This window comes from Cydia strobilella, chromosome 18 (genome assembly GCF_947568885.1).
Source record: "Cydia strobilella chromosome 18, ilCydStro3.1, whole genome shotgun sequence".
Taxonomy (NCBI): Eukaryota; Metazoa; Arthropoda; class Insecta; order Lepidoptera; family Tortricidae; genus Cydia; species Cydia strobilella.
The window spans coordinates 8,186,624-8,324,848 of record NC_086058.1 but is presented as its reverse complement, the minus strand read 5'-3'; the positions used below and the strand labels follow the sequence as shown (position 1 = coordinate 8,324,848).

The 138,225-nt window shown below is 37.7% G+C and overlaps 5 protein-coding genes across 8 annotated transcripts; 2 read left to right on the top strand and 3 right to left on the bottom strand.

Annotated features, from left to right (window-relative positions):
• Positions 1–27,353: 27,353 nt before the first annotated feature.
• Positions 27,354–68,382, bottom strand: LOC134749392 (tyrosine-protein kinase hopscotch). The gene is made up of 22 exons (XM_063684311.1): positions 68,140–68,382; positions 67,843–67,994; positions 61,724–61,882; positions 53,844–54,021; positions 53,043–53,197; positions 52,470–52,562; positions 52,069–52,188; positions 51,538–51,686; positions 51,124–51,258; positions 50,876–51,003; positions 50,433–50,569; positions 49,822–50,016; positions 46,712–46,862; positions 46,285–46,423; positions 44,129–44,206; positions 38,622–38,734; positions 36,580–36,780; positions 35,888–36,040; positions 35,369–35,539; positions 34,762–34,934; positions 34,306–34,455; positions 27,354–29,710 (listed from the first exon to the last, which is right to left on the bottom strand). The coding sequence occupies exons 1-22, from the start codon at positions 68,377–68,379 to the stop codon at positions 29,572–29,574; spliced, it is 3,309 nt and encodes a 1,102-aa protein (XP_063540381.1). The 5' UTR covers positions 68,380–68,382; the 3' UTR covers positions 27,354–29,571.
• Positions 68,383–68,912: 530 nt separating this feature from the next.
• LOC134749385 (ATP-dependent RNA helicase vasa) lies at positions 68,913–84,669 on the top strand. 2 transcript variants are annotated; one of them, XM_063684305.1, is made up of 14 exons: positions 68,913–69,032; positions 70,853–70,888; positions 71,709–71,823; positions 72,730–72,864; positions 77,553–77,842; positions 78,162–78,347; positions 78,503–78,589; positions 78,680–78,817; positions 79,080–79,256; positions 79,762–79,957; positions 80,766–80,963; positions 81,971–82,101; positions 82,262–82,387; positions 82,612–84,669. In XM_063684305.1, exons 2-14 carry the CDS (start codon positions 70,856–70,858, stop codon positions 82,669–82,671), a joined length of 1,872 nt encoding a protein of 623 aa, XP_063540375.1. In that variant the 5' UTR covers positions 68,913–69,032; positions 70,853–70,855; the 3' UTR covers positions 82,672–84,669. The 2 variants fall into 2 exon arrangements, with proteins under 2 accessions (XP_063540375.1, XP_063540374.1); XM_063684304.1 differs by lacking the exons at positions 81,971–82,101; positions 82,262–82,387; positions 82,612–84,669 and having other exon boundaries at positions 71,709–71,829; positions 80,766–81,136.
• A 4,429-nt stretch (positions 84,670–89,098) lies between these two features.
• LOC134749386 (probable peptidoglycan muropeptide transporter SLC46) lies at positions 89,099–104,657 on the bottom strand. The gene is made up of 7 exons (XM_063684306.1): positions 104,438–104,657; positions 104,083–104,343; positions 93,141–93,315; positions 91,570–91,747; positions 90,746–91,121; positions 90,032–90,272; positions 89,099–89,752 (listed from the first exon to the last, which is right to left on the bottom strand). Exons 1-7 carry the CDS (start codon positions 104,583–104,585, stop codon positions 89,692–89,694), a joined length of 1,440 nt encoding a protein of 479 aa, XP_063540376.1. The 5' UTR covers positions 104,586–104,657; the 3' UTR covers positions 89,099–89,691.
• A 546-nt stretch (positions 104,658–105,203) lies between these two features.
• LOC134749587 (microtubule-associated protein RP/EB family member 1) lies at positions 105,204–116,383 on the top strand. Of its 3 annotated transcripts, none has more exons than XM_063684588.1 (6): positions 105,204–105,343; positions 105,659–105,947; positions 109,523–109,763; positions 110,864–110,967; positions 111,843–111,998; positions 115,346–116,383. In XM_063684588.1, exons 2-6 carry the CDS (start codon positions 105,681–105,683, stop codon positions 115,412–115,414), a joined length of 837 nt encoding a protein of 278 aa, XP_063540658.1. In that variant the 5' UTR covers positions 105,204–105,343; positions 105,659–105,680; the 3' UTR covers positions 115,415–116,383. The 3 variants fall into 3 exon arrangements, with proteins under 3 accessions (XP_063540658.1, XP_063540660.1, XP_063540659.1); XM_063684590.1 differs by lacking the exon at positions 109,523–109,763 and adding an exon at positions 109,944–110,166 and having other exon boundaries at positions 105,206–105,343; XM_063684589.1 differs by lacking the exon at positions 105,204–105,343 and adding an exon at positions 105,433–105,532.
• Positions 116,384–129,930: 13,547 nt separating this feature from the next.
• On the bottom strand, positions 129,931–137,925 carry LOC134749727 (putative uncharacterized protein DDB_G0277255). Its single transcript, XM_063684748.1, has 5 exons — positions 137,721–137,925; positions 137,147–137,453; positions 134,873–136,876; positions 134,654–134,776; positions 129,931–131,729 (listed from the first exon to the last, which is right to left on the bottom strand). The coding sequence occupies exons 1-5, from the start codon at positions 137,763–137,765 to the stop codon at positions 130,987–130,989; spliced, it is 3,222 nt and encodes a 1,073-aa protein (XP_063540818.1). The 5' UTR covers positions 137,766–137,925; the 3' UTR covers positions 129,931–130,986.
• Positions 137,926–138,225: the final 300 nt, after the last annotated feature.

Here is a 138,225-nt window from a genome sequence, read left to right as displayed (position 1 = left end):
GCTCGATGGTACCATAATATTGCATTGTCACCCGATTTACATATGTATGCAAATTTTCAGCTTCATCGGAAACCGGGAAGTGGGTCAAATTTTACTTGCAAGATTTGACCCGTACAAACATAGTTACATATTACATACATACTTACTTACATAGGTACATTGCAAGTTAATAAAAAGCTTGTAAAAACTGCTTTATTATTATGAAGTTCAAGAGGTAAATATGGGCATCGCTTTGTGTGGTAGGGCACAGCACAGGGGATGTCATTCCAGATCTAGAGCAGAGCCCAAGGGCAAGTACCTCCACCTTACAGAAAACCGCAGCCACATATCACTAGACCCCTACACATAGTGTTGTGTTCCTGCCGATCAATGAGCCGGATAGATGTCATCCTAGATTGTTTAAGCTCAACGAGGGTGCGGAGTGTTAGGGTCGGCAACGCGCATGTAATACCTCTGGAGTTGCAGGCGGCCATATATGCTACGGAGACTGCTTACCATCAGGCGGGCCGTATGCTTGTTTGCCACCGACGTAGTATTAAAAAAAAAAGAAGTTAGGTCAATATTTTTTTTATTTCGCAGAATTATTTTACTGTGAAAAGATTATCCAATGAAGTGAACAATTGCATTATGCATACTTAAATCTCTAATCAATAAGGTCAGATATATATAATAAGTTCAGTTACTAGCGTCACAAAGCTCAGAAAATGTATTTAGGACGATTAATGGGAACATCGTGTACACAAAACATGACGAACTAGGCAAACTCAGTCACGGAATGGTAAAAGAAGATACGTAGGAGTTAGTACCGACATAAGGTACTGACTCAGAATTGGTGATGATACGATTAACTACAGAACTAAAGTTCTGCATTAATAAAATACAGAACACTTTGCCGTCGTATTTTTTAAAGAGTATTTTTTACTAATCTCCGAACAGTCCATAGCACGCAAATGTGGGATTGGGACTAAGTTATTTCCTGTCCCTTATCCAGGATTACATTTCAAAATATAAAACAATTCAAGGAGTTTTCCTTCCTGAGGCAGACAGTATTACTTTCACGTTTATAATATTAGTACCGGTGTAATAGGATTTCTAGACATACCTCATTACCTAACGCTGGATTATTTTTGACTGATATTCTTACTACTCGGCTTGGCACCGACTTCTAACATATTAGTTGGTAACGCATATACTTAAAAAAGGACAATATTTTACTTCATCCTTTTTGAAGTCGGTTTTCTTTTCTTTTCTTTTTTGTAAGTTTTTATTTTTCAATTTTTATATTTAAGACATTGTTAAGAGCGTGACGCATGAATGAAAAACATATCACCCAAATCACCATACATGTGCCTTAAAAATTGAGGATTTCCCACAATTCCTCATGGATCCCATCATCAGAACTGCACCAGATTAATGTGGGACCACTTGGAGGTAGTTCCTTTCAAACAAAAAACCGGCCAAGTGCGAGTCGGACTCGCGCACGAAGGGTTCTGTACCATTACGCAAAAACGGCAAAAAAGTCACGTTTGTTGTATGGGAGCCCCACTTAAATATTTATTTTATTCTGTTTTTTGTATTTGTTGTTATAGCGGCAACAGAAATACATCATCTGTGAAAATTTCAACTGTCTAGCTATCACGGTTCAAGAGATACAGCCTGGTGACAGACAGACGCACAGACGGACAGCGAGTCTTAGTAATAGGGTCCCGTTTTTACCCTTTGGGTACGGAACCCTAAAAAAATAGCCACAACGGAATACTTGTGGGTAAAGAAGTCGGTTAAAAAATTGCATTCAGACAGTAGAAATTTCGTTAAATGATACATCGAAATTAATCATAGCGAGCCTCTCTTATTATCTATTATTTAGCTCTTTATTATTACTAGCCTCCTCCCGCGACCTTATTCGCAAATGCCAAACAAGGCAAAGTTATACATACTATCAACTCTAAAATTAAAACTAATTAAAAGGGAAAGAACCTAATTTCATGTTTTAACCATATATCGCCTAAAATCAGTTTCAAGAAAGTTTTTGTAAGAACAAAACAAGATTAACTTTTTGCATTGATGCTTATAACAGAAACAGAAAAAAATGATACTAAATTTTTGTATAACCCATGAAAATTAGATATTAAATAACACCAGGACAAGGTATCGTTATTATTTGGATTGCAAACATTAAGTAAAGAAAAGATTATGCCAGCTGTCACATGTCTTAGTTGGTCGCGTTCACGTTTTTTAGATTTATCGCCACCATTCTTTTAATGTATATATTTATAATTTTGTTGCGAACTGTTACTTTCATTTTGCATCTTGTTTATTATAATCATGACGTGTCTTTTATTACTATTTGTTTTATATTGTGTTACACTTCGTGCTGCACAAGATCATGGCCCCGACGGAAGACCAGCGTTAGCCCAGCCAGCCAGTCCATTTCGTGGCTTATATTATTTATGTTAAGTTGTGTTACCTACGTGTTGTTTTCTTCTTTTTTGCCACGAATAAACGCTATCTATCTATCTATGTAAAAGGAGCCCGGGGACAATAATAATATATATGAAAAATACTAGTAAATACCGTAGACATAATCGACTCGTCCAACATAATCATAATCCCCGCCAAGAGCCGTTTTCCGATGAGCCGATGCCGCATCCACTATCGTATTGACAAATCCCTGCCTAGTACCTAGTCTGATGCGAGCTATAAATCATTCTTGTAGACACAACTTGACTACAATATTCAGTATAGGAAATAGCGAAAAAGGAAACTATCGTCATATGTCATCGGTTCACCATAATATTCGACGAGAACAAGAAATGCTGAATGTGCGAGCCATTGTTTAACCGACTTCAAAAAAAGGAGGTTATTCGACCGCATTTTTTTTGTATGATTGTTACCTCAGAACTCCGTCATTTGTGAACCGACTTGAAGCATTTTTTTTTTGTTCAAAATTATATATAAGTAATTCTGTTTTGTCAAACGAGTTGTGATGATAAGATCCATGAGGAATTAAGGGAACTCCTGAAATGTTATAGCCGTTATAGGTGAGGCGAGCTCATGTTCCATATCCATAGGTACGGTTTTCCTTAACAAATTTACACGGCTGCTCGCACCTGCGTGCATTGTCACCAAAGTTGGTATGGTACCAACATATGCATATGCGGTTTTTGTATTTTCATCAACAAATCTAGCATTTTATTAACAAAATTCCATTTGATGGATGGATTTGGCCAACATGCCAATCGTTTACGCTCCGTTGCGAACGAAACGCAACTGTCACTGTCGCACTAAGAAGAGGGATAGAGAGATGTGTGAAGCGTTTCGTTATCATAGCGCAAACCATTGCCACCTTGGCTAGGCACCCAAAACGTAACTTCAACGACGCGTATTTCACATTTGGAGATTTGCCTTCTTACATGACCGTACTATTACCATTAATACATTGCGATGACCTATATTTGACTTACACTCGCCTCGCACAGCTAAACTGTGGAATGAACTGTCGCCTGCGGTATTTCCGGACCGATATGATCTTCAAACCTTCAAGAAAAGAGCGTATTCCCATCTTAAAGGCCGGCAACGCACTTACAACCCCTCTGGTGTTGCAGGTGTCCATGGGCGGTGGTAACCGCTTACCATCAGGTGATCCGTCTGCTCGTTTGCCTCCTATTTCATAAAAAAAAAAAAAAAACTGTCATATAGGGCTTTGACCACGCTTTGACACTGCTAAATAGCACTAATATAATATACAAGTATGTAAGTGATTTACACACGCTTACAATCAATTCATTGGCAAGAATGGCGAGGTGTGAGCACGATCTAATGCGTAGCAAAGAGGATATAATAGGATAGAGCGGTACCAAAGCGGTACGTCATAGTAAATTTTGTAACCACAGTAAATTCACTGCCATCTATCGGTATCAACACACTTTAAAACTCAAAATGAAGATTTATAAAAATACGATAAAATGTAAAGCCTGACCAGTAATATATGATCATTGTCAAGAGGGCGCTGTTCATTCTCGTATATAGTTCAGTATAGTATGAAACAATTAGTTCCAGTGAAGTTCCGCAACATGGCGCGTGATCATATATTCCTGGTCAGGCTTTATTTAAATGTGGAAAGTATTTATTAAGCTTTTTTGTCACGATTTTTTTTGGACCCATGGTTCAAAAGATGGGGGGGGGCACATATGTTTTTTCTTTCGGAGCGATTATTTCCGAACATGTTAACTATATCAAAATATGGTTTTTGGAGACCCTTATTCATTTTAAAAGACCTATCCAACATCCCACACTATTGGGACAAAATATATTACAAAAAAAAAAAACATTTAGTATGGGAGGTACCTTAAATAAAATATTTTTTACAATTTAAATTTTACCGTTCTGTCGCAATGCATGATTTATGTATCCATGGCAAAACTAAAAGGGTTTCTAGGTGACTATGAAACCCTAAAAACTATAGACTAGTTTTGGCCACACCAAATTGCGTTCACCTCGCATTAAAGTAGATGGCGTTAGCTCAGATCCATGTATTTTATGCCTGTAAGAGCACAGGTAAGAGTAAACTACTAATACATTTATAATTTCTAACTGTTACTATCTACTTGGACTCTTAGTACAAGGCATAGAAAAATACAGTCGGGTTACTCTGGTTCCTACACCAGGCTTAGCCTGTCTTACGAGACAGGCTAAGCCGTGTAGGAACCAGTAACCCAGACTCGAATGAATTTATACAATCTTAGTACAATCGGATTAAGTCTAACCTCGAAATCCTTCCAAAGTTATGAAATTTGGTATGTATGTTAATTGAAGGTTTCTTTTTCATGTCCACACTATTTCACATTTGGGGACCTCGAGGAATCGCAGCCATAATGGAATATGTGTACCATCCTGGAGAAATTTGCGTTTTACTCTAAATCTACGTTTTCTGTGAAAATATCGTGTAAGGCAACATTAAAGCTTATTAAATTCTACACAAAAAAGTCCTAGATATCTTTGCGGAAAAAATACATCTTGTTGTTGATCTTGATCCATAATTGGTACACGAGTGCTATGCAATACAAATTTACTAAAATAAATGCAAGAAAAATATTTAGGACTTTTCTGAATTGTAATTTTAATTTAATTTAATTTTAGTTTAGTTTTCCTTTCCTTTTAATAATATTCTAACATAGTTCTTAAGTAAAGAGTTACTAACCATATTATGGAACCTGTGTTTCTGAATTATATGATTTTTATTATTTTTATTTTATTTTATTTAAAAATGTTACTACAAAAGAGATTTTAGGTCTTAAATGGGGTTTAAACAATAGTGGCAGTAATGAAATTTGACACCTACAATTTCAGGGGTCCCTGTTTGCGTGTCATAAAATTGGAGCTTCGGGGACCACGGGGATCAAACGCCATCTTGAAAAGTATGTCTTTTTTGGTTTTTCTGTTTTTCTCGGAAGGGTATATAAGCGCTAAATCTGGATTCAGCAATTTTATTCTATAACAAGATGTATTTTTTCCGCAAAGATATCTAGTACTTTTTTGTGTAGAGCTTTAATGTTGCCTTACACGGTACACCTTATTTTCATAGAGAACGCATATTTAGAGTAAAACGCTAATTTCTCCAGGATGGTACACATTTTCCAAGATGGCTGCGACTCCTCGAGGTCCCCAAATGTCAAATAGTGTGGACATGAAAAAGAGACCTTTAACTTACATATTAATTAACATACATGCCAAATTTCATATTTTTGGAAGGATTTCGAGGTTAGACCTAATCCGATTGTACTATCTGTGGATATCCCTATCTTGTTTTGGTCTTATCCACTCTTTGATAGATAAAGATAGTCTTATTGCGATTCCTATAAGAGAAAAGCGAAAATAGTATCATGCTTTGTCCTTATCACCGACCGGGTGGCATCATAGGTAGGAGGCGATGGCGAAACACCGAAATTTATAAGCCAAAGAGAAAAAATCTTATGCTGCCCAAATTTTATATGAATATTCTATCTCTTACCCCCGGTCGCTCGGTGGCGCGTCTATATAACTACTTGTAAATACTATGTCTATGACCTGAGACTAGTAATTGTATCAATCAATATCTTGGGTACCTATCGTACTATTTGATATTGTCGTTAGAGTTTTGATTCTTATTATTTACTAGCTGTTGCCCGCGACTTCGTACGCATGGATTTGTATGTTGGTGGTTATATATTCTACATGAGCATAATATAGAACATTATGCAGCAAAAGATATCAGTAGGGACGGTTAATCATTTGTTAATAATTATACAACGCATGAAATTTGTCTTTCACAAACTACGAAATTTAAAGATCCTAACTGAAAAAAATTGTTCCCGATATAATCCCTCTCGACCCTCTTAGAAGATTTACAAGTCCACTATTTAAAAAAAATATTCGCTCCCGAAACTACCTATATACAAACTTTTCAAAAACGGTGTAAGTAATCAGTTTTCGTCTATTTTAATATAATGCCCTTTTTACAAAGTTTCAAGTTCCTAGCTTAAAAGAAAATTTGTACCACATATAAACTTACATCCCCTTTTTAACCCCTTTAGGGGTTGAATTTTTAAGGTTGAAATAACTTTTTTGGAATCTTATACAATGCCTTTCTAAGAAGTTTAAAAGCATTTGTAATAGATTCACTTTCATACCGTTTTTAACCCTTTTAGGGGATGAATATTTTAAAACGCTTAAATTACTTTTCTTGTATTCTAATAATATGCCTTTATACAAAGATTCAAGTCCTCAAACTCAAAAAAATATTTGATCTCCATACAAACTTTCAACCCCATTTTTACCACCTTGGGGGATGAATTTTCAATAATGCTGAAATAAGTTTTTTTCTCTTTTAATTATATATCTTTCCACGAAGTTTCAAGTACCTAGCTTAAAATAAAATTAGGACCACGACAAACTTTCAACCATTTTTAAACCACTTTAGGGGATGTATTTTTAAAAACGCTGAATTCACTTTTCTTGTTTTCTAATAACATGCCTTTATGCAAAGAACAAGTCGCGCACTTAAAAAAATGTTTGACCTCCATACAAATTTTCTACCCCTTTTTCACCACCTTAAGGGATGAATTTTCAAAAACGCTGATTTTAGCTTTCTTCTCTTTTAATGAAATACCTTTTTACGAAGTTTAAAATTCTTAGCTTAAAATATAATTTGGACCCTATACAAACTTTCAACCCCTTTTTAACCATTTTAAGGAATGAATTTTTAAAAACGCTGAAATTACTTTTCTTGTATTTTAATAATATGCCTTTATACAAAGATTCAAGTCCCTCACTCACAAAAATATTTGATCTCCATACAAAATTTCAACCCCTTTTTCACCACCTTGGGGGATGAATTTTTAAAAACGCTGAAATGAGATCTTGTTTTTTTATTATAATTAATAAACATTTATATTATAAAATTTGAACCCCTAGACAAACTTTCATCCCCTTTTTAACCCCTTAGGGGTTGAATTTCCAAAAACGTCAATATTACTTTTTTTGTAATCGGCTATTATATTATATAAATATACAGCAGCGATTGGGGTCTAAAACGGGACCTTTGGAATTGCAAAAAGGTTGTGTGAGTTGTGTCTAAGTGCTGTCTTATTCCGGGCGATAGGGATGAGTAGGTTGTTTTTAGGGTTCCGTACCCAAAGGGTAAAAACAGGACCCTATTACTAAGACTCCTCTACCCGTCTGTCTGTCACCAGGCCGTATCTCATGAACCGTGATAGCTAATAAACAGATGATGTTTTTCTACTAAAAAGTACAAAACCCTCGGTGGGCGAGTCCGACTCGCACTTGTCCGGTTTTTTTTTGTTCTTATTTACTGACTAGTCGGGTTTGCCAGACTATATATTATAATTATTCCTTGCTGAATCAAGAACAAACTAATTCATTCATTCATCTGAACCTCATTAATAGTGAGTAGGTAAAAATAGCCAGCCTTAATCAATATTTGGGTTATCGTAAAAACATCGCAATTTTTGTTTACTTTCCTTGATTGATTTTTGTTTAGACCTTGATGTGGTTGCCAAAAGAAACATCGATAGGTATTGACAGGCAGGACACTTGAGATAAAAATAATAAACTTCTGTAAGGGCTTTATCCAAGAGTAAACCCATTAACTTTATACAATAATACTTCTAAGTATTTGAAATTGTAGACTTCATTCGATAAAAGCTTAATTACGTATGTGCTTCTGTCTGTGTACCTATTTCTTACTAATGAATAATTATGTAGTTAGAAAGCGACCGGTAGGTTACATCGCGCGTGAGATTCTTTCGCTACACACTCGTGCTAGTGGTACTGGGGAGACAGTGATTTTGCTATCATATTACTTCTTACAAATCTGTTTTTTCATTTATTGTTTTGCCTGTGTACAGAAAGTAACAGCGGTAAAGTTCCCATTTCAAAATGTTATTTTTAAAATTAAAACATACTGTATATAAAACAAACCTAATTATAATGAAAAGAAGGTAAATGCGCATAGAGCGATATAGGACCATGTGGAGAGAAAGTAGCCTGGGGGTAATCCAAGACCCTTCCGCATCACACTTGAGTTTGCTACACGCTACACAGGAATACTCCTACAGAGTTTGCGCTCCATTAGCGAGATCAGTTGAGCGGTCTCAACCTGATCTGGTTGTGGTGAGGGAATTGAACTAATTGGATTGGTTTAGTCGCTGGTTCGCTATAGCTAGCATAGCCAAGATGCGAGAAAGTCAGTCAGTCCGACTTCAGCAGTCAGAGTGAAGCCACGTCATTATCTTATCTTTATCTAATTATTGCCTTACGACCGACTCATACTGGTTTTTTATTATTAATTATTGTTCTGCAGTCATCATCGTCTTCCTAGTGCTGTCCCGGCTTTCCACCACGTATCTACGGCTTCTCGGAGCCTAGGGTCCGCTTGGCAACTAACTAATCCCAAGATTTAGCGTTAGGTTAGGTTAAGTGATGCTCCCGGGAATTCCTGGGAAATTTAAATTTTTCGGGTACCGGTTCTGGTGTTAAAAATCCCGGTTCTTCGGTACTTTTGGTACTGAAAAAGTAAGTAAATTAAACCGCATTATATCACTTTAAAATTGTTGCACCCGGTTAGGACCTACTCTGACAGTCTCAGCAGTCTCCTCTCTCCTCGCACCTCTCTCTCGACAGTATTTTTCGGTTACTATAAAGCGATAATTACCCGAAGTCCCGAACCTGATAGTCAGGTTTCCATATAAAAATCATGTTTCGACCGAAATTTTGATTTGGGGTTTTCGGCCGAATACCTACAAAAAGCAAATTTTGACCTTTGTTGAAGATGTACCTACGGTATATGCTATATAAGGGTTTAAAGAGGGAATGAGAGGATAGTTGACGAGGGTAAAAGGAGGGGAAGGGGAGGGGAAGGGGGATAGTACCGGAAACGACTATTTTAATAAGTGAAAGACTTCATAAAATCAGGGCAAAAGCTAGTTTCCAAAAATGCAAATTACTTGAGGCCGAATCGTGACGCGACGCAACCCGTCAAATTGTACTACTTATTTTCTATGGCCAGAATCACACTATGAACACCCGACGTGATGTCACGTGAGGTGTTCATACTACTACTACTATGAACTAAATGTGTTTCGGCCTTTATTCGTACCAAATTGTTTGTTATATCATCTATATAATTATCAATTGTGTTCCAATCCTGTAATAGAAGTCGTTGTCGATATAAATAGAGAAAGGTAGTATTATTGCCCTTTTAACCGACTTAATGTCTGTAGTCTGTTGATGTCGATGAAAAATTACAGTTGGCTCAATCTGACGAATTTCTAACTTAATGGTTTGTTCGTTTTATAAAAATCTTGTCATTTTTAATGGCTGTTTCTCTCTATTTCAAACAACCATATTTCTTTGAAAGAGGCGCAGCGATTACAATCGTTTTATAAAACGGTCGGTGGTTGGGAATAACTCAATTATTTAGACGAGTATGTGAGAGAGTATCCAAATAAGCCGTTTCTGAAAAAAAAAACTTAATGGGTTTGCAATAGAACCTACATTACTAGTTTGACTTGTCTACTGTTCAATACACGGTATATACTTCACATTTTATTTAATACGCATATGACATGTGATTTTTTCAATAACAAAAAAAAAGTGATTCCCAGTAAAAACTAAATATTTCAAAAGATAATCCTACTTCGAGGTACTGTACCTAATGACTCGAGGCAAACTGTACTTTTAGCAATATCTCCAGAGGGATTTCAATTAAGGCTAAAAGGAGGAGTTTAGTACAGTGACCACATTACACCCTCTTATTTCGCGGTAATGCTCACGCAGAAAGGTTGTTTTCAACTGTTCGGATCCTCTTCACCGCGACCCCAAGTGCTCGTTGAACATTTAATTTATTACATCCGTCCAATTGATAAACCCCTACATTTGTAGGTACGATTTCATTGTATTGAAAGGTTCATGATACCCGATTCATTAGCATCAATCGCCAAAGTAAAATCATGACCCTCGCTCCAGGTCGTTCCTTATGCAAAGGTTGTCCATCGCGGTTCAACGTGGCAACGTGGTGCCATATTGATGGAGTATGCGTAAACAATATCAGCTACGCCAACGATATGGTGCTGCTGAGTGCCTCTCCCTGCGGCTCACTAAGCTGATAGGTGTCTGTGAGCGGCACGCTAGTTGTCACGGTTTATAACGTTAGAAAGAGCGAAAGTATGGTCTTTAAGGTTAGAAACAAATGCCCATCCAATATATCCCACCTATCAAATTAAACGGGGAGGTATATACTCACAAAAAAAATTAGAATTGGCCGAAAGCACTAAAAAATGTACCACTTCCGGTTACAAAAAAAGTGAAATTTACGTCATCTGATACAAAAATGTGAGACTGGTGGCTTTCGGCCAATTCTATTTTTTTTTACTATTTTTTCCAAACTTAGCATCACTTTTTATGAACGTGTGCCATGGGGCTTATTCTTGTATCAGATCTCAGATGACGTAGTAGTAGATCATACGGTCGCCGCCCGTACTACTATTAGACATTTTTAAATTTTAATTTTAAACTTTATTTTTATTCTTATTCTTATTTCTTTATTGCACCATGATAATTACAAGATGTTAAAAACATGTAAAAAGTATCTCATGGACCCGGAACGGGTATGGCAGGTAAAACTTAAAACTAGGACTAGTGCTAATATAAATATTAAATTAATAAAAATTATAATTATTTACACAGTAACATTAGTTGGTACAAATATCGGAATAATTTAAAAAATCGTCAACTGCATAATAGTTTTTATTAATAAGAAATGCCTTCAACTTTTTTGCAAACGTTTCGTCCCTCTCCTCTGACCTTGTAGTTTGGAAGATTGTTATAATATTTTGCGGCGGCGTATAGGGGGCTGTTTCGGAATAGTTCTAGTTTTGGTGCAGGTAATTGAAGTTTGTTTTTTAACCTTTCATTTTGCTGTTTTTGGAACCAGTGCATATTTTTCCTCACAACTGGCTAGTTCAAAAATATAGATGCATGGTAATGTAAGTATACCATGCTCAGAAAAATAAGGCTGACAACTTTCTCTGTTATATTTTTTTAGCAATATACGTATACACCTTTTCTGCATTACAAACAAGTCGTGTGCATCAGTACTATCACCCCACATCACGATACCGTATCGCAACCAGGAATTGGCATAGGCATAAAAGGCAGAGAGTGCTGCAGCGAAATTTGTATTTTTACGTTTTTAGTGGCATTAATATTTGTTGTTGTTGTTATTGAATGTTGTTTTTATTGCATTTTGTTTTTTTTTTATACTACGCCGGTGGCAAACAAGCATACGGCCCGCCTGATGCTAAGCAGTCTCCATAGCCTTCCCACCAGGCTACACCGTGTTCCGTAAGGATAGGGCAGGTGACGCGGGGTGGGGAGGAGTACTTCTAGCAGCGAAAGATAAATACAAACCTCAGTTAGTAACGCAAATTGATGGCTGGTCATCAGACATGGAACTATTATTTGTTACACTTCATATTAAAAATAATAAAATACTTATATGTGTGGCATACATACCGCCAAATTATAATAGTAATCAATTTCTTGCAGTACTGACTTGTATCGAAAATGCAATTTGCACTTTTTCTGCTATAAAATCCATAATTATTGGTGACTTCAACCTCTCCTCCTGCACAAAAACTGTAGTTGACCAATTTAATTGTTTCACTGAATTTTGCAAACTTAGGCAATTAAACAAAATTTGTAACGAATATGGTGGCATTTTGGATTTAGTTTTAACTAGTCTCAGTGATGTGTGCGTGGGTAGTGATGTAGAGCCGTTGATACCTATAGATCCATATCATCCACCTTTAGGAGTGACTGTCACCCTGCCAAGAGGACCGGCAAGGCGGGCCCTACCTTTACCGCGTAGTGTTGAACATAGTGATGCTCCGACCGGATGGAATTTTTTTAAAGCTGATTTCCCTGTCTTGTATACAGAGCTAGAGTCTATTGACTGGTCTGATGTTCTTAATACAGACAACATTGATTCTGCAGTGGACGTTTTTTACAAAAAACTCTACGGCGTTTTCAATGTTACTGTGCCCAAACGTCTACCCAAAACTAAAGTATATACATATCCATCGTGGTACACTCCGGAAATGAAAAAATATATCGAACTAAAATACTATCACTTAAAGAAATTTAAATCATTAGGCCTACAATTTAACCTCGAAATGTTTAAATATTACAGGTCTCAAGTAAAGGAGCTAATTAACAAATATTATAAAAAATATCTTCACGATATTGAATGTAATATAAGTAAAAACCCTCAAGAATTTTGGAAATACGTCAAAAGTAAACAACAGAATAGAAATCAAATATCTGAATACATATATAAAGGTAAAACAGTCGTTGATCAAGAAGCAGTCGATGCTTTTGCGTCCTTCTTCAGCTCAGTATTCCAACCTGAAGCTCCACAACTAGATCCCAAAAAGGCGGAACGGGAGGCTGGTAATAACAATGAATCTATAATTGCTATCCCAACGATCAGTATTTCAGAAATTAGAGCCGCTATTCGGAAACTCAAACCTAAGTCGTCAGCTGGGCCTGATGGTATACCCCCGTTTTTAGTCAAGGACTGTGTATATGTGTTAGAACACTCGCTACTTCACATATACAACCTATCGCTTAAGCTGGGCGTATACCCATCCCAATGGAAGGTCTCAAGAGTGACCCCAATTCCTAAGATAAGCAAGTCTTCTGATATCACAAACTTCAGGCCCATTGCTGTATTGTCCGTGTTTGGTAAAGTGTTTGAGACCATTCTAAACCACTGTTTACTCAATCAGATAAATCGTAAATTAGTAGATTGTCAACATGGATTTCGCGCTTCCCGATTAACTACCACCAACCACATCTGCTTCTTCGATAGCGTTTTACGCGAAATGGATACTGCACGACAAGTTGATGTTGTTTATTTTGACTTTAAGAAAGCCTTCGACTTAGTTGACAATGATACTCTCCTATGCAAACTATCAGCTTTAGGTTTCACCCCTCAACTTCTTATTTTCTTCTCTGACTACCTCAGGAACCGCAAACAATATGTCCAATTAAACTGTTACCAATCTGAAAGGTATTACACACGTTCCGGGGTTAGTCAAGGTAGCACTCTGGGGCCTACTCTTTTCTTAATAATGGTTAATGATCTACCAAGTAATATATCAGGTGTGGAATCACTATTCTATGCGGATGATCTTAAAATAATTCAACCGGTCGTAAATGCATCCGACTGTACGGTACTACAGCAAACAATCAACGAGGTCGACAGCTGGAGTAAAACAAACCGCTTGTACCTAAATGAATCTAAGTGCAAAGTAATAAGTTTTAGCCGGTCTCTAGATCCTATCCTCCAGACATATACTCTTACAAACATTCCCCTTGACCGAGTAACAGAAATAAAAGATCTAGGGTTAACACTCGACACTAAGCTAAACATGCACTCTCACATTATAAATATCTGCAAAAGTGCCTACAAAATTTTAGGGTTCATTATAAGAACGACTTCAGAGTTTCGTGACCCAAAAATTGCAATAATTCTATATAATGCCTATGTCCGTAGCAAGCTTGAGTACAGTTCCATCGCATGGGACCCTCGGGAAGCAAAGTATAACATCATGGTCGAGCGCGTCCAACGTAAATTTACTAGACATCTTTACAAAAGGTATTATGGATACTACCCGTACTTATTTCCGTCATCCTTTGTACTGGGAATGGTAGGGTTGGAGTCTCTCGAGCTAAGGCGTAAGCAAACGCTTGCCTTACACTACTGTCTACTTCTAAGAAATCAAATTGACAACCCATCTGTTCTGGAGCGTATGCGTATTTTTACCCCAGACAACTACATAGCTGCAGTAGGGCGTAGCGCACGTAGAGCCAGAAACCTTTTCGCATATCCAAATGTCCGCACCTATCACGGTTCAAACGCACCCACGTACCGAGCAATAGAATTACTAAATAACTTCTTAGCTTCAATCCAAAACGCAGACATATTCGCAGACAAGTGGCCGTCCTTACAAAGTAGTGTCAGGATTTTTTTAAACTCTACCTATGTAACTTTGTAGTATGTATGTTTAATTTAAGTTCCTAGAGATACTCGTAGTTCGAAAAATGTATACATGTTTATGATACTGACTATGTATTAACAGTATAAGTGTCTTGGCGTAGGTCGCTGTAAACTTATACTTGTGTTTGTTTGAATAAAGAATAAAGAATAAAGAACTCCAGAGGAGTTACATGCGCGTTGCCGACCCTAACACTCCTCTCCCTCGAGATATTTTGTTTGATTTAATTTCACTTCTTTTCAATTTCAATTAATTTATTTATTCTTAATGTTTTTCCCATCACGGAACAATGGTATTCCGGACCTTTGGGAGGCGTGCGAGGAGCCGAAGGCAACACGTAGAGGCCCTTTTGACACTTTGATGAAATGTAAGGGGTACACCGAGCGGAGCAGCTGAGGTACTGTACAGATACTCCTTACAGTATAACAATTAATAACATTTATCTATGAGATACTATCTGTTGTGCACGACTTCGTCCGCGTGGATTTTTTTCCCCAAACACTTTCAACCCCTTTTTAACCCTAATAGGGAATGAATTACAAAAAACACTGAATCTACTTTTCTTATATTGGAATACAATACATTTTTTCGAAGTTTTAATAATAATAATAATAATAAAATACTTTATTGTGCACTACAAAGAAAAATACATGTTGCAAACAATGACAGGACATAAGTGAGTAGGTAACAACAGGCGGACTTATCGCTAAAAAGCGATCTCTTCCAGACAACCTTCAGATAGCGATTCAGTGGCTAGAAATAAGTTAATGGGCAGTGCAAAATAACAAAGGTGTAAAGTTTACAAATCAAATACCTAAGTATAAATAACAAACAATGAAAAATAAACTACATAAACTACATATATTATTTAAGCAACAATAATACACTACATAAACCTACACAAAATACATAAATACATAATGAGAATTCAAGCAAGAGAAGAATAACGACCAGGTAGCGTGAACAAAAAGAAAAATATATATGTGTAAGTGAAAGGACCAAGACTAAGAAAGAGATTTTAAATAGTGTTCTTTTAGAAGTTTTTTAAAAATGGGTAGGGATTGAGCACGTCTTATATCAATGGGCAAAGCATTCCACAATCTTACAGACTGGAAAGTGAAGGATTTGTTGTAGAACTTACTAGATGACCGAGGGGCAGCAAGAAGGCGATTCTGAGAACACCTAACAGACAAAAGAAAACTAAACCGTTTTTTAAGGTATTCAGGAGTATTTGGAATAAATAAAGTGCGATAGAGTAGAGACAGGATATGTGTATTACGTCGGAAACGAATCGGTAACCACCTGAGCTGTGACCGGAAGCTGGAGACATGATCAAATTTTCGTAGCCCGAAAATGAAGCGAATGCACACATTTTGAAGCCGTTCAATCTTGTTCAATTGCTCTTCGGTAAGATCGAGATAAGAGATGTCGGCATAGTCTAAAATGGGAAGAAGAAGGGATTGGGCCAGCGCGGTTTTAGTGGAAAGTTTTAAGTTCCTAACTTAAAATAAAACTTGATCCCCATACAAACTTTTATACCCTATTTAGCCCCCTAAGCGCCATTTGCACCATCCCACTAACCCGGTGGTTAAACCGTTACTGGTAATCATAGTAACTCCTGGAATGGAGCATGGCGCTTAGGGGTTTAATTTTTCAAAATCGCTTCTTTTATCTCTTTTACATTTTATAGATTCAACCTACTGTGCAAATTTAAACTTTCTAGCTTTTGTATTTTCGGCTTTGTGTTGATGAATCAGTCAGTCAGTCAGGACACACGCATTTATATGTATATGGAATTATGGATATAGGCTAGTAATGGAGATAATGATTAAGGTACCTAATATTATCCATACTAATATTATAAATGCGAAAGTCTGTCGATCTGTCTGTCTGTCTGTGTGTTACCTCTTCACGCTTAAACCGCTGAACCGATTTAGTTTAAATTTGGCGTAGAGATAGTTTGAGTCCCGGGGAAGGACATAGGATAGTTTTTATACCAAAAATCATCCCTTAAGAGGGTGAAAAGCGGGGTAGAATCATGGTGGAATTGAGATAATTAATGAGGTGCCTAATAATTTGTGTGCATGTTATGCTCAAATTGAATGATTGCTATAAGACTTTCTCCAGGCGCTATTCTTACTCTAGCTGGGGTTACTAAGTCCACGCAGACGAAGTCGTATATTATGACTCCGAAACCTATGGCGCATCTAATGGCATCTCACACGTTTCAATTACGTCTTGCCGTTGAAATGTCAGCAAACTGCAGAGTATTCCAAATAGATATAGAAAAATACTGAATCATTTGATAAAAATGGACACAATAAAAAACTGAACAATTGATGATAGGTACTATGTATAAGAAAAATACTTAGTAATAATGGGAGGTATTATAGAAAAGAATACCTTTTAAACAGAAGTTAACTTTGCATTTGCAACAGGCGGCTGAGGCGGCCCGGCACGGCAGTTATTTTTTAATAGATTGTAATGTACCTAAGTAGGCACATACTTCCTACCTTTAAGAAATTAATGGACGGTATAATGTATTTATCTAATTTCGCTGTATCCACTATGGTATTGATTTCACAGGTGTGGTGCTAGTCCTGCTTAAGGAGAATGTAATTAATTTACCACATAATGACGTCAAAGTGGGATTACCAAAAGATAAATTGTTATAAATAGTAAAACTACTATGACGTCAGGCACAATTTACTCCAATGAAAATGAGACAAAATAGTACATTGTATTACAAGTGTGCTGGCGATATTGTGCGCGCGAGCTACAAGCTTTGGCTCATATTCCTAGATATTAAACTCGTGTTATTCTTAAATCTAGGATTATCAGCCAAAAATCGGTGGAATAAAAACGTCGTTTTGAGCGTCGAAGTGTGTTGAAAAACACAGTTACCTACTTAGCATAATATATCTAGTGGTTTTTACAAACTTATAACTACGTATATAAACTTTGAATATAACACAAATTTATTACTAGTAACAACAATAATTATAATATATATGTATAACGAGCAATTTATAACGATCAATAGGTTTATTGTGGGACGACCTATGGCTATAATTTCCTTTCTTCCATAAATTCGGGTCGGTGCCGACGTCGGCCACGATCGTAAAGCCCCTGCTAGACGGTCGCCGACAAGCCCCTCGGACCGCGTGGCCTTGGTCTGGACGGAATGTGTAGACAGTTGCTTCCAACAAAATTTCATACAAACATTACCAAGGTCAGACGGTCTGAAGGCTTGTCAGCGACCGTCTAGCACACGCTTAAGGCCCGACGGCAGGATAAGTATAATAAGCGCTTATGATTTAATTAATAAAATCACTTGAATATAGTTCCAGAGTTGCTGAGAGTTCCATTTCAATAGTTGTACTACTAAGCTAAAAATCCTAGGATGTCGGATTGGATGGAATACATTATGGAATGTCTAAAAGAAATTCCTGGATAAGACGCTGTGTATTAACAACAATTTTCAGTCCGTCGTAACTTCACCCAGAATCAGACATAATTAAATAACTGCTTCTACCTACTTGGTCGTGGTCGTCTAATAAAGCGGTAACATTTTTCATGTTGAAAAGAAACATTTAAATAATGAAGATGCCGCCAGTCTCGGGACTGTTCAGTTGCTGCTTGTGAACGTTGCAAATTGGAATTTATGGTAGTGATAACTGTCCTTTTTATAGCCCATGAATTCTGGATAACAATGCGCTTCTACAACCATGCCCTACAGGGCCTGCCCTATAAGCTTAAGATGTTGTTGCGATACTATGCACTTAAGAGGAAATGCTAGCTGGTGTACCGTTCAGAAAAAAACAGAGACCAGCGAAAAATAAAGATGATATCATAGAACAAAGACATATTTTGAATAGTGAGACAACCTCTAAACACATCTAGTCAAATACCTACATAGGCATATTTAAGTGCTAAATTAGTTATCACATAATTTATAATAGTCTCTAGCAAAGATCAAGACGCTTATAGTCCACAATATCAATATAATAATATGTTCTTTTAAATACATAATATAAAAAAACCACGTGACTTGATCATTTGGTCAATAACGTACAAGTCGTACAACATTATGTTTCTATGGAAATAAGTAGTTGGCCGAACGACTTCATTTACAGTTTCTTTGTTTATACAGTATGTCTCTGACCATGGGGCTTTAAATTCAGGGCTCGATTCTACTAGCTATTAAACTGAGCTACTTTTATTATGGGACCAACCCTAAAATCGCGAAAAATTTAGCGATAGCTCAGTTTAGCTAGTAGAATCGAGTCCTGAATTTAAAGCCCAATAGTCAGGAACACCCTGTATAAGAGTTGTGGAAATAAGATCAAGCTAATTCAGTCAAGAAATTTTTGAAAAAAAAAGATTGTATTGTAGACTAGACCGCCAGTGTTTTGAAAAAACTTTGTTTCAAAGCGTTGTTTAGGGTTGCCAACCGTCCCGCGAGATTCTTGCGAACATGTAACCTGCGAAGGATGCTGATTTTTGCGCTCGGCCAGTTTTGCCGACAATATAGTCCATTGGTTTCTTTCATGATTTATGCTATTTTTGACTGATTCGATCTAACAAATCAGAATAGGTCTCCTAGGCGTATTAGTGTATTAGCCGTAATTTGTGTACATACCATGTTGCACAGGCATTGTATACAATGTTGTCAGTCGCCTATTGACGTCATCCGTTATTAATGGCGGTCATTAAGAGGGGCCCATTCGGTCGTGTTCTCGCGAATTCACCCGTCAGCTTCCATGAGAAGTCAATTTATGTTTTATATATTGACTAAAAATCCACTTTTAAAGAAATAAAGAAAGAAAATACATTTATTTAACATCGTAAAAACATTGAACAATACTTTAAAATAACACATACAACACAAACTAGATGCTAAACGGATCCCTACTCAGCATAATGCCACGGCAAGCCATGACGCTAATTTTCAGTGGGTTCCTGACTTAAAACTAAGCTACAACTAAAACTAAACGAGTGACAACACACAAATTTCATTTAAATAAAAGCATTTTGTATACATTAAGTAAAATTAAATAAGAAAATTTTCGTTAGTTATAGGTACCTACATTTATTTATTGAGCAACTTTTTTAGGCAAGTTCCAAAACCGATAAGATTCCTCGAGCCAAGTAAAAACGTGGATATTTGTCCCAGGTTAGTATTTAGATTTTACAGAAACGGTAAGTGATTATATATTATAATTACGTTTCGTTGTTACAAAATGTATCAAGGATCAAGGATTATTAAACGTATACATTATTTATTTACTTTTATAGCAATTTTAAAGTAGACAGAAATTATACCTATTTTTTTTAAAATCAGAATGTTTTTTCCCTGTCCGGGCGAAGTAAATCCATTACGGTTTAATCATAGTTTAAAATTAAAAACTGTGACCTGAGCGGGGTTTGAACTAAACTTAAGATTAATTAATCCGTTTTTTTTTTTGTTTCATTATAGTCGCAAAATATGACCTAGTACATACATATATTACATCGTACAAACCTACCTATCGAAATCAAATGTGAAAATATGTAAATAAATAATACGAGTATTAACTAAATACGTAAAGCCAAGTTCTAAATTATAGAACCGGACTTTTCTGTCTACGTATATTTGTCTAAATGACTATAAATTACCAGCCTTGACTCGAATGAGCTCAACATTGGTATAATGCTAATTAGTGATGGGAAATTGCTGAGAATATTTCCGATTGAGAGAATATTCTCGGAAATGTTACGGAAACATTTCCAAAACTGGCAATTTATCTAAAAGCGCGTGTTTTTTGTATAAAAACTAGATTTTTTCTAATGATGAAATATTTTAGAAATACAAGATTCCTTATCCTTATGTTGAAACCAGGATCATTTCACTTGAATTTCATGATTTTTTCGTAAATTTCCATAAATTTCCGTAAAATTCTCATAAATTGCAGGGAAATTTCCTTGGTAATTTATGTTTTATTTTGGAAATATGGTGTATAAATAACATTTCTATATGTTGTTTCTTGCAAAAAAAAAGATAAATAAATGCATTTTAGTAATTGACATATATTTAAGTGCTAGTTTTGTTAAATCAAATTATAACTGCATGTGAACGCATCCATTAGTCCCCTCGATGAGACTGGTTTCTTCGAAAGTTCATTGTTGAGGTCACATAATATCCCTAGTTACCTACTAACTTTTTTTTGGTACAATAGTGGTACCGTCAAAAGGGCATAACTGCCGTAAGTTTATTTAGAACATACGCTCTTCTGGTACACACGTTTCCTTAGATTTTTTAAGATTCTTAAATTTTATACAAAAATAAGAAAGCAAAACAAATAAAGTTTAGCTAGAAAAATAATGAAAAACTCTAGGAAATTGTTGATTCAGGTTCATAATCTCTTAAGACTTTCGGATCGATTATCTCCCAAAGTATTTATTTAAGCAAAAATTATCTTAAATACCTTGAAATCTGAAATTTATGTACGTTAATTTTTCTGTTAAATTTAAATTTTCAAAATACTCCTATCCCTAACTTAGAAACCCTTTTAAGTATGTATTATATTTTCCATTTATTATTATTTCCTTTTATTAATATTACTAAGTAACTCTTTTAACAGCTCTACTTACTAAGAAAAGTGCAATATAATCATCAAAAAAATGTAAATTTCCCTATTTTTCACGTCAGGAGAATATTGCGGAAATATTCTCAGTAAATTACGTTACCGGAAGTTTCCCATAAAGGAAACTTTCCGCGCGCCCATCACTAATTATTGCTAATGTTTATTATTAACTTCAAAAAAAATTCAAAATGTTTTTATTCGGTAGCTTAAAAAACACAAATTACAATATCTGCGCTGGTGCCTCTTTTTAAGTGAGAAAACACTCGTGCTAAGAGAGCACCGTTTCTCCACGCGGTTAGTTACGGCAGTTCTTCTTTTCCTCTAGCTAGAGCACAGTTTCCATCCGTATCGTGACGAAAGGCCCTCAACGCGGATTAAGTCCGTATTAAATTACAGTAATTTGTTTTTCATCTCCCTTAAATACTTAAAAAAGGTACCTATCACCCTTGATTTTTTTAAGTGTATGAAATCGGTATTTGATCGGCAGTAAGCGATCCACCATTAATCAAATTTTGTTAAGCAATCAGTGGGTAAGCGGATTATTTCATTTTGGATTACAAATATACATTACATTAACTGATCCGTAAAAATTGGTTCGCTGAAAAATCAGTTGATTAGCAAATGTCTACCCAATCTAACCTCTGCTGATGCGACTATTGTACGGTACTTATGTAAAAAAAAATTTGGGTGTCATTTAATCGATCTGCGAAATATTCCTATTTTGATAAACAAAAATATAATATATTTTATCAGACACAATATATACTTGGTCAGCAACTTAGGGTTAGTAAGTATTTCTAAACCAGTTCGCAATTAATGTCATACTGAGTTGCACTAAATTGATTTGGTTGGCAAATTAATTATTTGATCGGCAGTAAGCGATCCACCATTCATCAAATTTTGTTAAGCAATCAGTGGGTAAGCGGATTATTTTATTTTGGATTACAAATATACATTACATTAACTGATCTGTAAAAATTGGTTAGCTGAAAAATCAGTTGATCAGGAAATGACTACCTACTCTCTTTGCTGATCAGCTGATTTTGTAAACAAAACAATATTGGGCATCATTTTGTCCTCCAAAAAACTTACTGCCAACCAACTTTGTTTTCTAGTAGCAGCTGGTTTCTGTGAAGGTCGCAGCTCTAACCTAACCCACTTTTCTAGTAGCAGTTGGTTTCTGTAAAGGTCGCAGTTCTAAGCTAACCTAACCCACTTTTCTAGTAGCAGTTGGTTTCTGTGAAGGTCGCAGTTCTAACCTAACGTAACGCAACCCACTTTTCTAGTAGCAGTTGGTTTCTGTGAAGGTCGCAGTTCTAACCTAATGTAACGTAACCCACTTTTCTAGTAGCAGTTGCGTGTCAAACAAGTAATCATCGAATGAAATGCATGCACACGATTGGCTGCTCGTGTCCCGTGGACTGTTTTCGCTCCGCCTGCTACTCTGCCGATTTTTCAAATCAAATGTAACCCACCTTATTATATCAGATTACTATTACTTTAATATGCAATGTTTTTTCTACCAACCAATTTTAACCCCAATCCCCTTGGGGGTTGGGGTGGTTTAAATCTTGCTTACGGCTAAAAACGGCTTATTATTTAATTACTTCCCCTTTTTTTCCTAGACTATTCTGGTGTCCCACTTCTGGGCAACGGGCAACAGCCTCCCCTTGATTCTAAATTACGAGTTCAAATATTACGAGTTCGTTCATGGGAAGGTGGACAATAAAAATACATGATGTACTAATATTTAATAGCTTTATTTTTAAATTTATGGCAAATAACAAAGGTGGTGCAATTTCACTCAGTGTAAAAAAAACATTTAACTAAAACACAAGCTAATAATAATTACGAATAAATTACAGTGTACAAAGCAAGTCGTTTTGCATCCAATGGGTCAATTGTTCAAATACACAATTCATATTATCATAATTATTCTTATATCCATAATTATAATGATTTGTCACCTATTTAGACAAAACGAAATTCATTCCGCGTGTCGCATTAATACCAGTCACAATAAAAGTACTTACATACATTTATAATGAAAGCTATGTAAAGATGGTTTGCAAAATATATGTAAAACTAACAAATAATTGAATCCTAATTAAGTAAAAAATTTACTATGACAAAGAGAGTTCCCATTAAAACCGAGCTAAATACCGCATACGGGAAGGCTATTACTGCGTAGAAAACATCAGTTTTATTTCTACTTAGGCTACTTACCGTTGACGCTCTGCTCATACTCATACTCATCATTTAATCATTGAACTGGCGCTGGCAAGCTATTGACAAGCCGGCATGCTTAGGAAAGTGAGTTTGGAGCGCTGTCACTACTATCATTTAGGTACTTATTTCCCAAATAATACGATGACGCGGTAACTCCAATGTACTAAATGTTAGTTTACGCAGTAATCTTATTGCAAATGTCAGTTTACTGTATATAAGTAATTCTGATCATCACTTTATACCGCCGCGTGGGCCTATTCGGGATCCCTTGGACTAACAACTCTAATTAATCATAGCTGTGTATTTATATCCCATATATACTAAAATAAAAGTTCGATTGCGCCAATTTCTAGAAACGATCTGTCAGTTTAATACAAAATTAATATAAAAGCGTGATGGTTGAGGAACAAAATGGTCTATAAGTAGAACTGTCATTTTATTATAAAGGATATAAAAACAATCCGAACATTTAATACGTTTGTCAAAGTTGAAAATATGGTTCAAAATGGTTGAAAGTATACAATTTTAAAGCGATCGATTAAAAAAATGTTCCTGCCAAATACTTTTGACTTGAAATTACGTGTGAGATTCACAATAAGTAAGGTTAAAAACAGTACCACACGACGGTAGTTGAAAGAGGTAGACATTTTTTTTTACTAAATTACTTCTATGTTATTTTACACTGAAAAAAACTACATCGCCTTCTTATCAATATCACTTAATAATTAACGAACTTTACGCGTATTATTAAACTGCAAAATATACCTAATACAAAACGCTCGTTTGGTTCAACGGCCAAAAGACAGTTACAGTATCGTATTTACAAGTACATTTAGGTACTTTTTTCATTGGACACTATATTTTATAAAATTAACGGAGTCTCAACATCAAGTTTTCGTTGAATTTCGATTCAATCAAGCATTTAATTGACAAATTTAGTTTTAAACAGTGGTTTCCATTGAACTAATATCTCGATACATTCGCATATTTCCCAAACTCATAACCATGTATACACTGTATACATATATCTACTTAAGTTTCTGGAAGTATCTACGTAGTTAGCTACGAGCTAGCTATAAAAAGGGACACAAAACGTTGTACCAAAAATATTTAAAAAAATGTTCCTTTCATTAAGAATATTGTTCAGTTAAAATAAATATGCCCTTACTTTCTAGCAAAATTTTAAATTAAGCGGTGTTATACCACCATACCACGCTAGTTTATTGTCGTATTCCAATTTTCAGCTATATAGGGCAGGCATGTTCATGTTTATTGCTGACGAAAATGCCGTTCTTGAAATAGTCTATCTGAGTTAAGCTTGCATCGAAAATGCCTACAACCTTCAATAAAAATATCACGTTTATGCATGTGTATCTTGAGGAACCGAAAATTTTATTATTCCAAAACGTTTGCTATACTAGCGAATGATGACGATATCAGCTCAACCCTACTAAAGGCTACGAGATCTTTTGTTCCCTTCTCTTAAGTCCTTAAGAAAGCATTCGTTTCACTACGATTTTCTGCTTCTGTTGTCACTAACAGCGATCCTTATTCAATCAATGTTAGGCCCAAATGTCATTAGAACTAACTCATTTTTATCTCCGACTAACTACCAACTACATAGTATATTAGAAATTCATAATATAGCACACTTGTTATATAAGAACATCGCATCGCCTCCCGCGTAATATCTTTACCGCATCTTCACTTACTTCTACTCTAAACCTCGAAACGATCAACAATATATAAGGCCCACATTGCGCTACTTTAAGCACCGTTATTCGTTTTTATTTCAGTCTCTGCTTCAAAATTCTAATATAATCCCAATAACACTTTATGACATTTTTCAAAGTACTTCAAACATTTTGAAAAATTAATGGTAGACCAACGCAATGAAGGTCATAAAATTTTCGACAACACACTTACGTTGAAGATTACGTTTTAAAGCTTATCTAACATATAATAACTCTCACGATATCAGCAATTTGCAATTTGTTAACTATAGTACTAATAATATACATAATATCATTTTAAAAATAAATTGTTCTAACTATATTTGTAACTAAATGATCTTTTAATAACATCTTTGGTATCATTATTTCATGTTTAGTGTGACCAGTCTGACTTTTGCTACATCGCTAATTTCTGGGACAATTTCATCATTAAGAAAATTGCAATTACGTGTAAGTACAACATCGTCGTTAATATATTTTATCTTACAGTACAGATTTTCTCTATGTTAAATATATATTGCGTATATGCGTAAAACAAAAATATTTCTAAGGATAAAACTTCAACTGTACGGTCGAGTTCACTAACATCTTTACAAGCTAACAAAGCTATTTGGAAATAGTACATTTCAATGGAAAGTGTGTTATTATTCACAGAGATGTCTTTTATGAGCCGTAGCCGTTTTATTTATATAATACTTTATATCGTGTAACAATACTTTTTGTACTTAATAAATGTCTAATGGCAAAATTAAAATATATAAAGTTTTTGAACATCCAAACTCTTTGGTGTGGACGTATCGATTACGGTTTGAATTAAATTTTTAAACAAGCTGGAAAAGTAAAAAGCACTAGTTCGCAAGAACCAACTTTGCGAACGCTAAACAGCTACGTAAAGTAGCATTTTTTGAGGAACTGTATTAAAATAGTTATTTACGATACAAGTGCGGAATAGAGGAAATTCGAAACAAGTGGCGATAAATTAAAACACGACCGCAGGGAGTGTTTTAAATTGACACGAGTTGCGAATTACCTATTCGCACGTGTATCGTACAACGTTTTACAGTACATATGGCCCTTTAAACTTTCGACATATGCACGAAAAGTGATATTTGACGCACTAGTGCGAGAAAGTAGCACCATATGCACTGTAAATATAATTTTTGCATGTATTACTATCTCATTAAGTGAAATGTAATATTTCTTTTGAGACAAATAAAATATCTTTAACCCGAAATATATTTTTAATACAGTTTGCTCAAAAAGTGCTACTTTTCGTGGGTGTTTAGCGTGCGGAAAGTTGGTTTTCGCGAACTAGTGCTTTTTACTTTTCAAATTTTTTTAAATTTTCACTTGTTCCAATTCATGACTACTTATTGATGAGTGTTAATATTAGTTTTCTTTAAACGTCGTAATCAACAAAAAAAACCTACTGTTAATGTAAGAATACGAAAAATATGCATATTTCATATTTTATTACTTACCTCTTCATCATTATAAGTATTATAACACGTTTATTTTTTAATGTTGAAAAACCGTTCTTGATAAGTTATCTGAATGGAACGGAACGCCTGTCAAAGAAGAGGCGTATTTTCTTACTGCAAGAATGTTTTAAGTTTCCAAGTGCAACATTCGATATTGTTTTTATAAATATACGATACACAAATAATCGTAAATAACGGTATTTAGGTAATAATAGTACAAAGTTTTAATATTTACAATTGTTTCTGTCTTATAGAACACGCATTTGAAAAAAAAACTTTCATTGAAGTGGGTTCAATAATAATAACAAAATCTATTCTAGTCGAATAAAAGCTAGAACAACACCTCTTCATAATGTCAATGTCAATGATGTCAGTATCACAGAATTAATAATATAAAAGTTTCGAATTCCATTCCTTATTTGTTGCTTTTCTTATTTTTTCGCAACTGTATTAAAAAACGTCGTTCGATACACGTGCGAATATGTCATTCTCGGTACTCGTGAAGTAATGACATACTTTCCGCACTAGCATCGAAATGTACTATTACAGTACATATGGTGCTACTTTCTCGCCCTAGTGCGTAAAGAGCACGTTTCGTGCATATGTCGAAAGTGTCGCAACTCGTGTGGATTTAAAACACTCCCTGCGGTCGTGTTTTAATTTATCGCCACTCGTTTCGAATTTCCTCTTTTCCGCACTTGTATCGTAAATAACTATTTTATAACGTTGGCTTGTAAAGATGTTTTTGAACTCGTCTGTACATGTTTATGAATATATGAGTTATATGACACACAAAGTAAAGATTGTTTTCTTAGGAAATGAGAATTCAGACTGATCACGCTATGAGGATAAAATGTGGTTAAAATTATTCTTACGATGACTGCAGAGATTTGTCTAGTACAATTGGACTAGCAAAATTTAATAGTACTTAATTAAGAAACTATTCATAAACTAGAAAGTCGCAGGTTTATTAATGAATCGTGTTAGCATACTTTCTTCATCAACATTTAAGACACATGCACTTGCAGACAACCTCCGCGGATTTTGGAATAACCCTTCATTCTAAATGATTTCCAGAACATATTTAAATATCATTTCATTTACCGTTAAAAACATACCGGTTGTTATTTTTTCCATGTATGGGGCTCTAGTCTATAATAAGTTTCTCAAAACATAAATTGCATATTTTATAATTAACGTACTCTTAATAGTTCAATAATTACATAATTTGTACAGTATCCAAGCTCTTTAGCAAACATTTCCGGTTAATTTTAGATACTTTCTGCTGCTTCAACACTATATTACAGCCATGGAACATAGATGCAAAATTCGATTTGAGATAGGCATAGGGTTCCCTAGAGGAATCATGAATAAATTGACAGACATCCGTCCTCATTCGATGCATCAGGGAATTCTATTTCATTTCTCGTGGCGCTTTCATTTGATATTACACCAAAGTATACGCTACTATGTTTGCGCATTTGGTGTTTTTTTGCTGTTTGTTTATTAGTATAATAAAACAGTAATCTCCATTCTGGTTGCCAATTTTCATTTGTAGATACCTAACCTATTAAATTTATAAATACAGAACAATTACACACGAGTGCAGTAAAAGTTTGTTTAAAATCCCTAAGACTACACATGAAACTTGGCAAACGCAGTCCGGTTGTTGGCTTTGGACATTTAATACTTCCACCTTCCAATGAAAATAGATAAAGGTGACAATGTGATGGAAAACGAAAGCTCTTTTTCGTTGCTTATTATGAATTATTAGACCTCTTGGCTTGCATTATTCCATTTTACGTGGAAAAGTGGAAATAGTAAGTAAGAGGCCAAAAAACAGGGTACTCTGCGCACTGAATCAAGGCATAAGTGCGATTAATTTTTTTTTTACCTTTACCAATATTGAAAGCAGCAAAAGCACTAAGCCATCAACCCATAAACTACATACCTAGAGTCAAATATTAAAATTATGTTAACAATTAGATCTTATAAAACATTAAAATTATATTGCCACCATTTTCTCACCAACTTTCTCTCATTAAATCAATAAAACAATATGAGTAAAATCACTTATAAATAAATAAGACTATAAAAAGTATAAAATGAAACTATGAAAAAGATACAGATGAAAATGCTTTCAGGAACCACAATAAATGATCATTAATTAATTACTTATAAAAATGTATAACTTAGAGCACGCGTGCGTCGTTATTACAATATATATTTAATACAACGTAACATTATACATGATAAAGATGAATCATCTTTATAATCATCTTAGATGATTTACCCGTTTAGTCATTCATAAAAGAGACAAAATAACATGAACCATAAGGTGCATGTATTGTTATTAAGCGACTACATTATCAGAATACGTTATTTTCGAATTACAAAATCTGTGTAATATAATATATCGTAATCAAAATCGTAAACGAACACTATAATTTCGGTTTATTTTCGGTTCGATTAATTTGCAGCAGACATGCTTGAGCTGCTGCTGTTCTGTTGCTGTGTCTTTTTTGTTAGCAACAACTCTTCCTACTTGTCCTTTAGTTAGACTATAAGACGACGTTTCATTCAAAATTATCATTTCTGATTACGAGTAGGCAAGCATTTGAAGACTGACCTTAACGACTTCGGAACAGAATGTAACAAACCAAAAGATGATTTAATGTGTTATGTTAAAATATAGAATTAGAGCGCTTATATGATTGAAAAAAACCTATATATATAATTGCACGTTTAATCCCGTACACTCAAAATAAGAACACCAAACGATCTTTCAATGGCAAGTGAGGCAAAATTTGTCATATAATAATCGCAATAGGCGACCCGTTTAGGGTTTAATCTTTACCTTTCGGCGCAGCTATGACGCAGTACCTCATTTGTACTCCTCCATGAAGCGCTTGCAAGTGTGCACGAGGTTGATGAACGTCGGTCGCTGCTTGGGGTCGAGCTTCCAACAGATCTTCATAAGGTGCTCGTATAGCTCCCAGGGGCAGTCTTTCGGGTTGGGGAAACTGAGCCAAACAGAAAAATTTCATTGTACTTTGCATAAAAGATTTGGATTTCTATATGATGCCATTATATCATTTAATATTAATGTTAAGCTGTTAACTAATGTTATAATTCAAATGTATATGGACCGGGTCTGAAATAAAGAATATTCATTCATTTATTCATTCATAAAACGAGATATGCTCAGTCGATGTCTTAAGGTGCAGTGCGTTCAGCCAGCAGTTTTTGAAAAATCATATCGCTTTTTAGATCACAATATGATTGCCAAAAATATGAATTGCAATCTTGAGGCCTTTCTCTATTAACTTTATCGATGCGAAACCTGATTAAACAACTTTCGTTCGATAGAATTTTTGATCGAACTCATGGATAACTTTTATTGTTATTTAACTACGGCGCGTTAAGACTATTTAGAACCTTGGAAGTTGGTATCCTACACTCCCAGTGACAGCATATTGCAAGAGCAAATGCAATGTCATAAAACGATAACCAATAACTGTATTACATCGTTTACATAGTAAGCTTATATTTAAAGTTATTTGATTTCATATCTTTATTATAGTTAATATGCATAATCCTATTAAATGAGACTTTATTAGGTCACGTTAAGCGTGAAAATGATATTATAAATCCCGTTATCATAAAGTAGCGATATTGTAAGCTCTAGTGGCTATTCTATTAAAGTTTATGAACATTTTGTAGTGACAAAATTAACTTAACTAAAGTTGTATTAATAAACAAGATAACAATTATGTAATAGAATGCCAGGTAGGTTTATGTCCCTAATATTTACGTTATGATAGTGTTAGATGACATTTTTTAGAATTAAGTCTCGTTAATTAAAATGGCGGTCGGGGCTTACGCTATTATGAACAACGCTGCAATACTAATGCGGTACTACTCTACGTAAGCGTCAAATAATTCAAACGTAATTCATTACAGAAAAATTATGAAAAAATATTAATTTGAAGATCGATTTTTAAAATTTATACGGAATTTAGTCTTATTTTTGTAACTTGTTTTTTTTTTTTTAGAAAAATGCCTTAATATTTATTTTGTTTTCAAACACTGGAGGGTAATATCAATTTGGATGAAACTTCATAAATATTGTACAAGGTCAGGCCAGGATAGCGAACTAGTGTAGATATGTTGAATCACAGTTACGACCACCTGTTGCACTGTTAATGTCGCAGTATTACTTTACCACCGATTATGTGCGCACCTTCATAAACCGGGTCTCTATTAAAAAAAATAAAAAAAATAAAATATCTTTATTTCAGAACATTTAAAATTCCATACAATATTGTTAGTACCATCGTTATACCTATGTGTAAGTAAATACATTAAAAATAAAAACAAAACTTTTAACAATAAAATCAAAATCCAATAAATTTAAATAATTAATATGTCAGATTCAAAATAATATAGACTAGAATAATAATTAGAATGTCAAAAATTTACCATTTTCTCTTAATTTAAATTCATATAAATAATGATTTCATGTCAAAAGAGCAACAGATACACGCATAACAAATGTCGATATATGCCTACTTAATGGTTTTGACCCATGCACACAGGATGGAACTATCAGGTCTATCGGCGATGACCTTCAGTATCCCGTTGTCGCTGCGTCGGATGCGATTTAGGATAGATGCGACCCGCTTTCGCCTGATCGCATAAAAGTCGTCGGTACGCGCCTCGGCAAACATTCCTGACGCGCTACAGAACCGTGGCAACCTCAACAGGATTCTGAAGGCATCATTATACTGGATACGGAGAGCATTATAGGCTTTCAGCGTGTAGTTGACCCATAGGCTACCCGTGTAAAATACTTGGCAGAACGCCTTAAAAAGGGTGATTTTAACTTGTTTTGAACAACGGGTAAACCTACGAGCCAACATATTGCTTCTGACCGCTAATGCTCTTCGTTCCCTCTCCAAATCGAGATCGTCTTTGAGGTCTTCTGTCAGATAGTGCCCGAGATATTTAAACTGTGACACCCTTCGTAGATCATTACCATTCAAAGCTATAGAAGGCACATGCTTAGGGTTCATTTTCTTTGACCTGAAGACTAAGACTTCGCTCTTTTTGGAGTTGTATACAAGACCGTGAGTTTCGGCGTAGGCCTCACAGACACTCAGCATTTTCCTGAGTGCACTGACAGAGGGGGACAGCAGCACCATATCGTCGGCGTAGCTTATGTTGTTCACGCTAACGCCGTCGACATAACACCCCACCGGCATTCTGCTGAGCTCCTCTATCAGTCCGTTAACATATAAGTTGAAAAGCTTCGGTGAGGTTAAGCCCCCCTGCCTCACTCCGCATTCCAACCTATATGCTTCCGACTGTGCTACCCCCCATCTAACCGTATTGGTCTGGTTGCCGTACCAATATTTAAAAATATCTATTATTTCACGTGGGACCCTGTTTGAAGCTAGTTTATCCCACAGGACACCATATGACACCATGTCAAAGGCTTTAGACAGCTCGAGGAAGCACGCATATACAGGCGTGTTCCTCTCTGTGTAATACTTGACGGTGTGCTTTAGACTTAAAATGGCGGCCTCAGTAGATAATCCTGCTCTAAAACCAAACTGCCCATCATGTAACTTTAGATATCTACCAAGTCGCAAGTCCAGCACACCATCAAGTACTTTAGCTGTTATTGTAGCCAATGAGATGGGCCTATAGTTACCTGCGTCTGACAGGTCCCCGGTTTTATTTTTAATTATCGGCACGACGATTGTTCTCAACATTTCTTCGGGCAAATATGCATGAGAAATACACAGCGAAAACAGCATTGTTAGCACTCTGGGTAAGTGTACTCCAGCGGCCTGCAGATGCTCAATACTGAGCCCATCGTGCCCCGGTGACTTTCCTCGCGTCATGTGACGGATCACCTCAGACACTTCCTTACATGTGAACACGGTGAACTCAGCACCGAACTATTGTTTCCCATAAAGTTTTAAGTCATAATGTGTTGTTTGTCCACATTTTCGTTAGTCATAATTTAGTTTTTCTCAGAAACGCGTAACTTTTCAGGATTGCCATAAAACAAACAGGTTAACGGGTATAAGATAACGTTTCAGAATTATGACTAATGATAATATGACAATTATGACTTATTACATTATGACTTTCAATAATTATGTCAAACAAAGGGACCCCACATAAACCATTGCACTCACTATCCAGAAGGCTCTAGTGCATATTTTCCACATCGTCACGCCGTACGACCACACGACGTCGCAAATCATAGCCGACTCCGGGGCGTTCATGAACAATAAAGTCAGCTAGTGGACCAGGGACCGGACAACCCTTTCCGCGATAAAACCCTTTCAATGGGCGACACTTAAACACGGCCAACACATTGAAAGACTTTCCCTATTGAACTGCAAGCCCATTCATACCCTTACCTTTGACTAACCCTTACCGAACAGCTAACCAAAAATAAGGCTAGCTCCTTATAAGGGTTACCCTTATCTTTAAGCGCTTTTTATAAAGGTTTCCCTTTGCGTGAAAGAGAGAGGATTAATATATATCTACGGTAGTGTATGAAAAGGAAAGAAAATACGTGTCTAGTCAAAGAACGCCGCCATCGCCGCCGACGATCGCTCGGATTCGAAGTAATGTGTGCTTTATAAACAAGGTAGACGACTTAAATTAGCACGCTTATATGCTAAAAGGGAAGCCCTTTATAAGGCTAACCCTTATAAGCAATATGCAAGGTGTTGGTGAGCGGATGATAAGGGTTTTGTAAGGGTATTTGGGCTACCGATTACTCAAATGTGGTAGCTTTATATAAGGGTTTTTAAAACCAAAACAAAGGGTTTCGTCTGGCAAAGGGTATGGTGAGTTAAGCCTTATGCAATACCCTTATAAAACCCCGATAAGGGATAGCGGGCCGGTCCCTGTAGTGCTCGCCTCTCTGGGGGCACTTGTCATCAAACTTAAGAACTTACACGGCTGCGTCACACCGGACGGACACACCTACCTACATGAACAATTCGGCTCGTGAACTCACGAAACTTGGGCACTTCGACGGCAGCGCGCGTGAATATCTCCCACGCCGTCACGTCGTACGAACACACGTCGCTCTTCATAGGTAACCTACAGGAACAATAAACTCGTCTATTGGACTCACCACGAGGCTCTCTCCAGGGGGCGCTCGTCGTCAAACTTGGGCACTTCGACGGCCGCGCGCGTGAATATCTCCCACGCCGTCACGTCGTACGAACACACGTCGCTCTTCATAGGTAACCTACAGGAACAATAAACTCGTCTATTGGACTCACCACGAGGCTCTCTCCAGGGGGCGCTCGTCGTCAAACTTGGGCACTTCGACGGCCGCGCGCGTGAATATCTCCCACGCCGTCACGTCGTACGAACACACGTCGCTCTTCATAGGTAACCTACAGGAACAATAAACTCGTCTATTGGACTCACCACGAGGCTCTCTCCAGGGGGCGCTCGTCGTCAAACTTGGGCACTTCGACGGCCGCGCGCGTGAATATCTCCCACGCCGTCACGTCGTACGAACACACGTCGCTCTTCATAGGTAACCTACAGGAACAATAAACTCGTCTATTGGACTCACCACGAGGCTCTCTCCAGGGGGCGCTCGTCGTCAAACTTGGGCACTTCGACGGCCGCGCGCGTGAATATCTCCCACGCCGTCACGCCGTAAGACCAGACGTCGCTCTTCGTCGAGAAGCTGTACGGCTTCACGGCAGACTCGGGGGCGTACCTATATAAATCAGAAATTTATTCAATTTTAACTACTAATATATGTCACTTGAAGATTACAAGAATACAGTCAACGGCCCGTGCAACGGCAGTGCATTCGCTAGAAATTTAATTAATTTTTTTCAGTCTGTTACTGTACAAATACCAAAATAACACGGATACGTAATAAGAACTGAACCGCTGGATCAAAATGGCTTTAGCAAGTGTTTATAAACAATGCAAAAGTGTATTTCGGTGCCGATTCACCGTACTGTCCTTCTACGTAAGATCATTAATCATTTCGTAGTAATTTCCACTTGACACTGACCAGTTGACGGGCAGAAGCCTCAGCGTCTTGAGTCGGTAGTTATCCTCCTCCCTCGGCAGGATCCGCGCGAGCCCGAAGTCGGAGATCTTCACGTGGTACTTGTTCACCACGAGGATGTTGCGCGTCGCCAGGTCGCGGTGCACGATTCCTTTTGATGACACGTGGTCCATTCCCTAAAAAAGATCGTTCTTTAGTTTGACTGGCAGTATTGTTGAAATAGTAATTAGGTTAGGGTTGTGCTGTGGATAGCTCAAAGAATCGAAGACCGTTAAGCTGTGAAGCGAAAAGCGCTACTAAGGCTCAATGGAAATTTGTAAAAATAAAAGTGACGAAAGGAAGGAAGGCAAATACTCCACTCAAGTCGTTTTCCCTACTAAACACTCGCGTCCGCCCATAATGTGCAATATAAAATTGATTTCTTTTCAAACTTTTGTCCCACGTAATTCAACATATCACTATTGCCGTGCGCGAAATGTGATTATCATTATAAAACACATCTGCGAGGAGGGCAAATAGAATAAATAGAATGTCGTGACACAATCATACGTTTTTGAATTGGAATTATGAATGTGTTAATAATTAAAATAAAGGTTGTCCTAGTACTCACAGACGCGATGTCGAGGCAGTACTTGAGCAGGTGCGCGGTGCGCAGCTTGTCGCCCTGGAACTTGAGGTAGTAGTTGAGCGAGCCCTCCTCCAGGTACTCCATGACGATGAGCACGTCGCCGCCCGCCCAAGAGTAGCCGAGGATCTCCACGATGTTCACGTGAACCAGTGACTGAAAGGGAAACGTGCTTTTAATATCGCTTGTTTATTATAGGGTTACTATTTAATTCATTCAATTTTTTAATAACTCGTCACCTAGTTACCTAACCCAGAGGTCACCAACCAGACCTGATACTTCAAGACACCTAAAAACGAACACAGGATTTAGACAACTGAAATTAACTTTTGTGGATCGGTTCGTTTGCGATTAGCTCCTCTCTTGAAAAGTTTACCGACCACTGACCTAACCAAATCTGAATTGCATATTGGTTTATTAAACAAACCTAAAACGTAATATTACAACGAAAACTTGGAAATTTTAATATTGAAATCAGAGAAATAACAATAAGTCCACAATTACCTTCATGATCTCTAGCTCGTTCTTGAAGTCCTCGTAGAGCGTGGAGTTGCGCTCGGCGGCGTTGCGCGTGAGCTTCTTCACCGCCACCTCCTTGCGGTCCGACTCCTGGTTGTCGCACTCCATCACGCCCTTGAACACGTGCCCATAGTTACCCTGTATAAGAGAATTCATATTTTATTAAGTATCAAATTTGCAACACGGAAAAAGCTCGCTGTCCAAAAAGTTTTTTTATACCACGACAGTGACAAACGACAGTGACAATCAAGGACCGCCTGATATTAAGCAGCCACCGCCAACTATAGTGGAGTTACACGCGCGTTGCCAACCCTACAGGCTTACAAGGAATCATCCTTGGGGGCACTAGAAACCTTACTCCAACGAACTAGCCTTCAGGAGCACAAGACTACATAATGATTGCCAAGTCATTCTTATATATTATAATATTTATGATTGATGAGTGACTGTGTTTGTTTGTGTCAACATTAAGGAACTTTAATTCGGAATTATATTATGCCCTCTTGGTCACTAAAAATTCAGTCGTCTAACTTTATCTAGAAAGATAGAACAGAGCGGCCAAAAAGGTTCTGAATTGCTTGAAGAAAGATATGGTTCTTGTCTTATTGTTTTGTTCGAGTCTCTCGAGGAGGGAATAATAGCGAGCGCGCCGACGCTACGGTGTAGTATATACTCACGCTGCCGATCCTCCGGTTGAGCGTGACGAGGTAGGTCTTGCCCTGGCTGACGATGGACTCCATGAGGCGCGGCTGCGCGCCGGGCAGCTCGTCGTCGTGCGCGCCGGCCGCCGAGCTCAGCGAGCGCGCCGACACGCCGCCACGCAGCCCGTACGGCAGCCCCAGCGACCCCAACGAGTTGAAGCGCAGGCTGTCGCCGAACTGCAAACAATCCCGAGTTAACTCAAACGGACAAAACGCTACTGGCATTATTCATAAACGCCTATCAAGTCTACTCGTAACAAGCCGTCGATAATCGGTTAAGATATCTCATTCTGGATACAGAAATAAAAAAACGCCCATTCAGTATTTGCCGAATGCCTAAATTGCCTAAAAGAAAAGAAAGAAATGGAAAGTGCTTATCTCCCTTTTTAAGGATATCATTGAGCTGATAAAGGTTCAAAGAAAATAAATTGTTCATTTCACAGAGAAAATTAAGAGGAGTACACATTATCGACCAGGGCCCAGTCCGGTATCCCCTTCGAGGGTTTTGGAAGGGGTATTTCGTAAGGCTTTGCAAAGCCGTTGCTAACTAAAACCCTTTCATTTGGCTTCTTTAAGCGCTACAAAATACGGGTAAGCTGATACCCGTTCCTAAGCGCTAACTTCTTGAAGAGGTGTCGATTATAAATCATAACGCTTATGCCATTATCAACTTTTTCTTCGTAAAAATAGAATCAAATACTGCTTATTTATGTTTAAAGTGAAGGACTGGGTGTCTAGCGCGTTGACAGCACAGGTATCATAATTTTTTGAATTCATTTTAGTGGTATCTCTGAAAGGGAAACCCCTTCCTAGAGCTAAGTCAAATGAACGGGAAGCAATTAGCCTCATGCATGAAGTTTATATTTGAACGAAATATGTTTTATTCGGATGTTTGTTACCGTTATATCATGTTACAAATGCATTTCCGTTTTTAAATTACCATTTAATTACTTAAAATTATAAATAAAAAGTACAAAAATTTGCCAGCGAAAAGCTAGTGAGCGAAACGCTCAAAACGCCACGTGACGTCACGCGTTCGACAGATTAGTGTCATTAGTAGCAAACGTCAGTTGGGCCGCCCAACGTGTGACGTCATCACGCTCTGTCGAATTCGCGCCAAAAATTATGAGCGTTTCAACCACTCAAAAATTTTCAACATTTTAAATATTTTTTAATAAAATAATGTTAAGGTTTACAAAAGTATTTTTATCATTTCCGGTGTTCCAACGATATAAATTATGAATCCAAAAATAAAAATAAATTCATGCATGGAGCTAATTCAAAGGGAAAGCTAATCGTTGGCGCTATTCGATAAACTACTAAGCCATTGAAAGGCTTTTTTCTGGGAAGGGGAGGACGGGTCACTATTAGCAACTAAAATCGATGATCTCTTATTGCAATGAGTTAGTTCATAAGTAAGTAATAATGCAACCTTGCTGTTTATGTAGCTATAAATTACGTAATCGATTATTGAATAAAATTTTAATCTTTAATCAGCATTTACGTTATTTAATTGTTCCTCGAACTTCCCGCACCACATATATCACAAAATTGATTCTGTTTTCAGAACTTCGAGAGTTGAGCGTCGTGAACGTGACAAATTATACATGTTACTAAATAAAGTCGGTTGTATTCAAATTGTCTTAGTTAATATAATCTTTACGTTAAATGGATTACTAGATTTATGTAAGGATGGTATTCCATCTGTCCAATATCTTGGTCCAATGTGTATTTGCGTCTCACATTTTGCTTAATGAGAGAGTGAGACGCAAGAAAGCAAAAAAAGTTTTGTATGAAAAACTTCAATTGGCTGTATTTTTTTAACTATGATATCTGAAGCTACATAAACTAATTACAGACATAGATATACCTCATCCTATTGTAAGTACAAAGTTTCAGAGCAAACTAGCAACTCGTTTTAAAACGAGAGCGTAACTACGTTTGTATGGAGAACCGAGCTTGCCGGGGACCCTTAACAAACAGCTCGAATTTCGTCATAGTTACATGTTTGTACTTACTGAATTATTATACTGTTCGGACAGCGTTCCGTTCATAGACTGCACACTGCTGTCCTCCGATATCAACGATTTGTTGCTGCCGGCGTCGCTCTCGCTCGGTATGAATCTGTCACCTAAAAAATAATATTGGATGTCAATGAAATGACTTTAGGAGAGAGACGAATTTCAGTTGCCGACCAAGAAAAAAAATTAGCCAAGCCCGCAGTCATAACTACGGTAGCAAGTGTCCCGTGCGTAGGTAATCCATCTTATATCGTACGCATCGTTATGACGGATTAAATTTTAGGCATTGTCGCGTTATTACTTTTCTTAGTATAACGGATTAATTAAAACAACATTAACTTTAAACATTAGGTTTATTACTAATAATGTATAAGAATAAACTACGGGTCGCGGGTCTATTATTGAACAGCCTAACTAAAACTTGGGAATCCGCAAAACGACACTTCCCTTAAGAAGCCGGTGTCGATTTTAGTCGCAAAAATGTAAAATTGATAGATTTAGTCGGAGAAATTGTACACTTTTTGTTACCTAATTAAAATAACAAGTACTGGTTTCTATTAGCACGTCTTCTTATCTTACCTTTTATCAGATCATTTTTTTTTTAAACAGACTCACTAAATTAGTAATGATGTTTTTTCTGATGGACGTTTAGGTAAACGCGCGTAAAGCACTGATTTTGTCGCTCTTATTTGTAAATTTCGTAAAGCTTGGACTGCTAAAAAAGGTAAATTTGTATTACACATATTCCTTACTTTACCTTTATCAGATTACATTTATGTTATATGACTTAGAGTTCGAGGAAATGAAAGTTAAACGAAATCAATTTTCTCCAGAAATTACTTCAAAACAAGTGACAATTTCCCTGAAAATCGACTTAATTTCAACGTAATTTTTAATACTTGAACAATCTACAACATTTGCTGAAACTATTCTTATTCATCAAGTTGTATAATTTACCACCAAAATTTTTTGATGAATTTTTAAAAACTGCCCCTTCTCTTCATATATTAGCGGTGACGCACGCTCGCGACCTCATTATTAAAAGGTAAGATGAGAAGACGTGCTAATAGAAACCAATACTTGTTATTTAGATATTACGTAACAAAACGTGTATAATTTCAACGACTAAATCTATCAATTTTACATTTTTGCTCCAAAATCCACTACGGCCTCTTAATTGTCCGTTCGAACGGCGCGACGGTAGGCAACGCAGGCACGGAGATGGACTGATAAGCGTCGAAATGTAGCAGGCACTTCCCGTCAATCGGGAATTGGCGAAATGTCCAGATGCTGGGAACGCCGGCCACGGGTAACAACAGCCCGTACGGTGTAATTACATCGCAGAATGGCTGCAAGCGGTCGACCAAGGTCGTCGGAGGAGTAACGGGCCTTTGAGCGGCAGCCAATCATGAACGATTGCCTACAATATTACCATATATGGTGCGCGAGTCCGACTAATCCCGGTTGCTAAGCTTCGCTTCGGTCCTCGTGTCATTACTCGTGACGGAATTGGATGCCATTACTTAAATTGATCATCATATATTATAACAACAACGTTCTTAATGAATTAATAACGTTACAGCATATCTCAAACACTATGAAATGCAGCAGGTCCTTATTAGCTATAAAGCTGTAATCATTGCTGAAAGGTATTTCGAACAGGTTTTAAGACGATAGTGGACGACTGGGTAATTACGACGTATTGGGTTTAAAAATCTTCTAATCAAGCGATACCAATACAGTGACAGCATTATTTTAGACACCTATGATTATGACTTCCCACTGCCGTTTACTCCTATAATCACTACCTACACCTTATAAAACAAAGTCCCCCCGCGTCTGTCTGTTTGTGTGTATATACTTATGTTCGCGATAAACGCAAACACTACTGAACGGATTTTCATGCGGTTTTCACCTATCAATAGAGTGATTCTTGAGGAAGGTTTAGGTGCATAATTTGTCAAGGTTTAGTGTAACCCGTGCAAAGCCGGGGCGGGTCGCTATAGTCCCTTAGTTACCTTGGATTGTTATCCAGTGTTGCTTTGCTAATGGGCTTTGTAGACTGGTTGCCACTTGCCTGTGATTCTTAACCCTCATTCACACCACCAACTCAGATTGATAAAAATCTTGTTAATAACGGTCCATTTGGTTTGTGTAAGCATAAAGATAATATATTTACGAAACTCTCTCTTTACATCTTTATTTACCAAACACCAAAATGACAATCAATGTAATAAACGTCAAAGTTGACAATAAACATGACAAATAACAACTTCGTACGTGAAAAACTAAATACGTCAAAAACAGTAAGTAGGTATAAAACCTCATGTTATGATAACAGCCTATTAATAGTATTTGAAACTTGTAGACTGGACGCGGCTCGAAATGGAAAGTAAGTTTTCGTCACTTAGGTTCGTTTCTTACAAATACCCCTTTACCGAAATTTTTAATAAGAGGTATATGAAAGTAGCAATAAGAAAAAATACATTTTATCTAGAAGACGAAGAAGACTTGAGACATTTAGGTGCGTATATGATTTGAGTTTGCCTGTAGCCGCGAACGCAATGTGACGCTCAGATCTCTGGCAGAATACCCACCGTGAAAACTAGTTTCACCTATTGAAAATGCGTATTCCCGAAAAGTCAAAACTAGGTTTCACCATGTACTTTTGCGACAATTAGTTTTGAAAAATCCGAGTTACAACTAGTGAAGATGCGGTTTGGAAAACTAGTTTTACTCATGAAAATGGGTTTTCATTGGGGTGTTACATAAAATTCGTTTTAATTAGGTAAAACGCCTTTTATAGTAGCACATACATTATTGCCATGAAACTGTGTTGTACCATATTGTACCTATAAATGACCATTCATTTGTAATATGTATAAGATTCCTATCTGTCCATCATATAACCTTTATCCAGGTTTACTTGACAGTAATTTGACTAATCAGATAGTGAACTGTCATCGTACTTAATGCAAAGGGATATTATGCATATTGTTTCAACGAATTAGATACTCTCTAATAAATATTAAATAACTTTGTTATCTCTATACGTCTTACTAACTGCTTTATTGTGTAAAAAAAAACAAAACGACAGTGAAGAACGGAATTCTTAATTTAAAAATTAGTTGGAAAGCCCGTTCGAAATTAAAGCTTATTTGCATTATAACAAGGTTGTATTTTGTAGATCTTTTTTTCTCTCATGTGTTTAGTAAACTATTACAAAGAAACGAAAAAACCCACAAAAATAAGCAAGTTGAATTAAACTTTGTGTCACACACATAAGTCATTAATTTCAATGCCAAAGTTATAAGTAAAGATCTTTCTCGCTAAAACGACTTCCTAATATAAAATTACCAGTCTAAGAAGCTGATCCAAGCTAGTAACTTAACCTAAGTAACCAAAGATCAGGCTGCAGTTAAAAAACTAATAAAGATAAGGTTAACCTGATAATTTTCCCGCCGTCTCCATACTCGATTTAGTTGGTTACTGGCTGGTTAGCTGCCTGTTAGCTATAGTTTTTGCGAAAATCCCCTGGACAGAGGAGAATCTTTTTGTATGAAAACTTGCAACTTTAAATGCATTTTTTATCGAAACGACTGCAGTCTAAAATGAAGTCAAAATCAGTCCATCGACTCAATTTTTTGCAAGCTTTCTAATGGTACCCCACTCGATTCTTACAAATAAAATAAAGAAACAGGTTACCCCTCTCTACCCCCTAAATTACCCCCTAAAATAAAAAATAGCGATTTTGACTTATTCACAATATTAGTGGTGGTAATTACTATAACTGTTTCAAAATTTAGGTATCTATGTCAAACGGTTTCTGAGAAAAACGCATTTAAGACCGAAGTGATCCCATAAGTGTTCCGTTTGTCAAAACCACAGAAAACCGCCTATAGAAGCCTAATATTGGCCATTTTGTTCGCGACTGAAATCACCAAATAGTGAAGCGGGGGACGGGTGCTCACGGCGTTGTGATTGGTCGTTCCAAACGACACGTGTAAGCGTAGGGATGGGACATGTTCATTACAGGCAGTGGTACGTACCAGTTGTACCATAATTTATTGTGGTAAAATTGTTATCAATAAAGTCTACAGAAACAATACTTCATAATATTAAAACAATATAATAATTCATTAGGTAGGTACTTTATAAATGTATCTAAAAAAAATACTTAGCATATTAAAGATATAAGATTCTAAACGTAAAGTACCTAATAAGGTTCCCAGAAAATATGTATGAAATTTAATACTCGGTGTTGCATACATTTTGTGGGGAAATTTACATTCATGAGATTTACAAAGTATGTACTTCGTAAAAGCGTTAAAAAAATAAGGTACTTCTGAGTAACTCCAACTTCCGTACTTTTTAGTATTTGGTGTTATAGCGGCAACAGAAATACATCATCTGTGAAAATTTCAAGTGTCTTACTATCACGGTTCATGACATACAGCCTGGTGACAGACGGACAGACAGTGGAGTCTTAGTAATAGGGTCCCGTTTTTACACTGGGTACGGAACCCTAAAAACTAAACTAAGTAGGTATCTACCTACAGTACCTACTCAGATAAACTACCAACTAAATAAAACTACAGATTCTACATATTAATTATTATCAATAAAAAAGACTCCCAGTTGTCTTTTATATTTTTTTAAATGGTACAATACGGTACGAACGAAAGCACGAAGTTTTCGCAACTGACGAAAGCATCACCTTCACATCACTAGTCGTTACCGTGAAAGGGATAGCACATTGCATTTTCATGTTGACGAAAAGGGACGGGCATACTTCGTTGCTGCTCAGTACAACCGTATTCACCAGTATAAAATGAATCCCGCGGACAAAAAACAATTTTCAACAAAATAATGAATTTCACAATTAACTGGAATGTTATTAGATGCAATAGTCTTAGATGACTTGCCACACCATTTTACGCTGCAATATAAATTATTAGCGAACGAATTCAATTATTTCCGATTTATTTTCGTACAGACGTGCACACTGCTAATAGGTCGTATTCTTGGGCGCAACTGATCGGAGCGGCGCGCGAGCAATCTTATATAAGACCTATACACCATCCTCGTGTCGAGTCGTCCTATAAGCTCGGTCTATAGGGGGTGGTATGTGGTCAAAACAAAGTTTTGCACGGAATACTAAAAAACCGGCCAAGTGCGAGTCGGACTCGCCCGAGGGTTCCGTACAAAATTAACTTTTTTTTATTTTGCGGCATAAACGGCCGTACCTTTTTTTACTTTAACTTAGAAGTGATTTTGTCACAGCTTGAAGGGACTGTAGACCTGAGTTTATGGTTTTAATTTCAACTCGATATCTCCACGCGTTCCCGAGATAAAGGGTCTTGACAGACGGACGTACGGTACGGACAACAAAGTGATCCTATAAGGGTTCCGTTTTTTTTCTTTTGAGGTACGGAACCCTAAAAACGGAAACTGGAAGACAAATAAATTAAATCAAAAGATAACGGTTTTCTATAAGAACTTACTTGAAACAGTATCTGCGTGGTCCATGTTATTGTCTAGAGAAATCTTTGGTTCTTCATATTGATGTACAGGTACGTATTCTGCAAAAAAATGAAAATTGTATAATATAATACTATCGTGGCTCGTTTGATATGAATCATAACTATTTTCAGATTAGGTTAAAGTCAGTAGCTTTAATAATCTGTATGGAATTTTTTTTTCGCTCCTTAATCCTATAATGGCTGCCAGCACGGCCGCAGCAGCGCCCACACCTCGCTTGTAGCTCACGGTCCCTACATGTAGTGAGGTATAGTTACCGGCGTGCAGCATGTGGTTGATGTCCCGCATGATGGCCTGCGGGCGCGGCGGGTCGGGCTGCCAGCACGGCCTCAGCAGCGCCCACACCTCGCTTGTAGCTCACGGTCCCTACATGTAGTGAGGTATAGTTACCGGCGTGCAGCATGTGGTTGATGTCCCGCATGATGGCCTGCGGGCGCGGCGGGTCGGGCTGCCAGCACGGCCTCAGCAGCGCCCACACCTCGCTTGTAGCTCACGGTCCCTACATGTAGTGAGGTATAGTTACCGGCGTGCAGCATGTGGTTGATGTCCCGCATGATGGCCTGCGGGCGCGGCGGGTCGGGCTGCCAGCACGGCCTCAGCAGCGCCCATACCTCGCTTGTAGCTCACGGTCCCTACATGTAGTGAGGTATAGTTACCGGCGTGCAGCATGTGGTTGATGTCCCGCATGATGGCCTGCGGGCGCGGCGGGTCGGGCTGCCAGCACGGCCTCAGCAGCGCCCATACCTCGCTTGTAGCTCACGGTCCCTACATGTAGTGAGGTATAGTTACCGGCGTGCAGCATGTGGTTGATGTCCCGCATGATGGCCTGCGGGCGCGGCGGGTCGGGCTGCCAGCACGGCCTCAGCAGCGCCCACACCTCGCTTGTAGCTCACGGTCCCTACATGTAGTGAGGTATAGTTACCGGCGTGCAGCATGTGGTTGATGTCCCGCATGATGGCCTGCGGGCGCGGCGGGTCGGGCTGCCAGCACGGCCTCAGCAGCGCCCACACCTCGCTTGTAGCTCACGGTCCCTACATGTAGTGAGGTATAGTTACCGGCGTGCAGCATGTGGTTGATGTCCCGCATGATGGCCTGCGGGCGCGGCGGGTCGGGCTGCCAGCACGGCCTCAGCAGCGCCCATACCTCGCTTGTAGCTCACGGTCCCTACATGTAGTGAGGTATAGTTACCGGCGTGCAGCATGTGGTTGATGTCCCGCATGATGGCCTGCGGGCGCGGCGGGTCGGGCTGCCAGCACGGCCTCAGCAACGCCCACACCTCGCTTGTAGCTCACGGTCCCTACATGTAGTGAGGTATAGTTACCGGCGTGCAGCATGTGGTTGATGTCCCGCATGATGGCCTGCGGGCGCGGCGGGTCGGGCTGCCAGCACGGCCTCAGCAGCGCCCACACCTCGCTTGTAGCTCACGGTCCCTACATGTAGTGAGGTATAGTTACCGGCGTGCAGCATGTGGTTGATGTCCCGCATGATGGCCTGCGGGCGCGGCGGGTCGGGCTGCCAGCACGGCCGCAGCAGCGCCCACACCTCGCTTGTAGCTCACGGTCCCTACATGTAGTGAGGTATAGTTACCGGCGTGCAGCATGTGGTTGATGTCCCGCATGATGGCCTGCGGGCGCGGCGGGTCGGGCTGCCAGCACGGCCTCAGCAGCGCCCACACCTCGCTTGTAGCTCACGGTCCCTACATGTAGTGAGGTATAGTTACCGGCGTGCAGCATGTGGTTGATGTCCCGCATGATGGCCTGCGGGCGCGGCGGGTCGGGCTGCCAGCACGGCCTCAGCAGCGCCCACACCTCGCTTGTAGCTCACGGTCCCTACATGTAGTGAGGTATAGTTACCGGCGTGCAGCATGTGGTTGATGTCCCGCATGATGGCCTGCGGGCGCGGCGGGTCGGGCTGCCAGCACGGCCGCAGCAGCGCCCACACCTCGCTTGTAGCTCACGGTCCCTACATGTAGTGAGGTATAGTTACCGGCGTGCAGCATGTGGTTGATGTCCCGCATGATGGCCTGCGGGCGCGGCGGGTCGGGCTGCCAGCACGGCCTCAGCAGCGCCCACACCTCGCTTGTAGCTCACGGTCCCTACATGTAGTGAGGTATAGTTACCGGCGTGCAGCATGTGGTTGATGTCCCGCATGATGGCCTGCGGGCGCGGCGGGTCGGGCTGCCAGCACGGCCGCAGCAGCGCCCATACCTCGCTCGGGCACCTCGCGGGCCTCATAAGTCGCTCGCCCATCTCGTAACTCTGGATTGAAAAAGTGCAATTATTAAAGTAGTCACTTTTTTTTACCTTGTGACAAACTCAAGGAAATCTTTTAGAGATTACGCAAGCACGAAAAATTTTCGCCAAGAGACGACTCGCGTCGTTTAAGCAGGAAACTAAAGGAGTATCATGAAACCGCTAGTGCGTACGTAGCCTTAATGTCTTCACTGTTCGTGGTGTTCTAAAATTCGTGGATCATGGATCATGGCTTATGAATTCGATAATGTAATGTGAAAGTTAGACATGGATTTGTTTATGTATACAACTTACCCTCGCCGTGAGGATGGGGTTAGTGTCGGTGGGAGACTGGCCGTATGAGAACACCTCCCACAGCGTGGTGGCGAACGCCCAGATGTCGGCGGCCACCGAGCGCCGCGCCAGGCTCATGTCCGAGTGCAACTCCACCGGGATCCAGTGAACACTGTGGAAAATATTGTATGTTTACTTGTTGGCTCGTTGGTTAAAGTAAAAAAAATCTTTAACCTCAAGAAGTCAATTTAAATTTTTGGCCATATACAATTTTTATTTGGCGCAGTCGGTAAAACTAGCAGCACTTCATTTATCGGTCTTATTTAACTACCTAATTACAACTCCACCGTTAGCAGCGGTGTTGATATTACGTGGTCACGCTTCTGCATGGTTCATCAATAGTGTTGAATTTTTCGTGTATACTGTACCGAGACTGCCTAATGCCTATACAACATGGTATCATTAGAGCGCCAAAAACGCGCCGTTTTCACGGGTCAGCGTCGAAACTTACTCTTGCGCGGTGTAGCGCCGCAGCGACGGGCCGGCGAGCTTGACCTGCAGGCGCGAGTCGCGCGCGGCCAGCAGCAGCCGCGAGCAGCGCACGTGCCCGTGCACCACGCCCGCCTCGCTCACGAAACTTACTCTTGCGCGGTGTAGCGCCGCAGCGACGGGCCGGCGAGCTTGACCTGCAGGCGCGAGTCGCGCGCGGCCAGCAGCAGCCGCGAGCAGCGCACGTGCCCGTGCACCACGCCCGCCTCGCTCACGAAACTTACTCTTGCGCGGTGTAGCGCCGCAGCGACGGGCCGGCGAGCTTGACCTGCAGGCGCGAGTCGCGCGCGGCCAGCAGCAGCCGCGAGCAGCGCACGTGCCCGTGCACCACGCCCGCCTCGCTCACGAAACTTACTCTTGCGCGGTGTAGCGCCGCAGCGACGGGCCGGCGAGCTTGACCTGCAGGCGCGAGTCGCGCGCGGCCAGCAGCAGCCGCGAGCAGCGCACGTGCCCGTGCACCACGCCCGCCTCGCTCACGAAACTTACTCTTGCGCGGTGTAGCGCCGCAGCGACGGGCCGGCGAGCTTGACCTGCAGGCGCGAGTCGCGCGCGGCCAGCAGCAGCCGCGAGCAGCGCACGTGCCCGTGCACCACGCCCGCCTCGCTCACGAAACTTACTCTTGCGCGGTGTAGCGCCGCAGCGACGGGCCGGCGAGCTTGACCTGCAGGCGCGAGTCGCGCGCGGCCAGCAGCAGCCGCGAGCAGCGCACGTGCCCGTGCACCACGCCCGCCTCGCTCACGAAACTTACTCTTGCGCGGTGTAGCGCCGCAGCGACGGGCCGGCGAGCTTGACCTGCAGGCGCGAGTCGCGCGCGGCCAGCAGCAGCCGCGAGCAGCGCACGTGCCCGTGCACCACGCCCGCCTCGCTCACGAAACTTACTCTTGCGCGGTGTAGAGCCGCAGCGACGGGCCGGCGAGCTTGACCTGCAGGCGCGAGTCGCGCGCGGCCAGCAGCAGCCGCGAGCAGCGCACGTGCCCGTGCACCACGCCCGCCTCGCTCACGAAACTTACTCTTGCGCGGTGTAGCGCCGCAGCGACGGGCCGGCGAGCTTGACCTGCAGGCGCGAGTCGCGCGCGGCCAGCAGCAGCCGCGAGCAGCGCACGTGCCCGTGCACCACGCCCGCCTCGCTCACGAAACTTACTCTTGCGCGGTGTAGCGCCGCAGCGACGGGCCGGCGAGCTTGACCTGCAGGCGCGAGTCGCGCGCGGCCAGCAGCAGCCGCGAGCAGCGCACGTGCCCGTGCACCACGCCCGCCTCGCTCACGAAACTTACTCTTGCGCGGTGTAGCGCCGCAGCGACGGGCCGGCGAGCTTGACCTGCAGGCGCGAGTCGCGCGCGGCCAGCAGCAGCCGCGAGCAGCGCACGTGCCCGTGCACCACGCCCGCCTCGCTCACGAAACTTACTCTTGCGCGGTGTAGCGCCGCAGCGACGGGCCGGCGAGCTTGACCTGCAGGCGCGAGTCGCGCGCGGCCAGCAGCAGCCGCGAGCAGCGCACGTGCCCGTGCACCACGCCCGCCTCGCTCACGAAACTTACTCTTGCGCGGTGTAGAGCCGCAGCGACGGGCCGGCGAGCTTGACCTGCAGGCGCGAGTCGCGCGCGGCCAGCAGCAGCCGCGAGCAGCGCACGTGCCCGTGCACCACGCCCGCCTCGCTCACGAAACTTACTCTTGCGCGGTGTAGCGCCGCAGCGACGGGCCGGCGAGCTTGACCTGCAGGCGCGAGTCGCGCGCGGCCAGCAGCAGCCGCGAGCAGCGCACGTGCCCGTGCACCACGCCCGCCTCGCTCACGAAACTTACTCTTGCGCGGTGTAGCGCCGCAGCGACGGGCCGGCGAGCTTGACCTGCAGGCGCGAGTCGCGCGCGGCCAGCAGCAGCCGCGAGCAGCGCACGTGCCCGTGCACCACGCCCGCCTCGCTCACGAAACTTACTCTTGCGCGGTGTAGCGCCGCAGCGACGGGCCGGCGAGCTTGACCTGCAGGCGCGAGTCGCGCGCGGCCAGCAGCAGCCGCGAGCAGCGCACGTGCCCGTGCACCACGCCCGCCTCGCTCACGAAACTTACTCTTGCGCGGTGTAGCGCCGCAGCGACGGGCCGGCGAGCTTGACCTGCAGGCGCGAGTCGCGCGCGGCCAGCAGCAGCCGCGAGCAGCGCACGTGCCCGTGCACCACGCCCGCCTCGCTCACGAAACTTACTCTTGCGCGGTGTAGCGCCGCAGCGACGGGCCGGCGAGCTTGACCTGCAGGCGCGAGTCGCGCGCGGCCAGCAGCAGCCGCGAGCAGCGCACGTGCCCGTGCACCACGCCCGCCTCGCTCACGAAACTTACTCTTGCGCGGTGTAGCGCCGCAGCGACGGGCCGGCGAGCTTGACCTGCAGGCGCGAGTCGCGCGCGGCCAGCAGCAGCCGCGAGCAGCGCACGTGCCCGTGCACCACGCCCGCCTCGCTCACGAAACTTACTCTTGCGCGGTGTAGCGCCGCAGCGACGGGCCGGCGAGCTTGACCTGCAGGCGCGAGTCGCGCGCGGCCAGCAGCAGCCGCGAGCAGCGCACGTGCCCGTGCACCACGCCCGCCTCGCTCACGAAACTTACTCTTGCGCGGTGTAGCGCCGCAGCGACGGGCCGGCGAGCTTGACCTGCAGGCGCGAGTCGCGCGCGGCCAGCAGCAGCCGCGAGCAGCGCACGTGCCCGTGCACCACGCCCGCCTCGCTCAGGTCCCACAGCGCCCGAGCCAGCGTCGCCGACACCTTCTTCAGCATCAGCACCGACACTGACGATCCGTGCTCCCTGTTATAATCAAGTATAACTAATTATTATACTTCTACATTTTACCCCACACTAGCGTCTCCTAAGCCTTGGCGTCTAGTCAACTTTATGGCTATTGCTCGACGCAATGTTAGCGCAACTACGCCGCGACACCATTTTTCATAGCGCTGACTAGATGCCGACGCTCAAAAGACGCTAGTGTGGCGTTTCTTTAAGAATCCTTCATGAGTAAAAGTCTGTAAATAGCATGACGGCGATCTGCGTCACCGGCAACTTACTGGAACAACATGCCGATTAGCAATATTGGCATATTGCATATTGCAATTCTAGGATATAAAATGTTTACGGAACTTCGGTAATTGTACATGTTTAATCAGCAAGGTCGATGTTTTAATAAATTCATCTCACGTACTTTCAAATGTAATGAAACCCTATACCTGAGGTAGTCATCGAAGGGTCCGTAAGGCAGATACTCTAGCACCATGGCAGTCGGCGAGCTCAGAGTGATTCCGTACAAACGCACGATGGAGGTGGATTGCACGCACGCCCATTTGCTTGCTAACTCGATGAAATCCTACAAAGATTATAGTTTTAAATGCTTAGTTTAACACTCTGCACCACATGTATAGGTACGGTATAGTAAGTGTAAATATGTATTGTAAGATTTTAAAGCCTGGAAACGACTCTTCAATTCCACTTATCTTCATTCCTAGCATGTTTTACACAAACTACTTATGTGTTATTTTTTGTTGTTCCCTCATGATAGTGGATCGTGAATTCGCGACACGGTTGTGAACCGACTGCTCATTTGCTATCTATTTTACTAGATTTTATTATAAAATTCAACATGTGTCATCATCCATATTTAAATATATTTTACCTTCAAATAGTCATTAGTCTTCTCCCTTTGTAGCGTTTTGAATGCTACTACTAATTTTTTAGTTTCATCAAGCCTCCACAGCGCTTTAAAAGTCGCCGTTAAACCTTCCGAGCCTAGCTTTTCAGAACCTGAAACAAGTATATTTTTGATGAGAATTAAGTTATTTAATTTGGTAAGTATGTCACTGTCGGTCAGTATGGTAGGGAACATTATTTCTTTATCTCTTTTTTAATAGCCTAAGTACTTACCAGTATAAAGCAGTATGTCTTTGCTTGGCAAGCAGCGGGGACTCTTGTTATCTTTTAATATCTCCTGTAACTCTGCCTGGTCAATTCTCACACCCTTCTTTTGTGGTTCTCCACACAATAACAACTGTGATTTGTCTAAGAAAAACAGGAAAAATAGTTAATAACACAAATATGATAAACAAATTTAGAGACAACATTTGGGATAGGTACTACATTCAGTCTTAAATTTGGTAGCCACTTAAGGACTATATAATAGGTCCCTATAAAAAACTGAAGACGACTATAATTTACAGATAATGTTGCAAATTAACAACTGCACAGAAAAGACTTAGATTATAGAGATATGCCTCCTAAATTCCAAATGGCATAAAATTACAACAACGATATGTTACACGACGTCTTTTAAAACCTTACCATACTCTGAGGGCGGTATGCACTCGTTCAAAAATATCCTGCCGTCGGGGTTCTGGTGGTACTCGATTATTTTCTCGATGCTATGGAACTCCTGCTCGTTGAACGTGTAACAGTGGCCATGGTATTCTATGCGGTACGTTTCTGTCGTGCTGCAAAAAAAACAATAACATTTGTCATTAGCTAAAGTTCTGTGCACACCGTGCGCTAAAATGCTGGAGCCGTGAACGCACACGTCACGCAAGTGGTGTGCCGTCTCTCATAAGAATCTGTATATTACAATTCGCCCGTGCACGTCTACGCACACGCAATCGGTGTGCACAGGCCTTAAGACCATATATAAATAGATAAGATACAGACAATCAAAATACTTAGTTAGTGTTTTGTTTCTAGATTTCCCTCATTGATTTATTTGATTGACTGTTATGTCAATTGTACGATTACAGAAAAATAAGTTGTCATTTATCAATATCTCAATGTGGCTAAATGAACGATGTTATTAAGATATCTTTGTAATAAATTTGGGATAGTTACCTATTTTTTGTACAAACGTCTAAATAATATAAGTTGTAATCGTCCTGACATTGTCTTAAAATATAACTGCCGTGTTTCTTAGCTCTCTTCTCCTCTAACTTTCGATACGAAAATGCTCCGCTGAAACAAATAAAGAACACAAGATTACGATACAAGTGCATTACGATACAAGTGCGAAAAGTTGGAAGTTCGCAACGAGTGGCGATAAATTAAAACACGAACGAAGAGAGTCTTTTAAATCGACACGAGTTGCGAATTACCAATTCGCACGTGTACAACGAGTACATATGGCCCTTGAAATTTTCGGTATAGGTATGTGAAGTACTAATTACCGCACTAGTGCGATAAAGTACACAGATAAAGTAGCACCATATTTACTGTAAAATAATATTAATCCTCACCCAACAGGGCCGTGGCATTTGATTCTTTGTAATTCTTTCAGAGACGGTGTCTCGTCGTCTTTAGATAAATTAAAAATCCATTTCACCATCAACCTGTAAAATTATAATAAAATCAATACAACAGTTTTAAATTAAGGCTGCAGTGGACAGTTTTATAGGTACATTGCCGGCCCTTCTGGTTTCCCAAAAATTTTCATTCACACACACCAAATCTACAGTTGTTGCCCTTTTATGATAAACTGATAATTGCAATCATTGTTGCTGGTTCATTTCCATAAAAGTTTCCGAACCCTATACTTGCTTGTTAGAAGAAAAAGCTTCAACCAATGTAAGCTACTGTGAGCAATTAATTCAAATAAAAACCACATTTTATAGACCCGCTTGCCGCTTAATTTTAGTAAATATATTCGTAGCTTGAAGTTATCATCACTATTTTTTATTTCATATTTACATATATCATCGATGCTGAAAACGTCATTCGTAGGGTAGCTTCAATTTCATTTACTGTTTATCTTCACTGCGCATCGTTAATAGAAGCATCTATTGGACGATTGTGTCACTCATACAACTCACCTATAGTAACCATCACAAACAGAGATGAAGGATGACAACTGCTCTTCCGACTTGAATTTAAAAAATAATGGAGTTCCTCTTCTAGAAACTTCTAACCAAAGGTCGCCGTTTCGCGTCAAATAAATTAATTCTTCTATCGAACACATGTGGAACCACTGAAATAAAAAGTTAGAAATTAACAAAGAAAAGAAACGGCAATTACTTTAATTTCCCACTGATCACAAGCCTCTCCCAATGGAGGAGAAAGTCTATTACGAGTGTCATAAACCATTAATACTAGCCTACTAAATAGGTCGACGAACATACATCATTGTTATTTAATGCGTATTTTAAACCGTATCCTAGTGAAAGGAAAGGAACAAACATCCAAACTTTTACAATTATAATATTAGTAGAATATTTCTAGGCGAGCATCACCGAGGTCGTAGCCAAATGGGTAAAACAATATCTACATTTATTTGACAACGCTCAGAGTGCACCTGAACAAACTTACGTGTCAATAAATTCGTGCACTCATTGACAACTATCCAATCAAGGCCAACGACCACTCTAAAAAAGTTGCACTAAATAGTAAATACCTCTACCTAAAGATCGTGTGGGAGAAATTGTTGTTCAGCCATAAGGCCGTCTGTTGTAGTCTTGTAGTATATTAATGCTGTAGTGTATAATTAAGTATACTATACACATACAGTTACCTATTATAACAATGATCTTCCTTTCTACTTACCAACAGTACGGCAGGGGTGAAGGGGCACCCGGCACCATTCGATGCTTATCCTCTAACAGGGTAAAACAACTTACCTTTCTAGTAACTGTATTATAGAGCCTGATGCCCGGTTCGTGAGGGTGGAAGGGGGTGACGACGATGCGCACGGGCACCGTGTCGTTGCCGTTTCGCCAGAGCACACTGTCGAACTCCTCCGCCAGGTAGTTCGGCGCCAAGCCGTACAAATGTTGGAGGTATAATTTCTTCACGCGACTGAAAACGACATGGTATACTTTAACAAAGCATAAAAACAACGCAAATAAAACTGGCGTTACAATTCTTTAAAGTTATGCGATTACAAACATTTTAAGATACGGATTATATGTATTTGTCCGATAAATTATCCGGTAATTGATAAAACCAAAAAAACAGGGTATCACTCGATAGTCTTAACTTAGCTTGTCTATTTAGAAACACATGCAAGCACTCAAACTCTGGCAGACCTTTCCACCACTAAAATGCAGGGCAAATTGGAGTTTTCTTTCATAGCTTATGCTTTGGTAACTGGAGCTCAACATTTCTGTTCAACATGTGATCTTAAAGTTCATTTAAACCACACAGTTATAAATAAATTATATACTAAGTGAAACTATATAAAGATAACGGGAATGTTATGAGTTATACGTATATTATTACAAATAATAATTTACTCTGTTATATGTGTTAAGTTTATCAGTAAGTCAGACACGTAAAGCGTGCGCCAATAAATGTACAAATAATGTTAAAACCAACCAGGAGTAGGTACTTAAATCGCATTAATTTAACATGGTAAGTTAACAGGAAACGTACCTATTCGTGCTTTTTCGGGCCAATATTCTACAGACCAGCGTTGCTAATCACAAAATATTTTTTACGGGTCTGCAATGTTGAACCTATTTTAATATCAATATATTAATAGGTTGAGTTTTCTGATGTTGTTATTACATAATTCTAATGAGTTTGAGAGTGAGAGATATTAGGCTGACGGACATGATGCAACTATAAGGGATACGTTTTATAAGCTTGGCTATGGTTCCGAACCATAATAAAAACATAGCCAATCAACTAGTTTCTGCAGAATTAGAACCGTTTAAAACACAAAAATATTTCCATAATGATTAAGATTCAAACATAAATTTTATGATATCATAGTGTTGTATATTGTAAGTAAAAAGCTTGCTTAGTCTATGTCAGATCCTCCTTTCCTGTTCCTTTACCTTTAATTAGATTGTCTTTTTATGGAAAAGCTCGTATTTTTATTTTATTTATTTATTTAATCTTTATTGCACAAAATAAAAAACCTTACAGTACAAAAGGCGGACTTAATGCCATAAGGCATTTTCTACCAGTCAACCTTAAGGCTAAGCAGAGAGATTGTGAGCTGTGTTATAATTACAACAGCAAAACCAATCAAATAAAAATGACATATAATAACATATACACTACCGCTCATAAGTATTTAGGCACCCGCAATTTTCACCATACAATTGTATACAAAAATTATTTTCAAAATCATACTGTTCGATCGCAGGCAAATGACTCTCTTACATGTTGGATTGAATTTTTATTTAGGTAAATATATTGAGCCTCAAATTGTTGCCAAAGACATCCTTTAAAATTTCGAGTTTACTATATGCAACAATTTAAAAAACCCTTATGTACTAGTTCATACAAAATAAAACGATTTTGTACTGGAAAACGAATTATGGATTTTTTACGCTTGCCATTTTGTAAATAGGCAATTAACACGAATATTCTGCACATCATTTTGAAGCTCGATATTTGTGTTTTAGTTAATTTAGTTCAGTTCAGTCGTTGAGAGATCCAGATCTAAACGGGAATGGACAGGAATCGGTTTTATATAATTTTATTATATTTGGCAAGTAACTGAATGATGATTAAACATTAAACATCTTGACACAATAAGAGAAAAAATAATTATTTTTTGAAAATCTACTTTATTTCCCTTTATACTTTTCAGGCTTAGGACTGTCATGTTCTTTTATCTCATTCGCACTTGCGCCGCGCCAGCGTCATTGTGAACCATTTCGTTCCATCTGTTTTCCGTTTCACTCAGTCAATCAGCTCACCAATCTCACTGAACTAAAGGACCTAAAGACCGATTGAGAGCGTGCAAAAAGATTTAGTTCCTTTCGGTCCTTCACTGGATTTCATTCGTAACAGTTCTTAGTTCATGACTGACACAGGCCTACGTGTTAAATCAAAGATGTAAACTGCACAAAAAACTGTTACCCGACTGCGACTTAGCGGTATAATTCTGAAAGTCAATTTTGTATACAATTGTATGGAAAAAAATTACGAGTGATTAAATAGTTATGATCGGTAGTGTATATACAAATATGGGACATTTTCTATAAAAAGGGACTTTATTGTCGATGGCGCTTACGCCGCACAGCGTCGCGCGGCATTGTATTTATATCGGAGCATCGTTAATAATGGCGTAAGCGCCATCGACAATAAGGTCCCTTTTTATAGAAAATACCACATATAATGTACACATATACTATATATATATTGCAGTAAAACAAATACTTCTGCACAACACGTATAATATGTTAAGCGCTTCCGAACACCACTAAAAAATCTACACATGGAATTTAAAAAATTATTATAATCAAAACAAATTATTTTTCTGACGGTCCGCTTTCCGCACTGGCGTGAACTGGTGTACGTGTGAAAGATAACGGCGTATTAATTTAGCTGTAGAAGGAAAGAAATGGATTAATGAAATGGAGATTATGGACGATAATGGCTGTTTCGACGGGTGATAGTGCATAAATTTAATGCCGAATATTAGTTTCGCCTGACAATTAGAATTTTGAAAATGCCGTAAAGAAATGCGGAATACGGAAACCAGCGGCTTTACAGAATTAAAAGAAATATGGCACAAAAAATAACAATGAACAATTATAGGGTTATAAAACGGGAACCGATTCCATAACGTTAAAAAAATATTCAAGCTCCGTAGACGATGACAATTTGCTAGTTCCTTTCCAAAGAAAACGTTCGGCCAACCAAAGCTGTACCGTGACCTATCGAACCGCGCTGTATGCGGGCTCGTGTCCTCCGTGGGTCTGTTAGTTCCTTTCCAAAGAAAACGTTCGGCCAACCGACGCTGTACCGTGACCTATCGAACCAAGCAGTATGCGGGCTCGTGTCCTCCGTAGGTCTGATACCTGACCGCCGGTCGACGACCATCCACTGCCGACTGCCCGTCGGCGGCTGCGCCCCGTCGTTGATACGGCCCCCACACACCACCGGAACACTGCTCGACGGTGGCCTTAAAAAGCTCTTGGTGCAGGCAACTACGGCCAACAAGGCCGCGGAACGACGGGAAGAAAAGCGCACTCCAAGTTATTATTGGCAACTTTAGAAGAAAACGTTCCTCTCGATTAAAAGGTTAACTTGACGGAAACAAGGAAAAAATTGAAAAATATTCGCGGACCACAAACAGACCTTTACACGTCAATCTCAAAATCAATCTGAAGCCCTCCGAAGAAAACAAATTTCTTCTTTCCGAATCAGAATTGAAATTCAAAATTCAACGCAATTGTAACCTGCCTATATCGAAAATATCTCAGTCCAAAAAAGGTTCTATGTGTTTTTTTAGAGCGCCATCTAACCGTACTTGCGTGAATCAATTCACACTGTACGACACGACTACACAACCAAGCAAACTAGACATGACAGACAAGCAAGTAGTTTCCAAAATTGACGACAGATGTAGCGTCATGCTACAATTTATATAAATAAATAACGACGAAACATATTATGAAGCTAATGATAATCTAAGAATCTTTCATTCTGCTAGCAAAGAAAGCACGTAAGGATTTTTTGAGAGCGAACTTATTTGGCGCATTTTTTATGTTAAAAGGAAGTCCGTTCCAAAGACGCGCCACCTTGCACAGTGAACGAATTCGACATGATCCCGGTTCGCGGAAGTGGGATGGACATAGACAAATATGTATGTGGCAATAGCCAGAAGAGCCAAGTTGGCGGTCGCAAGAAACGCCGTATAGTATTGAAAGAAGAATTTGAGGTATTCAGGAGAATGTGGATCGTTAAGCACAGAAAAGAAGAGTGGAAAGCAAGCGAATATTGCTACTTTGCCGAATGGGAAGCCAGACAATGGCTGAGAGCGAGAAGAAACGTGAACATATTTGCGGAGGCGATAAATGAAGTGAATGCAATTATTAAGCAGGCGATTCAATTTATCGAGAAGCTCTTCGTTTAAGTCCGGATAACACACATCACCGTTAATAATGGGCAGTAATAATGGGTGTTGATTAAAGCAACTTTAGTTGAGAGAATGAAGTGAGCCCGTGACCTTACGGCCGATTTCAGTAACCTGTGTTCTCCAACTCGAAGGCAAGGTATTTTTATATGTCCTTTGTGCATAATTCTATATATTTTAGATTATATGTATAATAGACACCTACATATAACGCAAAAACTACACGGGGTTTTTTTTTAAAACTCCGTTAACTTCGGGATATGGCTAAGTACAATTAAGGAAACTGAAAGACATAGTTGATTTTCAATTATTTTTATGTATTTTTTTTAAGTTATAACCTCCTTGCATCGTATTCCTCAATATTGAGGGTCGTGACCTCCCTTTTGTATCACTTTCTTACGATCTTTCTCCATCTGTTTCTGTCTTTAGCGGTGTGGAGAGCCATATGAACTGTGGAGTTAAGAACGGTGCGGATCTGGTCAGACCAACGTATTGGACTGCGCCCACGTCCAGGCCTTTTCCCATCCACTTTGCCACTCACAAAAAGCTTTTCGAGGTTGCCACCGTCTTTACTTGCAATATGACCGAAGTATTCAAGGACTGCGTAGACATTCGGATGACAGAAGCGACGAGATTCTGAGTTCTCGCAATATGAAAACGTTAGTCCGAAATGCTGTCCAGGAGATACGGAGCATCTTTCTCCAGCACCACATCTCGAAGGCGTGAATGCATTTGCGGTCAGCAGCTTTCAATGTCCACGTCTCAGCGCCATACGAAAATATCGAGAAGACTAGAGTCCGTACCAGTTTGGTTTCTGTTTTCGGAAATGCTGCGATCTCTCCAGATATTTCCAAGCTGAGACATGGCGGTCTTGGCCATGCTAATTCTCCTGCGCACTTTCTTTTAAGTTATAACATTATATTTAAAATATTTAAATCCACTAAACAATTGAAAACTATGACATCAATGACATTTCGAATATCGATGATATCGATCGTCCGAGATAGTACTTGCGTTTAGTAGCAAATGTTGAAATGTATAAACTCATACTAAACACTAATCAATATGTAAACAGGCCCTAAGGCAAGTATACACGCTCTTAGGGGCCTTATCAGATAAAAATGAATCATTGATTTTCTCCAAAATGGAGTTAATTAGAATACCGGTTTCCTTGAGAAAGTTAATTAATTTAAGCTCTGGAAGCTCTTGAAATTAACTTACTTTAAAAAACACGGTGTACGCAGTTCAGAGGTCCGACTTATTCTGGTTCGCCTAAGCTGTAAAGCCTAGAGGTCGCTAACCTTTGTAAATAGCTGCACAGCGAGTGTAATATAACTCTGGGCCACTTACGGCGCACTTAGCCTCGCGATTGATCGGACGTAGGAGGACAATAAACAACCATTGTCGACAGTTCATTTGGAGTTCACTCGAGATTTACATACATACCTACGTAGACAACTATACAAGTAGTGTAGTTAGCTAGTGTAATACTATACTCGTATTATTATGCAGTAAAAAATGTATTTGAAACACCTTCTCCACCTATTTCATTTAAATAAGTAATTAACATGTTTTTTTATTATTATGTTTTAGTATTACTTCCAGTTTGTCCTATTTTGTCAAAATCCGGTTTTTACACAAATGATAACAGAAATTATGGATCCCATGAGGAATCCTGGGAACTCCTTAAATCTTATAAGCATACTTACTTATAGCGATTTTTCTATTTTCTTTGTATAATTTCTAATTCTTTTGATAAATTGCATAGAAAATACAAAGTTACAATATGCTCAAGTGTTGAACATGGGCGTTTTTCATATATCATTTTCTAGATCTGATTGAGTGGGTATATAGGCTCGCGGCGTAGCATATTACAAGTAACCGCATGCATATGTGCGATGACTGTGGGACTGTGGGTCTCCGTAATAGTAGTTTATGCAACTGATACATAATGAGAGGCCTCAAAACACAAGTGTGGTTTTATGAAACGAGCGTTAGCGAGTTTCATAATAGAATCACACGAGTATTTTAAGGCCTAATTATGTACAGTTGCATACACTACTTTATCTACACACATATCATAAGTACTCTAAGATGGGTTCAGTAACCGTAGGGAAATGACCTGCATTGCACTAGTGCTACCTGTAAAATATTAACTATAAATTATAGATACTAAAATAATGCAATAAAAATAAATTTGAACAAATACAAAAACTCATATTTTCAATTAAAATGTAAATTACAAACAACTTTTCACAATTCTACTTTTGTAACAGTAAAATACCAACAAACAAATGACAATTCGATCCTCCGTCAAGACGTCCCTATTCTCATGTCACTCGAGATCAGATGTCGCGCGGTTCATAATAAAAAAACATACTGAATTGACGTGTTGTATCGATAACTGTTTTAATATCTATGGATAATAAAGACCCACTTGAGTTTCGACAGCTGTTCCAAATTTAAACTCATAACCTTACAAAAATCTATAATGTAATAACATTAAAGTACAAATTTTACCTACTACCACAGATAAGAAAGTTCTCATATTAAAATTGGTTGTAATAATGCTGGTCATTTCCTACGGTTTCTGAACGCATTTTAGAGCACTAACGACATGTGCGCCATAGATAAAAGCTTCTTAATGCGATAAACTACAGCATTCCTATAAATGATTGTTTTTAGCATTATAAGGAAGATAAGATAGTATTAGAACGCATTCAAAATTAACTGTAAACATCATTATTCACTTATACACGTACACCCAAAACCGTGCAAAAATATATCACACGCTAAGAGCGTACACAAATAAAATATTGCAAGAGATTTTGTGTACGTTTACATAAAAGTAATCTAGTAAATTTGGCTATTTTCGTGGTCGGTTTTCGACATTTGTAACGATTTTGGAAATTTGATGCGAGGAAAACATTTTGTATACGACAATTTTGTACCGTTTGATTAATATGGCGCTAAACCGAGAAGGTTTGTCGAAAAAACCAGCGCTAATTTTCCTCTTAACCTTATTAATAGGTACAAGTGGTACAACGTCGAACACATCCGCCATACAAAGTACGACGATAATAAAACTAAGATCGTAAGTAATTGAAGATTGTTATTATTTATTGTATACGCCTGGCTTGCGGTTCAAATGATGTTGGTATTAGAGTAAACTTGATGTTTTACATTCGTGCTCGATTTCATGACGCCTTCCCTTTGAGTTATATATTTTTACACGTGCTCAATGTTAGATAAAATGGGGAAAATGGATTGATACATCAGAACATAATTTTAAAATCCAATACTGCTTTAATTGGTAAGTATGTTCTCTTTTTAGGAGGATAGGTAATATACTCTGAGGATTCTGATGATTATCACCTGCTGGTGCCATAAATATTCGTACCTACTCTTACAAGTCTTACATTTAACCCGCATAAGAAATTAACCGCTGAGCATTATTAATAAAATTGATGCAAGTTCACCATTACTACTCTACTACCTACTATCTACATTGCTATCTACTTATGTTTGCAGTCATTTAAAGGTACCTACTCCTGGTCTATGTAGTCGTACACAGAAATAAATTAGTTAATTTAGGTAAAATCTCAAACATGGAAATCAATTACATACTAAGTAACTTCTACATAGCCCAGTAATTTGTTAGGTGTTTGAGTTATAACTTACTTTGCACTGTTTCCAACGGAGACGAGGTTGGGCAGGTAGTCGTGTGCGTATTTCTTCGGGTACGGCCCATGTTTCGTTACTATTACTTTTGGTATAAATTTCTTGTAATTTTTTACCACTTCTTTCGGTGTCATATTTTTCTCTACAACTGCTCGTGTCCTGTAAAGAAAAAACGCATTTAGTTAATAATTGACCAATATCTTATGTTTTAGTACAAGGCAGGTAGACTTTAACCGTCTATGAAGAGTTTAAAAACCGCAAATTACGGACCGCAAACAACAAATTTATCGGATTTATCGCGAATTTGTTAGCCGCGACCACGACCAGTAAAACATATGTCGAAACGTCGGTAAATAAAGGTAACAAAATAAATTCGCGATAGACCCGATAAATGTGATTTAATATGTGTTCAAAGCGCGAAGGTTTTAAACAAATATCATATCTGGAAATATTTTTTCCCCTCACTAGCTCGGAAAGCCGTCTTTTATCCTTTAAAACAAGCGGGGAAAAACGAATTTTATCCACTAGTGGGGAAAGTAATTTGACCTTGGATGGAGCGTGTTTAAGTAGCTTGACAGATAACAAAACGTAAAACGCACATAATAATGGTTCGTTCGATATTAATTATCATTAAATAAATGATTTGAGAATCTAATAAAAAATACCAGATTTAGCTTTATTTAATGATTTTTTGTCATAAACCTTAAAATTCCATAATAAACGTTTGTTTTTTAATAATGATGTTAAATATAATTCTGAACGCACAAGTTAAGTCGATGCAATTTCAAAACGCACCATTGACATTTCATACGTCAGAAATGTCAACATTGACAACAAAAATTTTGCTTTAAAACTTCTCACGTAAAAGTACAGAATTTCGAGAGTTTTTTGTTATAATATCGTAAAAAAATTAGTGATTCCAGTTGATGAAGATGATCTAACGCCTGTGGATGTTGCACTTTCCTCGCTATAGTGAGGGGAAAAGTTTTGTGTTACACACGGGTGCAAATGTATTTTACTTCTCGTGTGTTGAAACACTCGCGGGTAAAATACAACTTTGCACCCTTGTATAACAAATAACTATTTCCCCTCACTAGCTCGGAAAGCCGTTTTTTATCCTTTAAAACAAGCGGGGAAAAACGCATTTTATCCACTAGTGGGGAAAATAATTTGACCTTGGATGGAGCGTGTTTAAGTAGCTTGACAGATAACAAAACGTAAAACGCTCATAATTATGGTTCGTTCGATATTAATTATCATTAAATAAATGGTTTGAGAATCTAATAAAACATACCAGATTTAGCTTTATTTAACCTTAAAATTCCATAATAAACGTTTGTTTTTTTAATAATTATGTTAAATATAATTCTGAACGCACAAGTTAAGTCGATGCAATTTCAAAACGCATCATTGACATTTCATACGTCAGAAATGTCAACATTGTCAACAAAAATTTTACTTAAAAATTTCTCACGTAAAAGTACAGAATTTCCAGAGTTTTTTGATATAATATCGTAAAAAAATGAGTGATTCCAGTTGATGAAGATGATCTAACGCCTGTGGATGTTGCACTTTCCTCGCTATAGAGAGGGGAAAAGTTTTGTGTTACACTCGCTTCGCTCGTGGTTCAACTATAGAATCCTTTCGCTTGCTCGTGTTTCAATTCCACACTCGCGGGTAAAATACAACTTTGCACCCTTGTATAACAAATAACTATTATGTAAATCGTAATCACGGTCATCAATATTTTCTCTTAAGTTCGCCGAAAACGATTATGTAAATGACATTTATCATTTGCGATAACTTACGACCGTGAATAAATAATAATTAATTCAAATATGCTATTTATATGCCGCAAGCGACAGACCGCCACCAATAAATTCTCAACATAGTAAAGCTATCAGTTATTAGTTTTGAAAGTTTGGAACAAAGAAAATCTTTTGTTTCTATTAATAAAACGAGACGCCTATTGTGTTTTGGTACTTTTAAGGATTTGCCACACTGGATGCGTTCTGCAGTCAGCGGTCAGGTCAAATCCGCGTTATGTATGAACAACATTGAGAGCAACCTTTGAAGTTAAAGTTTGACCTGACCGCTGCCCGCAGAATGCGTCCAGTGTGGCAAATCCTTTAGTCAAACAATTATTTAAGAGTCTGAAGAATTTTGCCGCTATCATACAACTTTTACTTGCAAGAATTCTACTAGACTACTACAATATTTAGCCACGTAAACTAATACCAGTGATAGATGTTATTGCCTAATTTCATTTCAACTATTTATTGGACTTAGGCTGTCAAACACTAGCGCGAGCGTTTACCTTACATGTTAATTTAATATTTAGTTATATTCATATGCATATACCTACACCCCTGTCCACAGCACGACGCGACGTAGGAAACAAATATTTGGCCCCGCAATGGAATGGTATTATTGAAAATGAACTGGCCAAGTCGGTACTTGAAGCTTGAATATGTTTCGTACCTAAAAGTGCTAACAGAACAACGAAAACTATTTTTTAGTTTTAATTGATTTTCTCTCTTCTGTGGTATCTGATGGCGAATTGGCGACTGTACTAGAATCTGATCTGTCTGACCCTGGTCTGACCTATAAAATAAATACCCTTAGTAACTGTAATAGAGAAGTTGGTAAGTTGGATTTGGATTGGTTGGAAGATAAGCATAATTTTGACATTGATGCAAATTTATAGTGTAATTTTTGTCCTGAAATAAATAAATCTAATCTAATCTATTTGCAAATTAAGGTTCGAAATGTGCTCAGTGTTTTCTCCGGTCTTTTGTTTTTCTTGTTTTTTTTAACCAATATAATTTTATACGTACAGTCGCCATCAAAGTGCATTACCGATGCCAGGGAGGTTTTGGGATTATACTGAGCAACTTTTACTATGGGACCAACCACGAAATCGCGAAAAAAAAAATTTACCTCCCCATAGAAAATGGACCAGCCAAAATGTATGATCAAGCCAAATTTTTTTTCGCGATTTCGGGGTTGGTCCCTTAGTAAAAGTTGCTCAGTATAATCCCAAAACCTCCCTGGCAACGGAAATGATTTTATTTTGTAGCCACCGTGTATATACCATGTATTAATCCCGTAGTAAACATAGGCGTTAATAACATCAGAATTACGGACACGCCACAACCGCTTCTTCTTTTCAGTTTTCAGCTGATATTATTATTACACAACCTACAGTTTAACTGAATACTTCCTAAACAAATAACCAGCGAACAATGAAAATTGGTCTGTAATGTGTGTGATTAAAGCCCCATTGTTTCCTCGTTGCAGCAATTACGTTTTATGGTCCATTATATCGGTTTCTGTCACTAAACAGGAAACGATGCGCCTTGGATATTCTCTGAGCGTTTCATCTATAATTTAAGTATATACCGCACTATACTTGAAGTTATGATATGTTACTTGACAATTTTTGATCTTCAGCAATAAAAAATGCACTCTTATTTCAGATTCCCCGGAAAGCGGTTTTCCAATGAAAATTGTGCATCTGAAAAGCGTTTTGTTACTTGGAGACTTTTTTTATCGTAATTCAGTGACTCGCGAATACCTACTCGTTATAATAAATCTTATACATATTTATTACAACGAAGCGGATTAGATGTTAAATTGCCTAGCTTGGTAAAGTTCAAAATTATTGTATTTTATTTTTGAACTTTTATTCAATAATAGAAGGTTCTAAAATTCTAAAAACCTTTTCGACGCCGTGTCAAACACAAAAGCTGTCGCTCGGACGCCACGTCTCAAATTGAATTTTATGCACATGCACGTAGGGACGTAGGTCTATGTTGCTCTGGGGTATGTGACCGATTAATCCGTCTTTGGCGTTGGACCTGCGGTGCCGATATATCCGTCATTGGCGTCCAAAAGGTTAAATACAAAAAAGTATTGAAATAAAATCGTGATAAGAATCTCAACTAATTGTAACAGGTGTCTACCAGAAACTAATCCACTAATAATGTAACTGGAGAAATTAACATATTCTCGTAAATAAATTAAGTAATTGCCTGCTTTGCGTTGCGGAACGTTGTCCATTAACTAATTGTATCAAATTAGACGTGATTTGAATTTGATCAGAGTAGGCATTAGGTAATTTTTTTAATTTTATTATGATCAGAACAATTGATATTTTAAGCGATCATTCATCATATTTATTGATACAAATTATATTTACTCTATCACATAAGTAAACGTTAATAATCCGAATAATTTATTACTTACTATAAAATGTATCATGCAGAGAGCTTATAATCCTGAGTTAAACCAGGGGGGGTGTCACTTCGCAGTTTAGGTACATTTGGCCGGCGCGCCTCCCGGGCAGGCGTATGGCAAAATACATAATGCCTTCGAAACCTAAATCTATAGATATTGTTCTGTTTACGGATGTTTGAATAAACGGAAGAACAAGGAAGCAGAAATAACATTTTTTTTAAATTCCGGACTATATTGACCGACATATTTTCAAAGGAATAAGTACTTCTGTGGCATACCTACTTCCGTGAGAATCAGACATACTATCTCTGGATAAAAAAATTATGTTTTTAGAATCAACATTTGTAATCTTAAAAATAATAAATCAGTAGGTATAAGTACAAAAACATGTCAAGTGACAACCCCGTGCCGATACTCGCAGCTCGGTCATAAAACTGCGGCACGCAAAGAAGATTCACGATTCGTGCTCGGTTATAAGTTTCAATTTTGCTTGCAGGCGGCGAGTATAGGTATAATTTTATACCTAAATCTGACTTTTGTGAAGGAGTGAATTTTCTGTACAGTAGTATTATTAGTTATTCTGTGGTTAAACCCTTTTTATATCCCAGTAATCACCCCCTCAACAATCCCCAGGGGATGAAATGAAGGGTTGAAAATAATAATGTCTTCGGTTACCGCGATACTCAGTTGCTCATGAAAACGGATTATATCGCGTATATTGAATTTATACTACATCCACGTCAACATTTAAGGGTTGAAAATGGGTTGAAAATTTATGGGATTGTGATTAAGGTGCAGTAGGTTCAGAAAATGGAGTATTTAAAAAGTTATTTTTTTTATCACAATATGGCTGCCATCAATTTAATTAGCAATCTAGAGCCCTCTCTCGAGGGACTGTATAGATTAGAATCCTGAGTTGTTAACTTTCGCTCGATATAAAAAAATCACGAACATAGGTCTAAAATGCAGATGCAATAGTTTCTTTCAGATTTAAATAAAAAGAAAAAAATATTTAATTACTTGCCCCTTTTTTATTTTGAGTAAAGTTGTACTGCACTGTCTATAGCAAAAAAGTTGATATGCATGTGACATTTATTTATAATAACACAATTGCAGAATAATTTTATCTGTTAAGATAGCAATCCTTTTAAATTAAATAAATGCAAAAAAGTATAATATTAATGAATAACAATAATTATAAATCATTATAACAATCTCATTAACAATAAAACTTGTCTGTCTTTGAACCTAGATTACTCAATGTAACCAACATATGGCCAATTAAGAATAACCCAAGTATAATAATAATTGATAATGCTAGGAATTTTGCAATCAGTAAAGATTTATGCTATGCTGTCTTTTACTCAAGTTAAACAGGATCAAATTTATTGTTAAATAAACATTATTGCAGTCCAAGAAACCTTGTTTTCATTTATTATCTCCATGTTCTTTATGACCCTTAACCTCTTGCGTGCCAGGTTTTTTTTTCTAATAGTTTCCTTGTATGAGGATCCCCATTCTGGCATTTGAGGGCTTAAAAAGCTTTACAACAGTTTTTAGGATAATCTAATGGATATAAATTGGAATTTGGCAAATTTGCTTATTGACAAACTATTTCCATTGGAGACCCTTTTGAAAACACAATACATGTTATTGTATAGTTTTTGTATTTCTGAAATCACAGTATCATTGTTATATTACTACAATTCATGATACTACATTAGAACACTCCTTTTGCACAGTTATGGATGTGGTAATTAGTAGCCAACCTTTAGCAAACTCACAATAGAAACAATACATTTGCAAGTTGCTATACAAATCAGATTCCAAAAATGTACAGCTTCTTACTTTATACTGTACATAGTTAAAAAATGACTTACATGTCAGTTATACCCAGGCCCAGAAGGTCCGGCTTGTGCTCAGGATACTTGACTTCAGGTATCTTGTTTTCATAAACATCATTCCTTGCTTGTTGAAAATAGTAGTCATATGTAGTTTCATCCAATGTAATTAGAAGTCCTATTCTTGGCACCTATAACAAGTATTAATAACTATATTTAGAGAAATACAAAATATTGTAAGCAATTGCAGTACGAATTAGAATATAAAATTAGCATAACAAAATCTATACTCGATATATTTAATGATAATGACAAAAATGAGGAACAAATACAGACCTTGAAACGAATCCTTAGTTCATAATCTCTTGTGCTTGATAAAACGCGGGTGTTATCTTTGAGAAAGTAATTTCTTCCTCTCACTCTTAATGCAAATAAAGTACGGGTTAGTGGTGGTATCTTGTACTGTTTACATAATAATATGCACAACTCCTCGGCGGTAAATGTGTTCGAACATGGTATTATGCTAGGTTTAGGATCAATCACTACCGACACTTTAACAGTCTCGCCTCCTTCCATCGTTTATAAATGCACAAACAACATAAAAAACAAGGGGACGCCAACAGATTAACACCACACCGATTAAATTCGAGTAACTAGGGGTTCATTTAGCCCCGATGATAACTCGTTCATTTTGCAATTGATAACTCTACACTAAATGTGTGTACATACGGGATCTTCAATAATTAATGTTTATTTTTATATCAAACTAAGGTCACCGTCACCACTACGCTGTATGATTTTTTTTATTTTCGTTTGACAGTTGTCAATATCAATAGTGCATAGTGCTGTACCATTGTGCTGTACCAGTGCTAAAACCGGCATTGGAAATTATTTACGCTAAAATATTAGAAAATTAGTTAATTGTCATTAAATTTTCTAAATAATAGTATTATGATTGTTCCATTATGATTAATTATGTTATAATTCACGATATGTATCAAAATAACGGATGCGATTCGTTTCAAGGTATATTTATAAAAAAAAATTGTCTATGACTATAAACAGCCAATCGGAGTCGTTCAATCACTGGCTAGATGTTTTTGTTTCCTTTCCTTGTTCTTTTCCACCGGCGCCGGTCGCCATTACATTACATTGCTACAGATCTGAAAACTGAAATCTGATAAAATATATTCTTAATTTTTCAGAAAGAAGAAGTGAAGACACATAAAGTAAGTTACAATATTGTATTTATATCGAGTAAATGATCGTCAATACTGCATCTAACCCACTAAGCCATAAACCTTGTATATATACACACGTGTGTCTTGCCGGTTTTAGTTTTACTATTAACATAGTTTTCATTGCTTATTAATTAACTTTTGAGTGTGCTTGGTTTAATAACTAAAAGTCCTTTGTAAAAAAAGAAAGGGAGTGTCTTAAACTACATGACATGTATTCAGTTCTTGTTAGAATCTTATAATAATAATAATAATAATAATATGTTTATTGCTTTCACATTGGTAAAATTACAGATGTTCTTAATCGATAATGTATCACAACATGACACCCTGTAAGGGTATTGCAATTTTATCTATCTACTCTAAACTAATACATATGTAAATTAAACACAGAGATAACATTACACAAAAGTTATACCTATCTAAGCTATGTATTACTTATATGTCTATTTATGGTATTATCTTGTGTGCGTTGCTCATCTTGTATTTTATACCTACTGCGATAAGGGAACACAATTTCAAATCGAGCATCTAATATCAACGGCCGCTTATTGCATATTGCGAGTATTTTTTTTGGTACTTCTGATCTGACTTGTATGTGTACCTATCTGCCAGTATTAGTAAATTATTTTTTTAGGTAGGTATATAACTATGGAATATTCTCTTTTACATACATACATACATATAATCACGCCTATTTCCCGGAGGGGTAGGCAGAGACCACGGATTTCCACTTGCTACATGTTATTATGACACCTATTTTTTATTGTGTTATCGTAGAGAATACGCTAAAATAAGCATGTTTTGTAGGAAAAACTTCTCTAAAATCAAAAATGGCCGAGATATTTGACCCGCAAGTTGAAACCACTACTTGACAAATTAAAATCAATCATTTGGAACAGTAAATTTAAGTAACAGAGACAAGATAGGTGCGACGACGAGCGAAGCGAGGAGGTGTTAGGTTGACCGCGATGATCGCGATCAAACAGAGCGCCAGAACAGACATGTTATTGTACCTACTAAAAAAAATTCTAAGTCTTTTTTATGCACCCCCTTTGCTTTAGGCCAACCTGCTCTTGACCTGGCCTTTCTTCAGGATTTCCCCGATCTGATCAGAGAAAGTCCGCCGAGGTCTGCCCCTTCCAACTCCCATTTCTACCTCTCCCTTATACACTCTCTTTGTTAGGCTTCTTTCACTCATTCTTTCCACGTGTCCAAACCATCTCAACATACCTTTCTCAATTTTTGTCCCTACATCTTCGCTCAGTCCACGCTTTTCCCTTATCACACTGTTCCTAATTCTATCTTGTAATCTCACACCACACACACTTCTCAACGCTCTCATTTCCACTGCATTCACTTGGCTCTGATGCCTCTTCTGCCATACCCAACTTTCGCTACCATACATAAGTGTACGCACCAGCACCCCTCTATGCATCTCATTCTCTTTTACATGTTGATATTATTAAATATCATCTTTTTTTTAGGGTTCCGTACCCAAAGGGTAAAAACGGGACCCTATTACTAAGACTCCGCTGTTCGTCCGTCTGTCACCAGGCTGTATCTCATGAACCGTGATAGCTAGACAGTTGAAATTTTCACAGATGATGTATTTCTGTTGCCGCTATAACAACAAATACTAAAAACAGAATAATATAAATATTTAAATGGGGCTCCCATACAACAAACGTGATTTTTTTGCTGTTTTTTTCGTAATGGTACGGAACCCTTCGTGCGCGAGTCCGACTCGCACTTGGCCGGTTTTTTTTTTAGTTGAAAACACCACTGATAATAAAAATATTTACTTTCAGGTCATGGATGATGAATGGGATGATTCCTCTGCCGTTGTGAGTATGACCTTGAACATACTTTTTGTCCGTTGCTGTTTTTTTTGTAGATCTTTAATAGGTATGAAATAGGAGGAAGATAAATCATTGTTTAGTATTATAGTGTAGCACCTTTGACCAACGCAAAAGTCGCAAAACACTCGCTTGTTCACAAAAATGTTATATTTGACTGATCACCTTAAAAAATTCCAATGGGGTTGGCAACTGTCAAAGGTTTGCAGAGATGGCGCCATCATAGCTTGCCCCTTTTTCTGTGAGATTTGGCTTAAAGGGCTGGCATCCAGGGCATTGAAAAAACAAAAATTTGACATAATTTTAGGGATTGACAGGGCAAGCTATGCTGGCGCCATCTACTAAACACATCGACCGGCCAACCCCATTATTAACGCCCTTTTAGTGGATGAATGGGCCATCCCATTCATTCACTATAAGAGCGTTAATAATTTTATGTTAAATTGAAACTGGGTGGATGGATGAATCAACTTTTTCTTTTGTCACTTGTGGAATGATGCCTATTATAACCATCTTACAGTTAACACAGTGACATGACTGCTGGATTTCAACTTGTACCTTAATCCTTAATTTGGCATCTTCGTGTTGGCATTTGGCATTAAATTTGAGCGCAGGTTTTTTATTGGCCGAAACGTTAATACAATCAACCATTAACCAGTACAAATTGAACCGTAAACTGTAACGGGTTTACGGTTTAATTTGTACTGGTTAATGGTTAATTGCAATTAACGTTCGGCCAACACACACACACACACAGGGACCTACAAAAACGATTTCTGTTGCTAAATCTTTCTCTAATTCCTTCCAGGTGGCAGTACCACCTCCAGCAGCCAGGACTTATAACAACTATGACTCCAATGATGTGGATGTGGGTCACAGCTTATCTATGGGAAGAGGATTTACATCCATCCAGAATGAAGATGGTAATGGTAATTAACTTTAATTTATGCTGTTATTATTTGTTTATTTAACCAACTTACATTTACTTACAGCAGATTGCCAAACATGAAAGTTATAGGTCACAGTACAAAAATATAAAATTATTAATAACATATTTAAAAATAACATTTTGTTAAATTATTTGAAAAACACATTACAAATTTATAGGTAGGTGTCAATTTAAATTTTAATATACATTAATTTTAGTACACATTTTGACGTAGGTATCTAATACTGTATTGTGGTAGGAGTGTTAATTGACTCCAAATAGCGAGTGGCTGTGGCCAGAAATCTCGACTCCGACTGCGAGAACAAGTCCAGGGTTGGGTCAAAGAGCAGTATATTGTTAATGTGGTTCAGGGCCACGTACAGAGGAGAGTTGCTTAGATTTATTTTGGCGTGAGGGACCAGGAATAGCGGCCGTCGGCGTGGACGGAGGGAACCTCTTATGAGTAGTGGTACTTTAAGCAATACAAATTGCAATAAGTAAGGATTAGACAATGTGCCTCGTATCAGTTCAAAGAAATATTTTACCATAGCTAGTCGTCTACGCATTTAAGGCTTTGGTAGGATACCATTCCTAGTACAAAATTATCAAAAAATTCACCAGAAAAAGATTTGTAGTCATACACTTAAAGGTTCTTCTTCTTCTTTCTCTGTAATTTACACCACATTTTAATCCAAAATATGTTCCTGCCTATTGTGATCAGCACTTCTCTAGTAAGTCTATTTTGTCTGATCTGGAACTTTGTAAAACCAAAACTTAGCCAATTAGCATTCCCAGGAATAGCAAAAGACTTTTAGCATGCATAAGTAACGGCTGGAATGTTCTATTGTCTATCAATAAGGTTGCACTTATAATCATTAATCTCTCCTGAAAATTGTTACAGACTTCAAATCAAATGGGTTCGGCGACAGGCGCGGAAGAGGCGGGCGGGGAGGCCGCGGGGGTCGCGGAGGGCGGGGCGGGCGCGGCGGCGGCGGCGGCTGGGAGTCCCGCGACCAAGACAATGATAACAATGGCTGTAAGTCCTCAATAGGGATGTGTCCTGTATTTAAAATAAATTATTTCACACCATGTAGGAAACAAAATTATTAGAAAAAGGTATGTACCAGCTAGGTATGTATGCTATGTAGCAGAAGTCTAAATTGGTAATACAAGTGCAAAAGACACTCATTGTGCCTTATTCTACCCTTTAGAAATATGAATTTTAAACTTTCGTAACTCATTCTTAGAATAGGCATGATGACAGATTTTGAAAAACTGTCATATAATGTTAAGAATCATAAATTATTTACTATGAATAACATATTTCTCCATTTAATAAAGGTTTAGTAGGTAAAAACTACATTTTAGATTTTAAATTCGCTCCAAAACGCTTGTAAGTGTCATGGCGTCCCTAGTGACGTCAAGTTCATATAAACAAAACGCACGTTCTAGGCGTTCCTTAGAAGCTTATTAACCCTTTACCTACGGGTATCAACCAGAGTTGCCAGTAAGGCAACACCGCTGCAGTACGGGTGTCAACTATAGTTGATCGAAGCTATGTTCATGTTTAATATTTTTTTAAATCAAAACGAGACCTTGTGTCTTGGTAATAGCGGTCATATTATGCATTGGGATTAATATAGGTGCAAAGAAAAAAATATCAATGTTTCGGTAGATGGCATTGACAAACATATTTTTAAAATTACCGCTTTTTTGCTGTCAACTGGGGTTGACACCCGTACTCAATATGGCGGTCCTAGTGTTGTTTTATATTTCATCGACTTGTTGTAGGAGTGAGACGTGTGGGTGTTTTGAATGTTATTTTTAGTTTTTTGACTTTTCTTTGTCCAAATAGTTACAAAATTGGAATATAATATTTTTTTTACTAAAAACATAACTTCCTAAGCTTCTATCCCGTACTTACAGAAATATCGACAGTTGTATCGATATGCGCACATCACTATTTTTCGTCAATAGCAGAGATTTGTTTGTATGCCACATTTTAAGTGATTTATTTTTTTGCAATATTTCCATAATTATCATCATTCAAGTAGTTAGTTGTGTTACATATATAATAAACTAATACTTTAAAACTTAGTTTTGAGAAATTCGCTAATAGTAACTTGAAATTCTTCAATTTCTTAGTGATTAATATTAAGCGTGAAATAAGAAATATTAGTGAATATAAATACACTAAGTGATAAGTTATTAACTAAACATATTATACTTAATGTGTGTGTGAAATTTAAAGCACGTAGCTGTAGTACTTCAAAAGTTACAAGTAAGTGAAATTATGTCAAACCGCTGACTCGCCAATACATGCCCGTATTGAGCGGTGACTGGGTGTTCAAAGTCCCCGTAGGTAAAGGGTTAAATAATTTGTGACGTTTTCAATCAAAAGGTACCACATTGTCGCTTGTCGATAAGGTTGATTTCTAATTGAAGCTATATGGAAATAGCGCCTTACTGACAAGCAACAATAAGTACCCTTTTGGTTGAAAATGGCACATTTGTTTATTTCGTATTATTAAATATGAATACCAAAGTGTATAAATGTTGTGCGGTTCCTAATTAATACATCAATAACAACGGGTCACTATCAAATTTACCTTATCGCTAAAGGACAATATAGCTGAAATGTCTGGATTGTGTTATGTTTTTGTAACTACATAGACATGAATGCTAAATGCCTCTTTGGCAAAACGTCTGGATCTTAGAACGTAACAATTTGAAATGACCTAGGAGCTAAACATCTTTATCTTCGAATGTCTTTATTTCTTAATAGACACAAATGCTAAATGGTCCGGTAGCAGCACGTTTGTATCTTAGAACGTCTTAATTACTAAACAGACATGAACGCTAAACAGTCAAGAAGCATAAAGTCTGGATTCTGTAATGTTTTTATTGTAATATTCCTTACAATCTTTCCGTGTTTTTACACTGCCTAAACCTTCTGTGGTGTAATACAAACATTTCAATGCCAGAATTAGCTAAATCGGTCCAGCGGTTCTCGAGTTTATACGCGACTAACAAGCGCATTTTATTTATGTTTTTATTTCATGACGTTTTGCTATTAACTCGTTCTGTGTTTATGTCAATTAACTAATTTCACTTTCGGCTCATTAGATATTCTAATCATATGGACTATTTATATTTTCAGACGCTTGGCTACTTATTCATTCTAATTCTTAGCCATCCAGCTAAACTGTCTTTTTGCTGACTGAGTATTCTACTTTCATGTCGTCGCAGCTGAATTGACTATATTGCTGACTGTGTATTTAAATTTTATGTCATCTAACTGAAATGATCGTTTAACGATAAGGTCAATTTGATAGTGACCCATAACAACTCCTAATAAGTTATTTGTGCATGTTCCACACAATAAAACAACACGAAACAAGTAGCTTAAACTTGCAAGGCGAGACAATGGCCGTATTGCCTAAGACTCATCTTTATTTTTGCGAAGATCATTTCGATGTGAGTATTTAATTTATTTATTAGTTCTATACCTAACAGTATCTATCTTGTTTGAGGCGTAACTTTAATATAAAAGTTGCATATGAGTAGGTTTTTGAGGTTAGGTTTCAAATTACACCAGTGTTGTCTTTAATAGGTACCTAATTTATTTATTTATCGTATGGCATATCTTTACATGTCACTGCATTATAAAATTAAAATTTAAAACTAGAATCCCTTAAATAATCCACGGCTTTCCCAGTCAAGGTCTTGAGCTCTTCCAAGTTGCCACAGAATTTGGTGTTGGGGCATTCTAGCACCATGTGACGGATAGTTTGTTCCGGTTCTCCACATCCGCGGACGTGGATGTGGAGGTACCTAATGACAAATTCTAATATTAACCTGCTATGGAATACACATAAAAAGCGATTTTACAGGATTTTGATTAAGTTAATTACTTAAATTAGTATGATTTTTATATAATTATAAATATTGTTTATTGTACTTACAAGGAACTTTTGACATTTCTAAATTCTGCTGAACACAAGTCTTCGTTTGATTGTAAAAACCCTTAAGCATCATCACATCGATTCTAGGCAAATTAGCACTGTTTGCCTTAGTAAATCCTTGTTCCATGATTCAAGTTATTATTATTAGTTAATATTCGGTTTAAACTACTTAAATAGAATCCGTGAATCGTAAATAAAATAGCAGGAGAACCAGTACTTTCAGTACTTTGGATATTTGTTTACATGAACGTGACGTAATTCGTTCTGATTGGTGTTCACCGAATCATGGCGGACTTGCGTATTTTGTAATTTTATTTTAACAAAACATTCACCAATCTCGCCAAATATAAAAAAAATGCGTTTTTCTTATTCTACGACTAAAGTTTCATTAAATAAATATAATATTTTAGTGACTTTTAATTACTGTCATCATGCCTATTAGATAGATTAAATTGACAGTGGTTTTAACCCATTTAACCCGACCATACTACATCGAAAAATCATAAAAAATCTGAGGGTAAGATTTTTTTTAGTTTTAGGGTTATCTGGGTTAATATCTATAGGAGGAAGGAGTCACTAGTCACTACATGGATAAAAACCCCATGAAAGAAAACTGGACTTGGAAAGATCAGTCCAGCTGAAGCTTGAACTACCTTAAGATATATATATATATATATTTTTTTTTTTTTTTTTTCAATTTATTTAGGTAAACAAACAATCACTACAAGGAGTACAAGGGAAACTTAAATATAGTAGTTTTAACACTATTTACAGTATGTGTGACCAACACCGTTCACCACTTAATAAATACAATAATTTTGATTATTCGGAGCTTATATACAACTGGAGCTTAAGGCTCCGGGAGACATTGATAAAAGAAAATATAAGTATTATTAATACATTATAAATTCATGAAGAAGATAAGAAAAAAAAAACCCTATAATGATCGGATTTCCCCAAGTAATATGTCCTTCAAGCTCCCCTACATTTACTATTTAGGCCATGTAACTGATGACAGTAGGGTGGCCGAACAGGTTACTTTTCGTTCATGTCGTCTCGGATATGGGTGAATTATGGTATTAACGCATTCAGTATAAATATATGAGATGGCAAGCGCGAAAGTGGTGGGGGTAGTTGCTGTGACGTGATAAAGTCGGCAGTACAAACTTTTTTTTTTCTTTTAAACATGCCATGTGGGGTACCAATTGAAGGAGCTTTATGAGTAGATCACAAATATATATCATACTGTAACATTTTTACTACTTGGTCTAACAAATTATTAGAAAGCCTTCAAAATTTTCAAGTTGAAAAACAGTATAATTTTCTGTTACATTAAACTGTAACTATTATTTTAAAAAAACTGGCCAAGTGCGAGTCGGACTCGCGTTCCAAGGGTTCCGTACATTACCATGGATCCAAAACTAAGTAATTAAGTCCGACTCGCGCTTGATTGCACATTTCTAATAGGTTTTCCTGCCATCTATAGTGAAGAACTATTTTGTGTATTTTTTTTTTTAATTTCATACCCATTGCCTATTTTCTTTAGTAACTTCTAAACTGATCTTAATATTATGACGTCACAGCAACTACCCCCACCACTTTCGCGCTTGTCATCTCAAATATTTGTATTCAGGACATCATTACTGAATGCACTGATACCACATATCCGAGACGACATGAGCGAAAATCGATTTCATGAAGACTTCGAGAAAAGGCCAGGCCACTATCAGTCTGTATTAATCATAATCGTATACGGCAGGCGACGACTACAACGATGGTGACAGAGATCGCGGGGAACGCGGCCGAGGCCGGGGCCGTGGACGCGGAGGGGGAGGGGGAGGGCGAGGCCGCGGCGGGTTCGGCGACCGTGGGGAGCGCGACGGCGACGCGCCAGCCGACCAGGAGCCCGAGCTCGACGAGAACGGCGAACCAAAGAAGCCGCCCGTCACCTACGTGCCGCCCGAGCCCACCGAGAACGAGGATGAGATCTTCGGCAGCGGCATCAGCTCCGGGATCAACTTTGACAAGTTCGACAACATCGCTGTCAAAGTGAGATGTTTTATTAAGTCCAAAAATTGTCGAGCGAATGTATTTGTTGTTCACGACACTCAATAAGCTCCTTGTCGTTTAGAGCACTCAAATTTTTAATGTATTTTTGGTATGATGATTGATTTGATTTCTAGGTTTTTTTTTACATGGTTTGACTGGTTTCTTAAAAATAAACCAGTTAGTCAAGCTAATAAAACTGTTTATCTCTCGTATTTTTAGCACTCCCGCGACATGGAGCTCTAACAGTGCAGGTTCACATTTGAAAGCCAGGTGCTTTCAAATGTTGCATCGTGTTACAATATTTTTTTATAATTTTCAGGTAAGTGGTGAAAATCCACCACGAAACATTGACAGTTTTGAAACTGCCAACTTCAGAAAGTATGTCTTAGACAACATTCTCAAGTCTGGCTATAAGAAGCCTACGCCCATTCAGAAGCATGCTATACCCATCATTATGGGTGGCCGAGATTTGATGGGCTGCGCACAGACCGGATCTGGAAAAACGGTAAGTAAAAATTGGGATTTATTAAATACATATTACCAAGTTTGACTCTTTATAACAAGCAAATACTACTAACGCCTATTTAGCGTGAGAGAATATTTAAGCCTTCTGCTAGAGCTAGAAACATATGTTTGCTAATATGAACATCTTTTTTTCAGGCTGCCTTCCTTCTTCCTATTATAAATACACTGCTTCAAGACACCCGTGAGTTAGTGGTTGGACCTAGTGGTTGTGCTGAACCACAGGTAAACTTAAATAAACAAATGCAGAATTAAAAATTAAAGTTAGAGACTATAATATGATCATTGAGTATGAACTTAAATCTATTTTTCCAGGTTGTGATAATGTCGCCTACTCGTGAATTGACATTACAAATTTTTAATGAGGCTAGAAAGTTTTCACATGGTTCAGTCTTAAAAATAGCCGTCGCTTATGGAGGAGTAGCTGTGAGACATCAAGGAGACAATATTTCTGTAAGTTATATAATTTAGTTGTTATAATATCCTAGCTCAGGCCACGGGTCGGCAAATTGCGGCTTTTCAAGTCACTTAAAAATTAACACGAGAGTTCTTACAGTCAGACCATTGAAAACAACATTAGCGGCTATTTGAGATTCCTAAAACTGATGATTTTTACTATTCTACTGCCAATTATTTGCTGGTTAGCTAGCACAATAAATCTTTATATTAGTGACGACCGAAAAATATTATATAACTTGATAAAAAAAAATTGCAGAGAGGATGTCACATTCTCGTCGCGACACCAGGACGTCTGCACGATTTCGTTGATCGCAATCGCGTGTCGTTCGGCAGCATCCGGTTCATCGTGCTGGACGAGGCCGACCGCATGCTGGACATGGGCTTCATGCCCAGCATTGAGAAGATGATGGACCATCCTACTATGGTTCCAATGGTAAGTGAATAATTAGTAAGCATTTGTGCTACAGCAAAAAAAACTTTACACATTCCAAACTCTACACCTTATCTGAGTTTAATGTGCTTGGTTGAAATAAATTGCTACGTTATCGTCTGTTATCTATCTAGATAGTATATTCTATCTAGAAAATATTTAGATAGTATTTAGTTACACTTACACTTTATTTCATTTCAAGCACTCGTCATATCATAACACATTGTCCGCTGTGGGGGTCAGCATAAGGGCCCATTTAGATGGCGCGCTAACTCACATATGACTTTAGTTAAATTCAGCCGACTGATCAAATACCGCAATGTAATGAAACTCGCATGCGAGTTCTCTCACCGTCTAAATGAGCCCTAAATGTAACAGACTTTATTAATTTTGTATCAAGCAGAAACTTCTGCAAACGATGCTATTAAGCTTAGAAACAAAGTAAAAGTGGAAAAATACATACAAATGTTATTGTTTTGGAAATTAATAATTTGGAATTATTTTGCAGGACCAACGTCAAACACTCATGTTCTCTGCGACCTTCCCAGAGGACATTCAAAATTTGGCTATGAAGTTTTTAAACAACTATTTGTTCGTGGCCGTGGGCATAGTTGGTGGTGCAAGCGCAGACGTTGAACAAATATTTCACCAGGTCACAAAGTATGAAAAGCAGAACAATTTAAAGAAACTGATTGAAGAGAACGGTAATAAATTATATTATTATATTGAATTAATTAGAGTCCCTAGTTTAGCTAACGCGCTTTAACCTTTTGAAAGCTTTACGTTATAAACAAAAACGTCACTGACACGCCAAGGTCCTGAGCGCCAGCGAACTAATGTACTTGAAAGTGTGAAGGTTACTTTGACAGCATCCTCCATAACACTTATAGTTGTCCCTGGCGCCGCGGGCACGACTAGTTAGCCTTTAGGTGTTCTCGGCGTCCACAAGGTTAATCATTGCGACCGCACTCACAACCATTGTGTTTGTGAGGAAGTCCAACATTAATCATCAAATTATTAATATAAGTTGTTTCACTTCGGTGTACATTTGTAGTTGTTTTTGTACATTTAGAGATACATACATACGATTTGTTTTTTATTTCTTATTTTTTATATTGTAATTTTGATACATCCCATACTGTAATCACATACTGTGCAATGTTATCATAGCGTGTACTGTGTAACATATTATATTCAGTTTCTATTTGCGAGTTCCTATAATTGGCTCTGTATTGTTATTTAAAAAGTTAAATTAATACTTTATAGCTGTTGGAATTCCTTGTATAAATAAATAAATTAATTAGTTAATGAACTAATTTGTCTAGTTTAGAATCATTTATTCATCAATTGTGCATTACAGGTAATGAATACAGGTGTTATAAACAATTTATCTATAGCACAGGCAAACCTCACTTCGCATTTAACATAAACTCTATAGGTTGTGTTCAAAACTAAATTGCTTACGTTTATGAAATAGTTCGTTAGTAAAATAGATTGATTGTAAACGTTTAGACAAGAAGCGCATCCTCGTGTTCGTGGAGACGAAGCGCAGCGCGGACTTCATCGCGTCGCTGCTGTCGGAGCAGCAGATGCTGACGTCGTCCATCCACGGCGACCGCATGCAGCGCGAGCGCGAGCTGGCGCTGCACAACTTCAAGACTGGCGTGCACTGCATCCTCGTCGCCACCGCCGTGGCTGCGCGCGGCTTAGGTAACAACACTACCAGTACTGTCGGAGCAGCAGATGCTGACGTCGTCCATCCACGGCGACCGCATGCAGCGCGAGCGCGAGCTGGCGCTGCACAACTTCAAGACTGGCGTGCACTGCATCCTCGTCAGCACCGCCGTGGCTGCGCGCGGCTTAGGTAACAACACTACCAGTACTGTTGGAGCAGCGGATGCTGACGTCGTCCATCCACGGCGACCGCATGCAGCGCGAGCGCGAGCTGGCGCTGCACAACTTCAAGACTGGCGTGCACTGCATCCTCGTCGCCACCGCCGTGGCTGCGCGCGGCTTAGGTAACAACACTACCAGTACTGTCGGAGCAGCAGATGCTGACGTCGTCCATCCACGGCGACCGCATGCAGCGCGAGCGCGAGCTGGCGCTGCACAACTTCAAGAGTGGCGTGCACTGCATCCTCGTCGCCACCGCCGTGGCCGCGCGCGGCTTAGGTAACAACAACAATACTATCAATTTCTCAAATGATTTTTACGCCTACGACACTAATTTGTTAAACAAAAGCCATTGTTTATTTTCTGTGAGCTGTAAGCTCCCGTTTTAAGCTCGTGACAAAGCGACAATATCGTTTAACCTGCTGTATCGTATTGGTGTTAAGGTTCAAATCTATGTAATAATAATAATATGAGCGCTCGCCTGCATTGAGGTGGTCGATCGTCCTATTACCAAAACATGTTAGATGTACATAGACTTGAACCTTAAAACCACCACGATACAGTTGCTTTTTAAAGGACATTGTTGCTTTGCCACGTGGCTAATACGGGAGCTAACCGCTCGCACAAAATAAACAATGCCTTTGGGCCAAAGCTTTTAAGGGAACTTGACTTTCAAAGTTTCTCAGTGGATAATAATAATAAGTAAGGAGGACTAACATTACGCTAGGCCTATGGTCAATTTAATTGTCATTAGTTATAAAACTTATAAACGAATAATAATATGCAATAAAGAAAAATCCAAATAAAAAGGAATATTTTCACAGATATCAAGAACGTCGACATCGTGGTAAATTATGATCTGCCCAAGGACATAGACGAGTACGTCCACAGAATCGGGCGCACGGGCCGCGTTGGGAACCGTGGCAAAGCCGTTTCCTTTTTTGATGCAGACCAAGTAAGCCAACCTTTTTTTTTACATTTTAACAAAAAAAAAAGGTTTGTCATGGCTGGTTGTCCTATGCCCAGGTTTTATACTTGGATCTTTGGAAAAATTGCATTTTAAATCTTAATGACTGTCAGCATCAAGTTTCATTCTACTTATTAACAAATTTCAGAATGCAGGATTAGTTGCGGACTTGGCCAAAATATTACGGCAAGCCGACCAGCCCATTCCGGACTTCCTGCAGGGCGGAGGCACCGCCACGTATCGGGGCAACAAATATGGAGGCAGCGACGTCCGAGTAAGTAGTATAGCAATAATATTACCAATATGTTCGGAATTGTAATCTCTAACTTATTTTGAGCATTTATTTCCGGCCCACACGGCACTTGATGATTGAGACTGACATTCGATTGTCATTTATGAACTGTCAGCCTGGTAAAGGGTTATTTGAACATTTTATTACACCTTTTGAAGTTTGAGAATAGCTCAATCAACATAACAAGCATTTATTTTCGATTACAGAACTTTAACAACGCGAGTGCTGCTGTGTCGCAAGGGGAAGAACCCGAGGAAGAGTGGTAAATACAAGTTATTGAGTGTTAAATATTATAAAAGTTCAAGACTTCTTGAAATTCGCCCATGTGATGGAACAAGTGAATTCTTTGATTTGTTGGTGCTGGTGACGCTGTGAAAGTTAGTGACTAAAAAAATGAAGATATACCTACACCAAAACTCTTAAGCCTTGTTAGGGGTTGGTTGTACAAATAACACTAATACATAAAAGGTGTCCCAAAAATAACGCAAGATTTGAATATAATGGAAAATTATTTGTTTATAAAATACACTAAATAGGGTTATATGTGAAAAGAAGCGCCGGTGACCTAGCGGTAAGGCGTTCGACTTTCATTCCAGAGGTCGCGGGGTCAAACCCCGGCTCGTACCAATGAGGTTTTCGGAACTTATGTTCGAAATACCATTTGATATTTACCAGTCTCTTTTCGGCGAAGGAAAAGATCGTGAGGAAACCGACATAATCCCAATAAGCCCTAGTTTACCCTTTGGGTTGGAAGGTCAGATGGCAGTCTCTTTGGTAAAAAACTAGTGCCTACGTCAATTCTCGGGATTAGTTGTCAAGCCGACCCCAGGCTCTCATGAGCCGTGGCTAAAAAGCCGGGACAACGCGAGTAAGAAAAGAAGAGGGTTTTGTGTGAAACAACACGCGGGCTTGTTGGCATTGACTGGTCACATCATGAATTGATCCACTCCCTGAACGAAGTCAAATCAATATTCCGAAATTTTCTAACTGCACGCCAAACTTTTGAAATATTGTTCAATAATGAAAACGCGTTGGGCTTTCGTATACTTCATACTCATACTCATTTATTCATAATATTCTTAAAATATTACATGCCCCGCCATTTTTACAAACCCTAAACATTCAGCTGTCAAATAGTTTTTTTAGGGTTGCCAGCACTAAAATGCAAAATGGCGGCAAATTAAAATGTTGCTTTCTTTTTGGGAAACCCTTTATAAGAAAGTTAAGCCCATTGATTTATACTGATATACTGTCATGACTACAAGACTGCAACTTATATTGACAAGTATTTTAGATTATAAGCGCCTAATTTTAAGAACTAATAACTCCTGCATCAATAGAACATTACTTAAAACATTTCCTATTCACATTTGTAATATCACATGGATCATTATTTTGTTGTTTTAGTGTTAAGGTTTCATTATTTCTTAGTAGCATTTCGTATAGCTAGGGCCTGCATAAAGTTTTTTTCTTCTTTTTGTTTTCTTCCTTAACAGCATAAAACGAATTAGTTATTTTATCCCAGCAATTCTGTGATGTTATTATTAAAGTTACTTAGTTTAAATTTTAATATTAGTTGCATTACGAGTAGTACATAGATTTATCCTTATTTTGTAATAAAGTACAATGAACATAAGATATGTGGAAGTGACCGTAGAGTACGTTACTGACCTGTGCGAGGTCAATTACTCGTACTTATAGTATAAAAGAGTGGCCAGGGTTCATAAATATGATCAGACCATACTCTTACGCCTTACGTGCACCGACGTTTTGCAATATTTATATATGTGGAACCTTACAAGACCAAATTTTTTGTCTCGGGGCCTTCATTAATGCTTGGGACTTGAATACATCAAGTCTTTTGAACAAAAGATGAGATACAATTCCGCGTTACATACTAATAATAAGTGATAATTTAACCAGTTCTCTACCTCTACGACTACATATCGAATGGCAGGCTTACTATGTGACTTAATTGCATGTTGGGTTTGACCCTAATGATACATTTTTGTGTCAAAAAGTAATGTTGAATCTCACCATGTACAAAAACCGTAGATGTTGAAATCAATGTCAAGTAAATGTTAGAGTATTTGTAATCTGTGATGATTAAAAATAAGTGTAAGGTTTTGTGGACCTTCAGTCATCCGCCATGGTTTGTAACAGTTCAAATAGTTGTATTATTATATAGACTTGCCAATATGGCAATTAAATATTACGAGTTTACGTAACTTCTGTTATCTTGATTGACTTCGGAATTCCAATTTTTAAAAAAACAGATGTTCTTTGATTTAAATTGTTATATTTGTACTAAATTTGTTAAGTAACAGTTTTTTTGTTTAAAGTAAGTAAGAAATCATAATAAATTTCTCTTACGAAATACATAATTTATTTTATTAGTAATTTCTAAAAACCCTATTACCAAACTGTGTGCAACGCTATTATAGGGACAGAGAAGGCTTGGATGCAGATGATTAAATTTTCAAAAGCTAGCATGTATTTAAACCAAAACATACGAACTGCCAACTTGCCACAAGAGATTAGGCCAGTCCAGTCCGCACCGAACAAGCCGCCTGCCTCATGAGTCATGAGGAAATTCGCAAGTAGAAGACTGATCTCTCGGATCTCAGTACAGGGGTGACATCGTCACTGAGTGACGAAACCCCATAAGAAAAAATAGATATTAAAAAAAAGACTGATCGAGGCAAAACAATAGTAATTAGAGTTAGAAAAGTCTGCAACGATTTTGATAGCATATGCAGTGCTGCGTGCATGTGTTATTTATACGTCATAATTTCATAGAAGTTTGACGTTTAAAATAACACTGCGTGTGCTATCAAAATCGTTGCACTCATCTAACTGGTCTAACTTTAGTAACAATTCCTACAGAGGCCAGGGGAACCGGCCACGCATTTCTCAACCAATAGGGGATATTACTTAACATACTGTACCTTTAACAGGTTTTTGACTAGTTTTCAGAGATGATAAAATATGACATTGATGCATCAAGGCGGTTTGCTTACAGAGGACCTACCGGAAAACGCGAATCCGATAATAGTTATTTGTTATACAAGGGTGCAAAGTTGTATTTTACCCGCGAGTGTGGAATTGAAACGAGAAGTAAAATACATTTGCATCCGTGTGTAACACAAGACTTTTCACCTCACTATAGCAAGGAAAGTGCAACATGCAAAAAAACGGCTCATAAAAATAAGTATTTATTTGTACACATTATAATCATCATCAATATAGTATTATCATAATGTAAAGCCCGACCAGAAATATATGATGATTGTCAAGAGAGCGCTGTTATTCTCATGTATGTGGTGACAGTTCAGTTTAGTATGAAAAATTTAGTTCCAATGAAATTCCGCAACATGGCGCGTAATCATATATTCCTGGTCAGGCTTTAAAATTTTTGTTGACAGTGTCGACATTTCTGACGATGCGTTTTGAAATTGCATCGACTCAACTTGTGCGTTCAGAATTATATTCAACATCATTATCATAGAGTAACTTATACTAGAGCGGTACTGTCATAGTAAATTTTGTAACCCCAGTAAATTCACTGCCATCGTCGACACACTTTAAAACTAAAAATGAAGATTTATAAAAATACGATAAAATGTATTTAAATATGGATAAATTATTTTTTTTATTTGCATTAATTATTTTTATGATTTTTAACCCATGTTTTTTCACGGATATGCGTTAAAATTGTTAAATAACAAACGAAACCGTCAACGCCATCTATACGACAGTAGGCCAAAGCTAGTAGCGCCCTCTGAACGAGAATCAAATTTTCTTGATTTTCGAGGCACGTTTTTTCTTTGTCATTATAAAAAACAAATGTTTCTTATGGAATTTTAAGGTTTATGACTTAAAATCATTAAAAAAAGCTAAATTTGGTATTTTTTTTATTAAATTCTCAAACCATTTATTTAATGATAATGAATATCGAACGAACCATTATTATAAGCGTTTTACGTTTTGTTATCCGTCAAAAGCTACTTGAACGTCTTGAACACGCTCCAAAGTCAAATTACTTTCTCCACTAGTGGATAAAATGCGTGTTTCCCCGCTTGTTTTCAAGGATAAAAGACGGCTTTCCGAGCTAATGAGGGGAAATAGTTATTTGTTATACAAGGGTGCAAAGTTGTATTTTACCCGCGAGTGTAGAATTGAAACACGAGCAAGCGAAAGGATTCTATAGGTAAACCACGAGCGAAGAGAGTGGTTCTAAAATAGAATCCTGAGCGTAGCGAGTGTTTCAACACACGAGAAGTAAAATACATTTGCGCCCGTGTGTAACACAAAACTTTTCACCTCACTATAGCGAGGAAAGTGCAACATCCACAGGCGTTAGATCACCGTCATCACTGGAATCACTCATTTCTTTACGATATTATAACAAACTCTGGAAGTTGTGTATTTTTACGCGAGTCGGTGAGAAAAGGTTTTAAGTAAAAAAATTGTTGACAATGTTGACATTTCTGATGTATGAAATGTCAACGATGCGTTTTGAAATGGCATCGACTCAACTTGTGCGTTCAGAATTATATTTAACATCATTATAAAAAAACAAACGTTTCTTATGGAATTTTAAGGTTTATGACTTAAAATCATTAAATAAAGCTAAATTTGGTATTTTTTATTAGATTCTCAAACCATTTATAATGATAATTAATATCGAACGAACCATTATCATGAGCGTTTTACGTTTTGTTATCTGTCAAGCTACTTTAACACGCTCCAAGGTCAAATTACTTTCCCCACTAGTGGATAAAACGCGTTTTTCCCCGCTTGTATTGAAGGATAAACGACAACTTTCCGAGCTAGTGAGGGGAAAACATTTTATTTCCAAGAATGCCTCTTCATTTTACACAATACCTAAAAAAACCTAGAGTTAGTGACACATTGACTATTGGGCAACCAAAACAGTAATAATTACATTATATAGGTATTGTTCACTGCTTATTATCCTACCATTACGGAAGAAGTGAGAATTATTTTCTAAAAAGATCGGCACGAGAAAATTACAATGTAAAATAAAATGAAGGAGTGAAACTGTACCTTACGAAACTTCACCATCATGAATTCCGCTTCAATTGAGTCTGAATTTTCCTGGATTTTCGCGGACCAGAATACCGATGATTTTTGTAACTTGATTTAGACGTTGCTATCATTTTCAATTTACACAAACAAATTGATAAGTCACAATAAACATGACCCTATGTGTCAGTGTCAACACTGTCAACAAAAAATGCACTAAACATGACGGCACTGCAAATCCTGCTAGGTCGGCCAGGCAACGTCGCCAACGTCATAGAACGGCAACGCCGCACGCAACGTATTTGTACACGACATTTGTGACACACACATACGTAAAATTGATGAAAAGATTACGTTGATTTATGTATGATTTCTGTATGAAACAAAGTTTTTCTATTCATTTAGCGCAAACGAATATTCGAAAGTAGATAAATGAGCAAATATTTGTGTAGTAATAGTATGTAGTGCCTTAACTAAAGCCGACTGAATTGTGTATGAAAATCGAACCACCTTAAATATTTATTTTATTCTGTTTTTAGTATTTGTTGTTATAGCGACAACAGAAATAAATCATCTGTAAAAATTTCAACTGTCTAGCTATTACGGTTCATGAGGTACAGCCTGGTGACAGACAGACGGACAGCGGATCTTTTCTTCTCTCTTAGTAATAGGGTCCCGTTTTTGCCCTTTGGGTACGGAACCCTAAAAACAGGCCAAATGAGTATGTTTAACGCGCCGCTGCATGGGGGTGTCAACCCAATGGCAATTTTATCACTGATTTTCACTTTGGTTAACAACAATTTGTTCAATATAGTGATAATTAAACACTGGTTTTACAAAACGAAAATGTTTTGAACCTGTGATTTTTTTTTGCTACATATATGCCGCGGTATATTGATATATATACCACGTAACTGTCCAATTTTGAATGGGAAAATGCCGCAACCCATTAAAAGTTTATCAACTCGTACTATTATAAGCAAATGAAGACTGCGTAAACCGTTAGTAAATAGTAATCAAACCGCAAACCATCATACATAAATTTTGTGAGATTTGACTGAAACCACTTTTTCCCTATGTTTGCTGCGGGGTCCTTTATATGTATAGAGCTGTACTTTTTATTCGTTATATGTACATATCTGTCTATGAGTTTTCAAGGGGCATACCCTCCAAGAAAATGGACAGTTTCACGATATATATAGCATTATAACGTATTGTTACAAATTCATTCAAAATGTAAGGTTATAATGTTATAGGTATTGTTAGATTTATTAAATAAACGCTGGCATAGGTCTCACAATGTTATCACAGTTATTTGTACCGTCATCCCACGTCCGGTGTAAAAATATATTAGCTTATTCGTCAGATGACACCTAAAACTCATTAATTACCACCACAAGTTCATAGCCATAGTGAACAATTGTTTAATTATTTTTTAGTAGTTACTGAGTTTTGGTCGTCACCTGACGTTATATTAGAACGTACCTATATGTACTTGTATGTATTTTTATAAAACGCTAGCAACGCTCCGTTAATCAGTCTGCAGCGACGGAATATATATAGACGTGATATAGACGAAACTCTTAGTACAATAAATTACTTAAAAGCAGAGGAAAGGGACACGATGTATGCAAAGAAGTTGAAATCGTTCTTACTGAAAAAGCATATTATTCAGTCACCGATTTTGACACTGATAGTTTTGTTAAGTAAAGATAATTTTGATCTCTTAAAATTATAAAGCTAGTTAATTTAAGGAAATGTTTGCCATACCCTTTTAGGGTCCATTAGATACTACTATTTTGTAATAACTTGTTTTTACCATGGTGCAATAAATGATTATGATTAAAATTGTGTCTTGAAAAAACGGTCCTCATGACTGACACGGTATCACTGACATTTATCCCTTTTCCATAAATATACCCCGCCCGTAGCTTTGAATATTACCCAATGCACAATTTCCCGCTAATCTTGGCTAAAATAAAATAGTATACTTATGTCAAAAATATATGAGTTGTTAAACTGCGAGTAGTACTTATATCAGTTGAGTCGCTCGCGGCAAAATACATGTGGGGTCATTTTTGAGTTCTTGTCAGACTTCCATAGTATATACTTCTGTAATTTTCTTTCAGTCACCAATAATAAAGTAGACAATGCCAATCCATCCAGGGTTGGTTTCTGAAGCTACTCGCAAGATGCCAACATTCTGTGGTGATAATATGTGAAGTATACCTAATATTTTACAGCGAAACCTGTAATGGTTGGTATGGTGTTGAATCTGATTCATAGTACATGACGAACCTAAAACAATACAAAAATATAAATATTAATTTCGTAAAAACTTTGTTAATCACACAAGTAAAAGAACCAGTGAAAATGGAATTAGGAGATTCGACATAGATGGCGCCATAGAAATAAAATGCGACTAAAAACGGCGATATGACGCCATCTACAATGAACATTTTATTTCGAATCAAGGATATGAATTGTTACATACTGCCTTTATTGTGTGGTTGCAAAGGTTATAATTCATTTAACGTTTAAATCTTATAAATAAATAATCAATTAAATTCAACTCACCCCAGCATAACAACGCACACTGCATTAATGGCGGCGCTCAATACATAAAAAGCGCCCGGAAAATCGTGTATTGTAAAATTATAGAGTGTATTATATATCAACGGCGCTATTATCGGGCACACCGACTCCATAGTGCAGAGAAGCGCGAACACCTTTGCTATGTCTTCTAGCGGCACCATTTTTGACAAGAAAGATCGTATCAGCGGAGCCGATATGACTCTGATGAAAGACACTGATGTAACTGAAAAGATAAATGTTTTATTGAACCTGACTTAAATTGACTAAATTAAAGGTCTGATTTAAGTTGACAAGTCAAATCTGTGCTAAAGGGCCACATCAACACAATGAAGTCCAAGGCGCTATAGTTCAATCTCAATGATGGTTCCTTTTTATGTGAGTAATCCGATAATTAATGCCGAAGGGAACCAAAATACATATCAATCGCTTTCTCCTTGAGCTCATGGTGCTTCCACACGGAGCATGTAGCTTGCGCTTGTTGAGGAACTTGCACAGATTATATGCATTACGTAAGCAACGGTATACAAAAGTGTACGGGACCAGTAACTTGACCATATATACCAGCGCGAGCCACACGCAAATAACCCACGCGATCTGTGTGACGATTTGTGTGTATGCTTTTCTTGTGTTTAGAGCAAGTAAAGGCGCGGCCAGCGCGTACACTAAATTAGTAATTTAAACTATTGAAATACTTACGATACATGTGCCATGTAGTCACTGCAAACGTCTTTATTAAGCAATCAGCCACCGAAGAAATAAACGACACGATTGCCAGCGGCACATCACCCAAGCCAAGAGCGCGTTGAAAAATGTATATTCCCAAAATAGATCCCAAGAAGGCTATTAAAGTATTTGCCGCAGTAAACAGAGTATATTCCTTCATCGCCCAATGTAGCTTCTCTCTTGTATACAGGTAATCTAAGCTAGACGCCCCGTAGAGTATAAAAATTGTTAAAGTATTTGCTAGTGTGAGAAGGAAAATCTTAGCTCTTCCGTTGTTTGGTCGGCGCTTAAAGCATTCGGTCACCATTTCTTTGACTAGAAGAAAATCTAGGACAGAGCATAGTCCTCCCTGAAATCAAATCATTATTTAAGAAAGAAATACCTATCTAATATAGGTCATAGTTACTTAAGTATTTAAATAAAAACCGGACAAGTGCGAGTCGGACTCGCCCACCGAGGGTTCCGTACTTTTTAGTATTTGTTGTTATAGCGGCAACAGAAATACCGACATCTTCTGTGAACATTTCAGCTGTCTAGACTAGCTATCACGGTTCATGAGATACAGCCTGGTGACAGACAGACGGACAGCGGAGTCTTAGTAATAGGGTCCCGTTTTCACCCTTTGTGTACGGAACCCTAAAAAACGATTTTATTGCCAATGGATCTAAAACATGGCGCAATTTAAAGATAATCTAATCCTTACCAGAACATAGTCTTGACTCTTAATTTGAAACAGGCAATCGTTAAAAAGAAAGTAAACAATATTCTTATAAAAAATACAAAACATTTCCAAATACCTGTATTGCTCCTGTTAAAGACTCTATTAAACAGACATTTGTGAAAGCGTACGCAGCTACATACAGAGCCGTTACGATAAGTAGTAAGTACACATTGCCCACGTAGCCGAGGAGATAGGAACTCAGTATAGAACCTACGATGCTCCCGGCTGATATCGCAGCCTCCACCACTGTCATTCTGAAAGGTAAATAAAGAGCTGAGACTATGAAAATATTAAACCCACCATTATTAACACACAATACCAAAACGCCAAGCTATATTGTCAGGTGATAATCAAAATTTACTAATTGCAAAAAAAACAACCTTACGGTTCAATATGGCTATGAACTTGTGGTAGTAATTAGGGAGTTTTAGTTGTCAGCTGACGATATCATCTACTGCTGGGCACAGGCCTCCTCTCATGATGGTACATTAGGAAATCGATTATTAAAGTCCTCACGCTAGATTTCAGTACTGTTTTATCTCGTATCGTCGTACTATTTTTGTGTGTATAAGTATATTGTGCAGGTTTCTTCACGATGTTTTCCTTCACCGAAAACCACACCTTACCTTCCTTCCTTCTAGTTCCTTTTCCTTCACACAACAAGTGCGGAGTAATATTTCAGAGCAGGAAAATGATAAGCCCAAGAACTGTGTTCCAAACTGGATATCCTGTCGTTGTCAAAGCCATTCTATTGAGGCGCGAAATATTGACCTTACCACGTGACGTTGATCAGCTTGTGTATCTCTAGCTGCGGGGTTTTTCTCTTTACAGTAGCTCAACAGCTATTTAGGGAATGGAAAACACAGCGTTCCAATTACTAAGAAATCACCCTGAAAGACAGAAACAACGTAGCGTAAACACCCCAATAATCGACATGTTAAGACCCAATATTCGACACCTTGCTGTCAACTTTATTGCTATGACATTATGAATGAAAATGTCGATTATTGGAGCTGTGTCGGGCACTGGAGCCTCTACGTTAGCTATTCCAACGTATCGAGTGTACCGACATCAACGATAGAACATATTTAACATTAAATTCTTCATCATTCAAAATGACTTGGACAAGAGATCCAGCTTGAGTTAAAAACATCTTTCGCAACCGCCTGCATGAGACAAGTGTGGTAGACCTATAGATACCTATAGTAAGATGTTAATGTTCTTTCTAATAGCTATTAGTGCACAGTTATTGCATTAAATAAAACTTGCATACACTGCTTTTAGAATGAAGATAAACATACAGGCATATGCACATGCCCAAACTACTGGCAAATGATCCCAAAACCAACGTTAGGTACGTGTACAGTAGTCCACTGCGGCACACGCCAACGCCGCACATATAATATATCCGTAAGTCTAATATTATAAATGCGAAAGGATCTGTCTACTTGGTACGTTTTAAACCAATTTTAATGAAATTTGGCAGTTTTGTCATGTGGACTGTGGAAACCGTCACCCCTAGGTTGGGATGGATCCCGAATAGACCAGATATACTTCGAAAATCGAAAGAATGGCACTATTGGCGTGCGCGGCGTGTGCCTCAATGGATTTTACCATGATAGAACAGCCTTTACTAATCTTGTTTACCTAAGTGATCTCTTGTCTGTCGTAGTAATGTCACTGATATAACAATATGCTCCGGTTATCAACACAGTGAATCCTCCTGTGAAGGAAAATGGAAGCACCACCAATATGAACCACCACGGGCCATAAGCATCCAACATACTGTACACCACTGCCAACATTGATGTCACCGTTAAGCCTAGAAACAATTTTAGTTGGAATAAAATTAAGAAAATTCACTGAATTAGAGGCAACCGCCTAGCAGAGATTATTCGGCGATAAACAAAAATAAACCTTAATTGTATTACATTAGAGTTGCAATCCCAGTAATGACGCATAAGGCTTTACGCATAAGGTTTTTTGCTTGTTCTAGTTTCAGTTTAAAATAAAGTATTTTAGCATATTTTGTGTGTTTTGTATTTCATCAATCAATGGCCTTAAAGTCAATTGCAGACTATAGAAACAGTGTCAGGAAGGGCGACAACATTTTCCATGGCTGTGCAGGCCAATACGGGAGCGGCAAACACGCCCACAAAGTACAAGTAGTTTGTATTTCATAAAGTACATATAATATAGTATGTCTGTCAAACCTAATATTAGTAATATTACCTCGCGAAGCAGCTCGGTCTGAGAGGATGTACCTCGCTTGAGGCAGATGGCCTCGCAAGCGTTATCGTCGGACGTAGGTATTTAAGCCGTAGCGTACCTACTCGTATATGCCATATACTGTTATACACATGCAGCGCCCCAGGCATAGCAGGGCGCAACTCGCAATACGGCTCGTTCTGTGTATATCAACCTATTAACACTCAGTACCAAGCGCCCAATTTTCAATACAAAATTAACACACATAGCGTGTTCTTGGCGGTGAATGTGTTAACGGCAAAGGGTGTCCACTTGTAGAATGTTTGATGAATCACTACTAACAATAGTAAGCAAGAACAGGTAGCAGGTATGGAAATTGCAACTGTAACTGCATACTATTAAGTGTCATGATTGATTATCCTGTCCAAAGTTTTTCTGTCAAGTGCCAACAGTTGGCCCTTATCAGTTACATATAGCTAGCACAAGTATATCAAAGTCAAAATAGAAATAGGTAGTTTTTCTCGCATTCATAATGTGTTGTGGTTCATTCCTTCCTTGCCAAAAATTTGTGAACTCTTCGATTATTACAACCATACATTGAGCCTTAAAATAACATATACATATGTATATTATATTCGTATTTAGTCCTGGATAATTTTAACAGTGTAGTAGTCTCGATCGCTGGCCAATCTGACGCGAATTTAGAGTCGCCGAGATGAAAGAAAAAATTACCAACTGTCACGATGACATTCATATCTTTTTCGCGCGCCATATAACGCACATGTCGCTTTATGAACAATTTATGTTTTATTGAGTAATTCTTAGTTTTCCCGTAATAATCAATGCAGTTATACCTAAAAAGACGATATGCGGTGCAAAGTGCACATGGAAAGTGAAAGTTATAAAATATCGGAACGTAAGTACATTATCATCAGGAGATAATTGAAGCAGTCTTCATTTTCCAAATTCTTGCTACTATAAGGTGCTAAAAGTGTTCCCGTGGGGAAACTTGGAGGTGTGATACAATAGTTTATGTACTTATCCTCACTTTATTATAAAATACCTATACAATTTTGTATCTAGTTCTTATACATTCTCGTGTGACGAGTTTGTCTATGTCCTTGTTGGACATTGTTTAAGGGTTGACTTGAAAATACCCATATGTCGCGTGGCGACATGGTGTTATGTTATCTTTGTCCGTGGGACATTCTGGGAGATGTTGGCTTAAAAATATCCACATGTCGCGTGGCGACATTGTGCCTCGTTCGTGGAACGAGGGTCAGATCTTTTTAAAATGACTTCAATTACTATGCTCATTGCATAGCAAGAAGCCCTTCGTCCGTGGGACAAGTAAGAGAACCGAATATTCAATAATAAAATGGAATTAAATATATGACCAGAAACACGTCATCCGTGGGATGATAATACACGAAATGTCTTTTAATAGCTAATTAATTTCTTATAATGACATTAGCAGCTGAGATTGACCTAACAAGAAACCCAAATATCTGGATCAAATTTAGCGCATCTTGTCACAGTCATGGACGGGGTCCTGTGTCATGTACATAAATATCAACTAGCTTATTCTAGTATTGTATGCTAATTAAGTGCTGACTTATTGTTTACAAATAATAACATTATTCTGGAAGCTGCTGGAATAAAATATTTGGATTAAGGTCTGTACCAAACACTTATAATATATGCTGAACCCTTTTGAGGCATGTCATTTTTATTATTCCTTTGCTAATCAAAAATTCTGTAGCCTTATCCAGAAGAGAGGCAGTCAGTAAATAAATAAGTGACTCAGTAGTGCACTTCATAGTCTTCATACCTACTCATATTATACTAATATGCAAAAGAATGCTATCAGCCTTTATAAGGACAAGATCCAGACAGCTGCCTTATTATGAAGATCAAATCTGGGGGTTCATGGCATATACTATTTTCATTAACACTTCTTACAAGCTTCCTATAGCTTAAGCTTGTTTCATAAATTTCATAATATCATATTGTTAGAACGGAATGTTTTTCCTTTTGCAGGCAGATTGGTAAATTGCCATACATGTTGACTAATACATTCCTTCTAATATCATAAGGAAAAATAACCCTTTAAGGGTTACTCAATTCAATTCAATTATAAATATAAATACTAATTTATTTTAGCCACTCTCACAAGAAATATAAATATCACAACAAATTATGATAATATTTCTTATTCTTATTCTTGATATGTTCCCGGATAGCCCAGTCAGTTGTGCATTAAAATTTTTAGGTTCTCAAAGCCCAATTGCCTTTGATGAAAATAATCAAACATGACATAATTTCCATTTCCTTCAGAAATATGAATTATATATTGAATTAAATCAAGAGTTTATTCCTCCTTCAAATTACAGATAATGAACAGTAAGTTGTATAAAATACAAAACTGTAGGTGAACAAGGGTACTTACAATACCAAAGACTATACATAGAAAATTTTAATCAGTCAGCCATTGGATGGATGTCTAATATCAATAAATTATAAATTCTGAGCAAGTCCAAAGCTCCAAACTCTCATTTATTTAAATTATTTACCAAACTTTTGGGCCTTTTATATTTATAAAGGCAAGGCAAATTGTGGCAACATTTTTCCTACAATTGCTTGGAACCCTTTCACAAAATGGTAGGGTTCAATTTAGCACGAGCTCAGATTTCGATACATTTGTGATAAGGAAATAGAAATTTAATGGATATGTAAGTAATATTAAATAGGTAGGTAGGTTATATAAGTAGGTAGGTAGGTAGATAATAATGTAGGTTTATAGGTATTATGCAATAGTCATATCACATTTCCCAACATTTAAACATTAGTGTCCCCGTTACATGGTATTGTTTGGTTTTGAAGGGTCTACTAACTTTAAGCCTAAGACATTAAATAAAACAACATTATTAGTTAGGTATGTACTAAAAAGATTCTTATCCAAAGTGTTCGAATGTTTGATACCTCTTGGTACTGTAAAATTACTTTAAACGGTTGGGGGATGATGATGATGATGGACCTGATGAAGACAATTATCGATAATAGAGCTGAGATGGAAAAAAGAATTGGATTCCAAAAAGAAAAATATGCTTTATGCCATAATGAGCAATTCCTATATATTTTTATTTTATTTGTAATGATATAATTAATCAATTATATTTATATAATCAGTAGTGAATTGAAATAATTTCACAAATACAATAAAATTCACAACAAATCATATTGTTGCATTTCATTTATATCGTTTTTTATATACTTTCTGTATGAATATGTTCAGTATAGATCAAACAGAAGTTGGAAAGACCTTTTAGCAGTAAGACTGTCCAAACTGATCTATGAAGTTATTTGTGGCATTTAACAGAGCATTTGAGACAAACTTTCTGTTCATAATAACTCATAATTATGATATGTAATGAGAATAGTCATTTTCTGTTTTTCATTGTATTTCGGATTCTCAAGGCTAATGCTTGTTGTAATTGATTCATGGCTTTTATTATGGAATTATGCAGGAAACGCCACAGACCGATCCACATACATATGTGGTGGTAATTTCACACATTTTCAATATAATAAGAATTTATATTATCTGAACCAAATTATAGGTTGTTTCGGTTCAAATTGCTTACTTACTAACTCATTTAGAATCTTTTGTCAGATTCAGTAGGTAGTGGTTGAGAAATACTAGAACAAATAATTGAAAGATATGATTCTTTATCTCTAACAGCATCACCTTTTTATATTCCTAGATGTATATAGACATTAAATAAAATATATTAAAAGACAATGTGAAACTTGTTTTAGATAGGGAAGCAATTTAGAATATTTTAAGTGTAGGATGTATTATTTATATTACCCCTTATAGCATAGTAAGTGACTATTACTTACTTAGCTTAGTTAAGTGGTTACTTAACAACTTTTTAAATAAGGGTGCTTAAATCCCTTTCAACATAAGCTATCTAATGTTTAATCACTATGTACATTTATTAGTACTATTGTTGAAAGTTGTTTAAACAACTCCAAGCATGTCCTAATCTCCCAAGATACACCAGGTCTGGGAAAAGAAGAGTGGTATTCAGACTTTAAAATATGGACATGATACAATCTATTACGCTTAATTGCGTGAATGTGAAGCAATGAGTGTCTTCTTAAGGGTGTATGTTACAAATAATAAATCAACTTGAGATTTTGAAAGTAAAATTACAGTCTTAGATATTTCATGTTTCAACAAATAATACAGTTCCTTTTATTTTTATGTTTATTTAAAACAGCAATACTCTTTAAAATCTTTAGAGAAGAAAAATTAATAATAAAGACTGCCACGCCACGTTTTTCCTTTACTGGGTGATGCCCCGAAAATATGACTGTCTAGACTCAATTTATTATTGTTTATGAATAAATAAATGAAATGAAATATGTATTTATTGGAATAAACAAATATAATATAAGAGAAAACTATAGCATCAAAATGTCTTAAAACCTTGTCTGATGTGTCTTAGACAAGCAACAAGAAAATAAAGGGTAGATAAATAGTAACGAATAAATATCTTATCTTTATCTTTGACAGTTCTCATGTCTTCTTTCTTTTATGGAGGCTTTATATTTATATACCGCAATATAGGTACATTATTACATATTTTCTTTACATTTTCTAATTATGATGTCTCACATTGGTCAAGATAAAGATCATAGTATATGGGTAGGTCTCACCAGTGAACATAATGTTTTAAGCATAAAGGGATGCTCCAGATAACTACTCTGTTACTGTCTGCTGCTCTTGTTAGATATGAATTATCTTTACATCAAAACTCAAAACTCTTATCTTTACATGTCAAAACTTTGAACGCAGTAAATAAATCTCTGATTCTCAGAGTATGTACCCATTAAAGTAGTATATGTTCAAAACCTAATTTTATTATTGGTAATTCTCATGTAATTGGTCGGAGAATTTTTTTTTAAATTTCTCTGCTTTTTGCCAGGAAACTCAAAAGCCGATTTTGATATTTTGAGATTTCTCATAGCAACTTGTTTATTTAGCCTTAATTTTAATTTTTTTATGGAATATAGAGATAGGTATAGGTTTCCATGATAGATAATATATACATATTCTTGCCAAAAATACAAGTGCTTGTAGATTTTTGAGACATTTATTTTTACAAATTATTTAATTATCTTCTCTAAACATCTACACTGTTAAAATTATCCAGGACTAAATACGAATATAATGATAGGATTAAACGAACTTACCTGAAGTGAAGTTCAATCCTGATTATATGAAGTATTTAGTCCTGGATAAGGGGTATCCCCACCCTCCTCGAGTAACCATGAATCCATGGTTACTTCCCATTTAGTGCATGAATACTCTAAACTATATGAATGTCATCGTGACAGTTGGTAATTTTTTCTTTCATCTCGGCGACTCTAAATTCGCGTCAGATTGGCCAGCGATCGAGACTACTACACTGTTAAAATTATCCAGGACTAAATACTTCATATAATCAGGATTGAACTTCACTTCAGGTAAGTTCGTTTAATCCTATCATTATGTATTATTATCACACATACCCTGACAAATCAGATTTGGACAACATAGGAAGACCAGACCATATTATTGGTGCCGTCAAACTTTTTGAACAACTGACCCTTGCCTGTAAGTTTTTTTTAATCCTATCATTATTTGTACGACAGAGATGGAAATATTATTTATATATTCGTAAAAACTAGTGTCCACACCAATTCTTGGGATTATATAGTTAACGGCAAAGAGCCATGCCTCGTTAGCTGTTCTCCCGGTGGTAAAAACCTGGGACAATGCGAAGAAGATGAGATGATGAGAGATGGAAATACATCAAAATAAATACAGTACCGTACCAGTATGGAGGAGGCCTATACCCGACAGGGGTCCTTAATTTAGTAAAAATGAAAAACAATAATATTAGAAAACTTTTACTATGTAAAACTATTTAAGGAAAAATAAAGGCTTAAATAAATATAATATATAAATAAATAAATACAGTACACTGTTCAACTAGGGAACAAATCAAATTATTTTATGAAATATTTTTTGATTTGTGTTTTTAAAGGCGCCTAGCCTTTCAAAGATAGTATACACCAGAGAATTTGTGACGGGTACCTCCATGGCCGGGTGGTCTAGTGGTCAGGACGTTAGCCACGTAAGCTGAAGACGCGGGTTCGATTCCCGCCTCGGCCCACCAGTGGACTTGGTCACTTTTTCTATAGTGTATGTTAACTATTACAGTTTATAATTTATATACAGTACACTGTTGTTATTACACTAAAATAAAATAAAAACGCCTTTTATTTCTGGGTAACAGAACACAAATATAAACCAACCTAAATTAGGATTAAACCTAATTTATATGTAAAAAATAAGCTACACCAGAACCCTCTCAAGAGATATAGCCTCTTCCAGAATTTTCCACCTCTCTCGATCTTGGGCCTCCCATACCCAGTTGCCCCTTGTCGGAGCAGCGTGCCAATGGCCATCTTCTTTTTCTAGTTGTTACACTGTTGTACTGTATTTCCGTCTCTGTCTTGGGACTTACAGGCAAGTTCAAGAAGTTTGCCAGCACCTATATCTCCCAAAGCAGGTGTTATTCAGTAAATCAAGTATAGCCTGTGTTCATCCCAAGGGCTTCAGTTTTCAAAATGTCATATTTGACTAAGATTTGTTAGTATTAAACTAGTAGATGTGTGCAAGCCACACAGAATATCAAGATTATATTCATGTCTATACAATTCACCCTCCAAACGCTATTATAAACCCCAGAACAAATTAGTTAAGCCACATTTACTTGTATATTTATTTATAGATACAATATACAGTTTACAATCTGGATCTATATTTTTAAAGGAGATCTAGATTCCAAACAAAGAAAAAATCCACAATCTACACCATATTAACATCAAATTGCTCTAACATGGCTAAAACTGGATTGATGATTCAACAACATTACTCCAAGGCTCTACCGTTGTTTTGTTTTATATTACTTTTTAATACAGTTGCTCAAAAAGTGGTACTTTTTGTGGCTGCGTAGCGTGCGAGAAGCTCAATTTCTCGAACTAGTGCTTTTTACTTTTTAGTTCCAAACTATATACTTTCGAAACGCAGTTAAAATTGAATTTAGCGCGGAGCAGGTACCAGGGCCTCATGAGTTATGAGGAGGTGTCGTTGACCAACCCGCGCCGGGCCCGCGGCGGCCGCGGCCGGGGCGCGCACGAGTATGAAGGTATCGCGGGCTGCAGCAGCTCGCGTATCTTAGCTGTATAGGTACTTTTGGTTTTGGTTTGGTTTGGTGGTATGATTCTACTAATGATATATTAATTTATTATTTTTTCGCAATTGTATTAAAAAACGTCGTTTACAACACGTGTGAAATGTCTTTTTACCACTCGTACCGAGTCTTGCCACTCGCTTTCAGCTCGTGGCAAGATACCTCGGTACTAGTGGTAAAAAGACATTCTTTTCACACTAGTTGTAAAATGTACTATTTTATATCACATAACAGGGGCAAGTGGCATATCAACTGGATACACTTATGCCATAACCCCTCGAGCGGCAAAGCAATATTTTAAATTTTCGCGCCGCGCGGCGCGCAGCCGCAATGCGGCGTGTTTTCCATATTAAAAATGGCGGCCCGCCGCACGCGCGGTTGTCAGAGAGCGTCCCATTCGAGGTAGCTTGCCGCCCGAGGGGATAATAAAATGGGTGTGTGTGGTCTTAATGAATCCTTGCTGTGTGTCACTGTCATGTTAATGTAAGATTAAGCTTGGAGACACACTTGGCAGTATTAGCAGTTATATAAAATTTCATTCTTAGCCTGGAAATAGGCACATGGATATGATGGATACTTTCATTCTTCCATCCAGCAGTTTGAACCATATTAGTGTTGCTAGTATATTATAAAATTTCTAGCGGAAGCCGCTCGACCCCAATTTCAAAGGAATACCGCAAATCGATGTACAGGTTAGCCGTTTGGCACACACATACTAGAGGACAAAACAAATTTTTTGACCCGCAGTTCCTAAAAAAATTTCGCTGGGGGGGGTGGTAAAACACTATTTTTTGTATGGAAACTTTTTTTTTCCAAAACCTATCGAGTGTGGCATCATACGAAAGGGCTTTTTGAGGTGATTCTAAAAATATATCACATCATTACATCTCGGGCATTATTTTTTAATTAATACAAAAAGAATTTTCGAAACATACCAAGTTTAGGCTCCTCCAGACACGTTATGGCTGATTTTTTTTTGTACAATATACCACAAATGATACGTGATATCCTCATGTCTAAACCCAAGAAAGCAATTTTAAAAATAATATCATTAACATTTTTTTTTAATTTTTCAATTTTAGAATGTGACACGTGTGTGACACAGTTCTACTTCAATACCTATTTCACGAGACTTATGGAACTATACTGCAGATACGGTACATATTAATCATAAAATGATACGTAATATCCATATATCGAACGGGAAATACCTCTTTAACCCTTTAACTGCGCCTTTTCATCAGTTGGTATAATTTGTTTAGTTATTGACACAAAATATCAAGGTTGTATCCTCCAGCTACGATATACCTTACTGATCGAACCCCAATGTTCAAGTACGACTATAAAAAATCCAGACAAATTGTTTGTTTCCATTCCAACGAATCCCAAAAAAAGAAAAATGTGTTTAAAACTACCGCGAACAGACCCAAAGAGCATTTTAGCGCATACAAATGTATTGTGAAGACCACTTCGATGTAAGTAATATTTAACTGTAAATAAATATGGTAATTAAAGCAGCGGATTTTCTTATTTAACGAAACAAGATCTAGGTATGTAATGTATTACTATACATACAAATACAAACCGTTTATTTACCAAATATTTTACAAATTGACATCACAGGTTGAACTAAACAAAAAAAAAGTTAGATTTTACAATTAGGCTAATATCCATCGGCCCCAAACTAGGCGCAGCCTGTATCTCGGGAACCGTACATAACCTCATAACATAGCTCTTTCAGCATTAGTAGGTAGTTAGTAGCATACTTTTTCTTTCAAACTAAAGTGCAGTATGGAGATACTATTCTCGTCATCGTATTCTATATATATAAATAAAATAAATAAAAAAGCCTTTATTTCCAAATTTCCAATTTTACATTAAAAGTTTTTGCGTGTTGTTAGTGATTTTCTTATAGCTAGTAGTTAGTGTTAAGTTTATGTATGTTATTTACTAATTTAATTTAATTTGAACCCCTCTTTGAGTGGAGGCCTCCTCCAATTCTCTCCATTTTTCTTTCCCTGCAGTTTAATTTAAATTTTCAATGTTTTCTCTGTTTTAATGTCATTTTGTAGTATTTTTCTGCGTTCTTCATTTGTTTTGAAATTGTTTTTTTGTTTAAGTTTCTGTTGTGTAGTTTTTTGTTGTTTAGTTTCGCTAGAATTACTGCTTAGAGTGTTCTTTCGTTGGAGGGTTGCGGTCATAATTCTATAATTCTATATATATATCGTCGTCGAATTCGTATCATCGAAATCGAAATGTTCGTAAATAAACAATTTCTACGTATACTCACACAACTGTTTTTACATTTCTAAGTTACGCAGCATAGTAATCCGGATTATCTTTAAAGAAAAGTGCAACCATTAATGCGACTATGTCTGGTAGGTTGCCGCTATCAGCTTTCACACATTTCGGCTCCATTTTGAGATTCTTATGAATATTGTGCCACTAGATATACGGATAAATCGGATTATATCAGAAAACTGTGGAACAATAACTAAAATTAACTAAATACAAATAAAACAGTTAAAACACTCAAGACAATCAAGAACGTTTACCCGCATGTGACATCATCTAAGCGTTGACCAATCACAGAGTGTTCACGTCCCTGATGAAATTTCAAAAAATATTAAATTTTCTTTCGTTTACTTTCCAAAAAATAAAAATAATTTACATTAAAATATAGTGAAATATACTTTATTAGTTTATTATCTTTCAGGATGACAGCAATTCGTTATATGTTTTTAATGTTGTCAAATACCCACATATACATTAGTAATGATATGATATATTTTTAGAATCGCCTCAAAAAGCCCTTTCGTATGATACCACATACAATAGGTTTTGGAAAAAAAAATATTTTTTTCCATACAAAAAAAATATGTTTTACCGCCCCCCCACCCCCCAGCGAATTTTTTTTAGGAACTGCGGGTCAAAAATTTTAGTTTGGCCTCTAGTATGTGTTTGCCAAACGGCTAACCTGTACATCGATTTGCGGTATTTTTATACGAACGGGTTAGACTATTCATGAAAAAGCAGCTATATTATATTTGAGGAAACTGGATGCTACTTACCAAGCAATGGCCAGACAACTAAGGGTTTCCGGCCATGAGTATCAGACCATACACCTAGAAATAGGGAAAGGACAGCAGGAACTAGTGCCTCTATGACTGTCCTCACCATTGAAATAAAAGTTGCATATTTCTGGACTTCCTCCTCCAGCTTGCGAGTGTCATTTGTTTTGTCTGGTAGTAGAAATCCTTTACATTCGTCTTTACTATAATTAAGAGTATGTACGCAAGTACGATATAATAGAATGTTATTAATAGCAGTTCCTATAAACAGAAAAATAATGTTATTAATAAAGCGCACGTTTATTAATTTATTTCGTTTCTACGAGATAGCTTGGTAAATAAAAACTAGTAATACCTGAAAGAGCTATGCCCATTAATGTTAAGAATAAAGGCACTTCCATCGTAATCTTAAATGGTCTACCGGGTAGCTCACTAATGGTATTTGTAGTTCCACTGGCCTCTAACTCATTTACACTACTTGTTTCATTATTATTTACAGACATTGTTTTTAAAGCAACAATAAATTTACGTAATTACTTGTTATCTAATTTATGGAGTATCATCTAACTAATCATCACAGTGATTATTATTTGGTTCATAATTATTCATAAGTCAAATTGACAGCTGAAGCTGAGCTGACAGTAACGTCAGTAAACAAAACCATAGATCGTAGGATCCTATAGATGAGCTATACGCGTGCGTCCGTAAAGGCGAACATGCAATGCTAAGAATATGCAATGCGACAAAATGATTGGTCGGGTTATTTGTTGCCCACCTTAATGGCTCCTCTTGGGCCCCTCTACATGATGGCCCAGCGTAGACCAGTCCAAGGGACGCATTTAGAGGGAGCAAGTGATATTGCTATCTCATTTCACTGCATAGCTGCGTCCCTTGGACTGGCCTTCGCTGGGCCATCGTGTAGTCCATAAACCATACTAAATTTACGGTGGAGAATTAAAAAAAAAGCGAGACAAGGACAAACAATAATAGCGCTTTCTCTGCTACTCCTACTAAAAGATACATAAGACTATCCCGTTCAGCAGTTCGGGAAATTTTCGGATAAAACCGGTTTGTGCTTCACTGACGTGTGAAATAAATTCTCTCGTGGTCTATGCATATTGTCTATGCTATGAAAAGCTTCAAATAAAAGAAGTAGGCGAGCGTTTTGGACAAAATTATAACGCTTTAATCATTTTGCTCAACTTAACTCTATGTATTTGTAACTGGTTACAGCCAATCCTCAAGACCGAATTTATTCAAGGTACGTTAACAGTTTACTTAAAAGAAAAACTTAAATTATTAGCCGACCCAAATGTCAATCGACAGATTTTTGATGAGTCGTCCTCAATGCCTGTCATCATAACCACATCCGCCGTCGGTCTAGAAGTTTTACTGTTATTTTTATATTCATCGGTGTTAAAATCGTTGTTAACTAATTTTACTTTAAAAGGTTGTTAATTTATCATGTACAGTAGAAGCCTACATGTTTTACATCGAATTCACCGTTCAGTATACGCGACGGCCTATTTTTAGATCGGCTTTTTTCTGTTCGGACATAACTTGTGTTTTTGTGCAGGGTTGAATATTGCACCTGAAAGATGGCAGTAAACGTATATTCAACTAACGTGACTTCGGAGAATCTGTCTCGACATGACATGTTGGCGTGGGTGAACGACTGCCTGCAGTCCAGCTTCGCCAAGATCGAGGAGCTGTGTACAGGCGCCGCGTACTGCCAGTTTATGGACATGCTGTTCCCCGGCAGCGTGCCCATGAAGCGCATTAAATTTAAAACAAATCTAGAACATGAGTACATACAAAACTTCAAAATTTTACAAGCTGGCTTTAAAAAAATGCAAGTGGACAAGGTAAGTTTTCCCTTTCTCCGAAGTTTTACATTATGTCGTCGCAATAAATTATAAAATAATTACCTACTAATGGGCTACTTTCTCTTTTGTGGCAGGTATTTTACAGAAGTGGTTTTTAAATCTATTATTGACTAGTCTATTATTGATTAATTCAGTAATGTAAGTAATGAACACATGTTTGATAAATGGTTGTGCTACAATAATTTAAATATGTTTGTCTCATGGAAGTTTTATAATTAAATTGAAATCCACTACCATGTAAAAAGATTTTTAAAATAAACTATTCGAGGTTGTTCGTAAAGTTAAGTATTTAGGATTATGGCTAGATTCGCCCTTGAGATGGGGGCTCCATATAAAAGAGCTGTGTGAAAGAAATTACAAACATATTAATATTTTAAAGGTTCTAGCGGGTAGGTCTTGGGGAGTTCACCCTACACATCTCAGGCACCTCTATATATCTCTCTTAAGAAGTCGCCTGGATTATGGTAGTTTTATTTATGGAAGCTGTGCTATTTATCATTTAAAGAGATTAGATATTTTGCAAAATAGAGCTTTGCGTGTGTGTGGAGGCTTCATACGCAGCACTCCTGTTATAGCTATGGAAAGTGAACTCTCCATCCCTCCTCTGGTTGTGTGCCGTTATTGGTTGGGTTGTAGATTTTGACTAAGAATTAGATCAAGATCAAACAGCCCCATTATTTCCGCGTTCCAGACCATTTTGACTAAACGTTACCTATTTTCTGTTATAAATTTTCCTTTGTTAGCAAACATTTATGATGAATGGAAAGATTTACCTGTGCATCACTGTGACAAATTGGATATATACTCTTTGAACACGTGGGTGTCCTCGGTTGACACCAGGTCATGTATAATGGATAGCATTGATTATACTGATGTCCCTAAGCGGCATCCACAGAATGAGGCGTTGAAAAATTCAACACTGAGAGTGCTTACTGAGCAGTATGTCCAATTTCATAAAATATACACTGATGGTTCGAGGTGTGTACAAGGTGTTGGAGCAGCTCTGTTTGATCCTCAGTGCAATGTTTCACTCATGTGGAAGCTGCATGATGACGCGTGCGTTATGCGAGCTGAACTTGTAGCTATTAAAGAATCTTTGTTTTATGCAAATAATCTAGCTAATAGTGCTCCAGTTGTAATACTATCTGACTCAAAGAGTGCACCTCAACACCTTAATCGTTGTGTTTATGGACATAGAGGCATGCCTGTTGCATATGAAGCTCTACAGTTGATTCATGAGTTTATTTGTAATGATAGGGTTGTCAAAATACAGTGGATTCCTTCCCATGTAGGGTTAGTAGGAAACGAGGCAGTAGATAAGCTTGCTAAAACCGCTGTAATGGATGGCTCTGTACTCGATTCTAGACCATTCCCAGAATTAAAAAAAGATGTTTACAGGAATGGGAATACCATTTTGGAGAACAAGCTTTATCAAGGGGTGTTGGAATCTGGTACAGAACAATCCAAGATAGTCCCTTGTAGATACCCTGGTTTGATTCTGCCAACCTCGCTAGAAAAGTGTTAGTCTCAGCTTTCCGAGTCCGGTCCGGACACATCCCTACAAACAAGTTTATGTGCGTAATGGGTGTTAAATCGTCACGTGTAAACTGTCAGAAGACTGATGACTTGTCTCACGTGTTGTTGGAATGCGTCCGGAATTCGGACTTGAGAAAAAGATTTTTTGGTAGTCTGGGCTCCATGCACAATGGACAGATCAATTGTTGGTTGGCAGAGCCTATATCGGACAAAGCAATCAGTGTTTACCACTTTATTGACCTCTCCCTTTAGTAGGGAACTATGAAAGCACCTATGAGGCTGACATGTTCACCTAGAGTGTCCAAAGCCTCTATAAAAACTAGATAAAAAAAAAACTATTTGTTTTTTGTGCCTTATGCAAGCAATAAATATATATATATAGTCCTCCTCATCGGTTCGATGACGGCGACCTCAGCAATTATGGATTACGCCTGACCGCCGCTTGCCCAAAACCGTATTCTACTCTGAAGCAATAAATAATAGCATGTGAATCACTGTTGATAATTGACATATTTCTTATTATTATGTGTATCTCCGTTTTAAAACTCTCGGGTCTTTCGAGCCCGGTCATTTATAAGGCGTGCGTGGGGATATAGATCCAACACGTAGAGGCCGTTTGGAGAGATTTGATGTCATGTAGAACGCCTGCTGGAACCCATTCACGGGTACATCAATAGATATCCGTGAACCGGTTTCAGCAGGCATTGGAAATTATTGTAGAGAATATGGACAGAGTACTGGTCTATGGTTTAAGTTTGGGTGGAAAAAAGACTGGGCTATTATAAAGAAGTCCGGACACCTGCCATAACATTGCTTGCACAAGTTATCGAGGCAGGCGGTGACTCGCCACTCGTTAGATGGGCACCTGATGCGCCATCGTAAAGATGGCCAGGCGCAACACCGGAGTGAGCGGCTCAGGGGTGTCGAGAGGTGTGCTGCGCTTTCTCCGAACCGAAGTTACTCGCGGCGTTACGCCCTTTAACGCTTCCACCCCTAGAGCATATAGCTCTTACGACTCCCCTCTGGACGGCCAATGAAGGCAAGCCAGAGCTGAGAGTCCTGCGGGTCCCCTTGGGGTTACCTCCGACCGACGAAGACACGCCGGAGACGGAGACCCTGACCGACTCTCTGGAGCACTCGGGTCCGCGGGTCGTCACTCCCCAACAGCTCGCCACAAGCTGCCCTGCGGGCTTATTATTATTATTTGTAATGCAGGCAGGCAGTTTAAACAACTGATAATGCCTGTATCCAGAGCATGTATGTGTATATTTGTCCTATGATTCAATCAAATTTGTCATTGGGACAAAGATTTGTAAACTGATGACTGAACATTCTTTTTTTTGATGGGATGGGATGGGATCAGATTATCAGTAGGGGGCCTTATGTGGTGGGGATTACTTTTACTTAGCACAAAAGACAAGGGCCTCACGTTTGTGAAATGTTTATTTACCGTCTCATGCCTCACAGTGGCTAAGGCTGCTGCTGATTATCAGCGCTTGTTTACCATCTCAAGCCTCACAGAGGCTAAGGCTGCTCATGCTGCTGATTATCAGCACTTGTTTACCGTCTCAAGCCTCACAGTGGCTAAAGCTGCGACTGATAATCAGTGCTTGTTTACTGTCTCAAGCCTCACAGTGGCTAAGGCTGCTACTGATTATCAGTGCTTGTTATGGGGTTAAGTTAAACTAGTAATGTCAATTATGCTGTGATACTGTTTTATTTATGTTAAGATTTGCTTTAAATACAAACTTATTAATTAAGGATAGATATTTATTTTAAGTAAGTACATTTATTTATTTTAAACTTTATTGCACATAAAAAGTGTACAACAGGCGGACTTAATGCCATTATAGGCATTCTCTACCAGTCAACCATAGGGCTAAACAGAAAAGCGTACATCAATTAATTTAATTTCTCATGGCCAGTCACAACCTCTCCTCGAAGTCAAAAGTTAGGTAGGTTAGTATCAAAACCTAGTTCATAAGAGAGCACTGTTTTTAAGACCACTTGTTTTATAGGTAATCCCCGTGGACAAGCTGATCAAAGGGAGGTTTCAAGACAACTTTGAGTTCTTGCAGTGGTTTAAAAAGTTTTTCGATGCAAACTATGACGGACGCGAGTATGAGGCATACGAGGCGCGGGGCGGCTTTATGATCGGGTCGGGCGCGTGCGAGGCGGGCGTGCCCCTGTGCGCCGGCGCGCTCGCGCCTGCGCCCGCGCCCGTACAGCGCGTGCGCCGCGCTGCGCCGCCCTCCGGCAGTACGTCCCACGACTCATGCACGATCCGCCACTGACCACTCATGCATACCCAGAAACGTTTTCCGTTATCAGAAACATGATTAACTTTCTGAGTGTGTCCTGAGCGCCTCATCCCGGCCTCGGCCGCCACTGTAGTTTGCGTCGTCATTTTATATTACTTTCCTCTTTTTTCTTTTGTAGATAGTACCCATTGACAAACTGGTGAAGGGTCGTTTCCAGGATAACTTTGAGTTTTTGCAATGGTTCAAGAAATTCTTTGATGCCAACTACGGAGGCACGGATTATGACGCGCTGGCCGCCCGGGAGGGACTCCCGATGGGGCACGGGGGCGCCTCGGCGCCGCGCGGGGGCCCCAAGAAGCCCATGGCGCCCGTCGCCAGGGTGCCGGCCAGACCCCAAACCAGTACTATTTTGTTTTCTTTATTACGCTTTAGTTGTGCTTCACTCGTCAATGACACTCATAAAACAAATGATCAAACTCGATTGTTAAAATATTAGTCTAGTATATGAACCATTGCATTTATATAATTGTCAAAAATATATTATTTTATTATCATTTTACTTATACTCGAAACGAAAAATAATATATTTAATGGGTATTTAGTATACTTATGCTTAATTCTGTTCTCTATTATTAATATCACACATTTCAAAATTGCATGATCCTCACAGTCATAATTATTTAATTTATTTCACTTTATTACAATTGTGTAAATATGCACTGAAGTATTGTATTTCATTCTGACTAATATATTCGGTAATTTTATTGTATATATGATTAGTTAAATGCAAATGATATATTATTTGAAATATTACATATACAATTTATCAGTAGAAAGTAAACACACAGCATAAACATATGCCTAGAAGTGCATTCAGTTTTTGTTAATCACCTTTTTCTTATGATTTTGACTATCATTAAATTATGAAATTATGTATTTAAATTTACCAATCTTTGTATTCTATGAAAATGTTAAAGCCATTTAAACATGATGATGAAACACCAAGAAAAAGTTGATTGATTTTTTGAATATGTATGTAAATAACAAATTCAAAATTGGTCATCAATCCAGGTGTAATGACATTTTTTCGTTTTACAGTCGGCAAGGCCAACACCGTGGTGCGGTCGCCCCCTGTGAACCTCTCCAGATTAAATCAAAGTGCTAAAGGCGACTCTAAAGCTCTGGATGAACTGAACCTTCAGGTATTATTATTGTTGCCTATTTTATTTTGACATGTACCTAACAACGCTATTTTCGAAGAGTAAGGCCTCGGAAGATGTCTGGCCCAAGGGCGCAAAATTCAACTTATAAATTCACCACGACCGACCACTGAAAGTTTCGTCACATGAGCACAATTGAGCAGAAATCCTTATCAAATAGTTTTTATTATTATAAATTTCAAGATCCCTGTTAGGTCCCTATGTCGTCGTAAAATTCTGTTTTTACATGTTCGTCGCTAATTTTAAATATCTGTTTAAATCAAGGGACTTTTGAGGGGCGACAGGGCCGAATGGAAAAAAGAGGACTTCTCTCTACTTTGTCCAGTAGTGGGACAATACAATAGAATAGATCCACCCTATGAAAGTACATTAATGGAAAACAACATGTTATAGTAGGTAACAGTAACAGTTACGCTGCGTCTTACGTGGGCGAACACTCGCGCACGTGAAGCGGCGCGGCGCGGCGGGCCCACGGCGTTCGCGTTCGCATCGAGATCGCCCACGTACATAGACCTAGCATTACATAGATCAGCTATATGCGTGCGCCCGTGAGGGACAAAACATACGCAATGCGACAATATGATTGGTCGAGTAAATTTGTAGCCCACCATAAACCATACTAAATTTACGGTGGGCAATAAAAAAAAAATGCGACACACAAGACTATCCCGTTCGGTCATTTCCCCCCACCCCTCTTGATTGATCCAGTAGACTCACGGCCACGTCTATGGGTATCAAAGGATTGATTCACCCCGCGCCGCGCCGCTTCGCGTTCGCGTGTTTTTCGCCTACGTTGTACGGTGCGTTACTTTGTAAATTATTTTATTGTTACTTATAATTATGTAATTGTTGTGTAGGTAAACGAACTAAAAGCCACAGTAGATGGCCTTGAGAAGGAAAGAGATTTCTACTTCGGGAAACTCAGGGACATAGAGGTGATCTGTCAAGAAATGGAAGAACAGCAAACTGGCCCAATTGTTCAAAAAATCCTCGACATATTATATGCGACTGAGGTAAGTGATCACTACACGGGGCTTTTTGAAAATATAACGATGGTAGCAAATAAGGCTTTCTGTGTATTTTTTTAACTTTATAGTGCATAATAAAGAATATTTACTTATGTAAGAAGAGCCGCAAGTTACGCTGTTATCGTTACGAATGAGACACTAATGTAGTAATGTATAATTTTAACAAATATCTTTACGTTTCACGTATGTATATCCAAAGATTCCAAAGTAAAGTATATCCAAATGAATTTTTAACAAGCAGAAACGTCTGCGAACGATGCTATTAAGCTTAGAATAAATTTAAGTGGAAAAATTACTGGCTTGGGTAAGACTTGAACTCACGGCCTCTGGAGTTTGGCCGTGAGTTCAAGTCTCTCCCAAGGCAGTAATTTTTTCACTTTTAAATTTATTATAAGTTTAAAGTATATAACCGACCTAAGCCTGCGCCGAATATGAAGCGAAAGCAGACGCTGGTGACTGCGGAGCGGCGCTGTCATTGTTGATGTTATTATTTAAAATATTCCTGTCCCCTTTTTGAAGCAGTTTAACTTTAAGGCTAACCGCAGACGCACGGAATTTTCATTCGGTTTCCGTACGGAATGACAGATGGAAACGGGACGTCGCTCTACACACATGCATAGCGCTGGCTCGCTTGCACATGTCATTCCGTACGGAAATACCGTGCGTCTGCGGCCAGCCTTAACGGCGGAAGGTAATCATTATCGCTGAAGCAAATTCTTCTAAATTAAATACCTGAGTATTGTTGACTTTACGTATAATTTTTATTCAAATAATTCACTGAAGTTATCCCGACTAAGCGACCCGCCCCGGCTTCGCACGGGTAGTTAACTAATTTACATGACCCAAAACCTTTACAAATTATACATATAAACCTTCCTCTTGAATCACTATCTATTTAAAAAAACCGCATCAAAATCCGTTGCGTAGTTTCAAAGATCTAAGCATACATATGGACAGACGGACAGACAGCGGAAAGCGACTTTGTTTTATACTATGTACAGTGGCGAAAAAAGAGTAAAAATTAAACTCGACGTTCTACTACAGTCGCTATCAGATATATCGGAGCGGCCACTGTGCTCACAAATATCTGAACACGCCTCTATTGTCAAGGCGTTAGAGTGCGTGTTCAGATATTTTTGAGCACCTTGGCCGCTCCGATATATCTGATGGCGACTGTACAAGGTCCCTTATCATAACAAACCTACGCGTTGACCTACTTTAAAAGTTGGCTTATGCCTGATAGGAATATTGAGCCAACGTAGTCCAAGCAAGGTATACTACCGCTCATAACTATTTAGGCACTCGTCATTTTTTCCATACAATTGTATACAAAATCGACTTTCAGAATTATACCGCTAAGTCGCAGTCGGGTAACAGTTTTTTGTACAGTTTACTTTTTTAATTTAACAGACATATCGAGCTTCAAAATCATCTGCAGAATATTCGTGTACATTGCCTATTTACCAAATGGCAAGCGTAAAAAAATCCATAAATCGTTTTCCAGTACAAAATCGTTTTATTTTGTATGAACTTACGGCACAACATAGTGATACAATGATTATGTGAGACCTGTACTTATGTACCTTACCTATGTTGAACAAATAAATGCTTTTGAACTAGTACATAATAGGCCAGGAAATGAATGCCCAAAAAAAGTTATAGAGGGAAATGCTTGGAACACAATTTTTGACTTCGTAGCTTTGTTTGGACTAGTTTGGAGGTGAACATATCAAAAGTCCCCGGCCGTAACCCTGGTGCTGGCGGGGAGAGTGGGGTTTGAAGGTTCCATTTTTCGGTTTTTCGATTATATCTCAGAATCTATGCGTCTGAGCGACATGGCCACTTATACAAAATGAAAAGTGATTTAATTTGTTACAAGTTTTATTATGTGAAGTTTTTCGATATATTGTATAGTTTTTGAGATTGGTTTATTGGTTTATTCTTGAAGGTTTATTTAGGGCTCTCATTTTTATCTTGATTGTTTACATCAGTGAAGCTGCTAGGCCGGGTTTGGTATCGTTTTCGTATAAATCGAGGGTGCTAAATTCATTTATGGTATCAACATTGGCACCATTCCTAATTAAAAACAAAATTTGAAAAAATGTTTTTTAATTAAAACATCTTCACGCTTAAACCGCTGAACCGATTTCGTTGAAATTTGGTAAAGAGATGGTTTGAGTCGCGGGACAGTACATAGGATAGATTTTATAACCAAAATCATCTTTTGAGGGTGTGAAAAGTGGAGTGGAAATCAATAACCGCTGAACCTATTTAAATAATATTTGGGATGGTCTACATGTTTGATTTAGTTGAAAATGATACCAAACATAACTTCAAACCTAAATTTAAACAGTATTAACCTCAGGAATTTAACTTCGGCGGAGAAGTTGAATGCCCCTCACACCACATTTCACGCCTTTAAAGCATGATTTTTGAGATAAAAACTATATTATATCCTGTCTCGGGACTTAAAACATCTATTTACCAAATTTCAACTAAATCGGTTCAGCGGTTTAAGCGTGAAAAGGAGTTAAAAAAAAGTTATTTGTTTAAAGTTTATATGTTTTTACTTCGGAAAGGTGTCAATGTTGATACCATAAATAAATTCAGCACCCTCGATTTAAAGAAAACGTTACCCCGGCCTAGCAGCTTCACTGATATAGATAATTAAGATAAAAATGAGAGCCCTAAATAAACCTTCAAGAGCGGATATCTCAAAAACTATACAAGATATCGAAAAACTTGACTTAATAAACCTTGTAACAAATTAAATCACTTTTCATTTTGTATAAGTGGCCATGTCGTTCAGAGGCATAGTTTCCGAGATATAAACGAAAAACCGAAAAATGGAACCTTCAAACCCCACTCTCCCCCCAGCACCAAAGTTACGGCCAGGGACTAGTCCAAACAAAGCTACGAAGTCAAAAATTGTGTTCCTCCCTCTATACCTTCTTATTGCTTGGCCTATAAGGGTTTTTTAAATCGTTGCATAAACTCGAAATTTTATAGGATGTCTTTGGCAAAAATTTGAGGCTCAATATATTTACCTAAGTAAAAATTGGTTGGATTGAACAACATGTAAGAGTCATTTACCTGCGATCGAACAGTATGATTTTGAAAATAATTTTTGTATGCAATTGTATGGTGAAAATTGCGGGTGCCTAAATACTTTTGAGCGGTAGTGTAGGCAGCTGCCTCCCTTAGCCTCCTGCCTTCTCTAAAGCTATACAGGGGAACAAGATAGCGATATCGCTTATTCCTTTTAACATATAAATAACTGCGTCCCTTAAATTGGTCCACTATGTTAACAATATAAATGTGAATGGTTACAGGATGGATTCGCGCCTCCCGAGGAGATAGACGGGGACAACCCGCACCCCCCCGAAGAGGACGAGTATTGAGCAGGGCTCGACATGTAACATCTATGCGTAACATAGTGCTCTTTCATATTAACTCGGAATTATATTGCTTAACCAACACCCGTATCGAGTGCTTAGTATTTCACAGCCGATGAGTCGTGACCGGTGTACATTACAACCTCGGTTCGTCTACGGACCGCAGCATAAACCCTTTCACTGCGTGTGACGCGATACCTGCACTGGCAGGGTATCTGGGGTGAAAGAAAACATCATTTTCTGTTAGTGCCAAGACGAGCCAAGCGAAGCAGGCACACCTACCTTTTCTCTAAGCGCTGCGTCGTTTTTTTTTTTTGAACCCTCATAACTTAGGTTTGGAATGCCCTAATTTCTACTTTATGTAGTAATTACGGCAATTCGTCACTATTTGCTATAATACAACTTGACTTAAGAATCAAGTGTGAAAGTAAATGATATTTTTATGAGTTAATTTTAATTTTTGCGTTGCACTATTAAGGATTTGCCACACTGGATGCGTTCTGCGGTCAGGTCAAACCCGCATTATGTATGAACAACATTGACAGCAACCTTTTAAGTTGAAGTTTGACCTGACTGCTGCCCGCAGAACGCATCCAGTGTGGCAAATCCTTTACTGTTTTAGTTGTGTAATGTGGTCAGAGACACAAACTATCTAAAACTGGCACCACTATAATGATTTTCAAAATAAACAAACTTTTGAATAGGGAAGGTGCATTCATTTTCTTAACACGCACATGACTTCGAGAACTAAATAAACTTACAGCTGTTTATGTGGCTGTGTCATACCTAAGTGCATTACTTTAAACACCGAGCATTGTTTCTTGACTGATTTCTGTCTATAGCTGTGTAAGTTGTTTCGATGGTATAAATCTTCTTGTATTGTTTACTCTGTGTCGACGAGGTGTTATCTGTGTAGTGTGGTGCAGAATGTGAGCTTCTTAATGTCCTTGTATTTATTACTTTGGGCCGCCGGTGCCTATTTACGTGCATTTAGTAGGTTGTTAATTATGAAATGTTTACTGTTATTGTACTTGTTTAATTCTGTTGAAATTTCGCAGTTTTCTTAAGTACTTATATTAATATTATAACAAAATCGTTAGACTAAAGTGATGAACATATTTGATCTGATGGCCGGGGTGGTTGCCCCGCGACGGTCACGAGCAATGTCGTAAGTTCGTAACATTTTGTAAGTTTGGCATGTAATTGTACTGTTCTAGATGGCTGTGGAAGTGTATTGTAGCTAATCGTTCGGCGTTATTGGTCCGGGCTTAGTATTAAACGATGTAGTTAAGACAAGGACATTAGAGATATCCGTAATGGTCCGTGGAAAGATATATAATACAGTTGTTAAACCAATAGAACAGCATTAGAATGATTTGTTTGCCCTTTTTTCAATAGAATTATTAACTAAATCAATAGAAATAACTTTGTTACGTTTTCCTATGATAGCGTGCTTGAAGTTGCACCCAGGCTAGGTCGATCACAAGTCAAATCATATTCCTATTAGGCATTTGAGTAGATTTAGGTTATTGACATGATAATATAGTTTTGTTAATTACATGTTTACATATGTATTCATACTTCTAATTATTAATTTCAAAATTGCAGGTGTAGACTCTATTAAAATTTACAATATAGATACATGTATTTGCAAAACAAAATTAACATTTATAAAAAAACCATAATTAATTTAGTTACTAAACAATTGAATTGAAATAATTATTAGCACTCGCATGAAGCCTGAGTAAGATTTAATGAAATTAGTATTTAAAGAAAGAGGGTTATGTAAAAATTATAAAGGTATAATTAATTACGAGTTTAGTGTATTACAAAAGAACTTTAACTCCGAATGGAACAGATGGCCAAGTTTGGTCTCAGCTACTTACTTATACAAACCTTAATTAAATTATTGTGCCTGAATCTGCCCTATAAATAATACTCTTATAATTTGTAAACATTTTGTCCAGATATTTCATGTTTCTGTATATTTTATCATTTTAAATTTGTCTAGGTATCTGATATATTTAAGATTATATTGATAAAACTGTATATCAAAATAATGCATGAACATAATGAGCCTAATAAATTTTAGCACAGTACCTAAAAATAAAACACTTGAACGAAGTGCTAACACTGAAACAGAGGATGACCAACAATTTGTTGCCAGAAATTGATGACTACAATAATTTATTTTAACTTGCATATATATTCTGCCTTAACATCAGATTTTCAATGCCTCTAATTTCAGATTGTAAATGTCTTATCAAATAAATAATTCTTTATTATAAATATGTTTATTTCAATTTCAAAATTACCATAATTAACCCCACTTACACTCATTTATTTATTCACTACCCTATTTACTAAGGATATTACTAGAGATGGCTATAGGGGTATTACTAGAGATGCCACGAATATTCGGCCTATATATTCGAATATTCGCTATTCGGCCGAATACCGAATATCTGTTGCACCTAACTAAAAAAAAACAATAAGTGCGAGTCGGACTAAATAAGGTCCCGTTTTTACCCTTTGGGTACGGAACCCGAAAAATAACCGCAAATCAGTGTTTGATTTTAACCATAGACATATACAGGGTGATCAATCCAAATGGGTAAGTAAGGAAGAAGTCAGAAACTATGAGAGATAGCGACATCTGTTAGGAACCATGGCTTCGATTAGGGTATTTGACTGTATTTAAAATAAATTATTTTACACCATGCATGAAATAAAGCACCAGAAGATTAATAGAGAAACGTAGACAGCAGTTATCTTTAGACACAATTTTAGGCCAAGCAATAAGAAGGTATAGAGGGAAATGCTAGGAACACAATTTTTAACTTCGTAGCTTTGTTTGGACTAGTTAGGAGATGAACATATCAAAAGTCCCCGGCCATAACCCTGGTGCTGGGGGAGAGGGGGGTTTGAAGGTTCCATTTTTCGGTTTTTCGATTATATCTCGGAAACTATGCGTCTGAGCGACTTGGCCACTTATACAAAATGAAAAGAGATTTAATTTGTTACAAGTTTTATTTAGTAAAGTTTCGATATCTTGTATAGTTTTTGAGATATCCGCTCTTGAAGGTTTATTTAGGGCTCTCATTTTTATCTTGATTATCTACATCAGTAAAGCTGCTAGGCCGGATTTGGTAACGTTTTCGCATAAATCGGGGATGCTGAATTCATTTATGGTATCAACATTGACACCGTTCCGAAGTAAAAACATAAACTTTAAACAAATAACTTTTTTTTTAACTCTCTCTTCACGGTTAAACCGCTGAACCGATTTAGTTGAAATTTGGTAAATAGGTGTTTTAAGTCCCAAGACAGGATATAATATAGTTTTTATCTCAAAAATCATACTTTGAAGGTGTGAAATTTGATGTGAGGGGAATTCAGCTTCTTCGCCGAAGTTGAATTCCTGAGGTTAATACTGTTTAAATTTAGGTTTGAAGTCATGTTTGGTATTATTATCAACTAAATCAAACATGTAGACCATCCCAAATATTATTTAAATAGGTTCAGCGGAAGTTTTGTTTTTACTTAGGAATGGTGTCAATGTTGATACCATAAATGAATTCAGCACCCCCGATTTATACGAAAACGATCCCAAACCCGGCCTAGCAGCTTCACTGATGTAGATAATCAAGATAAAAATGAGAGCCCTAAATAAGCCTTTAAGAGCGGATATCTCAAAAACTATACAAGATATCGAAAAACTTGACTGATTAAAACTTGTAACAAATTAAATCTCTTTTCATTTTGTATAAGTGGCCAAGTCACTCAGACGCATAGTTTCCGAGATATAATCGAAAAATGGAATCTTCAAACCCCGCTCTCCCCCCCCCAGCACCAGGGTTATGGCCGGGGACTTTTAATATGTTCACCTCCTAACTAGTCCAAACAAAGCTACGAAGTCAAAGATTGTGTTCCAAGCATTTCCCTCTATACCTTTTTTTGGGCATTTATTTCCTGGCCTATTTCTATTTAAAAACCCGTATAAAACTATAAAGAGTAGGTAATTTGATTGTGACGTCACATGCAAGTGTTTCATATAAATTCCATAGTAGCAAAATCGTTTTGACAGTTCGAAAAAAAAACTGATTTGACTAGTAGTCAAATACCCTTTTTAGATTTAATAATAATGCCATTGTTTTTTTTTCAAAGCGCTGGTGGCTTAGCGGTAAGGGCGTGCGACTTGCAATCTGGAGGTCGCGGGTTCAAACCTCGGCTTCATACCAATGAGTTTTTCGAAACTTATGTACGAAATATCTTTGATATTTACCAGTCGCTTTTCGGTGAAGGAAAACATCGTGAGGAAACCGGACTAATTCCAATAAGGCCTATTAGTTTCCCCTCTGGGTTGGAAGGTCAGATGGCAGTCGCTTTCGTAAAAACTATAGTGCCCACGTCAATTCTTGGGATTGGTTGCCAAGCGGACCCCAGGCTCCCATGAGCAGAGGCAAAATGCCGGGACAAGATGATTTCAAATTTCAAATTTTTTATTCAAATTTCAGGATCAATTATACAAACAAATACTACACGCGATTACATAAAAAATATTGACCAGGTTCGATTCCCGGTTATGTATGAGTAAAAAAAAAAGTTTGAATGTCATTATTATTAAATCTAGAATCGATAGTTTCTGACTTCTCCATACTGACCCATTTGGATTGATCACCCTGTATATTACGAGCACTACTAATGGGGCCGATACATTGTAAGTCAAAATATTTTGAACTCAATTGTAAAGTGATAGGGTTCATCATCATCATCATGTCAGCCGATAGACGTCCACTGCTGGACATAGGCCTCCCCCAAGGCTCGCCACTCCGACCGATCCTGTGCCGCTCGCATCCACCGAATTCCCGCGACCTTCACCAGGTCGTCGCTCCATCTCGTCGGAGGCCTACCGGCAGTTCGTCTTCCGATACGCGGACGGCACTCCAGAACCTTCCGGCCCCACCGGCCATCAGTTCTGCGAGCAATGTGCCCCGCCCACTGCCACTTAAGGTATGCAATTCTGCCAGATATGTCGGTGACCCTAGTTCTACTGCGGATATCATCATTTCTGACTCTATCACGCAGAGAAACCCCTAGGGTTCAATTTTGCTTAATTTCTGACACCTTATAAAGGGTATTTACAGATGTAGTGCATAATTGTTTTCCATCGTATTTCCTCGGAAACGTTCGTATTTGCCAGTTGCCATGCTACTTCAGTCAACCTCAGTACTTTTTGTATCGAGACTGACTGAAATAGTAAGACACGTTCGTACGTTTCCGTGAAAATAATTATGCACTACATCTGTCGAAGGCTATTTAATTTAGACAAGTAGGTCTATCCCTCCTGACGCACACGATCGGACAAAAAATGAATAGGCACCTTTTAGGCCTATGTCCAGCAGTGCACGGCTTTCGGCTGATATGATGACCTTTTATTTGGCGGCCGCTTCTACAATTTTGGACGCATTTGCGCTACGACCGTAGCCGATAATGTTATTATGTTAGCGAAAAGCGTCTACGAACAGAGAAGCCTTGACATCGCGCGGCGGCCGCAGCGGCAAGCGGCGGCCATAGGTTGGAGCGAGACACAGCGATCGGACCTTTCGTTCCCACCTATGGCCGCCGCTCGCCGCTGCCGCCGCCGCGCGATGTCGTGGCCGGGCCGTTACACGGATCTTCAGATATCGACTTCCAGCAATCCATCATGATGGAAGACGTTAGTTTCTCTATGAACCTTGCCCACTGTATAGTGCCTATGTACATGTGTGTACACCTCTACTACCTATGCCTATGCATGACAGTAAAATAATTCAATTTGATTAAAGTATATTTAGCATTCCAAGACTTAGTGCCAGTTGCACCATCCGCACTTGACAGACTGATCAACGTCACCCGGCGCGCTGCGGCGGTTTACTATGAAACTTTCCATACAATAAAATTTAGCGAACTATTTAACGATCACAAACAGTTTGGTGCAACCGACCCTTATACACGTGGATACGTGACCATAGTTAAAATTGTACCAAATATACAGTCAATGGCATAAATATATATACACTCCCAAAGTTACAAAAATATGTTTACGCTCTTACACCTTACTTTTGAGCCATTTGTCTGGATCGATATTTTTGCCTTCGACTGTACTTCATGACATAAAAGTGTACATATCTATGCTTACACATCAACACACATTTATATATTATTTAAAAAAACATATTTATATTCCATAAGCATTATTCATATGCGATTCCTGTACGCGGGACAATCCTTGAAGCGTGAGCGTCCAGGCAATACGTAGAGGTCCTTCCGGTACCGAGCGGATGCTGCTTTGGCTCATCGCTCGGTTTCAATACGTATATTACTTACATGATAATATTATAACATCAAGATTTCAAGATGGATATATTAAATTAACACAAAATAATATTATTAAAATATATGTCGAAAATCTCTTAGTAATTGTAATATTTCTCATCATTAATAAAATAAATCATACTTTAAACCGCCAGACCACTGCCATATACTCGTATCACTTAACCGAAAAACAACAAAATTATGTCAGGCGATGATTTTACATGGTCTTGAGTGATTGATTGATTGATAATTTATTCGTCAATTTGATGATGTGATGGTCTTATCGATTCTTTTATTAGGGTTCCGTACCCAAAGGGTAAAAACGGGACTCTATTACTAAGACTCCGCTGTCTGTTTGTCCGTCTGTCACCGGGCTGTATCTCATCAACCGTGATAGCTAGACAGTTGAAATTTTCACAGATGATGTATTTCTGTTGCCGCTATAGCAACAAATGCTAAACAACAACAACAAACAACTAAATAAATATTTAAGTGGGGCTCTAACAACAAACGTGTTTTTTTTTGCCGTTTTTTGCGTATTGGTCGGTCGGCGTTGCGACTCTCACTTGGCCGGTTCTTTTAGCATTAGAAAGAACTTCGCAGAATTAATTATATTAGGATTGGGCACTTTATGCGGTCAGTATAAACATTCAATAAACATAAGTAGCATGACTCAGTTTTTTCTAATGATATCAAATATATTTTTTTTAATACTTGTAACTACATTAGTTAAAATATTTGATGTATCCATGAGTTATTTTATTAGTATTAACATTGTGGTATCATAATTAATAAAGTGGACATTTCTTACGTTTCCAACACAGAGTCTGTGCGTCCGACATTGACTCTCATTTGGATCGATATTTTTTATTTTGTTGTAAGTTTTCATTTTCGTCAGATTTCGATAAAGTTTGGTGTATAGAGGCCTGCGCAAACCGACGGAGCGCAGCGCAGATCACTTTAAATTTATCAATGTATATTCTTCCCTATTTCAATTACATTCAGGTACAGTCCGTTAACTCTTAGAACGACATTCGTTTTTCGGGTAAAATCGGACGTAATCGCGTAATAGAAAGTGACAGTTTCTTACTGATTTAGTTGCAATACAACACCCAAAGAGTGCAGTCGTCTTTTCAGCCTTAAAATATATAGAGTAGTTAATACCACCATAACTAGTAGGTAAACAATATATTTAATTTCATAGGGGACTCGTCTCAAAAAGGGTATTTCTGTAAATGGTCAATCACGGGAAATCATATATAATGTATACAATAGTTATTTGTTATAAAAGGGTGCAAAGTTGTATTTTACCCGCCAGTGTGGAATTGAAACACGAGCAAGCGAAAGGATTCTATAGTTAAACCACGAGCGAAGCGAGTGGTTCTAAAATAGAATCCTGAGCGTAGCAAGTGTTTCAACACACGAGAAGTAAAATACATTTGCACCCGTGTGTAACACAAAACTTTCACCTCACTATAGCGAGGAAAGTGCAACATCCACAGGCGTTAGATCATCTTCATCACTGAAATCACTAATTTTTTTACGATATTATAACAGAAAACTCTGGAAGTTGTGTATTTTTACGCGAGTCGGTGAGAAAAGGTTTTAAGTAAAAAAATTGTTGACAATGTTGACATTTCTGATGTATGAAATTGCATCGACTCAACTTGTGCGTTCAGAATTATATTTAACATCATTATAAAAAAACAAACGTTTCTTATGGAATTTTAAGGTTTATGACTTAAAATCATTAAATAAAGCTTTATTTGGTATTTTTTATTAGATTCTCAAACCATTTATTTAATGATAATTAATATCGAACGAACCATTATCATGAGCGTTTTACGTTTTGTTATCTGTCAAGCTACTTAAACACGCTCCATCCAAGGTCAAATTACTTTCCCCACTAGTGGATAAAACGCGTTTTTCCCCGTTTGTATTGAAGGATAAACGACAACTTTCCGAGCTAGTGAGGGGAAAATGGTTTTATACCTGGTGCGTTGCTTATGTATAAATCTACAGACACAACAGGCGATTATCACAAAGAGATTAATAGCGAGAACTATGAAAAATGGCTTAGAAATCAGCTTATTCCAAATTTGCCGACGAATTCAGTGTTATTTGTTGATAATGCCCCATATCACAACAAATACACCGAAAAACTGCCCAATTCTAATACCCGAAAACAAGACATGATAGATTGGTTGACAACACATGATATTCCAGTAGACCCCAGCTTAACAAAACGACGAATTTACGATATTATCTTGCAACACAAACATGAACATATACAATATTCCATAGTTAAAATACTGGCTGAACATGGTCATTCTGTTCTGCGTTTACCTCCGTACCACCCAGACTTTAATCGTGCTTTAATCCTATTGAGAATATATGGGCCCAATTAAAACAATACGTAGCTCAACGTAATGTTGACATGACTTTGACAAGCGTAAAGAATCAACTGCAAGAGAAGGTCAATATTATTGGTCCAGAAGATTGGAAAAAGTTTGTCAACACGCAATTAAATGTGAAGAAGACTTCCGTATATATGAAAATAAAATAGACGATTATAGTGACCGATTTATAATTAATACAAATGACTCATGTTGAATAGGTAGTTTTAAAAATTACAATAATATCACAATTTTCCAATTGTATAATTTTACCATAAAATATGAACTGAAATATTATGTGACTGGTATTATCAACTCTATATAATTTCCGCCAGAAGTAGTAAAATCAAGTAAATGACGGTGTGACGTTCTGTTTTCAAATGTGGTTTTCGAATTTCAAATTCTGATTCTATTTTATATTTAGACTAGCTTTTGCCCGCGACTTCGTCTGCGTGGACTTAGTAACAGCAGCTAAAGTAAGCATAGCGCCTGGAAAATTCAATTTGAGCATATTATGCACATAAATTAGCAGGCACTTCATTAATTATCTCAATTCCACCCCGCTTTTTACTTTCTTGAGGGATGATTTTCGGGATAAAAACTATCCTATGTCCTTCTCAGGCACTCAATCTATCTCTATGCCAAATTTCATCTAAATTGATTCAGCGGTTTAAGCGTGAAGAGGGAACACACAGACAGAAAGACAGACAGACAGACTTTCGCATTTATAATATTAAGTATGGATTATGACAAAAAGTCAAATCGCAATATAGTCATCAACTGAATATTAAGCATAATGTCATTCAATTAGGGTTTATTTTACATTGAGACAATAGGTATCCTTAACTTTTTGCGGTAAGTTTAAAACTTGTTGTGAGTTAAGAGCGTTCTTACAAGAAAAGTCGAAATAATGTAAAATTGATGATATTTCCGACAAGATTTAAGATTTTACGCTCATTATTAGAAATAAAGAGTACTTGTTCCAGTAAGAGCGTCTTCTTATCTTTAGGAATATCGTTGTACATTTTAGAAAAAGGACTAATTAAATTAGTAATGTTTTTTTTCTGATGGTCGTTTACGAAAAACCGCGTGAAGCACTGAATTGTGAGCTCTTATTTGTAAATTTTGAGAAGTTTACTCTGCTAAAGTTGGATATTTTGTATTACTAATATCATGTACTTTAGGAATATCGAACGATATTCTTCCTACATGCTTTTAAGAAAGAGAAAATCAATGTTAAACGAATTGAATTTTCTCTTCGAAACAAGTGTAAATTCCTACGAAAATCTACTTAGTATCGAAGTCATTTTTATACACGAGCAATCTACAACGTTTGCTTATACTGTTGGTATACATTTGTGTTTATCAAATTCTACTTTAATTTTTTGGCAATTTTTTGAAAACTACTCTATGTTCAGCGGTGAGGTGGAATGGCTGGTTCAGTAAGGCGAGGAAGGAAAGCCCGTCTTGATGGTCACAATTTATTATATTTAAAGCACACACAATGTAAGCACCTGTAAGGTGAATGTGAAGGATAGATTCTAATTGTTATCCGTTTACATGGAAACAGAAAAGGTAAAATAACAGAGTGTAAAAAGGAGTTAATACATTATATAACAAGTATGTTCTGTTGGACTTGCCAACAAATTTAGTTTTCTTTTTTGCTAATTGCGTTTATCAACATATGCGCTGTATTTTGTTGTTATTTTGCTAATACTCCTTAAGATATTCTCAATAATATTGATCTTCATTTGTTTTTCTGTAGGGTTCGAATACCTTAGGCTGCTACATTCTCCGCCCAAATTATTATTGTCGAGCTTAAATGATAAATACTGGATTGTAAATGGTCTTAGCTATGTAAAGAGTATAGTTAACAAATGCTTACCTTGTTTCAGAATGAAAGCTCAGTGTGCAAAACAGCTAATGGGTTCTTTGCCACCTGAAAGGGTCACGGCCTGCCGAGCATTCCAAAAAGTCGGCATCGACTTCGCAGGTCCGATAGCAGTAAAGAATTCTCGTGTAAGAAGAGCTCTACAGACAAAAGGCTACATATGCGTATTTGTTTGTTTTGTGACAAAAGCTATACATCTGGAGCTCTCTTCAGACTTAACCACTGATGCTTTCCTTGCTTGTTTCAAGCGATTCATAGCGCGGAGAGGCCTCCCTACCGACGTATTTTGTGACAATGGTGGATGCTTTAAGGGGGCAAAGAACCAATTAGCTGAGCTGTACAATTTAAATGCATCACAGGATCATCAGACCCTGGTGCAATCCTATGCGGCACAACAACGCATTACCTTTCACTTTGTGCCAAGCTATTCACCAGTGTTTGCTGGTCTTGCCGAGGCTGCTGTTAAAAGCACTAAGTACCACTTAAAGCGCATATTGCAAGCTTATGTGCTGACATATGAACAACTTAATTCTATTTTATGTCAGATTGAATCGACGCTGAATTCTAGGCCACTTTTGCCTGTAACTACTGATGATATTAATGATTACAGCTATCTTTCGCCTGGCCACTTTTTGATTGGCACTTCTATGACATCCCTCCCGGAAGCGGACTTGGCCGAGTTACCTAATAATAGATTAAAGTTCTGGGAAATCTGTAACAAGGTTAAAGGTCACTTTTGGAAGGTATGGCATAAATATTATTTAAACGTATTACAATGTCGTCCCAAGTGGCGGGATAGCCAACCAAATGTTAAAGTTGGTGCTTTAGTAATCATGAGAGAGCCTAACTCTCCCCCTATGTCATGGCCTATGGCCAGAATTGTTAAAGTATATCCTGGTGATGATGATAAGGTGCGCGTTGTAGACCTCTTGGCACCTAATAAAAAGGTGTACAAGCGATCATTAAGCGGTTTCGCTGTGTTACCTATTGAATGATTTTCTTATGTATATCAACCCACTATGCATTGTGTTTTAATACAACCATGTATGTTTGGACACTAAGTATGTCTAAAAAATATGTGTAAGCTAAGTTTATAGTTTTAAAAAAAGGCTATTATTTCTCCTAGTAATAACTGTAAGTTTAGTAGGTAACCAACTGTATTGTTAATAACACTCAGAAGTTAAAGAGTGTTAATTTAGTTTTCTTTTTTGCTAATTGCGTTTATCAACATATGCGCTGTATTTTGTTGTTATTTTGCTAATACTCCTTAAGATATTCTCAATAATATTGATCTTTATTTGTTTTTCTGTAGGGTTCGAATAACAAAAATGTTTAATAAGATGTAACGCTTTATTGTTTGGGTTTATTATAAACATAAGTAAGTTTCTTTAGTTGGATTACTCCACGATGCTGTGTAATGAGGCTATACCCATTTTAGTAACATATTATGAACTTATAATTATTTAAGGCGAAGGTTTCCGCCCGCCCCAGCATGTTGGCAAGTCCAACAGAACATACTTGTTATATAATGTATTAACTCCTTTTTACACTCTGTTATTTTACCTTTTCTGTTTCCATGTAAACGGATAACAATTAGAATCTATCCTTCACATTCACCTTACAGGTGCTTACATTGTGTGTGCTTTAAATATAATAAATTGTGACCATCAAGACGGGCTTTCCTTCCTCGCCTTACTGAACCAGCCATTCCACCTCACCGCTGAACACTCTATATTGCCGATGACGCGCGCTGGCGATCTCAGTACCGCGGCAGAGCTTGAAGAGGTCGGACCTGTGTCGGTCGGCTCCGCACGTTTTCGACGGCGACAACGAGGTTTTTTATCGTTGTGTGCGGCAGGCGCCGTGTAAAACGCTATACTGTGTGCGTGTAAACTGCGACTGAGAAACTTTGATCCGAGTACTGTATTTGTTGTTATAGTATATACAAACATAACAAACTTCCGAACAACAATAAAAATATTTGAAATTACCTGACATTTTATAGGTAGCAAATAAAATAAAAAACAGCCAAGTGCGAGTCGGACTTGCGCACAAAGGGTTCCGTACTACGCACAAAACAGTAAATAAATCACGTTTGTTGTATGGGAGCACCACTTAAATATCTATTTTATTCTGTTTTTAAGATTATTGGTTTTTAGATATTTAAGTGGTGCTCCGCTGTCTGTCTGTCCGTCTGTCACCAGGCTGTATCTCATGAACCGTGATAGCTAGACAGTTGAAAGTTTCACAGATGTATTTCTGTTGCCGCTATAACAACAAATACTAAAAACAGAATAAAATGTGGTATTTCCTATAAAAAGGGACCTTATTGTCGATGGCGTTTACGCCATTATAAACGATGCTCCGATATAACTAAGACTGAACTTGTATAAGTTTTGAGTATGTATTACTCATCCTCCTTATGAACCCTGGCAGTACCTACTGGAACTTAGGTTTGGTGCAACATAGGCGCACAATGTTTTGATCATTCGACTCGTCTTGATGAGCAACTTGGGAGAGGAGTACTCATGATAGAGCTGATGCTGAACCGTGGCAGTACCTAGTGGAACTTAGGATTGGTGAAACATAGGCACACGCTGTTTTAGTCATCCGACTCGTCTTGATGAGCACTTAGGAGAGCAGTACCCATGATAGAGCTGATGCTGAACTCTGGCAGTACCTAGTGGAACTAAGGTTTGGTTGACATATCAGTCAAATTTGACAGATTGGCAGTTTTGGTCATTTTCAGGGAAAATTATCTTTTTGGGATAGAATTTAGCACCAAGTAACATTGTTAAGTGTAGATTTATACTATCAGTCAAAATTGTCATTTTTGACAGTTTTGGATCCCAGATCGAAACGGCTTGTCCAATTTTGATAGGACCTTCAACATTAGTCATGGGATGGAAAATGTAGTTTGACACATCTGTCAAAACTGTCAAAATTGACAGTTTGACAGTTTTTGTCATTTTTAGTGAAAATTAACATGTTTTGTTAAAGTTTTGTACTAAGTGACATAGTTTAGTGTTGTTTGACATATCAGTCAAATTTGACAGATTGACAGTTTTTGTCATTTTCAGTGAAAATTATCTTTTTGGGATATAATTTAGCACCAAGTGACATTGTTAAGTGTAAATTTATACAATCTGTCAAAATTGTCATTTTGCGACATTTTGACATTTTTGGATCCCAAATCGAAACGGTTTGTCCGATTTTGATAGGACCTTTAACATTAGTCATGGGATGGAAAATGTAGTTTGACACATCTGTCAAAACTGTCAAAATTGACAGTTTTTGTCATTTTTAGTGAAAATTAACATGTTTTGTTAAAGTTTGGTACTAAGTGACATAGTTTAGTGTTGTTTGACATATCAGTCAAATTTGACAGATTGACAGTTTTTGTCATTTTCAGTGAAAATTATCTTTTTGGGATAGAATTTAGCACCCAGTGACATTGTTAAGTGTAGATTTATACTATCTGTCAAAATTGACAGTTTGTGACATTTTGACAGTTTTGGATCCCAAAACGAAACGGCTTGTCCGATTTTGATAGGACCTTCATCATTAGTCATGGGATGGAAAATGCAGTTTGACACATCTGTCAAAATTGACAGTTTGGCAGTTTTTGTATTTTTTTGTGAAAATTAACGTTTTGTTAAAGTTTGGTACTAAGTGACATAGTTTAGTGTTGTTTGACATATCAGTCAAGTTTGACAGATTGACAGTTTTTGTCATTTTCAGTGAAAATTATCTTTTTGGGATATAATTTAGCAAACAAACCATGTTCATTTTCACTAAAAAAGACAAAAACTGTCAATATGTCAAATTTGACTGATATGTCAAACAACACTAAACAAAACTTTAACTTCAATGGCCATTAACGTCTCAAAAATTTAATTCGAATTAACTTTAATGCAATTGGTGCGTAATGCAATTGGTTAATGGCGGAACTAATGGTTAATGCAATTGATCAATGGTTAATTAAAATTAACAATTACGGCCAACACTGCTACATATAGCTAAAATAGTTTCGCTACCCAAGCGGTACGGTTACCCTGTACCTGTACCAAATGTAATGACGAAACATGTAAACAAGCGAGTATAATTTCTTTCTAGTATAAAATAATTCTTTTATAATACAAAAGTAAGTACATTTGCACTGGATTTAGTATTTTCGTACCAAATAACAATAATTAGGATTTTAAAATTTAAGTACAGTTAGTGTCGTTATAATAGTTTTCAGTATGCTTCACGAAGGATCAAGATTATTTAATCCGTCATTGTAGTGCGAGCGAGAGGGAAAACGTGGTAGAAGGGATCGGCATACTGAGCTCGCACAGCCCGCCGCAGCGCGTAAAATACCTAAACTCGCTCAACGCCGAAATGTAATAGCGCTCTTAATAAGAAAGCAGAACAGCAGTATCACCTTCGCGTGTTACCGCCGATACCCGATGTATCTTTCTAAAATTCGAAGGTCGTTCTCAGTTAACGGACTGTATGTTTGTTTTTATAGCGGCAACAAAAACACATCATCTGTGAAAATTTCAACTGTCTAGCTATCACGGTTCATGAAATACAGCCTGGTGACAAACAGATGGACAGTGGAGTCGTAGTAATAGGGTCCCGTTTTTAGCTTTTGGGTACGGAACCCTAAAAACACGAAGTTCATCTAATTTAAAATCTGCAACTTTCATTTAATGGTTGTAATAAAGACAACGCCGTTTGAAAAAGTTTCAGCGCGGATGGAACGTTAATTATGTAAAAAAAAACTAGTTATAAATGTGTCGCTTAACTTTAAAACTCAGGTAAATCTATTCGACCCTCTCAACAAATATCTACTTACCCTATTACCTTTTATTAATACCAAAATAGCATAATCTGTCAGATGGATTTACCCGAGTTTGAAGTTAAGTGATTCAATTCGTGTGTGTACCTCACGTCTTGGTTGCTCTATTTCTGATTTTGTCGTTGGCCAGCATATTTTTCGACTTATTGAAAGAAATTCTTTTGCTTGGCGCTCGAGATTTTCTTGTACGGGTCATTGTTAGTTCAAATTTGTCAGAATTAAACGAAGATGACAGGTCAATGTTGCGTGATCTTAAAACTTTACAAATATCCATTTTCATTTGATTAGCTGGTTTTTGTACTTTAGAAGTTTTATTAGGGCGTTTTGGGGTTTCCACTCGTTTTTTAGAGTTTTCTATTAAACTGTGATTTTCTTTTTTATTTCTTTTTTTTGTGATTTCGGTCGCTTTAGTCTTATTATTATTCTCCTGTGTTGCTTTCTTCGCCGTCTTTTGTTTCTTTTGAACTTTTGCTTTAGTTGGTATGTTTTCTTTAATTGAAGTATCATTTTCTTTAAGATCTGAATTATTCGCGGATTCCAACGCAGCTGATAGGTTTTTTAGTCTTCTTGACCTCAGTGATGTGTTTGATGTTTCGTTATTATTTTGTACCGTCGTTATTTTTTCAGGTTGAGACTTATCATCAGACTTCTTCTTTGTTTTTGATTGAATTTTATTTGTTAATCTTTTGCTTGTTTGCTTTTTCGGGATTTTCTCTATGTCCTGCAACACTAATAAAGGAATTTTGTTAGTTTTTGTTACTTTCGTTGTTGAAGTCGGTTGGGTGTCGGGGCCACTTTGCTTGGGATTGACTCCGTAATTCTGTGTCAAGTCTGTGAAAGAAAAACGATACATGAATAAATGAAACATACAACATGATGTGGTCAGATATGGTCTATGGTTTTTAGGGTTCCGTACCTCAAAAGGAAAAAAACGGAACCCTTATAGGATCACTCGTGCGTCTGTCTGTCCGTCTGTCACAGCCTATTTTTTTCGAAACTACTGGACCAATTAAGTTGAAATTTGGTATATATATGTACGTTTGTGACCCAAAGATGGACATGTAACGTAAACATATTAATTTTAAACACGGGGGCCACTTTTGGGGGGTAAATGAGAAAATTAAAAAAATAAAGTTTGTCAAACTATATCGTGTTACAAGAGCTCTTTGTGAGAATCTCAAATATATATTTTTTATAATTTTAAAGTAAATAGTTTAGAAGTTATTCAAGAAAATAGGCAAAAAATTACCATTCCCCCCCCCCCTTTATCTCCGAAACTACTGGGTCAAAAATTTTGAAAAAAATACACAAAATTGATCTTTACCATATAGATTTATTTAAATAGTAGGCAGGTTAGGTTCGTTAGGTTTCTTTAGATGTCCGAAGGACAAACAAACTACGCAGAAATAGAAGCCCTCGAATTAAGTGTTTGGACGGAGATTATGGTTTTTTTCCGAGGAGTTGTTGAGAGACTGAGAGGGGAAATTAGTTTCTTAAATTATTTATGTAACTTAAATCAACAAAAAATAATGAAAAACTCGTAAGTATTCATATATAAGCGTAGACAAATACGTTTTAAACGTTACGGAGGAGGGTGTATATATCAATAACTAATTATTTAAATTATTGTGCTACAAAACGTTATACGTAAAACCATTATAAGTATCGATAAATATGCTTTTAGCTGGTATGACATTTGATTCGTTATAATTAAAATCTATATGCACAAAAAATATATGAAAACTGCTGAGTATGTCATCAAATACTATGGCTAAAAATGTATGGCACAATATATTATATTTATGACTTTTCATTTGTATGCGCAATTGCGCAATGATGATTATGACACAAGTTGTTATGCGTATCTAAGATATGACTTACAAACTCAATATGGACCCTTCATTTATAAATTAGGTAGGTACGCAAAATTAATTAAGCCTTCAACAGACGTAGCTATAATATACATTAATATACCGTAAGATACCGAAATACCTATATAATATTAATAGGTAATTTATAACTAATTATGTTACAATTAATTATGAAATATTGTCAATTGATTGATTTGAAAATTTGAGTTTTTCATAATTTTCATTTTCTTTTTGACTGTTATTATATTGCACAGCACACAGCTATACAAAACACGTGCTAACAGAGAGACTGTCTCGTAAACAAATATCCTACCACCTAAATGGCTCTCTTTATTATTTCTAATGTACCTATTTAGTTTAATAATTTTAGAGTGCACCGCCAACAAACTGTTTCACAGTTTGGCGAACATTAGATTAAGGTATATACTTTTAATGTTGTAATTCTTGTTAAATTTTCAATATAAAAAAAAAACAGTGTACAACAGGCACAACATAAATATTGATTACTTCACTGAAACATCACAATTCATCACATCACTTATTAGCATCATCATCATCATCATATCAGCCCTTTATCGCCCACTGCTGAGCATAGGCCTCTCTTATTAGCACTACATATAGTTCTCATTGCTTATTTACTTATATTCGTAAGACTAAAACAGCAACATCATCTGTGAAAATTGTTAACTGTCTAGCTATCACGGTTCATGAGATACAGCCTGCTGACAGACAGACGGACAGCGGTGTCTTAGTAATAGGGTCCCGTTTTTACCCTTTGGGTACGGAACACCAAAAATGAACATGTACAAAGTATCGCGTAAAAGTATGCTTACAGTGCATACATCATATCACAATTACTGTTTATTTTATTTTTTATGTACGTATGAAAATAAGTTCCCAAAGTATTTCCAAAAATTAAAAAAATAAAAACTATTATATAAAGTTATTATAATAACATTTTAAACATTATATCTAAGAAAGACTACTTATTATTATTATTATTATTGTTTTGTACAATAAAGTGATTTACTACTACTACTACTACTATTACCTAATTTTTTTATACATCTACATCTAATTTTTTTATACCACGGTAGCAGCAAGAACAAGAGGATTGAACAAGCGCACAAGTCGTCCAATGATAAGTAGCCACCATAGCCTATAGACACTTGCAGCTCCAATAAGATTAGTATAAAAGGATACACTGTGTTGACCTATGTCAGCTAAAATAAATATTCTTTAACACGTGTACACTTAACTTGCGCTTAAAGACTAAAAGAGATTTGTCATTTTTCACTTCACGTGTTGATTCAAACTTCGCACCTTCATATGTGATTGATTTCTGCCCATAAGTCATTGTTCTTGATCGGCATAAAATTATGTCATCTGCATTTCGATTACGATAATTTCCTAGGTCTTTTTGTCTAGTAAATGTTATTTGCGAGTGAATATCTTTATGTAATTTTTTTCTAACCAGAGTATACAAATATTAAAAACGTAAAGCTGCTTGACAGTCATCAGTTTGGTTTCCTGAAATAGTTTTTTTGTAGGGGTCAGATAATAGTAGTGTAGTAATACAGACTTGTAAATAGTAGTAGTAGTAGTAGTAGTAAAACTCTTTATTGTACAAAAAGAAACATAAAACAAGAGAAAAACGCATCATTTGTACAAAGGCGAACTTATCCCTTTCAGGGATCGCTTCCAGTTAACCTTTGAGCAATTAAATTAAATTGGTGATACTTTCGCAATTTTAAGACTGTCAGGAAAGAAAACCTCCCTCAATTAATTAGCGGTTTCTCCGCATCTGAAAGACACACTCGTACAATCAATACCTACGTGTCTTTAGAAGCTATGATGTATAGGGTTACAATTACAAATGATTACCTGTGTGGTGGTGCACCTGCATCGGGGACAAATGGCGCCGCTCGGCACACTCGTGGTCGCTTTCGTCCGTGTCCCAGAACGCGTCGATACGGCTGCGGCTCAGCATGACCCTCTTCGCGGGACCTACGCAATGAATACACGTGTTAACAATGATATACAATAACTGACCAACAGTTCTGTGCAATAGCAATTACTCGTACAATTCGTACAAATACTTACAAGGTTTCACAGGACTATCCATTCTGGGAGCTGCTTGAAGCATTCTCTTAACATCTTTGTTGTTTTTATTATTTGTGTTATGCTTATCATCTAGGTCTTTACATTTTTCATTACTTAGGGGATTCCTAATTACAACAACTTTGCTATTTAATAGTTTTTCATCACCAACATCTTTGACAATTCTATTATTTGTCAGCTTTATTTCATCAACATCTTTGATATTTTTATTATTTGCTCTTTTCTTATTACCAACATCTTTGACATTTTTATTATTTGCCAGTTTACTTTCCTCTAGATCTTTGATATTTTTATTATTTGTTGTTTTTATATTACCAACATCTTTAGTATTGTTAACATTTATTTGATTTGCATTACTACGGCTTTTAACATTTCTATCACTTGGAGGCTTCATGTTGCCTACATTTCTGCTATTTGTGTTACAAACATCTTTGACACTTTTGTCATTTATCGCATTCACATTATTTGCAGGTTTATTCGCAACATTATTTTCCCCCTCTTGTATATTTTTTTTGGACACAGGTTTTTCTTGTGGTTTACTCTTTGTATCATTAATACTAACTCTGAATATTTCATCATCTGTGTAAGTTTCACTGACACTGTCATTATTACGTGTTGATATAATTGAAGTAACATCCCATTTATCATCACCATTCTTAGTCCCACTGACCCTTGGTTTGGTGGTGTTAGCTGTTATAGTTGAATTAACTTGATTTGGAGGGACAATCTTATGAATCAAATCTAAGAGATTATCGTCATCTTGATAAACATCACGACTTAAAAGGGACTGGCTGGTGACCAATTTTCTTGTCTTATGTTTTTCTCTAGACAATGCACTATAGATATTGCTTTGTGGACTGTCCGCTCGACCACTATCAAAGCTATTATTTTTTCTCTCAGTGACATCAAGTGTCTGGGTAAATAATTTTCTTTTCATAAAGCTGGGCCTCATGGACATGTCACTGGTAGTCAGCTCTGGGTTATCTTGTTCAGGTTCTATGTGTGGCTCTGGGCTAGGAGCTCGTACTGGCTGGGGTTGCGGGATTTCATTCTCTAGAGTACTACAAAGTAGGTCTGGAATGCCAGTAGATTTTGAGATCATTTTCTCACGAAGCCTAGCAGGGGCAGACTTCTTGACAGGAAATTGTGGCTTCACAAATTCAAACTCATTCTTTTCATTGTTATCTATATTTTGTGTTTGCTTCTTAACTTTGTCATTACTTGAACAAGTTTTTGGTTTCTTTGTAGTAAGATTTGGTATGTCTCCTAAACTTTCAGCTTTTCTCTTTCCACTTTTCTTTGCCACTGCTTTTTGTTTTTCTGTTGTATCCAGGAATATGTTGTCATTTTCATCACTCAGTTCATCAATCTGATCTCTTTGTACATTCATCTTTTTATTAGCACAATCTGCCTTTGGAACCTGCTTGCTTTTAACTTGCTGTTGCTCCTCATAAAGTGTAGACCTGTTAAACTTTTGAGATGGGAATTGAAATCCACCCCCGAACCGATAGGCAGGTAAGGGATATCTTTGAGACATCATTGTCATATTTTGCATGCTTTTAGTCGAACATATGGAGGCATTAAGAGTGTTTCTATGCATGGAAGAAATATTTGCTTGGCCACTTGTGTACCTTTGAGAGAAGAAGGTATTTCTAGGACCACACATTGTATTATTCTGGGGGTACAAAGTGTTCTCATTTGGGAGTACACCATTTCTTTGTGAGAACTGTCTCCAGCTGTATCCCGTCCGTGTCGACACACAGTCATCATTGCCGATTGATGAGCTTGATCCTTGCTCACCGTCATCCTCATACCTATTTTGGAAATTATTTACGGACATCTGCATTTTCCGCCTCTTTTGTGCTTTTTTCTTATATTCAAGTTTTCTATCCACTAAATGTTTAATCATTTTCAATTCTTCTTTAGTACATTGATTTATTGTATCAATACAAGATTTGACTGTATCTGCCCGACTGGCTGTTGAATCTGCATATAATAAGCATTTAAATATTTGAGAATATGGAAAAATATTTAGGGAATTATTTTTCTATCAATATTTAATAAATAATAAAAAAAAAAGCCTTTTATTTCTGGGTAATAAATTTTAATAAAAAAATCTAAGATTAAAACAGAATTTGTCTATATTGAAAAATTCCTCCAGAACCGTCCTAAGAGGTATAGGCCTCTTCAAGATTCTTCCATTTTTTTCGGTCTTGGGCCTCTTTGCTGTTAGCTATAAATAAAATAAAATCTTACCAATACTTCTCACTGAGACTGGTGACACTGGTCTGTCATTGTACACTGATCGTTGAGAAAAGCCTCTTGAATGGAAAGGTTGGTAGAAATTTCGCGGCTGCAAGTCACTACGGCCAGAATCAGTGGGAGAGGTATCTCGTCTATAGTATAAACTCCGTTGGCTGCTGGCCACTGATGCTGCAGAACTTTGCTTTTCAAAATTTCGTGGCAAATTCAAGGTAGATGAGAACAGGTTGGGACGAAAACTTGTGTCCATGGTGAAGGTTTTGTTGGTGAAGTTAGTGTTTGGACCTTTGCCTGAAACAATCTAAAAAGAGAAAAATAATTTCTTATAACAGAGAGGTTTGTTTTCACTGCTGTTTATAGTAAGGAGACATATCATTTAGACACCAGTTTCACTAGCATGTTTGATAATTTGTAACCAAGTCCGCATCAGAGAAAAATTCCATCTTATGATATCACCTTCCCAAAGATCCGATATCCTATCGATATCGTCAGTGATTAGACCATTGCGTATGTTTAGTGCACATATTAAAGCTAAACTGCCAGGGGCAGTTTATTGCTAAATACTAACCATTTTAGACCCTTGAAATTTAAAAACATTAGTATTTCTTTCCATAACTTTACTAGACTATTCCACTGTAAAGTATCACTGCTCAATATTTGAACTAGTGAATACACTCGTTAATTAAGGAAATATTCACATTCCACTTTGTAAACAGAACTACATAATTAACTGAGAAAATCACATTCTTTACGATTAACATTTACAAAATTATGAGCCAGACAAACGAGTAACGAATTTCTGTTTGAAGTATGCTTGGCATTTGTGTTGCTTAGAGATGTCCAAACAAAACTTTCCGATACCGGTTTTTAATTTTACTAAGTATAGTTTGTCAAAGGACAGTCTCATTTCAAACATAGACAGAGAGAATCATACTATCTTTGTTTTACACTAGTACTAGCACCTTAAGCGCGCTCCAGGCTACGCGGCGCGAAGCCGCGAATGCGAGTGTGGAGTCAATTTCGCTGATTAGCGAACTAGACTCCAGACTCGCATTCGCGGCTTTGCGCATGAG

Bases quoted from the DNA above. Each gene is read 5' to 3' on its own strand.
- LOC134749392 (XM_063684311.1), bottom strand. From the start codon at position 68,379: ATGGAAGGAGGCGAGACTGTTAAAGTGTCGGTAGTGATTGATCCTAAA. The intron at 46,424-46,711 runs GTAAGTTGTATA...TTTTCAATCCAG, and splicing joins ACCCCATCCTCACGGCGAGG to AGTTACGAGATGGGCGAGCG. The intron at 36,781-38,621 runs GTAAGTACAAAC...GATTGTTTGCAG, and splicing joins CCGAACAGTATAATAATTCA to TTCGGCGACAGCCTGCGCTT.
- LOC134749385 (XM_063684305.1), top strand. From the start codon at position 70,856: ATGGATGATGAATGGGATGATTCCTCTGCCGTT. The intron at 78,818-79,079 runs GTAAGTTATATA...AAAAAATTGCAG, and splicing joins ATCAAGGAGACAATATTTCT to AGAGGATGTCACATTCTCGT. The intron at 82,388-82,611 runs GTAAGTAGTATA...TTTCGATTACAG, and splicing joins ATGGAGGCAGCGACGTCCGA to AACTTTAACAACGCGAGTGC.
- LOC134749386 (XM_063684306.1), bottom strand. From the start codon at position 104,585: ATGTCTGTAAATAATAATGAAACAAGTAGTGTAAATGAGTTAGAGGCC. The intron at 104,344-104,437 runs GTATTACTAGTT...TTCTGTTTATAG, and splicing joins AATGGGCATAGCTCTTTCAG to GAACTGCTATTAATAACATT. The intron at 93,316-104,082 runs GTAAGTAGCATC...AATTGTTTCTAG, and splicing joins AGTTGTCTGGCCATTGCTTG to GCTTAACGGTGACATCAATG.
- LOC134749587 (XM_063684588.1), top strand. From the start codon at position 105,681: ATGGCAGTAAACGTATATTCAACTAACGTGACTTCGGAGAATCTGTCT. The intron at 105,948-109,522 runs GTAAGTTTTCCC...CTTGTTTTATAG, and splicing joins AAAAAATGCAAGTGGACAAG to GTAATCCCCGTGGACAAGCT. The intron at 111,999-115,345 runs GTAAGTGATCAC...GAATGGTTACAG, and splicing joins ACATATTATATGCGACTGAG to GATGGATTCGCGCCTCCCGA.
- LOC134749727 (XM_063684748.1), bottom strand. From the start codon at position 137,765: ATGGAAAGAAATACTAATGTTTTTAAATTTCAAGGGTCTAAAATG. The intron at 137,454-137,720 runs GTTAGTATTTAG...TTCTCTTTTTAG, and splicing joins AATTTCAAGGGTCTAAAATG to ATTGTTTCAGGCAAAGGTCC. The intron at 134,777-134,872 runs GTAAGTATTTGT...TTCATTGCGTAG, and splicing joins GGATAGTCCTGTGAAACCTT to GTCCCGCGAAGAGGGTCATG.